The following is a 121,896-nucleotide window of genomic DNA, read 5'->3' on the forward strand; positions in this document are numbered from 1 at the left end:
CGGGAAGGAAACTGCTAGAAACCTTCCTTGGAGAAGACTCTTGTAACTCAACATAAAGTTGATACCCACAACTTCTCACTTTCAAGTAGTCAATAAGAAATGATCTGACCTGAGTGTGGTTGGCCTATGTGTTTAATCCCAGCACCCCGGAAGCCTGAAGCAGGAAGAGTCTAGGCTCCAGAATGGGACCTTGTCTCAGAAACAAAACAAGGAAACACATAAAACAAGCAAACAAAGGACTAGAGACATGACCCAGCAGCTGAGAGCTCCTACTGCCCTTGGAGAAGACCCAAGCTGGGTTCCCAGAACCCACAGGAACGGTTCCTTCTCCTTGGGATCGGATGTCTCTGGCCTCTGCAGGAACCTGCAGGCACCTGCAGGCATCGGCACATACCCACCCTCACCTACACACATAAAAAATAATAGAAATAGGCAAACACATGAAATACAGAATTATGATGGCTCATGCCGGTAATCCCATACTTGGAAAGTGGAGGTAAGACCACTTCCTGGTCATGACCAACCTGATCTGTAGAGTGAATTCCAGGTTAGTGGAGGGAGTTACATAGCAGGACCCACTCCCAAAAGACCTAGCCAAACACACACACACACACACACACACACACACACACACACACACGGATTTAAAAAGAAATAATCTGGCTGAAAGCTGCCTGGATCTCATTATAGATATTATATGTAGTTCTTTAACTATTTTCTGGGGACATTTCTCTATAGAATTGCTATGGCAGACAATAGAGAACTCTGCACTGGAAAAACTGAAAATCAAGGTGCCAGCAAGCCACGAAGGGCAAGAAGCAAGTGGTAAAATCCCATAAAAATGGGGGGGTTGTTTAAGTTTATGTGTTTTCCCGCAGTCACGCTTTCTTTTAAATCAAGATGATTTATTCATATTATTTCATTGAACCTAATAGATTCTTTACCCATCTTCACCCTCCCGTGACCTTGGTTTTACGATATGATAACTGTGTCGATTACAGTCTGGTTGGATACAAATCAGTTCTGGGATAGCCTGTTTGACAATGTGGCAGGAGCCACAGATAGACAAGGACAGTTGACTTATTAGATGCAGAGGGGTTGGGGACTCACACAGAAGTGACAGCCTGCAGGACGGGAGATAATCTTCCCGGGACCTAGCAGGAAGGGACCAGCTTGGAAAAAACAAAAAGCAAAACAGCAACAACAAAGGAAGAACAACCCTCGTTCTGACCTGGCCTCCTCCCAAGGCGTTTCTGCTTTGTCCCATTCCAGCCTCCCCACAGAAGCAGCCACAGGGCTCTCATGGGCTGGGTGCCTTGGAGGTGTCCACTATTTCATTTCATCCTCCTGAGAGCCCTGAGAGGTGAGCTGTTAGTGTCTGCCTTACAAATGACCAGTCTGAGAAGTGGGAGACCTGCCTGGGTAGCTGGGTGGCTAGGAAACACATTGGAGTTTATGAATGCCATGCCAAGCAGAATATTGGAGTTTTTCTTTCTTCCTTGATTTCTTTTTATCCCAAGGTTAAACTGCCATGGTCTTCAGGCCCACCACCTTCCACTTTGGGAGTCTAGTACGTGCGTTCTTGCGGAGGAAATACCAACACATCACTTGAACTTCGGCTTTGCGCTGTCATCTGGGGACCAGCCATCTGTGTCAGCAATGTTAGGGGTGTCACTCAGGAAGAGGGTGAGCCGCTCAAGGAATGCATCATTGTTGGGTTCTGCAATGTTGCTGACAGGCACTGAAATGCAAGGACATTTAGAAGAGACCAAGGTCTTAGGGGGCCTCTTGGAAGCACAAATGCCTCTGAATTGTTTTCAGATATCGGCCAGAGAATCCATTTCCTTCCACAGCCTAGAACTTAGAGAACCTTTTCTGCAATGGCTCCTGAGTGCCTATTTTATCCCTGTCCTGTTATTGATGAGCCAGAAAGTCTCTGCTTTTCCACTAACACTCATCTTCTGTTGTTTATTTTAGACACATTTGCTGTTGTAAGAAACAAAACGTCACCTCCAGAGTGCCCAAGGAGAGCAGAAATAAAGCCTTGCTTCTTCTCCCAGGAGACTTCTCCTATGAAATCATGTAGCAGAAGCAAAGAGACATCCAACCATGTTTTAAGGATTGGAAATGTGCAGCTGAGAAGCTCCATGGGTCCGTCTTCCACGAGTCACAGGCTTCCCAGCCTGGACGGCCAAGCAGCTGTAGGCAGCTTCCAAGCACGTTCCTGCCTCAGCCCAGGCAGGAGGAAATCCAGAACTCTGCTCTACCAGCCGCCATCATAACGTGGGGGTGGAGAGCGAGGTGCCAATCACTACACAATTCAGAAAGTGGATGTGGAATCCAACTGGGCTTCTCTGCTGGAACCTTCTACCCGTTCCCCTCTCACGAGAGAACTGAAGGAATGGCACAGGAAGCAAAAGTACCCTTTTCAAGGATGAAGACTCCATACCCTGAAGTTTTGCTTCCTGTTAGTTGTGCAGGAAGAGAAAACTGGGATGGATTGCTGCCCGTGGCTTACTTTCCTAAGGACAAGCTTAAAGAGAATGTGAAAACATCTGACTTCCAGGCTAGAAATCATATTCAGATTGTATTCAAGAAATGGTAATGCTTCCTTGGGTGGCAACTAATTATATTTTGGGTTTTTATTTCTACTTAGAGAAAGAAATACAGTAACTTGAGTCAAAATTCCACAAAGAGCCTGGCCTTGGGGGACACAGGAAGATCAGAAATTCAAAGCCTGCTTGATCTTATGAGTGAGTTCGAGACAAGCACAAGTACCCTAGTGAGACCCTACACTGAAACTACAAAGAGAGCTGGGAATGTAGTTTAGTAGTATAGCCTTTGCCTATCATGTATGCGGCCCCCTGTTAATACCAGGGTTGGAGAGGGGTTTGGGGAGGTACATGTCTCTGCAATGATACACCATGAAGTTTCCCATCCTTCCCTGTCACCGCTGCTGTCCTTGTGTATCCTCCCAGTGATGAAGTCTGTCTTCAAACAAGTGCACATCTTTTTGCCCCTTTCTCCATAAGTAACAGTACATCATGTCCAGTCCTCTGATTCTTATCATTTTACAGTACATCTTGGAATCATCTGGAAGTAGATACCTAAAAAGTCATCTCATTTTGCAACCATATAGTATTCCATTCTGCAAACGAGTAATTGCTCTTTGTCATGCTATCTTCTGACGCTTGAACCCTAACTTCCTGTGGTTTGGTTATTTAAATCTGGTCCTGACCACTGAGTTCAGTTGAGATTTTTCTTAAATACTTGAGCTAGGTTTTCTATACACAGTAGTTTGATAAATACCTCACTTTGAGTGAGCAATGCCCCCCTCATAATCTAAGGCAAGTGAATGCTTGCTCCCAGTTGTTGGTGGTGTTTAGTAGATGTAGGGGGTGTGGCCTCATTAGAGGAAGTCGGCCACTGGAAGAGCGTATGATGGCCGATTTTGGTTGTCAATTTGACTACATCTAGAATTAACTAAATTTAATGTTTGGTTTAATCTTAAGAAAAGCCGCTCCACCAATGCGAATAACTCCAATTAAAATAGATTAGAGCAAATTAAAATGCCTGTGTTTAATAAATGCAGCACTCTTGGGTGGACCGAGACAGCATGGCAGGGGAGATGAACCCACACAAACCATGGAGAGCACGTGTTCCTTTTCCCCCTGTGAGCCTGAATAGCCTGTGGGAATGGTCCTGATCCGCCCTGGGGAGGGGTCAGCGCTTGGCAGGTTGGGAGTTGAAGTCCGGACCAATGCAACTCCCAGGCCAGGGGCTGGGGTGATGCTTCCAATCATTCATTCAGTATCTCAGTTGAGTTCCTATTGCTGTGAAGAGATACCATGACCACAGCAACTCCTATAAACATTTAATTGGCATGACTTACATTTACAGAGGTTTAGTCCATTGTCATCATGGTGGAACACGGTGGCGTGCAGGCAGACATGGAGCTGATTGTCCTACATCTTGATTTGCAGACTATAGGAAGTGATCTGTGTGTCACACTGAGTGAAGCTGGAGCAAAAGGACCTCAAAGCCCACAGTGACACACTTCCTTCAAGGCCAAACCAACTCCAACAAAGTCACACCTCCTAATAATGCCACTCCCTATGAGCTTATGGGGGGCCAATTACATTCAAACTACCACTCCAAGTATCTGGGCACACATGTGAGCCATTTTTCTTGATTAGCTCATCTGAGGTGGGAAGACCCACGCCTTCTGGTGACAGCTACATAAAAAACCATGAAAGAAGGAAGTTTGCTCTTTGCCTGCTTGCCTTCACTTTCATTGGCAAGTTCATCTACCCTGTACCTGAGGCCTTCCTTTGCTAGTGTTAGAACCTATTTCTCAGGGATTCCAACCCGGAGTGCAAACTGGCAGCTCTCTAGGACTTTCCTGGGACTCCCACACTTGATTGGGACAGCGGAGACATCCAGTCTGGTAGACTGAACAGCTCCTGGATCCCTCATTTTTCTGTTGGGAGTCCGCCATTGAGGACCTACTCAGACCGCAGCTTATCAGTATTCTCATGAGTTCTGTCCGTTCTCTTCATGAGACAGCCCGAGCATGGTTAAACGCGGCTCTGGCAGGCTTTGCCCTTTCCCGGATTTCCTCGGCCTTGCTAAAACCACATTACATTCCTGAAGCTAGCTCCAAGATCCATTGCTTTCTTTGGCCAATTCTTCCTCCGGGGGCTGACTACCAAGGTCCAGTTATTAAAGTTTGGAAGTTCAACCATCAAAAGCCCTGTGGCTCACCTAACTAACATGTCCAATTAAATTAAACACCTCATCCTAAAATGGGGTTTCCCCTTTACCTTTATAAACCGCTATTTTCCTATGGGTCACATCTGTCTCCTCTATCCAGAGTCAGTCCTTTGTCCTCTGGGACAAACACTCCTTACCCCTCTCCCTCCTTCCTTCCTTCCTTCCTTCCTTCCTTCCTTCCTTCCTTCCTTCCTTTCTTCCTTCCTTCCCCTTCTCCCTCATCCTCTATCTCCTGTCTCTGTCTCTTATTCCTTTGTGCCAAGCACTTGGTTTTTGGGTGTGCTAAGCTGGTTCAGGTCCTTTATAGGTCCTTTCAAGAACTCTCACTAATACACTAGGTTTGAGAGTTCAAAGACTCAACCATTTTGAGACTTGATTTCTCGGCTCTCAGCTCCCAGCTTTTGCCACTATGTCCCTGCCGGTATGGACCCTAACCTGGAACTGTAGGGCCAAACAAACTTTCCTCCTTAATTGTCTTCATCCGTATGTTTGTTACCATGGCAACAGAAAAGTTAATACACTGGGGTTCCAGAAGAGTTCTCTTCGAACCACACTACTGTCATCTGAGAACTGGGTCTCCAGAATCTCGCACCCACACAAGCTACTGGGTGGCTGCTAAAAAGAATCCTATCACTTTTACAGAATTAAAAAAAAAAAGTTTAAACTTTAGTAGCATTTCATTACAGCTTAAAAGTGTACCTGTGTGAGCTTGAACGGGGTTGTGCTGACACTGTTTTCAAAGCAGTGAGCAAACACATTAAAACAGAAAACGCGTTATTTTTGCTCTGTGCTGCCACTGAATTTCCCTGGGAACAGTTTCCTTCGCCTTATGCACAATGCACTAGAAAACGATTAAATGGCTCTAACGCAGAGTGTTAGTGATTAACCTTAAAGAACATTCGAGCTATATTTAATTATAATCCTCAAATCCGTTCTCCCCATTTTTGGAACTGCATTATTCATATCATTGTCATAATGACATCTATTTTTGATAGCACTCAGGACTGAGTTCCATTGCCATACTGTTAGAAGAGAGGCTCTTGGAGCATGCGCTTTAGCGGGGTAGAGAAAAGATCTGAGTGCAGCAAGCGGGCCGCTCATCCCAGGAGTCCAGTTGGAGAGAAGCAGGCAGAGAAGTTTCTGGGTGGGTCCTCAGCCAGAGCCATTTGAATGCTGATGCTCTGGGGCTCCCTCTCCCACTCTATGAATTTACAGGCCGTCAGCAGATACCAGCTTTCCAGCTTCTGGTGCCAACAAAGTCGTTTGTCGTCCATGTCATGCAGTATACAAACCTCTGAAGTGGGAAGTTTGCAAAATAGAAAAGTTCTATTTTATTTGAGAGGCACAAATCTAAAGGATCCAAAAGCCCAGACTCCCAAATCTAGCTCCCTGAGGCTAGGATTTAATAGTATTTATGGGATTAAAAACAAGATGATCTCAGGTGTAACGAAAACAATGGTCACTGGGGTAAACTGAAGTGATCAACTGTCTGCTTGTATGGTCAAACTCCACAGGTCTTCAGAGGGCTCATGCAGAGAAAACAGGCGTCAGCTGGATCTGAGAATGAAGTGGACAACCAGAAGACTCCTGCTCAAAGGCAAATAAAAGAGAAAGAAAAGAAAAAAAAAGGGAGGGAGGGAGGGAGGGAGGGAGGGAGAAGATAGGAAGAAAGAAAGAAAGGAAGGAAGGAAGGAAGGAAGGAAGGAAGGAAGGAAGGAAGGAAGGAAGGAAGAGGAAACCTCAACTGGTTTCAGATAAAGACCTCCAGGTTCCTGAAAAACAAGCCCTCGTTTCCATAGTGACCACACATGGAAGGTATTCTGGGTAGCAGAACTAATGAGGCATGCAGATTAGCGGTAGCACCTTTGAAATCCATAATGAAAGCAGGTGGACTGAACTGGAGGCTTTGTTCCGGCTTCCCTGGGGTTCACCACTCTGCCTATTTGCTGTATTCCTGTTTGGAGGAGGACTTGCCTAGGTGTCTCAACCTCCTCATTCAGTGCCAGGTGCACACTAGGTGCCCAACGTGGTCTTACTGAATTTTAATTTCTCCGATGTCTATAACACAAATAATAAAAACCCAGAGACAGACATTGGGGTTCAGCCTGAAGATCAGAAAAACAAAGAAGCCAACCACTAGAGAGACCTTTTACCTTTGCCAAATCTTCAGACCAAAAACGGGGAGATCCTGTCTCCACGAATCCCCAGGAAGAATTCCTGTCTCTTCCCTTTTATATTCCTCTCTCCACCCAGTTACATCACTCCTGTCTCCACCTACCTAGTGCTGGGATTAAAGGCAGGTGATCCCAAGTGCTGGGATCATCTTTGTGTGAGCTCCGTTTCTCTTTTAAATAGATTCAATCTTGTGTAGCCCAGGGTGGACTTGAACTGCCTCTGTCCCCCAAGTCCTGGGATTAAAAGTGTGTGCCACTACTCCTTGGCCTGTAGGGCTGACGAGCATAGCTGCTTTGCCCTCTGATCTTCAGGAAAGCTTTAATTATTAAAGCACAAATAATATAACATTATAGATGTTATGAAAATGAGAGGGAAAAGGGGCTTGTAGGAACGGTAGATGGATGTCTATTATGTATCAATACTCAAATAGAAAACAGATGAACAAATGAGTAAATAAACCAAACTGGGGCATGAAAAGGAATTTACTACGCACCACAATAATGAAGCTTGAATTCCAGAACCCTTCCCTAGTGTGTTTGCATTCATAACCTTAAAATATTTTCTTAAAGACTCCCAGCATTTAAAGCTTTAGAGTCACAAAATTTACATCCACTCTGGGCCCCAAGCTGCGTGTAAGCATGGTGCCACTTTCAAACACAGAAGAACAAAGACACAGTCCACACCCCAAGTCAGGGAGGGTACGGCATAACACGCAAAACCAATTTTCTCTGAGCAGCTATTCCATTTGCTGATCTCAATTTTCTGTTTTCCTAAAAGAATCCATTTGTGCCGTAACAAAACTTGCATTTTTCCCTGTGTAAAGAAATATCCATTTGAGGTTACTTCTCTTTTCCCAGCTTTTATTTCCGTTTGATCGCTGTCTTATTTCTTCCTGTCTGCCACTAATTGGCTTCCCCCTCCCCTGTAATTCTAATCCTTAATCTGGAAGAGATAACATGTGAGCAGAGCTGGTTCCTCCTGAGTGACACTCTGGTCCCTGAAGGATGTACATTCAGCGTCTCTTCGGGTCGATAAAGCAAGCTATCTTTGTGTCTTGGTTCCATCTCTAAGGACCATTCATGTCTTCTGCCTCCTCACCCACATGCCTGTACCCAGCTACCTACCTTAGCCATGCTGGCTCCTGCCCCTCACCCACATGGCCGTACCCAACTACCTTAGCCAGGCTGGTTCTTGCCCTCCTCACCCACATGACTGTACCCAACTTCCTACCTTAGCTATGCTGGTTCCTGCCCCTCACTACCACCTACAAGAAGATGAACTCTTAAAAATCTCAGATTACAAAGACCATTGATCTTCGGGACTTTGTCCTCAAACTCCAAGTCTGGATGTGGACAATACCATGGTAGGCCTGGTGCCTCCTGAATCCCAGTCCTCGGCATGCTCTGAGATGCTTGGAACTGCCTTCGTCATCGAGAAGGGAAGACAAGTGATGGAGGAGTTCTTTCTCGTTTACCATGGCCTTGCTCTGGAGCCTGGACCTCGGCAACATCTTTCTTGAGAGCGCTCACCTGTCCCATCGCACCCTGGGTGGAAGACTGGCAAGCAGCATGCTAAGGAAGCAGTGGCATTTGGATTCATTTCTCTTACCTTGCTGCGTCCTTTGTGACCTGCCATGAAGACCAAGCACAGCAGGAAAGGCCACACTGTGAAAGGGAGACTGTCATCTGGGCAGGGGTGATCATATGAAGAAGAGCACAGGCAAGCATAAAGAGGATGACTTGGGAAACAGCATTCCTTCATGGGCATTTCATCAACTCATGCATTCACTGAGTCACGTAATAAATTTATATCATGCTCTTCTGTGTGCTTCATATGCTGTGGACACATCCAGAGGTGAACAAAATAAGCTTGCTTTTATGAATGCACAATGTGCTGAAGTCATTTCCTAGTCATTGTTAGTATCGTTTTAATTTTCCTAATAATACACAGACACAGAATCATGCACCCGAGGTAGAAAATAGCAGTCTTAGAGATTTATAATAATGGTCAGTTACAATTAAGTGTGTGCCTCCAGCTACAGAGAAGCTAGGAAATAAGGAGGACCCTAAGAGGGAGGCGCAAATTGCCCTGGAAAGGGGAATTAGATGAGATCTCATGGGTAAACTGGGGGCAAGGACAGAGAGCAGTAAAGGGGAGGGAAGGGGGATGAGAACATGAGGGAACCAGGAGGTCAAGTTGGGGGATGAACGGAGTGGGAGAGCAATGAAAGAGATATCTTGATAGAGAGAGACATTATGGTGTTAGGGAAAAACCTGGTGCTAGGGAAATTCCCAGGAATCCACAAGGATGACCCCAGCTAAGACTCCTGGCAATAGTGGAGAAGGTGCTTGAACTGGTCTTCCCCTGTAATCAGATTGTTGAATACTCTATCATCACAGTGCCTTCACCCAGTAATTGATGGAACCAGATGCAGAGATCCACAGTCAAGCACCAGGCCGAGCTCTGGGAATCCAGTTGAAGACAGGAGATGAGCAAGAGAGGTCAAGATCATGATGGAAGAATTTACAGAGACAGCTGAACCAAGCTCGTGGGAACTCATAAACTCTAGACTCACAGCTATGGAGACTCCAAGGGAAACTAGGCCTTCTGCATGTGGGATACAGTGGTGTATCCTGGTCTATCTGAAGGGCACCTGGAAGTAGGACCAGGATCTATCCCTAGTGCATAAGCTAGCTTGTCAGAGCCCATTCCCTATGGTGGGATGTCATGCTCAGCCTTAATGCATGAGGGAGGGGCTTGGTCCTGCCTCAACTTAATGGGCCAGGCTTTGTTGATTCCCCTTACTCTTTGGGGGAGTGGATGGGGAATGGACTGGGGGAAGATGGGAGGGGGCAAGAGGAAGAACTGTGGTTGGAATGTAAAAGAAATGTAAAAATCTAAAAAATCATTTTTAGAAAAGTGTGTGTCTCAAGAATACTATCATCTCGCAATCTTACTTCCAAACTTGAAGCAATGGTAGCAGCCTCTCGTGGAAGATGAGCTCAGCACCACTTTAGACCCTGAAGCTTCTTCAAGAAAAGAGTGAGAAAGAGCAAACACTTGCATCAGGGACGGGCTCATAGCTGGTACTCTATGTATCAGCCATCATTACATCATCATCATCTTCTTCTTCTTCTTCTTCTTCATCTTCATCATGACGAGGCAAAAGCAAAGGGGAACAAGAGCGCATACATAGGCATGGAAAGTTCGACATACTCGAGCTCCAAGTGGCTTCTAAGAGACCAAGGCCCGAGACACTGATTTAGACACTGGAGAGATAAACAGAGTCCTGCAGGTTTGAATATGAACCGTCCCTCCTAGCATCGTGCGCCTGGACTGTTAGACCCTGTTGGTAAGAGGTTTGGGGAGATTGTGCAGACTTTTGGGAGTGGGCCTAGCTGGCAGACAGAGGGCCAGGGGTGAGGGCCAGCTAAGCTTCTGGTTCAGGCTCTCTACTTCTTGTTGTCTCACAATGCGAAGAGCCCATTGATGAAAAAAAAACCAACACACATGCCTTACTGACCAGTCATCACTGCCTTCCCCCTAGCCTGAAGTCAAAGCCTCAGTAACATCCTCCTGTGACTGCTGTTAAAATACTATGTGCGCCGGGCAATGGTGGCGCACGCCTTTAATCCCAGCACTCGGGAGGCAGAGGCAGGCGGATCTCTATGAGTTCGAGACCAGCCTGGTCTACAGAGCTAGTTCCAGGACAGGCTCCAAAGCTACAGAGAAACCCTGTCTCGAAAAACCAAAAAAAAAAAAAATACTATGTGACCTCTCTGCTTTCCCTTCCTGTCCTCTACCATGTCCCAGTTGGGGAGGTCACATGGAATATGTCTGCCACCGTAACCATTTCTTACTCTAACACGTTCATGGCTAATCACTGCCCACAGAATTCGCCCAGTTTTCTCCACGTGGCCTGAAAGCATCATGGTCATCCTGAGCCTACCCACCTGGGATTCCCCCTTACTCCCCTCCATAGGTTCCTGTGTCCAGGCTTCTGGAATGCATGCTTGCAGATTCTCCCAGGCTTTCCAAGCTCTCTTTGAGCTCCCCAGCTCAAGGCCTTGTCAGACGGGCTTCTTCAAGGAAGCCATTTTTAGACTCACAGTAAGTTGACTTTGCTGCCTCGGGCCTCCAAATTGCATTTCCTTCGAGCTGCTTCTGCCACTCCAATGCACAGGCCTGCTCCTGCTCACTGGGTCATAACTCTGAAGTAGGGACTGTTTTCCTAGCTTTCTCCTGCTATAGTAGCCTCCACACACAGATCGCTGTGGTGGGGATGCTCATACAATGATGAATTGCACTAAGATGTGGTAAAATCGAGCTACTTAAAAGACACTCAAAGCCGGGCAGTGGTGGCGCACGCCTTTAATCCCAGCACTCGGGAGGCAGAGGCAGGCGGATCTCTGTGAGTTCGAGACCAGCCTGGTCTACAAGAGCTAGTTCCAGGACAGGCTCTAAAACCACAGAGAAACCCTGTCTCGAAAAACCAAAAAAAAAAAAAAAAAAAAAAAAAAAGACACTCAAAAAAACAACAACAACAAAAAAAATAAACTAGAACACCTCCCCCACTTCAGCTCTGCTACAGAAGAGGCATCTCCTCCCTGTGCTTAGAGATACTGACGGTACCTCTGCACCCCGGACATTGATGATAGACACCTTCCTTTGGTGAGGATGGGTACCCCTTGCAATATACTCCAAGAAAGACAACAGGAGAGAGTGGGGACCAAGCCCTAAGGTGGGTTTTCCCCATCCCTGCCTTCTCAGGTTTGGTTTGGTTTGCTTTCTGGCAGGAGGAGCCTGGAGGGCCTCTGAGGAGAATGAGGAAGGGCTAAGTGACCAGGGCAGCTCCTGTCCATCTGGCCTGTCACTGAACCCAGGAAACGGGCAGCTGAAATGTTTCAGTGTAATCAAACAGTCCCCAGCACAGAGGCCACAGAGGCGTAGGCTGCAGATAGGAGTGAGGACGGATAACTAAGGCCAAGGCTGGGAGCAAATCGAATCATTCCCTTCCTGTCCTAGCTCCCCCTCCTCCCTCCCCCGTCCTGTTACTTTCTTCTTTCTTTTCAGAAAACCACCCCACCAGGTGGCTAAAAGCCCTGGCCCCATGCATGCAGGCTCACAGGTTCAGGGGTTTGTCGCTTTCCCAAGCCTAATTACTGTTATCGACTTTCTAGGTTTTCGTAAATTCAACACACTGAGTAACGAGGTTAATAAAACCGGTGAACTCCTTTGCCTTGTACATGGACTATTTCTATGAAAATGCTAAACCTGTGATTAGCTCAGATTTAGTCATCTGTCCTACCATCTATAAGTGTTTCTAATGAACTGATTGGCTTTCTAGTGGGGGCTCTGCTCAGCCCACGTTAGGCTTTGAGTCCTCTGGGTTTGATTAGCGGCTGTGTATTTATAGCTCCGACCATTTCTGCAGTGAATTATTTCCCCGGTGAGCATGTATCTGATGTTCAATAAATCAGACGGGCTAGAAGTCATGACAGAAGGAAGAATTAGCCCTGGCCAGCTCTGAGCCTGGAAATCCCTGCTCCTCTGGGCAGCAACTTTACCACATCCAAAACTGTTTCTTGTCCATTCTTAGGTAGCAGGGTCCCTAAAGCCCTAAATGTGCAACATACCTGGGTGCAGGATTTTATTCTTTTAAAGTAAAGGACTAGTCTTTAAAAGTTTACATATTCACTCAGCAAACATCATCTGATACAAACTGCACACAGACAATAGAGACACAAAACAAGCACTCATGGGACAGGCAGAGGTCTGGACTTTAAGTCTTGCTAGTTAGCTCAGGCTAGCCTTGAACACCTGATCCTATCTGAGTCTCCTAAGTATTGGATTAGTCTAAGGCTATACCACTATAGTCAGACAAATAACCTTTCGCCCTGTTTTCAGTTACACACAATAATTAGTAATTGGTAAGTCTATTTTTGGACAGACAAGATAAATAGGTTCACTAAGATCACATTTTATCTAAATAAAATCTAGTTTTATTTAGAATACAAGTAAACCATGGGTATAAAGGATACTTTTTGCTTTTAGGGGGTGGAAACTGTCCTGAAAAGTAGCAAATCCTTCCAGCTGAATTTCTGTTGTGTTCAAAAGCTTGCCCAAAACGCAAGAAAAACACTGTGGGCAAAAAATGGGGGTGGAGCAAAACCGAGTGGGGATAAGTCAGGGTTATTTCAAGGGGAAAATCTGTGATCACTGAGAGCATTGCGTTTAGTGAAAGCGCCACATATGGAAACCGTAAGAAACCAAAGGTGGTTTCAGATCGATGGCGTAGGTCAGGCTCCAATGAACCAAGTCGACACAGGCTGGCTGCTTAGGCTGCAGCTGCAGAACTGGGGAGGAAAAGGTTCTCTGCATACTCTTTCCAAAGCCGCAACTTACAAAGGGCTTCCGAGCACAGGAGAGTAATGGGGAAAGGCCAGGAAGCCTAGATGGACACTCGGAGGGGACCACGTCGTGAAGTTTCACTGGAGACTTGGTGACCCTGGACACTGGACCCACCACACACAGGGAAGACACTCCCAGCATCAGCTCAGAGGGCAGTTAAGCTCCCCATTCCCTGTCCTAAGCACCTTAAGTGTTTGTTAATGCCCTTCAATACTCATTTGAGTAAGCACTGCTTTCACCCATTTTAGAGACCAGAAAATTAAGGCACCCGCAAGTTCAGCTGTCCGTCTCCCAACACGCCAAACCTGGTCTCCTCCCAGCCTCATCTACAAGAGTCTCCGAAGTGTGGCTGGCTTCTACTCTTCAAGTGGGTCATTCCAGTGTCCATTTCCCAAATGTCTTCCTTGGCCAAACAATCTCAAGCACCTTTTCCCCCAGACACAAGCCAGCCCCTTTGTTCTATTATTTCATAAATGTACTGTCCTTTGAAATCTCTTGTATGTTTATGCCTATTTTCAGACTCAGAGCAAAGAGACATGAGCTCACAAAACGGCTGCAGGTTTCGGGTTTGTTTAAGTCACAGTGATGCCCCAGTGGCTGGCACAACACCTGCCATACAGGAGGGAATTCAAACTGTCTATTAGTTGGAAACTTCACACACTCGTTATGGTTTGGATCTGAAATTTTCCCCAGGTATTCATATTTTGAATGCTTCAGACCCCAGCTGGCAGGGCTGTGTAGAAGACTAAGGAACCTTTGGAGATGGGGTCAAGCTGGAAAAGCGGTTCGCCTGGGAAGGACTTTGAAGGCTGTGGTCAAGCCCCATTGTGCTTCCTGTGTCCTGTTCAGCCGCGATATGAGCAGCCCTTGCTTCACATTCCCACAGCCATGAGCAGAACACTGTGCCTTTCCTTCCCCTCTGGGATGGACTTAAGACCCCTGAAACCGTGAGCTAAAATAAAACTTTCTTCTCCGGAGCCATCTCTGTTAGGTGCTGCAGTCATGGCAACACAAAAGCCAAGTGTGTTCCCTGCATGTCCCCTCTACTAGAAGGGAGGCACTCTTAGACTGGGGATTTGGAAGCTTACATCCCATAGTGAGGAATGGGTTGTGCTAAGAAGGATGGGATGCTGAAGGCAGAAGACTGTCTAGGGTCCAGAGGGAAGAACATGGCTTCACCACGGGCACTGGGAATTTGCAGGAAGTAGTGTGTGGTGAATGAGTTTGTACTGATTGCATAAACATCTCTGCGGAACAGGCACTTATGTATAACAAAGGGTTGAGAATCGACCCTGGTCTTAAAGTATACATAGTATTAATAAGGGGAGCAGAGAGTTGGGAATGGTTTCTGTTTCACTTGCAGAAGGCATGTGTAAGGCTCTACATATAACACTGCACAGGCTCAGTACCTGCAAGTTGTAAGTCTGCGTCTGGGCCGCTTGGCTGGACTGTCTTCCACACCATGTCTGTGTCTTTAATGGCTCCTGAGAACAAAGAACGGAAGAAGCAACAGGTGCATGGAAAGGGAAAGCTATCATATCTTATTTTAAGTCATTTGCAAACAAACAAGTGACAAAACTAAAGCAGCAAAGGTCAGAGCCAGTCAAACTTTCTTGAAACTAACATCTGCCCTGGCACTGTGGACATCACAGCCTGTATCTTTTAGTAGATGTTAAGAAGGTCAGGTAGTTAAATATGCTGTGTCCTCAGCAACTGCCCTCGTCTCTGACTCCCCATGGAAATGCGGTCAGTGCTTTGGGAGTAGATGTTTCTGTGCATCTCTTACTTTCTTGAGAAAGATTCAACGGTGTGGCCACCTTCCTAAGGGGCGGGGCCTAGAGCAGCATTACAGGGGGACAGATCACCGGAGCTCTTGCTGCATTAGTGCTCTCCGGGGGACACTAGCACGTCTCCCTGGCCTCCTGCCATCTAGATGCTTCCCCTAGAGTCTCAAGGAACACCTAGCTAGAGTGCCCATCCGACTGGGAGCTGGGAGCTGGGAGGACTGTCCCAGGCTGCTAGTACCCTGGAGAGGGACCAACATCTGTACCTGCAGCTGTGTACTGCACTGGAGCCGCACACGGCATGGACAGATGGCCATTGCTCTGCCCTGAGCTGGGCGGCTGCTTGTCTGCACTGTCAGCTGAAGAAGCAAGCTTGGCGATCTCCAACGTAATTCTCTGCCTCTTGGCATGCGGTCCCCTGGTGTGTCAGAATGACTCACTTGGTATTTGGAGGCGGTAAGAGGTACAGTTTGATGAAAAGGCACTGGACAAGAACTTCCTAGTCTCATCTCAGCAACACGCACCGCCCCCCGCCCCGCACCCCCAGCGTCATCCCAACGCAGGTGGAATTTTACCTCCCCGGCAACAGAGAGCAGTAAGTCTGAGCTGCCCAGTTGCTGACTCCAGAAGTTCAGGTTGGGTTGAAGTGAGCAGAAGGCAACGTGAGTGAGGGAATAAAAGCATAAAACCAAAGCACCCACCCTCATAGACCCCAAAGTCAATGGAGGAGAGAGAGAGAGAAGATACCAAAACGATTACACCATGTTATAAAATCTTGCATCAGTAAAGCGCTAAGGAACTTAGGAACAAATGATAGATCTCAGTCTATCCGAGTTTATCTGAATAAATCAAAAATATTAAATATTTAAGTCTTCCAAGCACTGGACAAAACCTGGAGAAATTCTTCTTGTACAATCTAAGAATTCCAAAGCCATTTTAAGGCCCAAGTACAACAGAAGACCCAGAAGCCACAAATGAAACAGCTGCATAAAGATATTCCCTATGGTAAGATCTGCAAGAGAGTCAAAACAACAGATGCCAACCTGGGGGAAAAATATTTGCAAGTCATACCACAAAAAGGCTAACTCCCCTAATATAGAAAGAGTACACAGAAATCAATAAGAACACGAGTCATCCATCAAAATGTAAAGGACAAAGCACACAGCTCACTGAAATGAAAACCTGCTCAGCCTCACTTATATGACAAAGCAGCTGGGCCAGGGAGATGGCTGTGGCAGACGAAGACCTGAGTTCAGATCACAAGAACATGTAAGAAGCCTGGAGTGGTGGTGTGGTGGTGTGTGCCTATAACCCCCACTGGGCAGGGATCTGGTAGACAAGAGGATTTGAAGCTCCAGGCAGTCTAGCCAAATGGATGGTTTTCAGGGTCCATGAGAGACTCTGCCTCAAAAACACAGAGTGGAAAGTGATCAAAGAAAGCCATATGATGCCTCAGGCCTCCCATCCTGCACCTGCTCCTGCAAGCATACACGCATGTGCACACACACACACACACGTGCACACACACACACAGACAACATTACTAAAATCATAGAGATATCATTTATTGTCTTCAACACTGGAACAATTAAAGTTTAAAAATTCTCACACTGGCTGGTGGTAGTGGCGCACGCCTTTAATCCTAGCACTCAGAAGGCAGAGGCAAGCCAATTTCTGTGAGTTCCAGGCCAGCCTGGCAGCCTGGTCTACAGAGTGAGTTCCAGGACAGGCTCCTAAGCTACAGAGAAACCCTGTCTCAAAAAACAAATAAACAAACAAAACCTTCACATTGTGGGAAGCAGTGCAGTCATTTGTTACTTGTGGAGTACACACTGGCACAAAATGTAGAGGAGGCAAATTTTTAACATCTTTCAATATTACAAATGTGCTTCTCTTGACTCAGCAATTTCTGAAGCCTTTTTCCCGGGGAGAGCATCTAACATAGGAGAAATGACATTGGCTGCAGTGCTGTTTGCATTATCTGATTAGTTTCTAACGGTAGCACTGCTATTTTGATGAAAAGAGTCGTCATCAAGACGGCCATGATGCCGGAAGGCTTGCACACACAAAGGAACTCTCTGCCTTGGTTAAAAGCAACAGGGATGCCTGCCCTTGGCGGTGAGGATGAGGGCGTGTGGAGAAGAGCCCTTGGCAAGGCATAGGACAGTTTGGAGAGCACACCACCATTTCTTTGTATATAAAAGAAAGGAGGGAACTGCCAGCTATTTTCAGGAGTGAGCTCAGAGTGTTTGTTTCTGCCAGCTGCTGTTGCACAAGCCGTCCGTTCGTGGAGGTTGTCCTCTCGCTGTGCCGGACAGAAAAAAATATTCTTCTAGGGCAATTCCAAATATTTCTTCCTTTATAACCCTTTGCTCATACTCTCTCAATGGACATGTCTGTAAAATTATTAGAATGCTAAGGTTTGGGAAAAGATAAGTCCTAATAGCTAATAAATGAAGAAATTTCTTCTTTATAAGGTAGGTTGACCTTGGAAGGAATGATTAATGTGGTTGAAGTTGACAGAAATGGACCAAAACCCCAAAACCTGTCACAGAGAGTTGAAACATTTACAGCACATGTTGATGACAGAGCTTATTTATCTAGATGTACCGAGAGCCCCACAATCAAACCAATCATTCAGACGAGCTGGCAGCGTAAGCCAGTGACGTCAGCACTTGAAAGGCGGCTGCTGCTGCAGGTCGTGGAGGAGTTCAAGGTCACCTTCTGCTGTGTGCGAGTTCTAAGTCTGCCTAGGTTGTATCAAACTCTATCTCAAAAACAAAAACAAAACAAGCCAGCAAGATGGCTCAGCAGCCTGACGCTGCCAACCAAGCCGCATGACCTGAGTTCAATACCTGGGACCAGCGCATACACTCAGCCCCTCCTGCCACTCATAAGCATGCACACATGTAAAGTTTAAGAAATTAAAAAACATAAGACAAGATTAACAACACAAAAAGCTAACAATCCTAAAGGGGGAAAAATTTAAGAACATACGTGCTTAGTTGATAAAAGGGGGAGAAATGTCATTTAAAAGATTCTTTGGGGGGGGGATTCTCAATTTTAGCTGGGAGGTGGTAGCACACACTCCTTTAATCCCAGCAGTGGAGAGAGGCAGGCATGTCTCTGTGAATTCGAAGTCAGCCTGGTACAGAGTAAGCTCCAAGAAAGCCAGGGCTATGGAGAGAAACCCTGTCTCAAAAACACAAAACCAATCCTCCCCTTACACATACACACACACACACACACGCACGCACGCACGCACGCACGCACGCACGCGCACACACACACACACAAATCTGAAATTTTAATTCTGTTATGAGAAAAACTGACTAAAACTCATACTGTAATCCGGGGGAAGAGGTGATGATGTAGCCGGAGTAGCAGCCGCTGGCTTCTCCTGGGAGAGTCCCTTGGCAGGAGGCAGCCCAGTGATAGCACGCTCAGCCCATCTACTCTACTTCAGTCATCTGTGCCCAGAGAGTCAAACATACGTAAAAACATGGCCATCTCCACATCATTGAGAAGAAAGCAAAGATCAGCTGGAGGGTTGCCAGGAGGGGGAAGCATGAACGAATGGTGAAGAGTGAACTCAGATGTGGGTTCCTGTGCACAAGTTTGAAAACGAGGTCAGTCTTCACACATCTGAGGAGAGCGTCAAAGAGAAAAATGCTATTTGAAGAACCGTGTGTAAAAGAGTATTGAGTTGGGGGATGAGCTGTGTGTATGTCCGTATAAACTTGTATGTGTGTGTAAAACTGCATGTATGTTTACATGCATACATACAGACACACGTAGTTGCTGACCAACAGTGGGGGAACTTGCACTTGGTGCTCTATCCAGTTGTAGGTTTTTTTAAAATATTTATTTATTATGTATACAGTATTCTGTCTGTGTGTATCCCTGAAGGCCAGAAGAGGACACCAGACCCCATTACAGACGGTTGTGAGCCACCATGTGGTTGCTGGGAATTGAACTCGGGACCTTGGAAGAGCAGGCAATGCTCTTAACCTCTGAGCCATCTCTCCAGCCCCAGTTGTAGGGTTTTATATTGTTCATTCGTTCGCTGTTGAAGAGTGACAGGAGGGACCAGCTCTTGCAGCTGGAAGGGGGTTTTTACCACAGTTGCCTCCTAAGGTGATACACCCCATTCCCTAGTATTTTACCAAAAGAAGAAGCAATTTCCCAAGCAAGCATGATCAAATAGAGGTGAGTATAAGATACTTCCCTGAAGCTGAGGTTACAAGCACTGAATTTACAGAAATGCCCTGCAGAAATAATTAAATGGTCCCGAGAGAACAATACCCCTCCAAAGACACAGCACATAGTACTATTAAAATTGTCTCTAATAACTTATACATTATAAATAATCTCCCTAATTTCTTATTTCTTTCCAAACTTTGCTGTTTTCTATAGTTAGCTTAGAAATTGGAAAGGCAAGGCAAATTAGTGCTGAAGAAACACAGGCTACGGCCTTACTGCTAAAAGTAGCCTTAAGGTACATGCTAGAATCATTTACATTTAAAATGATGCTTTTATTTATTCTTTGAGAATTACATCAAAACATATTGGATAATATTCTTTTTCTTCTTCCAAGTTTTCCCAGCTCCTCCCCATTTTCCTCTTCACCCAACTTTGTATCCCTTCTTTCTTAAAAACACAAACAACAAAAACCCACATTGCCACGTGCTTAGGAAGTTGGTGGCAATTAACTCAAGGCCATGACATTGAAGGCTTCTCACAGAGACACAACTCCCAGAGACACAACTCACAAATACACAACTCCCAGAGACAGTCATTTTGCCATCAGAGAGGCTTTTCAGCTACTAAATGTACACAGTACCTGTGTCGTGCACAATACACACTGAAGTGAGCTGGTGTGCACGTGTGTGCACACGAGTGCACTGGGAGGGGAGACGTGGCCTTCACAGTATAGAACACAGAGCCTACTAGAGAGGACAAACAGATCTTAGGAATCACTTCTGCACCATGATAAGTACCGGAGATAACTGAGGCTTGGAGACACAGTGCCTATAAAAAGATTAGGATGAGAGGCCTTCCCACAGAAGGGACAGCTGAGGTGCCATCTGTAGGATTAGGTCATATTAACTAGGAGAGTGACCTAGTCTGTGCCAGGGAAAGAAGGGGAAGGGAGTCTACATAAAGAGGAAGGAGAGGCTGAACGTGGGCTATTGTGGCTGGGGCCGAGAGAGAAGAGTCAGTTGAGTTAGGGATTGCCCAAGGGAAATAAGCTGGGGCTAGACTTTTCTAGGGAGCTTGTAGGCCATGTTAAGAAGTTTGGTCTTATGCTGAGCATGGTGTCACAAGCCTTTAATTCCAGCACTCTGAAGGCAAAGACAGGTGGATCTCTGACTTTGAAACCAGCCTAGTAGATGTAGGGAGTTCTATGACAGACAGGACCACATAGTGAGACTCTGAAGAAAAATAAAGAACAAAACCAGAAGAAGAAGAGGAGGAGGAGGAGGAAGGAGAAATAGCAGCAGCAGCAGCAGCAGTAGTATTTTGGTCTTTATCCTGAAGACAATACAAGACTTCAAGTGGGACACCAAGGTAAAGTGACCAATCCGGTAAGATCATTCTCCCTGGGGTGTGAGTCACAAACTGGCTGAGGGTCAGACAAACATGTGGGAGCCCATCAGTTGGCCCAGGTGTTACCAAGGAACAAAACAATGCTATGTAACCACTGTGGTGCTGAATCTTCACTGTTAGCTTGACGGGACTCTGAATCCCTTTGATGACATCTTTGGTGTGACTCCGCGGGCACTTTCATGGAGTTTTGGCGGAACAGGAAAGACCCATCTTGAATGTGGACAGCACCATCTCACTGGTGGGGGCCCCACAACGGAAGAAGAAGGAAAACAGAAAAGCTGAACAGAGTTTGAGCAATCCCTTCTCTCTCCTTCCTCACTGTGACACACGGGCGGGCTAGCTCAGGCTCTTGCCACCATGGCTGGGCTGCTCTTGTTTGCCACACCTTCTCCAGAGTGAGGGACCAGACCTTCAAGCAGTGAGCCAAAGTGAAGCCCTTCCTTCCTCAAGCTGCTTTCGTCACAGCAAGGAGAAAAGTAACTAAGAAAAGTATTCTTTATAATATAAATCAAGTTAGAAATAGCTCAAATGTCCACTAGCAATATGTTATAGATAAACTTAATGGGTTAACATGCAGCAATTAAAAAAGAATGAAGATTATACATTTATCTCATTATAGAGTTCTTGCCGGAATATATTATTAGGTAGCATGTGTCTACTGTTTCTTTTTGGTGCTGGGGACTGAGCTCGGGCAATGGGTGGAGGGTGGGGGATGGGGGTGTGCTTCTAAGGAAAGTCAGGGAGCATGATGGAGGAAGTATAAGTAGAGACTGAAGTCATCTGGATAAAAAAGAAGTCTTATAAATTTGACCTTGAAACCATACGTTCATAATCATAAGACAAAATTAAATTTAAAAATCAACTCAGAAATACCACAAATGAAACCAATGAATCTATGCATTGAGTTAATGGCATCATCCTATAAAAAGGAATTAATTAATTAGACTGCATAAAGCTGTATGCCTTGGGGAGACAGCTATTGGAGAAAGAAATTGCAAAGAGGCATTGCAAGCTGTTTTCGGTAATCCTGTTGCTATTGCTATCTTGCTGCTGTCCCAACAGTGCTGTGCTCACAGTGATGGAGAGCGCAAAGGAACCACCATCCCCAGTGCCTGGTGACTGAGAGTTTCAGTCTTTAGTGTGATACAAGCTAAGAACAGAAGTCATCGCAAAAAGAGTTAAATGGTCTTTTAGTAACCATAGAGTTGGCAAAAATGTTGCATTTTTTATTATATAGCTACTGGAGTGTAAGGTGGAGAAAATGAGCCACTCTCTGTTCTAATCCTGTCTTTGTCCTTGAGAACTGGAATTCCGCATGTGCAATGTGTAACAAAGACAAAGGACAAGCAAAACCCCGGTGGCCTTGACCTGAGTTACTACTGTCATTGTCAACCCCTAGTGTATTTCATTCTGAGAGGAAAAAAAAATCCTTCATTTGTGTTTACTGAAAATATCTAGAAACGACGACCAACACGGTTGCGACCTTCAGTCAAGATAATGGTCTCTCAATGCTATTTTTTACTTAAGTAATATTGATTTCTTAGAGAACCAGATAAATCCTGGTTCTGTGGATAGATACGAGGTAGGTGGGAAGTGTTCTGCATACTCCTGGCCAAGAAGGGAAATGAAAATATCAACATGAATAACAGATCCATGTTAGATCTCAGTGAGAGAAAAAGATCAGTCACTCTGGGAGAATGGTACAGATGAATGGATGTTGAAAATGAGCAAATAAAGAGCCACGTGTTTGTCTTTTGTCTTCCTGTACAAACTGTATCTCAGGTTAGCCAACTGACAAGGCAAGAATTCTTCTAATTGATGCCTTCTTGCTGTCAAATAATAAAATATTGGGATTTTCAAATTCTTAATAAATAATGGATTAGGTAATGACGTAACAAAAAAAAATCATACAAAGAAACTACTATCACCTATGAAGTATAGTTGCAAAAACCCAAATCTGGCCAATCTTTTAATTAACTAAATGACTTAGAGACAAGGTCAGGCTGGCCTCTGACTTGCTGCATAGCTGAGGATGGCCTTGGCCTTCTGAGTCTCTTTCTTCTACCTCTCAAGAGCTAGGATTGCAGGGATCCAATCCAGAGCCTCGTTCATGGTAGGGTAGCACCCCCCCCCCCAGCCCTCTGATCAAGCTCTCAGATCTCCCTATTAAGATGCAGCAGGAGACAGAGAGGTAGTCAGTGACAAAACATTCACGCACCCACCAAAAGTCAGGCTTTGTGAAACTCTTGATGACAAGTGTTTCAACAAAAACATTACAAGGAAAGCAAGAAGAGTCAGGGCACACAGTAAAGATTAACGCTTGGAACAGGGCCTGGTGGTACACGCCTGCCTTTAATCCTAGCACTCTAGAGGTAGAGGCAGGTGGATCGTTGTGAGTTCTAGGACAGCCAGCGCTGCGTAGAGAGACCCTGTCTCAAAACAACAAACAAACAACTGGTTAGTTTAAATACACTTCTTCTGACCTTGACTTAAACAACCAAACTATTAAATACATCATTCCCAATAATTATAATATTGCATGATCTTGTCTAATTCATACATGTTTGAAATTGTCTATACTGAACGGTAAATAAGAATAAATCATCAATTAACCTATACTGAGTGCTTACTACATACATACAAGACACTTCTAAGCACTTGTTTAAACTATCCCCTTGGGTGGGGGTGGGGCCCAAACTGGTGAGAGCGACTGCCCACCACATGCACAACTCTGGGTGTCACCTCCAGCATGGCAACAAATGAACAACAACTCTATTAGCACTCTGCCAAGAAGCTGGTGGCTGTTGCCACTACATACAAGAAGAAATCAGGACAGAGTGCCTGAGCACCTTGCCCAAGGTCACACAGCTAATAAATTATAACGTGAGGGAATAAGTAGCAGAGTCTATACTCTGAGCCATGGGTTTATCGACAACATGTCTGGACGAGGGGAACTTTTATTCCAGAACTTTTTTTTAACCTATATATAGTACCTCTCATAATGGTGAGGGCTAGGGCTGTGATAACGGAGAGAAGTGGATGGCAGAGGAAGCATCGAGAAGGTGAAGGTGAAACTGACCAGGCTCCATGCAGGGCTGGCTGGCTGAACATGCAGCTAAGAAAGGTTCAGGCAAGAGACCAAGATGTCTGTGAGGCCTCAGGCTTACACAGTGGGATGGATGGTGCTGCTGTTCAGTGGAACAGGAGACATGATTGCTCAGGTCTGGAGGGTAAAGATGATTTGTGTGTGGAGCATGCCCAGTGTGCAGTGCTTTTTGGACACTTGGGTGAGGTCACCAAGTAGCTAGTGATACAGGCAGCAGCTCCCTCAGAGGTTAGCTTTCTTTGCCTTTAGAACTGCATCCTTTTTCTTGGGGGTGGGGACTCTTCTCGGTTAGAAGAGTGGCTGGATATGTTGGTTTTTATTTATTTTCTCCCAGAAGTATTGGTGGGGGAGTCACCTGAACACTTTGTAAAGCTACTTTCACTCCGTTGCCTAAGAAAATGGGGATGGGGATGGCGTTCAATCAGCCAGACCTTGGCTGCTTACTGTGCTCCATCCACTGGGTTAAGAACTTCTGAAGTCTCTATCACTTACTCTTTCCTCACGCAATCACAAAGTTCCCATTCTTCCCACTTTCCCAACAAAGGGGCTGAACGTAAAAAAGGAGCCAAGTTACTTGCTTGAAGTCACAGAGGTAGAAACTGGCAGTTTGTACTCAATGCCAGCCTGTGTTCTGCCATCATGTCTCTGGTTTGGAAAGCACAGGTGAAGACTGGAGTGGATCATGGTCATGCTTTTTTGTACAGACCACCATGGTAGTTGCACTTTTTTAAAAAAATTAATTAATTATTAATTAATGTGTGTGGAGGCCAGAGGACATTTATGGTAGTCTGTTCTCTCCTTCCATTGTGTAAGTCCTGGGGACTCACTTACTAGGGTCCCAGGCTTGGCAGTAAATCACTGACCCACGGGGTCATCTTATTGACCTCCTGTTGTACTCCTCATTGCAACATATGGAACAATTCTCATGTGTTAGTATGTTTCAACACTGCTCTGTTTTTGTCTGAGATAGTATATACCTCAGGCTCAATCTTAAGCAAACAGTAACAGTGTATAGCAAAAAGTTAATTAGTATCTTATTTTCATTCTGTATATTTTGAGGGTTACCTCCTTAAGTATTTGTGATATTAGTGTTTCCATGTGCACAGAAACAGATTTCCCCCCCCAATAAATTTAGGTGAAATCAAGGAGGTAAAAGAGCACTGATATTAACTTGATTATTAATTTGATTGGGTGGAGAGACACCTAGGCTCTTAGTCAAGCACACCTTTATGTGTGCCTGTCGGATGTTTCCAGAGAGAGTTAGCTAATAGGATATGAGATGGGCGGCACCACCCCTTAGGCTGGGCACAGATGGAAAAAGGAGGAGAAGCAGTGTCTCTGCTTCCTGGTTGCAGGGAGGTGAGCACCCCTTCCATTACACGCTCCCCAACCCCTGCTCCCCAATGTTCTGCCTTACCTCAGGCCCAAAGAAATGGAAGTTAACAGGCCAGAAACTTAGGAACCTGTGAACAGAAATAAATCTTGGGACTTTGGGATAACACAAACACTTTTATGCACACAAGAGTAATATGGATCAGAGAAATGGAGGAAACTCAGCAGATGAAGCCATTCCTATGGCTGACCTCTGGGAAGATGTCCTTTACCTCCTCACCCTCACCATGGACCACCCCACTGCCCTTACTTAAGAGTAACTGTTTGTCTTCACCAAATGTCCATCGGCTTCCCACTTAAATATACGGTTTCTGTTCACTGATGGCCAAATCTCTGCAGCAAGCTTGGTGCAGATCCCTAATGTCCTACGTCAGACATTCTTTTTTGTCTCCATTGACCAGACTAGCATAGTCTTTGGCTGCCCACCGGATAGCCCATCCAGGCTTCAAGAAAGAAACAGGGCAAAAGGCATCTAACTAGTAAGTCATGACAGAGAACACCAAAGGCACTGGGGTATTTTGAAAAATCTTACAGTAGGTGTTTTATTGTTTTGTTTTGCTTTTAGACAGAGTTTTATACATCCCAGACTGATCTTGAACTCATCAGTAGCTGATGATAACCTTAAATTTCTGACTCTCCTTGCCGACACAGCCTGAGTGCTGGGACTAAACTGCCCAGTGGTCATGATGCTTGCATGGGCATGCATTCTATCAGCTGAGCTTCAGCACTTCCAGCTGGCATTTTAAAACTAGTAGACACACCAGTATTAAGGGTATTGACTACTCCTACTTCCATCTAACTTGCTTCCCTAATACTCTTTTTATGATGCTGTGTCTGCCCTCCCCTCCTGTCCTAAGACAGAAACCTATTCATTAGATTTGTGAGAGATGGATGTATATGGTGGCCTTTAGAAACATTATTATGAGTTCTTCTAAATATAGACAAAGGCAATAAAAACTCCCAAAGCTGTGTGTATCTTAAAAGACATCATTGTCACACAAAATAATTCTGCCTGTGTATCCCCAAGGAACTGAAAAACACATTATAGTCACTGTAACCCTGCTGGGCAGAGACAGTATCTTCTCTATTCTTTGTTATGCCTGATGCTATCTGTTCAGCATATTAAAAAAAGAAATCTGTATCTAACATAATAGGTCCGCCTCCCCCTCATTCATTTCCCATGAGCACCAAAGGCCAGTTCTTTTTCAGCATTAGTCTTTCGAGATTAGACTCCAAAGTCTGAACAAATTAGGTTTAGGGCTTGCAAAGTATCCTTTAAGTGAAGGGGGTAAATATTCCTGTTTTTTTTTTTAAAAAAAAAAAGACAAATACGACTTTCTAAATCTACAAGGTCAAAAAGACAGGTTCCAGTCTTCTTGAATGGGGTACCCCCAGCGCCCACTGTGACTGTTGCAGCTACTCAAATCCCGACTTCCATGGTGGGTGGGACACAGGCAGAGGCCTGATGTGCACTCGGGACTCAGGACATACTCCCATTCTAAAACAGGAAGTCAACCCCACTCTCCGGTATAGGAAGGTTGACGGTTTGGGGCAGGAAGGTGTACGTCTGTAACGGCGGTGGTGCGGGTACCCCTCAGAGCTACAGCAGAGTTCTTTGGGTTCCCTGGAGCCTGGCTCCTGGCCCTGCCCAGACCATTGTCCACACACCTCGTCCCTCCAGCTTCCGGGCCGCCGGCGAAATGATTTGCTGCGGATGACATCAGCCCTGGGCCAAGGGCTGGAGGAGTGGAAGCAGCCACCACGAGGATGTGCCGGGTGGTCCTTTCCTCCTCCTCTTCCTCCTCCTCCTCCCAGGCTCCTAGCCTAGTCTCCATATAAACGGCACCGCCTCCCCGGCCTCTCACTCCCCGCTCCTCTCTTCCGCGCCTGGAGAGGGCGGAGGGGGGAGGCGACGCGCGCCGGGAGGAGGGGGGACGCAGGGGGCGGAGCGGAGACAGCACCTTCGGAGATAATCTTTTCTCCTGCCGCAGAGCAGAGGAGCGGCGGGAGAGGAACACTTCGCCCAGGCTTTAGCAGAGCCAGCACGATGGCGACCGTGGTGGTGGAAGCCACCGAGCCGGAGCCATCGGGCAGCATCGCCAACCCGGCGGCGTCCACCTCGCCCAGCCTGTCGCACCGCTTCCTAGACAGCAAGTTCTACTTGCTGGTGGTGGTCGGCGAGACGGTGACCGAAGAGCACCTGAGGCGTGCCATCGGCAACATCGAGCTGGGTAAGCAGTCCCGCGGCCCCCCAGGGACGTGCGTAGGGAGATGCGCCAGAACGACCCCACCCAGGGCACGACGGCCACCTTGTTCTCCCGCGCGCCCCGCACCCACGCCTCTCCAGGCCACCTCCCATACTCCATCTGGACCCTTTTTCTGAGCTAATTTCCAAATTATTCTATTTGAGACCCATAGAGACAATCTTTAATAGCCCCGAGGAATGGGTCACCTGGCTGGGTCTGCGGCCACCTTCGACTTGGCTACCTCCTATCGTGCTCAGTGAAATGCAGGTGTCAGAGGAGCGGTGGCCATAATAAAACCGCGACTGCAGGCGGAGAAAGGGTGGGGTGGACCTTGTTTTTCAGAACCTCTCTTCCCCCCCCCCCCACGCCCTAGCTAAAGGCTGGGACCCTCTTCCCCTTACCCGAAAACCTGGGGTCGAAATACCATGTGCCAAGGCCCGCATGGGAATCGTCCTCATCATAGCTACCTAGTGCCACCCGCCCCTGACACACACACACACACACACACACACACACACACACACACACACACACACCCCACATTCTGAGAATGGAGAATGCCCTTTCTGGCTTAAAACTTCCCGATCCTTTCTTTCCTGGGATGACTAGGCTAGTCCTAGTGCCACGCCCGGTCCCCCCACCCCCCCAGAGGACACAGGCGTGGAACCTAACCCGGCTGCGCTCTTCCTAGACGAAGCCTGGCTGCGCTCCTGCCCCTGAGGTCCTGGCTTCAGCTTTCAGAAAGGACAATGGGACCCCAGGTTGTGGGGTGGGCTTCCTTGAAAAGTCTCAGCTTCAGGAACCATAGCTTGAATGGGAGGAGGGGGTGGCAGGGTAGGGCCAGCTCCTGGGCTGCTGCGCGCACCAGGAGCGGGCTCTTCAGAGGCCGAATAGCGGTTCCCGGGGAACCCTGGGCGGGGCAGGGAGGGTCCAGGAGGGCGCAGTCTCGAGCGAGCAACCATTGGCCCGCCCTTCAGCCCCACCCGGCCTGCCGCAGTGCCCGCACCGGGCAGTCGCACCTGTCCCCGCACTGCGGCGCCCCCGGCTGGCCCGGAGCTCGCTCTGCCCGAGCTTCGCGAGGTCGGGGGCCTTGCGCCCACCTTTGGCTGTGAGCCGCTTTGTTGCTCTCCCAGCCCCCCCCTTTCCCCGGTGGGCAGCTCTGGCCTCTGCCTTATTTCGCCCCCACTCCGCATCCTTCCCTTCCCTTCATCCCTGGCAGAGGTCGCCGGGTCCCGGTACAGCGCCAGCCTGAGCGCTCTATTCTCTCGGGGTGGTGCTGAAACGTTTCTGCCAGGAGACACGGGCTGGTGGGCGTGGTGCAGTCCGCACTGCGGTCTCTACGGCAGCCCGAGGCGGACAAAGGGCGTTCACTCAGCCCTCCTTTCCCGCTCCCACACACTCCAATAAAAGAAGGACGAAACGATTTTGGTATAGATGAATAAATAAATAAACAAAAGCTTGTCACCTGCTTCTGCATTTGGAAATAGCCACTTGTCCCCAGAACAAAAGGCTGCAGGGTGGGGACTGGGGTTGCAGACCCGGTTCTTTTGTTTAACTTTAAAGCACGGATTTTTCCCTTTCAGCTAAAAAGAAAAAGAAAACAAAACAAACAAACAAAAGTGAACAGAAAGCCAGTCATGATTTTTCATGCGGAAAAAAAATCATTTATAAGAGATTTCAGAAGTGGAATGATTTATCCGAATGTCTCAGTATTCCTTCGTTTTCAGACTATAAGCCTATGATCTGCTTCTCAAACTTAGTTTATTTGCACATTTTTCTCCTTGGAAAAACTCACACGTACTGACTTTGGGTGTGGCTATTGTGGGAATTAATGGCTGGGTGTTTTTAAATCATTTTCTTTATGTAGCATTGCTGGGAAATAACACATTAAGAAGTGCCTTCTCACCCCCAGAATTTTCAGCACCTTTGTGGTGCCGGGAGAGGAATCATTACACCCATTTTTAGATTTTAGAGGTTAGGGACCCAGAGAGGCAGGAAGGGCAAGGGACAGACTCAAGGTCACGTTGCCGAGCGGTGACAGGAGGACCGGTGCCGCAGCGTCACTCCTTCCTTGACCAGGTCAGATGGCAGTGCGGCAGGCTAACGGCAGGCTAACATCAGAGAAGGATTCAGCCGGCAGTTTTCAGACCCAGTCTTTATACTGCCATCCACTTGTGGGCACTTGTGGGCGGCTCTCCGTGCAGGGGGCGTCTCGGCCATCACCTTCCCACTACAATTATCTTCCTGCTTTGTTACCGGGCTGATCATCCTTTAGGTGTTCCGCTCCGTGGTTTATTCAAGCCTCTTTCTGTCGGAGGAGAAAATATGCTGCCAAGGAATTTTGTGATGATCGTTCCTAGCTTTACTTCTCTTTGCACGGCTAGCATTTAATGCTAAAAATCCAGATTTGTCTTCCTAACATTAAAAAAAAAAAGTTGTTTCAATTTAAAGTATCAGTGAGAGAGGAAAAGCACAAAGCATAGGCTAGCAGTTCACTGAATTTTCACGGATTGGGCACACCTGTGCTGTCCAGACGAGAAACAGCCATCACTATCATCCCAGAAGCCACCCCACCCACCAACCCCAGTGTTCATTTTTGCAATCACCATGCTTTTCTGGTTTTCAATTCCCTAATTTGGTCAGGTTTTTTGCATGGATCCCTGAAATGGTTATATCGATCTCATTAAGAATCAACCAAGTGTGTGGGCCCTATGGTTTCCTCCAGGGTAGTAACAGATGTTGCTCAGCCTCTGGAGAATGCTCTCCTGGGTCCTGGGGTCTCCGATGCAGCTCACATGGCCCTGCCTTTCAAGGATAAGTAAAAATCCTGCTTCCCAGCTTTTCAGACAGTCTGAGATGACTTAGCAACAGGGAGGTAGGCTCGGTTTCCTTGGCATGACTCGCTGCTGCTTCAGCTGGCAGATCCCAGCTGGGCCTCCTCCAGAGGTCACTCCGATGCCACTGCTATTGTTGCTGGTGCCTGCAGGCTACATTATGTGAAGCAAGATGTTGCTGCTCCAGGGGCTCAGCTCTGACTGTGAGCTGCCTGCAGGCTGGGAAAATAGTTTCTCATCTGTTAGCCTTTCTTATTTCCTCTTCCTTTCCCATCCAAACTCAGGCACCGTGCAGTTGGAGACCCTAGAGACAGGCATATTTGCCATCTGATTGATTACCCAGGGCACTCTGGAAAGGGGTGGGGGGAGTCTGGACCCCTGCTGAGGGATGGTAGATAATGCAGTAAAGCAATTGGCCTGAAACACCTCAGTGTGGATGCTAAGTGCTTCTTAAGACCAAGGGAGAAAAATGGTCAGTCTTATTTCCTCAGCTGTGTTCGAAAAGCACAAAGTCAAAGTCGGGGTTGATCGTTTCTTCTCCAGAGCTTCAGACAACAGTGCTTCCTCGCATTGGTCCAGCTACACTGATGTAGTTATACAGACTTGATTCCAAACCATCGTGGCCACCACCAGCGCAGTCATTTGCCCCTTCCCAATTGGCCCCAATGTGGAGTTAGCCGATAACCTTAAGTTTAGCAAAATGCTGGTGTTTGGATATATTTTAATATCTAGGCTCTATACAATACCTAGCAACCTAAATTTTAAAGCTTGGTGCAAAGATTTTTCATTGATTCATGCCATTTTTTTTTTAAAGAACCCAAACCACCTAACAAATGCTAAGTGCCAGTTTAATGCTTTCAATTGCTATTATAAGGCAACTGTCCCTCTAGGTGACATTAGAAATAAGATGTTCTCATGGCAAGACAGATAGTGGTAGTATCCACTGCCTTGGATCTTCCAATGTGAGTTGAGCTGGTTACATTGTAACAGCCCGATGCTGCTTTACCCATTATGTTCTGGACAAAATGGTAGGCCAGAAAATTAAGAACCTGGGAAAGTTTTGGGTTTTAATTTTCCTTTTCTTCTAGCAAGAAGAAAAAAAAAGTGAAAACCGTATACGGTGGGAGTTAAAGAGACACTAGAATGTGTTACATTTATTATATTCGTCTTCGCACTTCCAAAGTCAGAAGGCAGATGGGTTTTTGCCTGCGCTGCCTAATTGGTGTTACCCACCAAGGGCTCTGGGATCCAGGCTGAAATACAAGCCCGTCAGTCCCCAAGTGGAAGGTCATTAAATATATGCTTTACTGATAATCTTCCTTAAGAGCTTACTTCTCAAAGCAATTTTTAATTTTTAGGTTAAGAAATAAATTCTTAAAAGTCACTGCTTGCTTCTGTAGTAAGATGTTATGGAAGACAGTGAGTTTGTCACGATCAGAGGTTTGAAGTGACGTGCTATAAGATGTCATTGGCATTACACGCGAATATGTGTCGGACATCAGATTACAGGCTTTGGAAAGAGAACAGCAAACCAAAGGTTGGGTCAAAGGAAAACTGGGAAATCTCTAAAAAGCCGCTTAACATTTTCTCTTCTAGGTTCAGGTTACCTTTTAGTGTCGTTTCCCAAACAGAATCATAGAGTTACAGGCTGATCTATTCAGATATTTACAAGAAATAATCCAAAGCTGTTTTCTCAAAGGGAACAATTAAATTGTACCCATTGATGGCAACAGCTTGTGAAAGGCCCAAGGAACTATCACATCGAACCTCTGAGTAATGGCATGCACTGTGTGGTCCATTCGTTTTCCTTTCTTTGGTCTGCTGCTTCTATTAGAAATATACAGTTTTCATCCATTAAAGGAGAGGTGCTTTTTTTGGTTTTATTAAACCCCAAATTCCTCCATCATCAGAGTACACTTGACACAGTCCAGCCTGCAGACTTAGGGTCTGATGCTCGTCTTCCTTCTCCGCCTCGCCTTGCTCTGAGATGCCCTTCTCCTTCTTTTTCCATCTGTTAAGAACCATGTGCCTGTTGGCGTCTTTGTGCACTGCTACCGCATGGGGTGAGAGAACGGAAAAGAAAAGATGCTTACTTAGATCCTTTCTCTTCACCTAGGATGAACACAGTGATAGTGCTTGCTTCCTGGGTCTGGGCCAGGATCCTGGAGCAGCCAGGAGCATTCTCGAGGGCCAGATGCCCCTGGAGCCCTGGCATTTGAAACACAGAGGCTTACTACCTCCAGCGGCTCCAGTTGTTAGCCCCTGGGTAATCCACCATAAGAGGTGAAGTCCTCTTATTGCTACATAATCAAAGCCTCAACAAGAGTTTGTCCTTAGAAATAGAGAATCATCAGAAAAAAAGGGTCAGACATATAGCATGGGTTCCCTGCTTCCCAATCTCTTCAGAACCTCCCACCGATGCCCGGGCATCCCCTCTGCCTATGGGGTCCAGAGGGAAAATGTGGCAAGGGCTTATCAACATCAGGGGCTCCAACTCTGGCTCCCAGTTAGGCAAAAAGGGGAGCTCTAAAAGCTTAGTAAAAAGCAACCAATCTTTATTTGGTTTCTCTTTATTAATACTATTCAGCATAAGGTGCCAAGTCATCACTAAGTCGCTTATTTCTGAACTCAATATGACTCCAAAAATGTCCACTTCCCCCTAAAGTAACCAGGGAATCCATTGCAATCTTTATTTTATAAACTGCAGCCGCGATTGCGTGTCGTGTAAGAAATACTTTGGCTGGAAATTGCTGTCTCGAGAGAAAGAACGCTGAAGTTTTCACTTCCTTGGGCATTTACACACAGGAAGTTTTTTTTTTAATCATCTGTCTCCTGGTTTAATTTAAAAATTAATGGATTTCTTAAGGTTTAGCATTTTTTTTATTGTCATCACTTGTGCCGTGGCGAGGGGGAAGTGACGAACAACAGAGCAAGAGCAAGCGGGTGCCTAACCCCAGATGCTGCTATTCCGATAATGTAGCCATTTAGATGCTACTTAGAACAAAGATGGAAAAATAGTATGAATTTGATTTTCATACATATGTCTCATTATTAACTTATTGACCCAGTTTGACAAGCCAGAAGACAAAGTGGAGCTCTGTCAACAGCCCCAATTTAGCCGCCCAGACGGGAACTCAATGGCTTCCCACACGGGGCTAGTATAGAGTGTATATGTTGAAGTGAAATATTCTAATGAATTCAGACCTCTCAACCTGTCAAGCGCTGCGGGGAACAAAAAGAAGCCATTTATCATTGCTCCACTAAAAAGACCTACAAACTCTCAACATGCCTTTCTTGTTAAAATTTAAATATTCCATTAGCACAAATGCAAACTGAGGCCTTTAATGTTTCCAGGGAGACTCATAAAATGTCCCTTATAATTTAGCCTCTCCTTAGGAATGCTCCTTGGGAACGTTAACTCTTTCTTATCTGAACTCCTGTAATTCCTGTGAGGGACTCTGCCTCCATCTAAGGGGCACGCGGCTGCCTGAAAGATCTTCCTCTGATGGAAACAGTCTTTGTCCAACAATCTAGACGCTCAGGTATCAGAATTACAATGTCAAGGGCAGCCTGGACTAGAGAGAGTAAGTTTGAGGCTGGTTTGACTGTGTAGTAAGATCCTGTCTCAAAACAAACAAACAAACAAACAAAAAAGCAAATATGAGAGAGAATGAATTTGAAGATACCTTTACATGTACAGTGAACTCAGCTCCACAATCTTTTAAAAGATATAAATATATCTTTAGCTGAGATATTATATATAATTAATATGTGTTATATATCTTTATTTTATGTATATTGCACACAATCATTCCTAAGATAAGAACATTTAATCAGTTGCAAATGTTGACAAATACAAGCATTAAGGATTTAGAGGTGGGTTTCATGCACTGCCATTTGAACCCTCTGGGCTGATGGCACAAATACCAATCAATCAATCAATCAATCAGTCATTGGCCATTTGGTTAGAGATAGTTTACTTGCAGAGTTATACCTAAGGGCTCAAGCCCATCTTGAGCCCCTTTCTTAGGAGCTGGCTCAGACATTGATCCCTGGCAGTTGAGGACACTCACACCAGTGTACAGTCGTAGTAATGTGGACTGGCTCCATCATGAGCAATCTGTTGGGGAAAGTCTAAGCACATACATGTGAACACACATACATGTGAACACACATACACATGAACACATATACACATATGTTGTCTAGGGTTCTTGGGTTTTCAGCTCTTCCTGGCTTTTGTCCAGTATACTCCTGACTTGTGTTTCCCTCCAAGGCATCCCATTTGGGATGAGGAGGGGGAGCCAGAAGTAAGGAAGAGACTTCAGAGATGTGACCAGAACCAGAAACTACAATCATTCTCATTCTTGATTGTGGGGTTCTCTGTTCCCTAATTGTTCCTTCCATGCTAATGCAGGGAAGTTCATGCCCACTCTCAATTCCATCAGAGTCTTATCAAGTGTAAAAAGGTACCACTTTTCTATTTTTTTTCCTTCTGGATTAAAAAAAAATCAGCACAACTCACAATTGTGAATAAAATCACTCCCTATCCAGTTGATTAGATAAAAGAAACGACTGATAGGAATCCTAGGCCAAATCATGCTTATTAGAGATCACATGATTAGCAAACTAATGCGAGAAATGAGGAAAGAAGAAACCACACAAACACTGCAAGAGCATGCTTTGGAAACCAGAGGCCTGGGCTTGAATTGTGGCTGCCATTGGATGGTGCATCTGACACTGGCCTTCCAGTCCCGGATCCTGAAGAAGCTGACGCTGGTCTGCAACCCTTTAGCCAGAACTGGCATCTTCTGCCCGTTCTCTCTCTCCTCCAGCCTGCCATTTCCCGGATAACTCTTTTCTTTCTAGCCTACAGCAGCATTGCATTTCCGTTTTCTGAAGGGCAGAACCTCATCCCCTCCGTCAGTTCTTCCTCCCTTGTGTGTCTCAGTGGAGAGACCTTCCCCTTCTCCATTCGTGGGCATCCACTGCTAGCCAAGGGACTCGCTAGAAAAAGGCCCGAGAAACCTTTGTAGGGATGCTCTCCAAACCCACTCAGAGATGCCTCCCTGGAAGCTTGCCAACTATCTTCCTTTTCCTCCACAGGAATCCGATCATGGGACACAAACCTGATTGAATGCAACTTGGACCAAGAACTCAAACTTTTTGTATCTCGACACTCTGCACGATTCTCTCCTGAAGTTCCAGGTGAGGCTTCTGTTAGTGTGAGCCTAGAACATGGAAGAGTGAGGGGCATGACATTGGCTGGGGAAACTTTGCCTAGCAGGGGAGAAAAACAAACAAACAAACAACCTTCCTCTCATTGCTGTGAGGTTTTTGGTATTTTGTGTCATTTGTGTCAATGACTTTAGCCAGCAGTCACAATCTAAGAAAGTAGAATTTAAGGATTGTCATGCGAGTTATTTATGGTGTGGATTCTAGGTGAGAGATTTCAAAGTCCAGACTATTTCCCTTTTTGGTTTCAATGTCTCTGACCTCAAGACTACTTCAGTATTAATTTTACTCAAAGCTAAGAATACAAATCGGATGCTCCTACTATCCTCCAACTCCCTTCTCTAGAAAGAAAAAGGACACATGGCGTTTCAGGCACAAAAGAGGTTTTTCAGCTCAGAGATCTTCCTCATTGTGGGGAAGAGTCTGCTAGTCCAAGCTGCTGTAGAAATGCCCTTTCTTTCAGAATAAAAAAGAGCACAGTAAGAGAATCAAAGGTAAGGACCCAAACATTGGTCAGATAGGAAGCCGTTCCCTGACAGTCCTCTCCATGAGGATATGCCTCGCTCACGTCTCTGGGTTTGGGTGATAGTTTATGCAGCTTCATCTCTTCTTCCATTTTTCCCAGCTGCTTCCACTGGGGCATTATAAAACAGTTTTCTGGCTCAAGAACTTTCTAAACCCAGGTGTGTCTGTCAAAAGGGTTACCACTGAAATGATACTACATTTTATTTCTTGACTATATTATTTGAATCTTACATAAAATCAAGAGTTTTCTCCCTCTACTTCTCTGCTCTGATTTCTTATTGGCGTTGACAGAACATCAGGAGTGAAGGTTGGAGCTTCCGAGACAATTAGATCATATTCCGTCAGCCCATGTGTACTGAGATTTGAAACTGCTTGTGTGGAATGTTAATGCCTTCGTGAGTCATTCTTAACTCAGTAATATAGCCATGGAACTGTCCCCTGCTTTTCCTCTTGAATTTGAGCTTAGAATAAAACCCCATACATCAGTGACCCTCAACTACAGCTTTCAAACCCAGAACTGAATGTGTTAATAAAAACAGAGAGAATATGGTGGGCAAGGTGGGTGGGGACGGGGAAGGCACTATTTAGGGACCATCAGCATGTACTTTGCTGAAGGCTAGGTACAGCTTAAGGTATTTTCTCATTATTGTGTTTTATTTTTTTGTCTTTCAAATCGCTGTAACGATCTCACAAGAGATTGAGTGCCCTTTGACAACAAGTATGTTTGTTTCAACAAGTAAAAGCCAAGTGCCTGTTGATTCTCTGTAGGTTCTTCTGGCTTCCTGCTTTGTAAGACTTCTTTCTTTTATTTTATAAACATGTGGCTTTCATTGTATACGTTCATATTTGGATTGCCTTTATATGATGACAGATGTGTATTGCCAAGTGAAAGACTGCAAAAACTGCTGAAGAATTAACGCTTTCCAGACTAAAGGTCTAGCTTGGACTGCTCCTGGAGACTAGAGAGAACGCTCTCCAAATTACCATGTTGTGACGTGCCCTGCCCCTTCTCCCTCCTGCTGTCACCTGCTATAACAGCTCACCTATCTAGCAATGTCAGTGCTGGTTTGGGGACTGGCACGGTGCCCTTAGCATTCTGGCCAGCTGCAGAATGAGTTAATATTAGGACTGTCCCTCAGTGCCCCAGCTTCCCACTGAGCAAAGCAAACGCATGGGACCCCTGAGGCGGCATGAAGTGTTCTAACCAAGACTCTAATACAGGATAAATATTCTTTATCTAAAATGTTTGGGACCAGAAAAGTCTTAGATTTTTGGAGATCTGGGTTTTCAGGCCTTTGCATCCTTAACCCACAAATCTAAAATTCTTTAATCCAAAATCTAAAATCTGTCCACGACAAAAGCACAATTCATATTGAATCTCAGGTGTGTTGCAGAAGGAGGTGAAAGGGCAAGAACACAGATTGGGTGGGTGGAGAGAGCAAGACGATCCTTACTTTGAGCTCAAGGAAACCTTTAGCGAAGCTTCCCGAACACCCTGGAGAAGTTTAGTCTGATTCTAGATACATTCAAGTCTAGTGGCCTCTTCCCCACACACTGGAGACTCACTGAAAGCCGAACTGTGTCTCTCAGGCACAGCGGGATCAGTCGAGCCTCCTCATTTAGAGTCCCAGCACTCTGGAGGCAGAGGCAGGTGGATCTCTGTGAGTTCGAGGCTAGCCTGGTCTATAGAGCAAGCTCCAGAACAGCCAAGGCTACACTGAGAAACCCTGTCTCAAAACATCATCCCCTCCCCGCAAAAAAAAAAAAAAAATGTCATTGTTTGTTGGTTGGTTGATTTGGTTTGGTGAATTTTTACCTACCAGCCTTATAGTAAGATATATGTTACCATTTGTGGCTCTGTAGACAAAGGGTCTTGTGGAAGTCAGGTCCATTGTACGTTTATGTTGGTTGTTATTTCCTTTATTATTTTTAAAAATCAGAAGTCATATATGAAAAATTGGTGGTTGCCTTAATTGCAAAGGGAAGACCACGTGGGGGGAATGAGGCCCTCGCTCTCATACTACTTTAGACTTTGTACTGTGGCTTTGGGGTTCAGTAGGGGTCAATCACTGTCTCACTCAAAATCAGTCTGAATTGTCATTTGAGACCTGGGTTGTAAGTGGCCTCTGTACACTGGGTGGATTGGCATAGTGTGACTCCTTCAGAACGTCAGTCCAGAGGTCCAGATGTCCTATAGCATTGGCAGACTATATAATTTTGGGGCTGGTCAGCCACTGAAGTCTACACCAGTGTCTCAAACCAACCAAGTGTGGACTTGACTCACATCTCTCAGCACACCTATGCTGTGTACCAAGGCCATTCCCTGTGGACTTTTCCTGTCTGAAGCTTTCTGGCCATGTGAGAACTGGACTAGTTGGCACAATGGTCCTGAAAGAACAGCCTTGTCTTTGACTCAAGAGACAGCTCAGCAACTGAGTCTTTCCAACATAGAGAAACATGTCATTTCTGAGTCCCCACGCTATCATAAAGCTGTTGTTTGTGTACATGATTTTTGTGCCTTCATGATGTTGGGTTTGAGTCATTGTTGCAGGTCTCTAGGAGTAAGAATCGGCAAGACTTTCTACAGAAGTTCTCAGGCTTGCCCTGATGCATAGAATTCTGTTCACTTCCATTTGTACTGTTTCTTTCCCAGGTTTAACTGTAGATCTTGGTGCATATAGTTACAGGGGAGGTTATCTTCTGAGGGCATGGGAAGTATCCCATGATTGGGATGGGGAGACTCCCCTCTCAAAAAAAAAAGGAAAGAAAGAAAGAGGGGGGAGGGAGAGAGGAAGAAAGGAAGGAAGGAAGGAAGGAAGGAAGGAAGGAAGGAAGGAAGGAAAGAGAGGGGAGGGAGAGAGTATGGAAGGAAGGAAGGAAGGAAGGAAGGAAGGAAGGAAGGAAGGAAGGAAGGAAGGAAGGAGGGAGGGGGGAGGGAGAGAGGAAGGAAGGAAGGAAGGAAAAAAGAAAGAAAGAAAGAAAGAAAGAAAGAAAGAAAGAAAGAAAGAAAGAGGGAGGGAAGGAGGGAGGGAGGAAGAAAAAAAAGGAAGAAAGTCATTCCCCAAACAAAGGAAAAGGGCACCACCATTCATTCAGTTTTCTCTTTTCTTGCCCTTTGTCCTTTTTATCTGTTCTTTAACATAGTTAATTTTTTTTTTGTTAACCAGTTCCTTGCCATCAGCACAATGTAACAGTTACAGATTCTGGAGACAGCCCCCCACATTTGTTCTTAGCCCTGTCATGGATTTTTTTTTCTGAATGACCTTGGACATTCATTTCGCGTCTCACTCTCCTTGCACGTAAGCCAGAATGCTTACTTCTACTTCAGAGAGTTTTTTTTTTTAATGGTTGTTGATAGGAACTTGAAATTTTCTCTAACTTGATCTCCTAATTTTTTAAATTTTATTTAAAACAATCTTTTCTCATTTTATATACCAATCCCAGTTCCCACTCCTTTCCCTACTCCTGCTCCCCCACCTTCCACCCACTCCACTCCCCCCATCCACTCCTCAGAGAGGGTGAGGCTTCCCATAGGGAGTCAACAAAGTCTGTCACAACACTTTGAGGCAGGACCAAGGCCCTCCCCCCTATATCTAGACTGAGAAAGGTATTCCTCCACAGACAGTGAGCTCCAAAAGCCAGTTCATGCACTAGGGATAAATCCTGGTCCCACGGCCAGTGTCCCCATAGACTGCCCAAGTGACAGAACTGTCACCCACATTCAGAGGGCCTAGTTCGGTCCTATGCAGGGTCCCCCGCTGTCAGTCCAGCGTCAGTGAGCTCCCACTTGCTCAGGTCAGGTGTTTTTGTGGGTCTTGACCCCTGTGCTCATATTATTGCTCCTCCCTCTCTTTGACTGGACTCTGGGAGCTCAGTCCAGTGCTTAGCTGTGGATCTCTGCCTCTGCTTCTGTCAGTTGCTGGATGAAGGCTCTATGATGACAAATAGGGTAGTCACCAATCTGACTATAGAGGAAGGCCACTCCATTACCACTTAGGGTCTTAGCTGGGGCCAGTCTTGTGGATTGCTGGGACTTTCTCTAGGGCCAGGTTTCTTGCTAGCCCCAAACAAGATATCTCTTTCCTTGTTCTCCCTCTCTGTCCTTCCCCCATCTCAACCATCCCATTCCCTTATGTTCTCCTCCCCTCACCTCTCCTTCCCTCCCCGTTTTCTTACACCCCCCATCATGTTCCCAATTTTCTCGAGAGATCCTGTCTATTTCTCCTCCCCAGGGGATCCATGTATCTCTCAGGGCTCCCCTTGTTACCTGTTACCTAGCTTCTCTGTTCATGGACTGTAGGCTGCTTATCCTTTGTTTTAGATCTAATATCCACTTATGAGTGAGTATATACCGTGTTTGTCTTTCTGGGTTTGGACTACCTTACTCTATAGAATTTCTGTAAAGATCAATTGAATTAATGTGTATAAACACATTGAGACCTTTCTTCTGGGAACACAAATATAAATGAGTAGCCATCTCTCGACTTCAAAAAGAAATTCTGTGCATCTTGTATGTGTGGTGATTCCTATTGTCTGTGGGAAATGCCAAGTTCAGATATATGGCTGGCTTCCTTCCTGTGATAGTTTTTAAGGTATCTGAATGCTCCTCAGAAACAGTTGCCCTTGGCATTCTCTGAAAGCATGCCACTGCTCCTTTGGTGTAGAGACAGCAAGAGCCTCTGAATTAGTCACAGGGAGAGTCCCAGCATCGCTCAGTCCTTTGGGTACGAAGTCAATGTGCTAGAGTCCTGAAGTAGAGCCAAGGTTAGACCGTTTGCAACATGGCCACCACACTGGAAACAAGGGTGGTGATGTTGGGAAGAGCCCTAGCTGTCTCCCTTACTGCGGTTGACCCGCCCTTCCCCACCTCATCCTTCCGATCCCACCACTGTTTCCTCTCCTCTCTCCAGCACACCAGCGGCTGTAGTCTCTGCCAAGCTGAAGAATCTTGGATTTCCTGTGGTTTATTTTCTCACTCAGCTGAGTAAATAGTACAGCCTTGGCGTATTTACACTCTGGGCCTACTTTTATCACGGCTAGCTACTAGATCATGTTCACAAAAGCCTTCCTATGGTTGTGATCGGTTTCAAAACGCGTACCTGGGCGGTTCTGTTTAAGGACTCGTGTCTTTCCTGTAGAGGATGAAAGACAAACAGCCTGCAGGTGAGCGTCTCTAGGTTGTGTTCAGTGACTGTTGGATACATCCTTTCCGGAGCCTGGTGTGGGTAGGGAATTAAAACCAGGCCTTGCAGTTTCAGGCAGGCGAATCCCTTCCTTCCTTTCACATGAATGAGTCGAGGTCTCATGAACGGTGTTTCTCTTAGGATATGTTTGCCGTGTTTCTGTGTCTAGTCCTGTATGTTTAGTCTTACGTAGGATGATGGCTTAGTGGTGTGTGCTCAGAGTCCACCCACTGCTCTGCAATGGTGGATTGTGGGTATATTGTCAGCCTTGCTCTCAGCCTTGAAGCAAGGAAGCACACAAATACACGTTCCCATTGCATTTAGAGGATGGACTTATCGCTCAGGGAACCTGCGACCTCCGGAAAGCCAAGGCTTCACCGTACTGCTTCCTTTGTCCTAGGTACAGAGACAAGGGAGGGTCCTTGTCCCCATGCTCACTTGGCTGCCTTGTTCTTTTTCATTATGTCATTGTCCAAGATGACAGGAAGAACTCTGATATCAAAACAACAAGTCTTATTTTTCATGGAATAACTGGACTTTTGTTTAATTCTGAAGTAAATGGTGTCTGCCAGGGAAAGAGTTATTTTAATGCAAAGCCCTAGGTTCCGCCCATCCTCTCCCTGGCCCTGCTGCTCAAGCCTGCCCAGCCCACTCTCTGGGAGGGCTGTGTGCTTAGTATCCCTTGCTCCTTCCTGCTCCTGTCCTCCTGTTTCCTTGCAGACTGCAGGGTCCAGACTGCAGATGATAGCCTGCAATTTCCAAAACTGCTCAAGAGCCTAGGTCTTCAGAATCTGGCGGAGCGTATAGCATAAGACTCAGTTCCTGCGAGATCTGCGTTCCTCTCAGCTTTGACATTTCGGGGGCTCTTTTCACCCACATCCTAACACACTAGGTGGTTCCTGCCTTCGGTACAGGTGTGGCCAACATGAAGGAAAAAACACCGTGTCCTTGCTGTGCTCGGGCGCCTTCCTTCCGCGGGGAGTTAATGATGCCTCATTGAGACCACCTAGAAATAACTATACATCTCACATTTTTTTTAAAACCTGAGTAGAAAGGGTGTTTTAGTCTGCTGACAGTAATGGCTCTCAAGAGCTCCTAATGGCCACTGTGGAAGTGCTCGATACAGACCGGCCTAGGCAGGGAGGTGGCAGGAAGTGGGCTGCCTGGGCTCAGGGACCGTGTTAGGGAACACCAATAACTGTCCATTAAGCTCAGCTAAGTGCAGCCCAGAACAGCTGCTGTCACTGCTCACCAAGGGTGGCATTGCAGGTGACCTCCATGCCCTTTTCTTCCCTTCCAGGGACTAAAGTGCCCATGATTTTACCCAGGTTTTAAAAGCACACAACAGTCGTGGACGGCCGGGCAGTCCCAGTCCCATACTTGCTTACCGCCATCTTTTGGGTCTTTGTGGGCCACGACATTTGCGTATTCTGTGTTTGTGGTAATACTGCCAGAGAGAATGACTGCGTCTCAAACTTCAGGCACATGATATTGAGGACTCATTAATAAGCAAAGGAGTGTGAAGAATGTGGGAGAAGAGACCCCACCGTTCATAATTTAGTTAGAAAAAGACACCATTCATTCCTTTGAAACAGCGCTGTTTTACAAAGAAAGAGCTTTCTCAATTTACAAATCGTGTGTGTGGGGTGGCGAGGGGAGAATGATTTACTCTAATTCCTAAAAATCAGGAGTGAAGGTTGAAAGCCGAACAAGCTCTGTGGTTTGATTCTTCAAACCTGGGTCTAGTCGTGTTGACAAAGGTTGCCCAGGTACCAGGGCTCCGCCCCCAGCAGCAACCCAAGTCTAATTAACCGCTACCTCGCTACCTCGGCAACTCTCGCGTATCTTCAAACATCACACTCCAGGGTTCACCGCTTTTGTTTTCTCCCTGCGGTCTGAGGTAACACACACGCTGTTGTGTGAAGTCATGTTTCCTTGGTCCCGGAGACGTGTGGGAAAGTAAGAAGTACCCCCGCCTGGGGAATCACCTTAAAAGTGAACTGCAGGGCCTGGGCAGCTAACACAAACAAGGACTGCCGGTGCGTAGGCGTAGTGAGATGAATGCCCACGGAAAATGAAATAGGAGACTCCATATGTGATTTGAGAGGAGAAGTATGTGATTAAAAGCAAGCACCAGACCTCAGTTTAAAAGACTCAAGTGGAGTTTGCTCCCACCCCGTTTGCAGGGCCTGGGATAAAATATAGCATCCCAAGGACGGCCTTGGTTGTCTAGGAGGAAAGCCCCTATCCCGGCCCTTTGCCTTTAAGCCAGGCTCTCCTTAATAAGGTGGGGTTTCAGTAGTCACAAGAGCAGTCACTGTGGAGCCACTGGCCCAAATTCACAGATTCCTGTGGGAGCTTCACAGACTAGTGGAGTAGCTGAGCGGTCAGAACACTATACCCGGCCCTGAGGTCCTGCCTCGTGGTGTCGCTTTCCTGTTCCTGAAATTCAGCAAAAAAAAATAAATAAATAAAATAATAATAATAAATTAAAAAAAATCACGTTTGACAAAACAAACAAGCAAGCAAGCAAACAAACAAATCTGATAGCAAAAGATTAAAGATGGATTGATATACCCCACTGCCAGTGAACAGCACCATCATGATGGAAGAACAGCTCTGCAGCCATCTTGTAGTCTTGCAAACCTCTTGTTAATTACACTGGCTGCCTGCTTAGATAAGGAGGGACTGTTTGCACAACCAGAATCCCAAGTTGTTTTTCAGTGCAAAATTCAGAATTTTGGTGTTGCAGTTCAGTCGAAAAAGAATTCTTTTGTGATGCTCCATGGGCCTTACAAGGTGTTCAAGCATTGTGTAACTTGTTTAATGTAGTACACGTGTGTGTGAGTGTGTGTGTGTGTGTGTGTGTGTGTGTGTGTGTGTGTGTGTGTGTGTATGTGAGAGAGAGAGAGAGAGAGAGAGAGAGAGAGTTGTGGGGGAGAGAGTTTATGCTGATCCACTGGGAAGGAGACAAGCTCCTCATGTTTTGTGGTTTGTCTTTGAGACAGTGCCCATTGTCAGGCAGTCTGTCATAAAAATTAAAAACACGGGAAGAAGGCACAATTCAGTTTGGAATCCTACAGGCACAGGAAGACCTAGACAACTTACTGATAAATCCTAGCACAAAGACAACTAAGCTTACAATGTGTACAAATCAGAAACTTGTGAGCGAGCCCTACAAATTCTTTTCACTGAGGATATGCTTTAGAAACTACATGTGCATAGAAGATGCTCCAGAATATACGCTCTATGCGATTTGGGACATAGATGTTGACATCTCCTTGTGGTCTGGGAAATTTGGAACCCAAACTCAAGTATTCCCTAGTTTGGAACTTTGTTTTAGAGCCAAGTCCTTCAGTTCACGGATGGAAATAGCGTTGTGAAGGATTCGTGACCTCTGAAATGACACAAACTCTGGCTGGACATAGCTGCTTAGTTTCCAGACTGAGACACGAGGGGTGGTTGTAACAGTGGATTTCCTTGGAAATAGATGTGAGTTAACTGATTCACTGCCCTGAGGCTAGAGTGGACTCCTTGGAAAGGGCCTGCTCCATTGTCTGGGGAAGCAGGTCGGCCTGCTCCCTTCCTGCGTGCATCCTGAAAGCGTGACCCTGTGCAGCAGCCCTGGCTGCAGGGGAGCCTGTCTTATCTACTGTCAGCCCTGGAGCGTTCTGGAAGGTTGCTGTATCCTATCCTTTCCTGAAAATAAAGGGGGTTTAAACTCCATTAGGTCCACGTAAATGTCCTCTCGGGAGATAAACAAACAAACAAAGGCTGGATTCTGTGGGCGACTGTGGCAAGCTTTTTTTGTAGCTGCATAAGCTACTCTGAATAACTGCTTCAGTTTTATAGAAGCCTAAGTTTGGCCTGTCCCTTCCACTGTGGATCCGGGATCTGCAGAACACAGTCTGCCGAAGGGTGGAGCTGATTGCTGAGCCCACTTTCTGGTCCTTTAACCCAGGGCGCCGTGAATGCTACCACAACGCCTCAGCACTGAAATACAGACCTATATACATTGAAATGCTTGTCCTTTATACAGTTTAATATGATTTTAAAACCAAGCTTAAAAGGCCTAGAAAAAACCAATTTATTGAGAAAATCTGCCTGTGCCATCCACTAGGACTGTCAAGCAGGAAAGAGATTCTCGGAGCCTTGACTTCCCAGGATGGAAGTTGGCCATTGTCATTTCCTATCTCTCTTTGTAGAAAGTGCAAACCAGAACAATGGCGGATACCTGTGTGGAAAGTATTTCAGAAGTCAGATAGTGGGTGTTTTATCTACACGATGCCAAATCGGAAATAGCTTCATTGTCTTCTCCCCTTAGAAGGAGAACTTGCACATTGGCGTTCAGGGCTGCTTTGCACCTCAGACTAGCGACTTTTCTACAAGTGTTTGGAAAGGGGCTGAAGGACCTCGGCATATAAACTTGGGGACTGGCTGTAGTTTGAGTGTGCCCGAAGTCCCAGGCACTTGGTCCATTGTACATAGTTGAGAACGGCCTGCATTTTAATACTCAGGACCAGCTATGCATGTCTTGTCATGCGAACCATCAATTAGCATAGCATAATTTAACAAGTCAGGACATGCAGATACGAATACCCTTGGGGAGCCATGCTCAAATCAGATTATTACCAACAATGCACATTCAGGTGATTATCACCAGAAAGCCGTGATTAGCCAAATGGAAAAGTGATTTTTTTTATGGTAATGTGGCTTGTGATTGGCTATTGACATTTAAGACCTTTTTATTTATTTATTTGCCTGTTTTGACTTTTTCTGTTTGTTTTTTTTTTTGTTTGTTTGTTTTCGAGACAGGGTTTTTCTGTGGCTTTTTTTGGAGCCTGTCCAGGAACTAGCTCTTGGAGACTGGGCTGGTCTTGAACTCATAGAGATCTGCCTGCCTCTGCCTCCCAAGTGCTGGGATTAAAGGCATGCGCCACCACCACCCAGCTGTTTTGACTTTTTCTGAAAGAGTTTTCCCCGCTTAGGTCTTGCCTGTCCTGGAACTCTGTAAACCAGGCTGTCCTCAAACTCTGAGATCCGCTTGCCTCTGCTTCCCGAGAGAGTGCATGCACCACCACGCCCAGCTTACATCTGAGACCTCCAAGGTATTGGTTCAATTTGTCCCATCTCTAATCTGACCACTTTTTCTAAAGGTTTATTTTAATTTACTTATTTACTCCTAAATAACACTATTGTGTGTTCACAGCAAATCATACATAGCAGGCTAGAACTTGAAAGAACACAATTTAGGTACAATAACACCCACCACTGGTGATAATGTGAATAGCTAGGTTCTGATGATAATTCCTTGTGGGACTGTTCTTTTCCAAGTTTTAGAAACCAGTGATAACAGTTGTTTTTTAAGGCAAACATCTCAGAATTGACTTAAAATCCTTAAACCAAGTTAAATGTCAGCCCAAGATATATTTAAACTATTTGTAGTAAATATGAATTTGGAAATTCATTCTTTCTTCTCCATTCTAGGGTGATGTTAAGAGACAAAGAGAGAGAGGGAGAGAGAGAGAAAGAGAGAGAGAGAGAGAGAGAGAGAGAGAGAGAGAGAGAGAGAGAGAGAGAGAGAGAGGAGACAGACAGATTTCTCTATCCTTCTCTTCTTTGGTTCACCCTCTAAGCAAATAATTGTCATTTATTGGAAACACGGGCCAAAGGACACCCTCCTCACACGAGGTGAGAACACGCCTTGCTTCCATTTTGGAATCCAGGCTCAGACCAACCGGCTTATCCTTCCCTGGGTCCCTTCAGCCCCTCAGCGTGAGTCTCGGTGTGTAATTCCACCACATGGCAAGTGGCTTGGCTTTAGTGGACGGCCCCTCCAGCACTAACGTGATTGTCTCAGCGTGGGGCTTCGGCTCTCTCTGGATCTGATACTGCTTCTGAGGAAACACTGGTTTTGCATGATGCAGAAGAACACAAAACTGTTGCAGACGGAGTGGGTGTGTGGGGAGGAGACCACATCTGTCTTTTACTTAGCTTGAAACTCACAGAGTTTGAAGGATGTGCCCCAGCGTGGTGCATCCGTGTTGTTTGACCCATGTCCACAGCACGTTCGCCAAGTCTCAGCCATGCCCTCCTCCTTCACTCATGCCTTCTCTATGAAAGCACAATATTAAAAGCACATAGTTGTTTTCTCCGTTTTGTGATCCTTTAAGAAGCCACTCAACACAGAATCCAGCCAGGACCCACAACATAGTTCTCAACCTTCCTAATGCTGCCACCCCTCAGTACAGTCCCTCATGGTTGCTACCTCACAACTGTAATTTTGCTACTGTTATGATCATAAAGTAAATATCTGATATTCATGATATCTGATACACAACCCCAAAAGGGTCTCGACCCACCAGCTGAGAAGCACTAATCTAAAAAGAATGAAAAATTAAATTATTTAAAAATGCTTATTGCCCAAAATACCTTTAAATTGCAATTTTAAGGCAACATTTTGCAGCTACTTGGGTGTTTGTGAATCATTGTGTGTGTGTGTGTGTGTGTGGTTCCATAAGTTCACAAGAGAGCTGGGAAACTCCTATTGTTTAGGGATGCTATAACATCACATGAAATGTTCCGGGTTTCCATCCACGCTGAAGTAAATACCGTACTGCCAGCTGTGTGAGCGTGTAGCACACGCTACTGTGGCAATACGTCATGCTTCGTAATTATAATCAGCTGCCACTGATTAATGTGTCTGCTAACATATGCTTCTAATTGAGATTTTAGAATACGCTCCTACTTATGAGAAAAATGTTTTCTGTTGGAGTATGCCAGGTGCAAACAGTGACAGCCCCGCCTATCATCTAGTTGTTTCTTGCTCTTCCATTGGGCCTTCACAAATGTCACTCATCCCCCCTCTGATGTCATCTGTTTCCATCTCTCATTCTTTTTTTTTTTTTTTGAATAGCATGTCTCCCCACTCTCCAATCACAGCCGTGTTCTTTGCAAATATTGGTCTGGGTTATTTTTAGATGCCTAGCATGAGGTCAGTGTTTGTTTTTTAAATAAGCTGTACCTCATGGTCAGTTAGATACGCTATTATACCCTGTCTGTTTTTGTTTTATTGCTTTATACGTAGAGCAGAGACTATTTAGAGCCTTTGGAATATCATTCAAGCATATAAATATAAATATAAATATAAATATAAATATAAATATAAATGAAATAACGCGTCAAAGTAACTCACTCCATGGGGTCATCTCAAAATAGGATTCTATCCTTAGAAGCTTCACTTCTGGCCAACTATACCCAGCAAATGGATTTTCTATGCCTGGTAAGTAGGCTCCTGACAAACTTGAAACTAGTTAGCAACAAAAATGACAGAAGTTCCAATTTACAATTCAAGAAGAAAGAAAGAAAAGAAATAAACAAAAACATACTTTGAATTCAAAAAAAAAGAGAGACCAGAGACCTTAAATTAATCCCGGAGCAGATTGCAGAGCAAAAATCTTTCAGGATTCTAAGTCAGATGTGGCTCTTTTTCCCAGTTGCAGCAAGCTTGTAAGAAAGAAGGAATGCAGTTATCTCTTAACCATGGAGACAAAGAGGCTTTACGTTAAAGAGCCTTAGGGTAATGCCAGGAACTAGGCCTACAAGGACACAATGATGAGTTCACAAGGTGTCACAGGCTCGAGAAACTAGCATCACCTTTCAGAACAGAAAATACGCTATATTAGAAAATGAAAATGTGCAGTCATTGCTCTCATTATATGCAATTTCTTCGTTATAGATTTCCTTTAAATGCTAAGGTGTAGGAGGGCATTTATTTACAAACCATCAGCTTTCAGAGACTTGACAGAGGCGGGTAGCCAGCTGCTGAGAGCAGTGGGCAGAGAGCCCTTAGCAGGTGGGGCTGGGACAGAGAACCTTGGCTTTAACCATCTCTGCTAAGTAGATTTGTGCTCTTGTGAATAAGTTACTTTGCATCTTCTTGTCTGCATTTGCTTACAGGATGTTTAAGGTGATGGTGGTCCAGTCTCTGCCAGGCCGGTTATCTCCACTGTTTGCTTTGCGTAGGTCAGCGTCCTGCTGCCTTCTTGCATCATGACTCATCCTACTTGGATGGTTCTCTATCATTTCATAGAGATGTCTGCCATATATATGTTTGGATACCAGTTATTTCCCAGAACTTCACTTTGTTCCTTAGGGAAAGTCATTTTTTTGAGATATAGTTTTCCACCAACTCTCAGGCCAATACTCATTTTTGTCTTGTACTATAGACCTTTTCCAAAGGTTCCATTCTGAGTTCTGTTTGTTCTCTCCCTGGACATGGAAGTGTCCGTTTAGGCTCAACACCTGTCAAGAGACAAAGTTGCATAGCCTCTTTGGGCAATCTCACTGTATCCCACTAGAGTCCTGAGTTTTCACCCAAATGCTGCCTCCCCTTACAGGGACTTTTCCTGAAATCCCACTCAGCTCAGGTTGCCATGCCCACAGCAGCCTCCTCTATCCCCAGCTCTGTCTGGTTCTTAAGGGCAGGAGAAGCCTCACAAAGTGGGTACCAGTTTCTGCTGAAGCGTGTCTTGCAGGCTAGAATTGAGGACAGGAGTAACGGACTAGACTCCAAACCTGTCTAGCCTCCTTGAGTCTGACTGAACGGTTGAGGATGAGCACTTGGTGCTGGAGTACACAGGTTCAAATGCAAGCTCCACATCATGCTTCAGTTCTCTGTGCCTCAGTTTCCTTCCTGATGATCCTGTCCACTGGGGATGTATGCGTATGCAGAGGCTACAGGCCATAGGAAGGGTGGAAATGGTGAGACCAGACTAACTGATCCATGGATGTTACCTGTGACCTGTTACTTTTTTCTTTGCGTGAAACGTACGTAAATGTGTGCTTCAATGGCCTTTTTATCTATTTCTTCTCTTGTGGTCCCTCTCTCTTGCCATGCCTGTTAGCCTCATTTTACTTTTAGCACCGTGGGCATGTTTGTTGTTGGTAGTGTGTTTTCACTAATTTTTCAAAGACCCATCAATTTGGGAAAGAGCATGTTCTTGCCTGTCCCCATGTCACCCACTCCAACTCAGCCTAAGCTGAAGCAGTCACGGTATAATAGAGTCTGTTTGTGGACATCTGCCACTCAAAGCTGTCACTGTGTCTTAATCTTTGGAGAAATTCAAAAGCTGTAACTGCGAGAGTGAGTTACGTACATATTTCGTTCATTAGTTTCATTCATTTTCATTGATTGAGGAGTACCGTAGTGAGGTTGACTGGCTCTGTGGTAATGAGCAGAACATCCTCTTTTTGTTTGTGTTTTGTTCTTTTGAGGCAAGTCTCACCCTGTACACCAGGCTGGCCTTTAACTCACACTGATGCTCTCTGCCTTCCTCTCCAGTGCTGTGACACAGGCAGGCCTGTGACATTAAGGTTGAACTCTGGCATGGTATTCTTTTTCTCAGTGATATGCAGATATTTTGAACTGTAAACAAGTACTTCACCAAGCATGTTGTCTTCTGTCTCTCAGGTGTTTGGATTCACCTTCTTAAAAGGGAAATATCTATAGTGATGAGTGGCGCGTTTAACCCTTCGGGGAAATGCTGAGAAATGTTAGGAAAGCTGCTTCCTTTGACTCTGCTCAAACTGGCTGTCCCGTTGGCCACCGCAAAGAGGTTTATAGCAACACTCGTATAAGTGGTTGCTTTGAGTTTATAATTTCCTCCCATTATCAGCCCGAAGTTCTCTAGAGTCAAGCCTTTTCACCCCTCTTTGGTCAGCAACCTTCATGTGTTGAAACTGAGATCTCTGTCTTCCTAACAGTGCCCACTGCCTCGGTCTCTACCCACAGAAGTGTCACGTTTGCTCCGGGTGTCACTCCACAAGTTGCTGTTTATGAATTGCTTGGGAAATGCATAAATTTGGACAAAGCACATTAGACTGTTCAAGTCTGCTGGCCACGCCATCCCACCGGCTTCTTTAAGAATTCCTCATTGTTAGAGAATGTGCTAGCTACTGTCTTGCCATTTTTGATACACCTCAAAACCTGTTTTCATTTTTCTTTCCTTTTTTTTTTAATTGGTTTTTCAAGACAAGGTTTCTCTGTAGCTTTGGAGCCTATCCTGGAACTAGCTCTTGTAGACCAGGCAGGCCTAGAACTTACAGGGATCTCCCTGCCTCTGCCTTCCAAGTGCTGGGATTAAAGGTATACACCATCACCGCCCTGCTAAAACCTATGTATATATTTTTTTCCGAGTCAGGGTTTCTTTGTGTTGCCTTGGCTGTCCTGGATCTCTCTCTCTCTGTTCACCATGCTGGCCTTGATTCAAAGAGACCCCACCTGCCTCTGACTCCTGAGTGCTAGGATTAAAGGCATTTGCTACCACTGCCTGGCAAAACCTCTATTTTTAAAGGGAATGTATGAATGTTATTTTTACAAAAGAAAACAGTCGCCTCTGGTAAGGTTAATTGCTTCATATAAATCAGCACAATGTCCTCATGCCAAGCACGGTGTATCTATTCTGTGTTGTAAGTGTACGGCGTGGCAACGCTTTGAAAAGAGTTTTCTTTCCTGTGTTTGCGTGTCTGTTGATGTCTTATGTGCACACGTTGCCTTCTGTGAGGCTGCAGTCCAGCTTGTCTCAGTGGTGCGGGGGATGCAGCTTTACTTCAGAGGTCTCTTGGAGATGTTTTTGCATCAGAAAATGAAGGCTGGTCAGTGCAGTCCTTTGATTTCTGCTCCTTTCAGTGTTGCCTGGGCCAGACCCTGCCCACCCTCACTGCCGCACTGTGTCCCATTGTATTTGCCAGGAAGGCCCGGTGAGAAGGGCTTGCCTGCTGCTCAGTCACCTCCCTGATCCTGCATAGTAAGCCCTGTAATTATAGCAGACATTCCATTGTCTTCTGTGCACACCCGCCCCCCCTGTAGGATGATGTCATTGCATGTCAAACAGGGGATTAGCATGGGCAGAGAAATTCTGACGAGTTTTTTTTTCATTTCCACTAAGAATATGGTTTTAATAAATCTTGCTACCAATGGCTATTGTCGTACTTCATAGAAGTTTTTAAAAAGGAGAGGAAAAAAAACAAAACTTGGAAAAGTTAAAGTGTGCACTTTATCTTGTGCATGAGCACGCGTGCGTGTGCGCGCATGCACACACACACACACACACACAGACCACAGGAACAGAGATGACCACAGCTCCGCCTATCAATTAGAGAAAGCGCAGGCACACAAAGCGTGCCTGGGAAATCGCTTCCTTGCCTTACAAAAGCAGAGTGTCCTTCTCAAAGCCCACAATGGTCCGAGGCCCTGCTGCAGAAAAATGGCTCTGAAAAGCGAAGGCACAGGGTGGAAAGGGGACTCAGGCAGCTGGTCCCATCCGCCTCTGAAATGTTGGTGTTTTTCACGATTGGCATTAATAGAGGATGTCTTTGAGGTCTTATTTGTTATGTTTCTGGGTAGAGCTCTTCATTCCCTTCTCATCCAAAAAAATAAGCCAGGGTCAGGTGTCAGAGTCTCTGTGCCCAGATTGGAGCTTAGCAACAGTTTTCACTTCCAACAAAAGTAAACATAGACTCAGGGGAAAATAAATAAAATGAAATAGATTTTTAAAAATGAGAAGAAAATCGTTTTCCAATGTGGGGGAAGAGGAGTCGTTTCCTCGTTCCGAGCAATCGGATAGGTCTGAGTTGGAGAAGTTAGGTCCCAGTACAGCCTGGCTTTCGATTAGCTGTGTGACCCTGGATGGCTAAGCAAGCTGCCCTGCTCCCTTGTGCAGTGGTGTGGTGTAGCTACACCCCACAGGCTGAGTCTGGTGACTATCAGAGGTTATTTTCACCTCCTAAGAGCGTTTCCTTTCAGATAACAGGCTAGCGTTCTGAAAGGATGGCACTTCTCTTTAGGGGCCCCTCTCCTCCCTTCCTCCCCCATTTCTGCAAGGCTTTTGCAGAATCAGGCGAGGGAACAAATCCAGCCTCTCTAGCCCCTCTCCCAGCAGAGAAGACACAGGGACTTTGAGATCCAGGGCCACCTGCATTAGAGAGGCTTTGCAATCGCAGGGCATTTTGTTTGTTTAGAAACTGACGTTTTAAAAACATTTTCCAAAACATTGAAAGGAAGAATTCCACTTCACAGAGACTTACTTGCCTAGATGGTCTCCCTCAGGCCTCTGTATTTGTAAACCCAGACTTCTTAGCATTTAGTTTTGTTGGGTGCAGACCAGATTTTCTTGCTAGGAATGACACTGCATATACATCGCCCACTTGCCCGTTCCTCTTCTTGTTCTGTCTGGAGGGGTGGCTGGTCAGCTACTTCCCCCCCCCCGCCCTCCTTTATTCCGTGTGTTTCTTTAGCTGCCTTTGTTTATATGAGTGATGCGATATTAATTTGACCTAAAGTCTTCGGTTGCAATTCTGTAAGGTCTGGGGTGGCTATATGTTTGGAAAGACCCCAGGGCATGCCACGCCCAATCTGAGGCTTCTAGAAACCCTGTACTCTCAAGATCACCTGTCACGCAGCCCCTGTATGGGAAGATGGGAGATACCACAGCTGTGTACCAGCAGCTCTGTAGTTAATCCATGCAGACTTGGGGTTTAACAAATCTGACTTCAAACATGAGCTCTCATCTCGGTTTTTCCCCAACTTTCTTCTTGGCTGATACAATGTTGCTTCTGCCCGGATGGTTGGTACTCCTTGGGTCACTTGGAATACAGGCTAGCTCTCCTACCTTGTCATCACTGTAAGACTGTGGCAGACAAGTAGTCATTACTTGCTCAGGAGAGCTGAAATTACTGTCTGGAGACGGCCACATCCTCCTCTACCAGGTTGCTGAAGGGACATTAGGGTCATCTTCCCTGTTACCCCACTTGTGGCCCCTTCAGGCTCTCAAAATGGCCATCATCTGACTCCTCCCTGGTTTGGGTCTCTGGGATAATGTTGAATCTGCCGTAGCCTGGATGGTGGGAAGAGGGCAATAGTCTTGGTTGCTTTTTGCGATCATTTACTCCCGCCTTCTGCCGACCCTGCTCCAAGCCAGCTTGGCCTGAAGTTTTGTTCCATTTACTCAGTTGCTGGCCAGACGAGCTTCCTGATCAAGGCGTGTCCAGGCTTGGTTTTCAACTTTTTTCTTTCTTTTTATTTTTTGCCTGTGAGACAAAGTTTTACTATGCTGCCCAGCCTGGCCTGACTCTCCCTCTCTCTGCCCCTGCCTCCAGAGCGCTGGGATTATAGGTGTGCATCACCACATACCCCTGGATATTTAAAAAATGAGCTGCAATCTTCATTTTTTTTCTCATTTCTCCAAGCTAACAATCCCAACAGGGAAAATTTTGTCTGGAACTTGCTTTTTTTTTCTCCCCCAGAATCAAAGTTAATTGTTCTCAGTATTGAAGGTTGACTCCAGGACTCCATGCTTGTACCACTGAGCTATACTATCAAGTACCCGCATTAATTTTATTGTTAAAAGCCTTTGTACTCGGTTCAGAGTGGCTGTGTTTGCTCATTTCCAGTTATGGAGAAGTTCAGATTTGTGTGTCTGCTCCCTGAGGATCAAACACCCCTCCCTGCCACCGAGGGCTGTGTTCATGGCACTAAATTGAAGGGCTTCTGGGGATAGTTTGTGTTTTGGTTTCCACCAGGACTTCAGGGGGCTGAGGAAGAATTCACAGTCTCTAAAGATCAGTTCAGTGCACTCAGGGCTGCTACCTGATTGCTGTCTGTCCAGACAGGTCGGTGCTGGCTCTGGGGCTCGGCTGTGGATCTGCATGCATCCGAGTACAATCAGTGACCAACTGGTTCTCTTACTGTAGTCAGCTGATGTCTTGGCAGAGCCGGTTTTCACGGGGCCTTTGAACACGCTGCTTTTCCTAGATCTGCTCCCAAGGAACACTCCCAGTAAACAAGAGCCTTGTAGCCAGTAAACCAGAACCACAGTTCGTGTTGTGTGTGAGGCTTACATTAAGTTGTATTTTCTACTTGAATCCCATGAAAGCCTATGATCTTTAGCTGGTAAGATCATCTTTATCCAGAATCAGATGGCAGCAGCTTCTCCTTTGCCATCTGCAAGCATTGGTTAAAAAAAAAATCTGCCGGGCGGTGGTGGCGCACGCCTTTAATCCCAGCACTCGGGAGGCAGAGGCAGGCAGATCTCTGTGAGTTCGAGGCCAGCCTGGTCTACAAGAGCTAGTTCCAGGACAGGAACCAAAAGCTACAGAGAAACCCTGTCTTGAAAAATAAAAAAATTAAAAAAAATCTCTCATTTGAAGCTGCTAAAGGCTCCTTTCCTCATTTGTCTCATTATAAAATTCAGAGTTTGAGTTAGTGTGATTCCTTTAAACAGGGCTTAACTATGTCAAAAGTTCACCCCAGAAGTAGCCATAATAGGGATTAGAATTTAGCTCTCCCCTTTGTGTCTACCATCCCGAAGCCTTTCCTTCCCCTAACCAAGTAAATTAGCCTTAATATTTGAATGTGATTGAAGAACCATAGCCATAGAGTTATGTGCACTTCCAGAACGTCATTAAAACCCTAAATTAGCTGTTCATCTTTGGTATCTAATATTAAATTAATGGGCATGGGAAAAGCAGGGATACACATACTACGTTAGACACATAAGTAGTTACCAACTATTCTGCTTTTTTACCAGCAGATGGCATGACTTATTTCTACGCTGGGGAAAATGTAAAAGAAAAAAAAAAGCCTTATTACTCTAAATTGCCATACAATTAGAAGTGATTCTGAAAGAATTTGTTCCACGTTTCATAGCCAAAAATTTAATATCCTTGTTTTATAAAGAGCTCTTACAAATAACTAAATAAAACCTTAAAAATAGGCATAGGGTATGGATTTTCAATTTACATACGCACAGATGACATACACACAGGTGACTGGTAGAGAGAGCGACACATACACACAACATGGCCAGCACACAACCAGTATGGATGAAGAAATAGGAGTGAAGACACAGGTAACCATAGCTTCTTGTTTCCCTGCTAACTGCAAGACCTTGAAAACGGTACTGACAGTGTAGGCAAAGAGCACAGGCCAAACTCCTCCTGCTCTGCTCCTGGCTCGGACGACCTTTCTGAAATGGAAATTTCAGTCCAAATCAGGTCATAAAAGTACACAACTTAGTCGTTTCCAAACAGACATTTATCCTATTGGAATAAGCAGAGAAGACATGCATAAAAATTATGCAAATTGGCTTGCTGTCTTTATATATATATATACACACACACACACATATATGTGACAACCCCAGAGAAAAATCTGAAATTCTTGAAAGGAGTGACTGGTGTGGTTAGTGATGATGGTTAGGCAAGAAGATGCAATGTTGAGACCACATTACAAATCATTATAAATGATGTGTCACTGGACACATGGTGGCTGTGAGTAAAAGGGCAGAGTTCATGAAGATGACTACAGTTTGATCTCAAATTAGTACCAAAACACTGTCTTTGCAAAATGCACTTCGCTTTTCACAAGGGTCATCGGCAGGATATTTGCACCTACATCTCTTTTGTACTTTTTACATTTTGAGCAGTAGTCTTGTGTCTCTTTGCAATCAGGAAGAGGCATAGGCATTGTTTTTTAAATGACAAAGCCTAGCGTTTGAGGCCTGAATCACTACTGCCTTTGTTTTTCTCATGGAAATGAGATTCAGTAGTAAGTTCTGTGTCTAGGGGGAAACAGAACTCGTTTGAGTCAGAGTTGAGAAGTTCTTCAGACCCGAACGTCAGAAACCTCAGACTCGCGTAATGACACAGCGCAGAAAGCCACGATGTCAATCTGAGTTAAGGAGATTCGAGTAGATACAGAAAACAGCCATGACAGAAAACGTTGGACCGTGAGATCTAGGAACGTGGGATTGTGCTGCCTCCAGAGTAAATCTGTGTCAAAACAGATGGTGCAGGGTCTGGTGCTGGGGAACCCGGGTCCCTGCTCCGGATGCTTGTTGGTACCTTTTGGACTTGTTGGGCTTGTCACCAGATTCTCTGGGCTCTGAGTTCCTTCCCAGTGTTGGATGATTATTGTTGCTTGGAATTTGTAATATTTGGTGTTCTGGTGCTGTTTCTAGCTGACATAGTGAGATATGACTGGCCACTGCCTCGGCAGACGGAGACTCCTTCCCCATCACACTCTGGGGTCATCACACATTGGTGTCTGAGGTCATATGGTCTCCAGTCTTAGTAGTTTTGGCAGATCTGGAATTGGATATGTAGACCAGGTTGTCACAGATTCACAGAGATCTGCCTGGTGCTGCCTCCAGAGAGCTGGGAGAAAAAGGGGCACTGGGATTGAAGGTGAGCACCGCCTCACCCAAGGGCCCGTCATTCTTGACTAATCAAACGCAGGGACATGCATCTTTGGAAAGGGCTGCAGTTTAGTTTTCATTAGGGAACCACAAGATGAAAGCAGAAAGTCAGAGAACATGGGCAAGCCTGATTTGTGCTTTAACAATATTTGTTTCTTTATCGAGATCAGGCTAATTTGCATCTCATCTCCAATGGAGACATTATAAAAGTTGAGACTTAATATTCATCTATTGTAGGTGATCTGTAAGAAGGGTATCTTGGAGTTTCTTTCTTTCTTGCTTGCTTTTTTTTTTTCTTTTAGTTTTTGGTTTTTGAAGGCAGAGTTTCTTTGTGTGTAGCTTTGGCTGTCCTGGAACTTGCTCTGTAGATCAGGCTGGCCTCAAACTCACAGTGATCTGCCTGCCTCTGTTTCCTAAGTGCTGGGATTAAAGGCATGCGCTGCCACTGTTGAGTGTCTTAGAGTTTCTGTTGCTGTGAAGAGACACCATGACCATAGTTACTCTTATAAAGGAAGCATTTAACTGTGGGTAGCTTACAGTTTCACAGGTTCATTATCATCATGGTGCAACAGGGTGGCATTCAGGCAGACATGGTGCTGGAAAAGGAGCTGAGAGCTCTATATCTTGATCCACAGGCAACAGGAAGTGCTCTGAGTGTCACACTGAGCATTGCTTGAGCATAGGAGACTTCAAAGTCCCCCCCCCCCCCGCAGTGATGCACTTCCTTGAATAAAGCCATGCCTACTCCAACAAAACAACACCTCCTAATAGTGCCGTTCTCTGTGAACTTATGGGAGCAATTGCATTCAAACTATCACACAGGGGATTTTTTTTACTCTTAAAGACAAACATTTGGAATTATATAGGAATGTCTTATAAACTTCATTTTACCTAGGCCCCAATATATAAAACATATGGTGACTCGTACTTACATAAATTGAGGTAAAAGTTTAACTAAACATTAGCAGTGTCTGTTCCTGCTATCTGTAATGCAACATGACATCTGCAGTTAATTTTATTTTAGCCTGTTAGAATTACTGTGATTTTATCCACTAGTTCTGTTTATGCTATGTCAGAGTATTGCAGTACACATTTTGAAAGATGCTGGCAAAGAGCTTTTGGAAAAGATGCCTAGGATGGAGAGAGAGGGCTATATATTGGGCTAATCTTTGAATAGAACTTGCAAATTTCGGTTGCAGAGAATCAGAAAGGGAGTGGAAATGCATGACTTTGACAAATGAGAGTGTGAGACGAGATCATGAAGAGTTATAACAGGGCACAGTAAGATTGAAGCTTGGGGTGGAAGATTCTGCACCCTCTGTGCCTTGCCCCATGCTTTGGAAACTCAGACAATCATCGGAAAAGGTGTACCAAGTACTTTGAGCATGGCAGGCTGCTGGGCACGTGCAGTCGCTAAGGGGCTTCTGGCTCGCAGCCATGCAGGTAGCTGACAGTGAAGGCATGCATGCCTACCTCCTTCCAGGGCTTCCTGCCTGGAGCTGATTAACTTGCTGGTCACCCTTTATCCACAGTGACTCATACACTGTGACTGGGATTGACTTGGAAAAGGAAAGTCTAAGATGGACACTCAAAACCAAAACCCACCACCTCTTAGATCTCAGCTTTTTTTTTTTCCTCACGTGGCTAAAAGTGATCTACACGGGTGGTGTATGGTTGTTTCCAGAAGCACAATTTCACCTTGTTTCAGAGGCATTGGTATTGCTTTTATTTGAAAACATTGGATATATCTTTCTTCTCTTTTGGAGGGGTGGACGTTGAACCCAAGACATCATGCATGCTAAGCAAACATTTTACCACCAGTCTTCCTCTAACCCCTCTTACCTGGTCTCTTAACACATTCCTTCTCTCGTATTTTTGATTTGACTCAATTGAAACTAATGCAGTTTTTCCAGTGCCTTTGTCTGTTAATTGCAGTGCCAGCGTGGCCACCTCTAAGCGTGGCTGGTAGAGCTGAGCAGTGGTTACTGGGGCTACAGAACATAAGTAGGACTTGGTAGCATGACACCTTTAATCTCTTCAGCAGGATTGTCACGGCTTCTGTTGCTCAATTAGAGGTAGACAAGAGTCATGACTTCAGAGCCACTGTCCAGGATCTGTTCCAACAGCTGCACCTAGCCTCTGGGATCAGGGTTTATTTGGAAATCATGAACATTACCTGGGGACAAGTAAGACGAGAGTGACCTTTGCTGTTGCTGACCTGCTATAGTTCTGAAAGACCAGACCCTGTCCTACGTGAGCCACCAGGTCTGTCTCCATTGTCACATTCAGCAAGTCTGACCAGATCCCAGAATGACTTCTTCCACTGAACCCAAGAAGGGTTCAGAATCCATCTGTCTGGAGAGGCCTTATATGGAGAGGTTCTGAGGCTATTTTTGTGCTTGTAAGAAGATTACATTTTTAAAAACAGAGAAACGAAAGAAAAGCCTGAGGCAGTGGATATCGCGTTACTAAGAGGCTTGGATAAAGAAGAAAACACTCTGTCCAGGCCTTCCCACTCTCATTCTACATTAAGGTGGCAGCTTGCCATCCATCCCCTGCTTTGGGCTGATCTTCCTCTGTGCCATGTGCCTTCACACCCTCAGTGACAATCCTACCTGCTTCTCCCAGTACAGCCCTGCAGAGCCTGGGGTGCCATGCCACACGCTTCTGTACTGGCTGCTTTTGTTATTCCAGGAGCTCAATCCCAAGTCCTAAATCCTAAAATGCTGACAAGGCCAAGCAAAGGAGACCCTACCCAGCGAGAGGCTGATGGCCTTACACACCTCGGTTCTGTGCCCGGCTCGAATGTCTGAAGGGGCCAAGGGGCAGCAGCAGTGATGGGCTTAGCGAGTGGGCTACTCTGCCTGTATGACCCCGTGACCCTTCCACCTCTCATAGGAGGTGGCAAGCATAAGTTTGAGTTATATATGTGTGTGTGTGTGTATACATATGTATACATATATACATACATATATACATATATGTATACACACACACACACACACACACACACACACACACACACATATATATATATATATATATATATATATATATATATATATATATATATATATGCTGGGTCCATTGAGATAATTCAGCAGGGAAAGGGACCTGCTCCCAAGCATGATGTTCTAGTTCAATCCCAGGACCCACATGGGGGAATGAGAGAGCCTATTCCTGCAAGTTGTCCTCTGACCTCCACACATGTGCCATGACATACTCCCTCCCAGAAAATAAATAAATAAAGTGACAGCTCTGTGATTAGGAGCACTGGCTTTTTTCCCAAAGGACTGGGTTTGACGCCCAGCATTTGCATGGTGGATCATAACTATCTGTAACTCCTGTACCAGGGGAACTAACTGATGTTAACTTCTGGCCTCTATAGACAGCAGGCATGCAGAGGTACATGCAGGAAAAACACTCCTACACATAAAAAAGAAGAAGATGATGAAATTTTCATGTAATTTAAACGCATTGTGAATAGATGGTACCAGCTAAGCTCGATACAGGCTGTGGAGGGAAGAGTAGGGAGCAAGGCAGAACTGCTGGGACCATCTCACCCGGAATCCAGTTCACACTGAAACATTTTCCGCTACGATTTTGTTTTCATTGTTGAGACAAGGTCTAGATTCATATATAAGGCCATAGACTCCTTCTATAGCCCAGACTGGCCTCAAACTCATGACAATTCTCCTGCCTCAGCCTCCCGAAGTGCTGGGGTTACAATTGTGCACCACTGCACCCAGCTACCTATTTTCTTTCTTACTAGATGGGAGGGTAGAGGAGGCATAGAGTTTGTGAGTGATTTGAGGTCAACTTCTTATTATCCTGATGTCCTAGTTCACCCACCAGAAATGAGGCTTTTCTGAGATGAAATCCACAGTGGAATGTGGACCACTGTGGTCTTGGTAAAGTCTAGAGAAATCTTTACATGTACCATAGATAATCAGTATGACTTGATTGGGATCCCCACCCTTCAAAGAAAATATGAAATATCTTAAAGTCTCAAGAATTTAGTAACAAAGGAATAAATACACTGCCCTGTTGAGATGCCAAGTATAAGAGAGTGTTTGGTGATGTGGGAGACAGAAACAAGCGCTTCCTTTTTAGGAGAGAGAGTGAGGCAACACACTGACAATCTTGCTGGAAACTGCACCAAAGCCAGTCTTTCAACAACCATCACCAAGTCAGCCTAGCTATGGCAACTGGATGATGTCATTATACTCCCGGAGGACCTGCTGGCTTGCCACCAGACAGAATGGTCCTAGCTCTGGCTCTTCAACTCATTTGTCTTTTGAAGCATCTCCCACTTGGCTTCCCCTGGGAAGCATGCTGCGTAAGTTTCGTTCTGAACCTCATTCACGTGTCCGCAAACTACTATAGCAGAATGTCACAAACCAGACGGCTTAAAAGATATGGGAGCTCCTGTCTGGGGTTGTTGGTGAGGCTGACTCCTTCAGGTTCTGAGGGAGACTGTCCCTGGGCTCCTCTTGCGGGCAGTTTCATTGACTCTTTGGTCGCACAGCAGTTCCTCTGTGCCTGCCTCCAACATTCATGCCATCTTCTCCCTGGGTCTGCCTGTGTCCTCTTAATTTTTAAAGACTTGCTTTTATTTATATGTTTATATGTGTGTCTGTGCGAGGGAATATCTTGGTGTATGGGTGCCTGTGGAGTCCAGAAGAGGATGTCAGATCTTCTGGAGCTGGTTGCCCAGTGTGGGTGCTGGGGACTGAACTTGGATCCCCTGGAAGAGCAAGAAGCTCTCTCGATCACCAAGTCATCTCCGAAGTCCTCTATTGTTCCTTCACATCAGCATACCAGCCATTGGATTAAGGCTACCCCTAGCCTTGTGCAATCTCTTATTCTGAGCAGAGGATATAGGCCAGTCAGTTCAATACACTTTCCTTCTGTGACCTTCTCTCGAGTCTGCTGTCGATCACAGAACCCAGGAGATGACTCAGATCGTTAGGACTCCGGAGTAAAGAAGTAGAGAAAAGAGAGTGAGATTTGAGCTCGGTGTTGAGCTGCGAGGGGTGGGTCTCCCTGCCATGAAGCCCTTGAACTTCACATGCCAAAGCTGAGTGGGCTGCATTCTGGCCTGCTCTAAGCCTTCACCCTGGCACGTGGTTCTGTAACTAGATTCTAAACTGAGCTTCTTGCAGCTGGGACAGCTAGAAAAAGGAGTTCCTGATACTCTCTTAGGCTTGGGTCTTTCCCATGGAGGATTTGTGGATGCTGGGGGAGTTGAAGGCACAGGATGCTCAGAGAGGTGGTCTGGACCTTAGCTAGACTCTGTGAGAGGGGCGTCAGAATGGATCCCTTCTTCTGGGTCGGACACAGATCTCTCTCTTCTCAGCTATTGGGGCTGCCAGAGACTGTTGACGCTTGTGTGTGGTGCTGAAGGGCCTGTCCCTGCCTATCTCTGGTGTTCCCTGTAAATTATATTGTTGGGGTGAAAGTCACTCTCTGTATAGTTTGGCACCGTTTGGTACCAACTCTCTCCTCAGTTCAATTTATTAGTGTTTTTTGAGAATTACTTTTGTGCCAGCTCAGCCCTCCCCCCGATTTGTTGCAGGGGGCAACATTGGCCTCTAAAGAAAGCCATAGAAACCCCAGTGGGAAGTGTTTACCAACCCAGTATGAAATTATAGAAAGGGTCTCAGAGAGTTGGGCTCTTTTGTATCAACTTTTGTATTTCTTTGTTTAAAGGAAATACTAAACATTGGAGGACCACAAAGAGAATGATATTAAACACGGAATGATTTTAATCTCTGGCATTCATCCACACACTTAAAAAAAAAAGAACCCCGTTTCCATTGTCGTGCACCTGTCATGATGCTGAATGGGTCTTTTTCTCTCCCGATAGATGGTGGTCTTGAGAACTTGCTGGTTTTCATCAGCGAGGTGGCAGTGCCAATGTGCTGTCGCTCTGATAGAGCAGATACACGAACCAGGGTTATTATCCAGCGTTTGCACAATCAGCCAGATTCCGAAGGGAACTGCTGCACAACTCAGAAGTGGCCTCGTGTCACCTGACTCTAGGCGTTTCCTCGCAGAGGAGCAGGGGAGGACCCGTGAAGGGGCGAAACTGCACGATCCGGAATCATTCGCTGATCCGGTGGATTCCTGGTGGTACCCGCAGAGAGCCCTGTTCTAGGTCTTGGATCATATCCATCCCCTGTTGTTTCAGAATGTCATCGATTTGCAATGCGTGAAGTGTACTGCTCCTCCTGGGTCCAGTGCTGACCCACAAAACACATCCAATAAGGGATACTCAGGAGTCTAGGGAGACCTGGAAATGGGGGATGCAGGGGAGGAGTCTGCAGAACACCTGAAATTGGATAAAGCTGTGCCGAACAAGAAACTCACTGGGAGACTTGAGGGGGAGCTACCTGCCCTAAATCTATTCTCTTCTTTCAGAGTCGCTCTCACGAGAAAGCGGTTTATTCGTCTGAGCTGTTGGAGCTCTGCGACGCCAGTTGTGAAGAACGAGAGCTGAATTTTTCATTAGCTCATTTAAATCAATTTCTTTCAGCCCAGCTTGATAACCGAGTCAGGGATCCGAATAGTGCCCCAGGGCTGGAGCGCACAGCCACCCGGCTCACCTAATTTGAAGTAGATTGCCTTTTTCATTAAATCTAAAAATAATTCCAGGCAGGCCGTCTTTCTAGGGATTTCCGGGAGGGGATCATATCCTGGGGAAGAGGTTTTGTCTTTCTCAGATAGTGCTGGTTCGGTGCTATTTTGGTTGTCACTTCGCTTCGTGAAGCTGTCAGCCATCATAGATCGGTGCTTTGAGGATCCCTGTCGTCTTTTTGGCTTGTCTCACTATGCAGCCCAGAGGAGCCGGCAGCTCCCAAGCCTCCTACCTGCCTCAGTCCCTCTAGGGCTGGGTCTAGAAGCCTGTGCCAGCATCCTCAGCTTTGTGATCTTTATTTTATTTATTTATTTATTTTATTTTATTTTATTTTTTGGGTTTTGCGAGACAGGGTTTCTCTGTAGCTTTGGAGCCTGTCCTGGAACTAGCTCTTGTAGACCAGGCTGGCCTCAAACTCACAAAGATCCTTCTGCCTCTGCCTCTGGAGTGCTGGGATTAAAGGTGTGCGCCACCACTGCCAGGCTACGTGATATTTTACTTTTTAAAAAGAGGGTCTCATGAGTAGCCTAGGCTGACCTGAAACTTACTATGTAACCAAAGATCTCGAACTCCTGATCCCCCCCACACACCCCTATTTTTTGATTACAGATGTGTGCTACTACACCAAGCTGATTAGCGCCAAGACTCAAAGCCGGGGCATATTGACCAAGTGATCTAACTGAGCTGTGTCCTCAGCCATAATTGCTGAGAGCTGGGACTAAATGTTTGTGACGTTCACCAAGAGCTCACAAGGTGTGGGTGTTTCTGACTGAGGAACCTGAGGCACAGTGTGTGTAAGCAGCAGTTCCAAGGCTACACAATCAAGGAGCAGAGATGAGGTTCAGGCTCTGGAAATCTCAGTTCTAAAGCCTTTCAGGAACTCCCAGTTCCAATATTGAGAGGCCAAGGCACGAGGATTGAAGATTGCTTCAAGTTCAAGGCCAGCCTGGGTTACCCATAGTTTGAATCACTGTCCCAAGTTTATAATCAAGCTTCTAATATCATCATCATCATTATTAGTTTTTTGAGACAGGGTTTCTCTATGTAAAAGTCCTGACTGTCCTGGAACTTGCTTTGTAGACCAGGTTACCCTCAAACTCACTGAGATCCTCCTACCACTGCCTCCCAAGTGCTGGGATTAAAGGCATGCACCACCACTGCCCGGCTTCCACTATTATTTTTTTTTATGATTTACTTATTTTTATTTTGTGTGCATTGGTATTTTGCCTCTATGTATGTCTGTGTGAAGGTGTCAAATCCCCTGGAGCTGGAGTTATAGTTATAAGTTGCCATGTGGGTACTGGGAATTGAACCCAGGTCTTCTGGAAAAGCAGACAATGCTCTCAACTGCGGAGACATCTCTCTAGCCCCCAGTATTATTTTTGGTAAGAATATTGAAAGGTCTGGTTTTCTCAGTGGGCTAGCATCTCACCTGTGCCTCATTCTTTGTGCCCCATGACCTGTCTTTCAGGAAATAGGACTTCAGGTATGGGTCATTTTCATCAATTACCAAAAGGGAGGGGAGTGGCTGGAAAAGACCAGCAAGCTCTTGGCAAGGTTCTGAAGCCTGGCAGAGGACAGAAGTCTGTCTGTCCCTGCCCATTCTTCTACCACAGATGGAGGACTAGTGGTATGCTCTGGTGGCCAGGTGGGAAGGGAGGCCTTAAAAGGCATGTCAGAGAAGAAAGCTGAGGGACCACTCCATGGAAGGGAGCTGGTATGCTGCCTGGGTAGCATGTTGACAACAGAATGCACCAGAAGAGGCCCCTGTTGCTGTCATCTTCGACAGAGTCATGTGCTAAAGACAAAGCCTCTAGCCAGCTCAAGTAATAAGTTTGCATGAGGCCTGGAGAGACGACTGACGACTCATTGGTTAAGAGCACTGACTGCTCTTCCAGAGGTCCTGAGTTCAATTCCCAGCAACCACGTGGTGGCTCACAACCATCTATAACAAGACTTGGTGCTCCCTCTGGCATGCAGGCAGAACATTGTATACGTAATAAAAATAAATAAATAAATAAATAAATAAATAAATAAATAAATAAATAGAAAAAAATACATAGAAGAAGAAGAAGAAGAAGAAGAAGAAGAAGAAGAAGAAGAAGAAGAAGAAGAAGAAGAAGAAGAAGTTAGCATGAGACTTCACTGTGTCTATAGAGTCCAACTTTGGTCTCCAAAATTCCTTTTCCTTACAGAGATTAGAGGACCCATACGCTTCCCAAATGAAAGACCAGTTGGCTATAAAGGTGTTAATAGCAAAGACTCCACATTAATTTACTGTAAACTGTAGAGTAGTTACAAGGAAAATAAAGATTCTAAAATGGAAATCTTATTCAGATACGTATTTCACAAAACTACTTAGTTCATCCAAGACTCTTAATAACTTTATCCTATGGACTTTCCCATTTCATTCCGAGGCTACAGGACACTCAAAAATTCTCAGTCCTCCCTGTCTTCTGAGGGCTTAGGGGACAATCCCCAAAGCCCTGTGTTTGTGAAGACCTGTCAGGACCCCCAATAGGGCATGCAGAGGGAGGGAGGGAAGTCACTGTTAAGCACGTCTAAGGTGTTACCTCGCTGGTTTAGAATTTTCCTTTAAGATCAGTCGCAGATTGCCTGATAGCTCAAGGATGTGTCAGAGTCCTGTGACAGGGCAGAGGGGCTGTTAGCAACATAAGGGTGTGGAGTCTCTGTGTCTCAGCATGGGAGCCAGGAGTCTGTTTTGTAACAGGCTCTCCAGCATATTCCCACAGCGGGGCAACTTTTCTGGTTTATGTCTTCAGCATCACTGTTCTTAAGCATCCTGCCTTGGATGCTGGGATGCTGGGGATGCACCCATGAGATGCTGAGATAGGCAGAAAACCAAAAGGCAAGTAGGAGGACTTGTGGAGATAGAGGAAAAAGACTCTGAGAAGAGTACCTAACGGGGGATGTGCCAAGGTAGAGTCGGTTGGGAGAGGATTCCTGGTCCCCTCATGACAGTCTCCAAGTGGAGACATTTAGAACTGGTACCTGGGCGTCTTTCCCTTGTTTTAACTTAGCTAGGAACTCTGTCTTCAGGAGCCTGCCTTCCCTGTGGCTTTCTGGTCAGGTATTCTCACCGGCTCCCACACACTACTTATCTGATTGTTGCGTCATCCCTTACAGGGACAGAGGCTGTGTCTTGTTTGTCACCAGCACTCACTGCAGTGTCTGGCCCTTAGTAGATGCACGTGACACATTGCCACGTGACACAGTGTCTTTTGGTCGAATGCTCTGGAATTCCCAGCATTGGTTTTTTGTTTGTTTGTTTTTGTTGTTCTCTGTAGACTTCACAAAGCCGACGGCTGAGGATGTGGTGGACTGCTGAAGTCCTAAGTGTCACTGTTCCTTCAAAGTAACTCAGAAAGTAATGTTCTGATTTTGACCAACCAGTTTTCCCTCTTGGGGTGGGGGGGACCATTTGAGAGCTTGGAGGGGTGGCATGCAAAGTCTCAGATTTCCCCTTTTCCAAAACAGCCATTTGTTTTTGTGGTGGACTCTCGGTGTCTGTCTGAAGAGCCCTGAATTCACAGGAAGTGGTTGGTGATTGGGTGGCTCTGATGGTGAGATGCTTATCTCCTTGATGAGATGGGTTCAGAACCCTAAAAATGAAGGATTTAGTTTTTCGGCCAGATTCTCTAAGTCTCCAGGGAGCTGTCTACAGAGAGCCAGAAGGTTCGGGGGCCTGCCTGGGGCCTGCTCTGGACTTTAATTGGAACCACGGAGACAGCAGAATGATTGCTTGGAATCGAAAAGAGGATGGGAGAGGGGCAAGAGATGTGGTGGTGGCTTATGTTCCTCCCTGGTTCCATACGCGTAGATCGAGAAGAGAGCAAGACAAGAACAAACTGAAATTTATCCCTCAAAGAAGCAGCTGACCTCTTTGAGTTTAGCTTTTCTTCCTAAATATTGATGTAACCACTTAATCTTACTAAATATTAAGTTCATAATCTTGGTTTCAGGATTTGGCTCTGTGTGTGAGCATATTGGCGTCTTATTTTTCACTTTCCACAATAAGAGCTGGATCTGGGCCATTCTGCATCTTTTACATATCTAGCTTTTCAACCACTCTCGTGAAATTGAGCTGAAATTTATTCCCACTTAGTTTTGACCGAAGTGAATGCTGACTTGGTGTCATTATAAACAGCCTGTCTTGTGTAGGACAACATCATGGTTTCCTAGGACTCTTGGTTTTTGTTGTTATTATATGTTAGTTACAGATGCAAGAACAATGCAATATTTTCACCTCATTTTTACAGAAAACAATTTTCAGTTTATTCTCACTTGGTCTAATCTTTTCTCTGGTCATGGTGTATTTTATTGTAAGGGTCACCAGCTGGCTAGAAGTGGACATGGCCGCAAACCTTGTGGGGTGGCCATGTCCTGCCTGTTTTTACCAATGAGAGGGAACTAAGCCCAGAGAAAAGTAGACACAAGGCGGCTTTATCCCTTCAGCTATCTCTGTAATAACAATGTGGCTTCATAACTCGGTGAGTCTTAACTGTGTGACAGTTGGCACCGGGTTAGGTCACATTTGATTGGTGCTTGGTAGAGCAGGTAGGTCGCTGTGACAAAGGTACTGGGTTAATGCAAGGAAGCCATTGACCAGAGACATTAAAGGAAGATGGAAAGCCCAGGAAGCGAGGCTCCCCACTGTGTGAAAACTGCCCTTGTGGAGAAGTGATGGACCAGGTCAGAGGTGGGCGGTGACTGCTCCTGGGTAAGTGACCACACCCGCTGCAGCTGCTGCTTACCTGTGGCACTTGACTGACCACAGTGGGCACTTGTGAAGTTTCAAGAGTTTAAGGGAACTGCTTAGCTGTGAGGCTGAAAGAAATATCGTATCAAACTGGCGGTGCTGAATGAGTGAAAGCCAGGATTTCTGTCTGTGTGGTTTTTCTAAGTCCCTCCCCATTTGTGCTTAATTTTTTGTAGATAATATATAACCACCATATTTGATTGTGTAATTGACCACTTTTTTTTTTTAAAAAATTGTTTTTATTGAGCTATATGTTTTTCTCTGCTCCTCTCCCTTCCTCTCCCATCCCCTTCTACCCTCTTCCATGGCCCCCATACTTCCAATTTACTCAGGAGATTTGATAATTGACCACTTTTGACACTTCAGGTAGACTCTTTTTTAAAGTCTTGTTTCTGACTAACTTTTGATTATGAGACAGTGGCAAAGACAATGCGGATTTTGTATCCTCCACCATCTCTTTTGCCTCCTATTGCAGTTGGCCCCTCCATGCAGCTTTTTGTTAAACAAAGAAATCAGCATTCATAGATTGTTATTAATTAAAGTACAGATTTCCCTAGCTTTGCCCATGAAATTTTCTTAGCCCATTGCAGGGTCCCACTTGTCGTTTATGTGACGTTTCCTCCCTCCCTTCCTTCCTTCCTTCCTTCCTTCCTTCCTTCCTTCCTTCCTTCCTTCCTTCCTTATTTTAAAGACAGGGTTTCTCTTTTCTCTGTGTAGCCCTGGCTGTCCTGGAACTCACTTTGTAGATCAGGCTGGCCTTGAACTCAAAGAGATCTGCTTGCCTCTGCTAGATGACATTTTTTAAATGTACAAATCAGACAGTGTGTGTCAGTTACCCCATGTCTGACTGCTGTATCTACATAAAGACGACCTGGTTTTCCTCTGGGAGTGGAGCCAATGACGAATGCGCAATTGGTCTCTTGATTCTGAAACAGTCTTTCTTCTTCTACAAACTCAAGACTATGGCCCTGTTTCTTTTCTTCCCTACCCTTGAACCTTATGTTGGCCAGAAGCAAATCTGTGAATGAGAAGTTTCTAACTTTAGCCTCGAAATAACATTTTGAGTGAAGATAGCATTTACCATACAGCTATGCCCATGGAGGTGAGTTGGACTCAGTCCCATCCCCCACCACCACTCCCCGCAGTACCCACTTGCTGATCTTGCTCGAACAGGAAGTGGTAACATGGTTTTATCGGGGAACCACAAGGAAACCAAGGCCGTCTAAAGTCTGAGAAGAAAGCTTGTCTAAGGCCCCAGGAGTGAATGTAAGAAAGCAAAACACAGTCAGGAAACTGCACTGTGGGTATGTCTGGTGTCTGGGTCTGTGAATTCTGAGCAGACGTATAGCCAGAGATTTGCTGAGCTGCCTTGTATTTGCTCTCCATCTGTGTTTGCTGAGTCTTTTTGCACAGGTTTGTCTTTCTTTCCTTGCCATTTACAAACATGAGGCAACATGCTAGCCGTGCCCTGTTACCTAGCAACAGGCTGTGTTGCTTGCCTGACCAGTGTTCTCACAGGAGAGCCTGGGAGTGAGGGTATGAATGTGCCAAGCCCATGGCATCCCTCCCCTCAGGAAACTGTCTCACAGATATTCAGGGGTCACATTAAACTTGATTAGAATCATTTACGGAACCAGGTACAGGTGTGAGGTCTTTTCATTGGCTAGCGTTTATAGCCAGTTTGTTAGAGATGGTCGTATGCTTTCAGTATCTGCAGAAACCAGTTTTCATGATCGTATTACCCGAGGTAAGTCAACCACAAGTAGACCTGAAGCCTAGAGTCGTGTGGGGATTATTTATAATGACCATGGAAAAGAGTTCTGGTGAGACCACACACAGCTGAGTGTTCCCTGGCTGATGGCGACAGAAAAGATGCAGGAGTCTCCTTCCCTCTCTATGTCCGTGGGTCACTTCTGTTGCTCAAGGAGAGAAAGGGAATCCTCTCCAGTTTGCTTGGGGATCGCTGGACTTTGAAAAACAACAAAGAATGAAACTGATGGAAACAGCTCCATTCCTAGCTGGGATCCTTGTACCCAGCCCTTTGCAGAGACACTCTGCTCTCCCAAAGCCCCACACTATTGTTTGGTTTTGTTTTTATGATGTCCAATAAAACAACAGGAAAAATAACAATACCTTTTCCAGAGAAGCTGACAAGATGACCTTCAATACATGCTTTTTCAACAGTAATAAATAACTCAGCCTGGTGGCTCAGTCCTGGGGCTCACTCCTGAGGCTCACACAGCCTGGGGCTCACTCCTGAGGCTCATACAGACTGGTGGCTCACCCCTGTGGCCTCATCCTGGACTACAGTGAGAATCTGTCTCAAAACCCAACAAATACCCCATAATGTCTCCATTTAAAAAAAAAAAAACTTGAAAAATAAAAACATTTCTGACCACAGTCTGCAGGTTAGAACTTGTATATATGTTCATCAGTGTGTTTAAAAACCACTTGTATATTGAAAAAAAAGCACAAACAAAATTCTGTTTGTGTAGAATTTTTGTTAATTTTTCATTTTGCTTCTAACTGGGGGATTCAATTGCTGCATTTCTGTCCCCTTTCCCCAGCCCTCTCTTACCCCTCTGTCACCTTGTCCCCTGTCCCTAGCCCTCTCTTACCCCTCTGTCACCTTGTCCCCTGTCCCTAGCCCTCTCTTACCCCTCTGTCACCGTGCAACACACCATCAGATTTCTTGAAATATGTACGTGAAGTGTTTTCATGACCAAAGGGAACACGACAGTTTAGGCCCAGGGGATTGGGATGGTCCTAGTGCCCATGTACAATGCCACCCACGCTGAGGGATTTTCCTCCAAGGGGATGTTAGCCTGACACATTTTTGGACCAATTGAGTGTTTTGGTCTTGGTCCTTTTCCAGTGTGCTGTTAACAACTTCATCTATTTATAAACAGACATAGAGGTAGTGTCTCCACGAGAAGAAGGGGGATTTGACAAGTTGTAGTTAATTTGGTCAGTACAGATGGCCACAGACGAGCAGGAGAGAGTCGGAGCGAAACCCTGGAAGAAGGAAGCTTACCTACCATTCGCCTGCGTCCAGCACCCTGCCCAGCTGAGCTCATGGACTTTGTCAACACGAGTTTCCCTGAGTAAACAAGCTGGTCTCCAACCAGATGGTGGCGAGCTAGGGATAAGACCTCCAGGCTTGGCAATCAGAGCCGCTGGGTAAGACCGGACTTAGCTGCTGCTCTGTGTTCACCAGGGCCTCTCCTCCCCCAAGTCTGCTACTTCTGGGACTTCCCTGGGACTGAGTTGTCTCATTCATCCCTTTTTTGAGCAACCTTCCCTCTGCTGTAAACAAGCCACCTACCAAGTCCCGATGATGGCCGTGCTCCGATAGGTGTAAGCTAGGTGTCCTTTGTTTGGGAAGCTTTTGTCTGAGAAATCCATGATGTATTTGTCAGGGATCCCCAGAGAGACAGACCCGATCAGGGATATGGATATGCATGTTTATATTTGGGAACATATTTGCTTAATGTAAGAGGGGATTTACTAGGGAAATTGGCTAGCATGATGGTGGAGGCCAAGTGTTTCTACAGGCTAGAGACGCTGAACCCAGATCTGAAGACTTCAGAATTAGAGAATTTAACAATGTAACTCTCATTCCAAGTCAGAAAGTTTAAGAACCTAGGAGCCATCTCTGCTGTCTTAGAGTTCTAAAGGTCAGAAAAAGTCTGGAGAAATGGCTCAGTGGTTAAGATTACAGGCTGCCATTCTAAAGGACCTACCTGAGCTCAGTTCCCATCATCTACATGGCAGCTCACATCCCTCCGTAACCTCAATGTTAGGGGATCTGACACCCTCTAGGGCAGTGGTTCTCAACCTTCCTAATGCTGAGACCCTTTAATACAGTTCCTCACGTTGTAGTGACCCCCAACCATAAAATTATTTTTGTTGCTACTTCATAACTGTAATTTTGATACTGTTATGAGTTACAGTGTAAATATTTTTGGAGATAGAGGTTAGCCAAAGGTGTCGTGACCCACAGATTGAGAACCACTGCTCTAGGGGATCCAACACCCGGTTTCTGTAGGTACCAAGAATGAATGTGGTATACAGGCATATATGCAGGTGAAAATCCATGTACATAAAATTAATTAATTTTAATAATTAATAGAATTAATTTAACAATTAATTGATAGAATTAATAATAATAAAGACAGAAAACCAGGGTGGAAGAAGAATGTCCCCGATCCAGGCGTCAAAGAATACATTCGCCTTTTCTCTGGCCTGTTCTTTGGGGACCCCAGCTAACAGGTTGGTGCCTCCCACGCTGAGGGAAGATTTTATCCACTCTGTCCACTGGCGCACATAGCAGCCTCTTTAGGAAGCCCTCAGATGCACCAATTCCTCCCCCCACCCCCGTTAGTCCCTAACATAGTCAAGTTCCCCCTTCAAGTTAACCATCATCCCACAGTCTGGGAATGTCAGCTGTGTGCTGGGAAGTGCAGATTATTCTAGAGGGGAGGTAAAGCAAGTGGATTGGATATTTTCATGAAGAGTGTATTCGCTACTCAAGGAAGCCTGACCGTTCTGGTAACTGGAAGTGTATCCTCGCTATGTCTTCCTTTTAGCGGTTTCCTTCAGGGGCTCAGTTCTTGACTGTGGAGCGGCATATACTATTTTCTAAATAGTTTGTATGCAGCGACTGACCTCGCTGACTTCCTCGTTAATCCCCTCGAGAGTCACAATCCCGTGTTTTATCTGTTTGTTTGTTTGTTTGTTTCACGTTTTGCTTCTAGGAGCTTCCAAGACGATGAAATAGCGTAGGCGAAGAACTTTGGATTTAGTCCGCGGAACTAGAGCGCCACTGGGGGCGCTGGAGGAATGACTTTAGGGTAGAGATTGAAGGTGTGGTTCGGTGAGAATGTGTTGGCGTGAAGAAAGTGACCTGGCGGGCCGTGCTTTGGCGGGTTTCCTGTCCTGGGAAAGTATCTGGTACCTAAGTGATGAAATATGTGAAAACCGGTAAACTGGTCAGAGCGCTCATCTGTACCACGGTGATATCCTTGGTAAAGGCTGCAGCCGTCACGTCAGGCACGCACTGCCTCGTTCCGGGCTTCTCCTTATCACACTCCCAGTGACTGCGGCATTCTGGCCGACCCACCGTGACTGGTTAGAAAAGTTTTATAATGCAGTGTGTTTGCGTTTCCTTCCACCGTTGAGTCACCAACTTTATGGGCAGCGCTCGACAGGTCGTTGAAGGGCTTTCGTCTTGAGCTCATGTCTGGCCCTAGGAGGCTTCTGCCTCAGCATTTTCGTCCCTTGTTTTTCCCTTCTTTTGTTTCTGAAGCACTGATTTTCCTCATCCCTTGCATAACACTAAAGGCGCCAGGGGAGTCCCACGAAGCAGAGCAGACCTGGCCTGTGACACACACTGACCTGCTCTTCAGCCTCAGCTCCTTACGTGCCAAACTTCTTCAACCTTCTCTTGAAAAAGAGAAAACAGAGTTGTTCTGATTCAATGCTGCATTGATTGTGGTCCAAAAGGCCTCAGTCAAAAGAGGCAAGATATTTCTAAATTTTATCCTCTTTTATTTTTTTTTTTTAAAAAAAAAGCAAGCAAAAAAGTCTTCTAAAGCCGTAACTTGCAACTGGAGCGGCGTGGTGCATAACAGAGACATTGGACGCTTGTTGGCAGGACAAGCATGACCCCGGAACTGGAGTGGTGAAGAGCACTTGCTGTTCTTACAGAGAACCTGGTTCAGTTCCCAGCCATCTGTAACTCCATTTCTAAGGGATCTTGGGACCTCTTCTGACTTCCAAGGGCACCTTGTAGTACACATGTATACATGCAGGAAAACCACTTATCCACTTAAATAAATCTCTTTTTTTTTTCTTTCAAACAAAGCATAAATAGAGATGCCTAGGGACAGCAGAGTGCCAGGCTGCTGACTTTTGATCCTGAAGAGGCTGTTAGGTCTCAGAGATGTTGGTGATAATACACACATCTGTTTGGTGCAATGGAACTTCTGTAGGTTATCTCATCTAAATTGCATCTTCTGCATAGGTAAGAATCGATTCCCTTTTGAATACAAAGAAACCAAGACCTGGTGAGGTTTAGGGGCACGCGTATGATTCTGAATTTCATTGATTTCAGTGCACAGTATGGGTGCGGCACTTTCTCTGACATACACAGAAACACAGGGCAAGACCCTAGGGCCCCATAGCTCCAGCTGAGTGTCAAAGCATGAAAGGGACTCTCAGAGTGGCCAGCCCAAACTTCTGTCCCATGTTCCGAAACCATTTTTCAGATGAGAACACAAGCCTAGGGGACCTCATAAGTCACAAGTCAAAGGCAGCACACTGTGGGGGCAGACCTTGGGCTTTTCCTCCCATCCCATTGCTGGTTTATTTGTAGAAGGGAGTGGAATCGGCACTCCCGAAATAACCCAATGGTTTGGGAGCATACTTAGCCAGCACTTAGTGAATGTGTGTTAAACGGATGGGGTGGTGGCCGCCTGACTTTAGTTGAAGCTGTATGCAAAGCAACCTATTTCCTTTTCTTTGTCTCGGCCCACTTTTCCTACCCAGAGATGTTGTTTCCACTTAGTTGAGAAATCCCGGATCAGGCAGTCTGCTGACAGGTTCTCAGAGTCTGCAAAGGGCCAGTGGTGAGGCAGTGAGCTGCTTTCCTATCAAAGGCTGTGTTGTTGCTGTTAAACGCAAATTTCTGATCTGTTGTTATGCTTGTTGTTTTTATGCACTTATTTGGGATGCAAATGGCAGCCAGACACAGGTCAGCAGCTGGAGTTGCTGAAGCCCTGTGGGAGCCAGGGATGGAAATGGAATGCTGAGAACAGCCAGCGGAGGTCTGGGGAGGATGCTTTACACTACAGGGAAGGGAGTGGCTTTCTCTGGGCAAGTGGGCAGCAGAACTAGGAGAAAGTATTGATCCAGTCCCCAGGGAGCCGCCAATGCCTAGCCAGCCTCACCTTCCTGATAGCATTCGCAGCCATGCCCTAAAGAGTGCAGTAAAGCCATTCCTAGCCTTCCCATAATTGCTTCCAGACGAACGAGGAGGAATGGGTAGTGGCGAAGGAAATAAAGTGTGCAAAGCACCTGCCGTGCCGCCTTGCACGCTGGAAGCAGTTAGTAAGTGCCAGCTCGCTCTTCCTCACTCCTCTGCCGGTCGTGGTTATAAGTCCTACTGATTTGTGGGCTGGAAAAATAAGGGCAGCTTGGGATTTTCGTGATTGCCAAGTTAGGTGCAGAACTGGTGCTCCATGGAAGTGAGCACCAGGTGAAATCGCATAAGAAGCTGCTGCTGCTGGTTTGGGTCCATTGCTCTAACTGGTTTAGAAGTAAGAGCTCATGAGTGGGAGGCTAGTGTGTAGAGTGTGCTAAGTGACAATGGGGCCTTCCTAAGGGAAGATAGAGGAACTAGATCCAAGGAAGTTCTATCTATCTATCTATCTATCTATCTATCTATCTATCTATCTATCTATCTATAAATAATTCATTGTGGGTGTGTGTGTGGGCACGAGTATATACTTGTGCAAGAGGCCAGGGAATGACTTTTGGGAATCAGTTCTCTCTTTCTAGCATGTGGACCTTGGGGTCAAACTCAGGTCATCAGATTTGGTGGCCGGTTTCTTTACCTGCTGAGCCATCTTGCCAGCTCTACTCAGTGAAGTCATATAAAAATGTATATTTGGGACCAGAAGGGCTTATTCCTGCAGAAAGTTAGAATGGGGCACTACATGCAGGTCTAGTTATCACAGCTGTTGGAGCCAACCCATTGTATTGAGCCTTCACGTGCCAGGCTCCTTGTGAAGCAGCTCTCAGTCCCCTCAGCAGCCCTAGGAAGTATGAGTGACACCATTCCCATTGACCAATGAGGAACCTGAGGGCCAGAAGGATAAAATAACCCACCCAACATCATAGCTAGCAAGTTGTGGCACTGGGATGTGAACCGAGAACAGCCAGTTCCAAAAGATGGTTTCACTCCTCCTAGGAACCTTCTACAGTCAGACTACAACAAGTAAATCGCTTCTTGACAAAAGATGGCTGAGAGGTGAACTTCCAAGAGAGGTTAGGAATTAGCCAGAACGGAGTTGGGTCAGTTGTGCCTGCTTTCTTCTTAGGAGTCCTTTGCAACCTCTTTGGACTCTTTAGAAAAAACAGAACCATCCAGGATCCAGCAGCCTCTGAGAAGTGCCATTGGTCACTGACTTGTGTGGATCGGCACATCATTAGCTCAAGGCCATCTTTTTGCTGGGTTGCGTGTGTGTACAATTATCTGTTGGGCATTGGCCATGTGGTGTTATATTGATGGTCAAAGCTATCATACCCGTGATTTAACTTGTGCCCCAGAGAAAAGGGTCGTCTCGTTCTTCTAATGGTCTGGAAAAGTTGGCATTGATGGGTTTTTAGAGAAAGCATTCAACACATCAGATGATGAAAGTGAAGTAGGGGACCTTTACAAAGGTCCACCAGGAACTTCAGGGACCCAGGAACACTAAAGCATTCCACATTACATTCACACCGGAGTCTAATTACTAGGGGCTCGCTTTCCTGAGACTAACTAGGGCGAGGTACAGGACCGACTCATGAAGGTTTTAACTTGTGATGTGGGGAGGAGTCTCTATCTGCTAGAAACTTGTTTTCAGCTGGGGGAGGATGGGACTCCATCAGAATTAACCCCACGGGGCTCTTTCTTCATCACCTGTCTTTATCTGGGATCTTTTATAGCACACTATGGCTTTCTGTGTTTTCAGTGGGTGGAAGTAAAATGTGTCTTTGAATTGAATAAGGGAAGGCGTTTAGCTCTTTCTTCCTTTTCCTTTCTTTGTGTTTCCATTTTCAGTTTCAACATAAATCTGGAAACAGCTGGGGAATTTTTTCTTATTGTGGATTAGGGCTGGAACGTAAAGGAAGGGTCTCAGCTTGTTAGGGAGCTAAACAAATCCTCCCAGACCCAAACACTTCCTGTAGCTACTTCCTGGCTATTTTCAAAAAGCCAATAACATCTTTAATCAAGAGCGGTGGTAGGTAGCATCATGTCTTCTACTACACGTTGTATTTTTCTGTGAGCCTATACTTATTTGCCCAGCTAGAAATAGCTGAAGTTATTTACACAATCATGACTATTACCTAACCAACGAGTGTAGGCTGGGGATAGACTCGCTGATTACACTGTTTAGAAATAAACTTTATATATATATTTTTTGCACTCTTTTGAGGTAGGAAGGGTTCACAAATGTCCCTGTGATTGCTCCATTGTGTCTTCTCTTTATATCAATGTAGTAGTCTAAAGATATAATGATTTTATTCTATGTCATTTAAACCTTTTTGTAGGGGAATAGGGCCAGTCCTATTCCTTGAGATAAGTAGAGAGAACATCAAACACTCGCGAAGCTGGGCGTGGTGATGCTCGCCTGTGATCCCAACACTTGGGAGGCTAAGGGAGGAGCATTGTTGTGAGTTCAAGGCCAGTTTAGGCTACAAAACAAGATCCTGTGTCAGTACTCCCTACCCCCAAAGTGACCCTCTGAAGGCAGAGACCAGGGCGAACAGTAGGGCTGCTCCCCTTCCTTCTACAAGATCATGTGACTTGGGAGAGGCTGAAAGAATTTTGTCTCGGATATTAAAGAGCAAACCAGACTGACCTTGAACATCAGTGATGGCCCTCTTGTCGGGGTGACCTCACAGTGTCACCTACGTGAGGGTGTGGCTCTAGCCTTGGCCCAGAGAGAGATGGGGGATATTTTTTTCAGGTCAGAAAAACTCAGATCATAGCTCCCTTCAGTTTAGCTGCTGAATATTATTTATATCATACAGCTGTTGAGAAATGTCCTTGGGCCCAGGCAACACCCTGGCTGTAGAGGAAAACCTATTGCTTTCCCCTAAGGTGTTTAGACATCCACATTTAAGACCCTTCGGCTAGGGGACAGAGGAGAGCCAGCCTCCAGTCAGTCGAAGCATTTGACCCAGTGGTTCTGTGTGTGAGGAGGAAAGGCCAGGTGTACCAGAACAGCCAGGAACTACACAGTGAAACCCTGCCTTGGGGGAAAAGAAAAAGGAAAATCCTCCAAGAAAAATATTAATAAATATCCTTAAAAGACAAGACTCTACACCAAATAATAAAGTAGTTGGAAAACAATATCCTTACCATCCCAGTGGTCAGGGAAACAATGGTTCCCCCGATAAACTGAGGGCTCTACTGTCCATGAGCACAATGCTCACTCTGTAGACTGGAAGACCCATGACATGTGTGTAAGGGATAAAAATGGCCTCTCCCACGTCAGGGTCAGAGCTTTCTTCTTTTCTATTATTCTTTGAGATCCTTCCACCTCAGCTTCCTGCTGTCTGTGGTTGTGGGCGTTCACCACCATGCTGGTTCCAAAAGTCTTCAATAACTTCAGGCACCTGCGCTAGCTCCCTGGCTACTCTACGTGAGATTCACTAAGACTGCCTTGTGGCCCACTATAAGATAACGGCAGAGCCTGCAGTCCGCCTGTGTATCCAGATCCTCAAGGTGCCCAACACAACCACTTCAGAGGCTAAGGTCACCTCTACACGATCTGGAAACCTTCACCCTCTGTGATGGGACACCTCCCTCCCACCACTGCCTCTGTCCTGTGGTAATGGGGGCATTCTATCAAGCGATAGCATCCCAAACCGCATGAAAGATGTCTTTGATTCTTAATCTAGATAGTTCTCAAATTCCTCCCTGGAAGCCACAGCTGGGCAGCCAGAGAAAATTCAGATTCAATTCTTAGGTTACTGATTTGGGTCGCTGAGGGCAAAAACATGGAATCTTGTCCACTTGGCTAAAGCTGCTGGCTTAGGTCTGCCCTTCTTTTGGAAAAGGAACAGCTAGAAAACGTAACTGCCTACTTTATAAATTGTTTCAAGGGCCTGGAGAGATGGTTCAGCAGCTAAGAGCACTTACCGCTCTCACAGGGGACCAAAGTTTGGTTCCCAGCATCCACATTAGGCAACTCACAACCATCTACAGCCCCAGTTCCAAGGGATCCAATACTTTCTCCTGGTCTCCAAGGGCCCCGCACACACGCACGGCTCATTCACAAAGATGCAAACACAACACTAATTTTATACATATAAAATAAAAACAGCCAGAGAGTGGTGGCACATGCCTTTAATCCCAGCACTCTGGAGGCAGAGACCCGTGGATCTCTGTGAGTTCGAGGCCAGCCTGGTCTACAAGAGCTAGTTCCAGGACAGGTTCTAAAAACTGAGGAACCCGTCTTGAAAAACAAAACAAAACAAACAAACAAACAAAAAACCCGGGAGGGGGGGGTAATCTATTTCAAAGGAGACAGGGAGATCTTAACAATCCCTCCCTTCCTTCCTTGCTTTTTTCTTTTCTGAGGCCAGGCTGGCCTTGAACTCAGGGAGATACACCTGCCTCTGCCTCCTGAGTACTGGGATTAAAGGCACGTGCCACCACTACCCCGCCTTTATTTTATTTTATTTTATTTTATTTTAAAGTCCTCTTTTTTTTTCAGCAATTTGGTACATATGTCATGGACCATATACTGCTGTATTGCTGGGTTTTGAATACCATGGGAAAACCTTGATAGGTTTAAACCAAAGAATAGGAACCAGGAAAGCTAACTCTTTAGAACTAGAATGACATTTGGTCAGGTAATGACTTTTTAACAACTTAATGACTTTTCGATGTACTCTGCCTTGGCCCCTTTATCAAAGAAATAGTCATATGCCCTATTCTAATTCTTTGTCAATCACCAACTGATAATTTTCTCCCACTGATTTGATCATTTTTGCCTTCTTACACCCATTGTAGCTGGAGTCTTGCTGATATACCCTCATTTCTTGACACATAGAGCTTCTTAGTATATACGTATTACTGTACAAACTGCTGAGTGGATTTTTAAAGCATAATGATTAGATCATGTTTCACTCAAGTCATCAGATCAAGCATCTATAACAAACCAGGATTTCAGAAGGATATGTATCAGGTTACTGGCTCAGTTGGCAAAGTGCTGAGTTTGGGTCATTAGCATCCACGTAAAAAGCAGGGATGGGGCCGGAGATGACCGGGTTTGATTGTTCACAATAACCCGTGACTCCAGCTGCAGGGTGATCCCATAGCTGTCTTCCAAGAGCCCTTCTAGCTGCATGCATGTTACACACTGCCAAGAAAGCATGTGCCTATTGGAAGATGAGGTGGCCGAGCATGCCAAGAAGTGCCACAGAGGGGATTTTCTAAGTGGCCACCAGTGGACCTGGGCAGGAGCTCATGGCATTGGGAATCTTTTCCATAACTCTGATGTCCCACCAACTGTTAGAGAAAGGCGTTATTATGGGCAATATTTCGTATGGCTCAAGCTCACTTGTTTCAAGATCCAAGGTTTATAGAGCTGGCAAGGGGACTTTAACCGAGGTTTGCTGGCTGCAGTCCCAAGCTCTGAAATTCTAGACTACAACAGCCTGACTATGGCTGGGAAAATAGAAGAAAAACTGCAACATCTAGAGGTCCTATCTCAGCACATCAGGCCTCAGTGAGCTTTTCGTGTTCTACACCAGAGCGTAAGGAGAAAAAAAAAAGCACTCAGAGCCATTCTGGCATTTGATAGTTATGGGCAAGAGGAATATTCCACAACCCTGTTATATGATAGGCATACGATTGTAAAAATGCATATGATTTTGATCCAAAGCATATTGCATGCTCTGTTCTCCCTCTTCCAACTGAACCAAGGTCTGCTGATACTCAGAGCTGTGTCACCTTTAGAAAGGTCCAAGACATTGTCTCAAGAGTTGTTTCCTTCACCTTCCCAGCTAACTTTTCTGTCATCTAATGCCGGCAAGACTTGGTGATAACTAAAGCCCCGTGAGCCCTTCCCTAGAGCCTGCCCCCCAGGAAGCTAGTGGTGACCCAGCTTGTCTCTATGACTATTCTCCGATGATGTTTAAAGGGAAATTTGAGCCTCGGCAGCAGTGGCTGGCCTTGTTCCAGGCCCAAAACTGAATTAAAACCTCATTAAGTACTTAGTAAGGAAGGCTGTGTAGTGGCTGCCTGAGAAGCTGCAAGCTGCGGAAGAGAAGGGGTGAGCGTCGCCAGTTGGTAAATGGCAGGCTGTGAGCTGGGCGGGGCAGGCCAGGAAACAAGACAAAACAGGGCCTCTCTGCTCTGCCATGCAGACATGTTTGTGAGTCTGTCTGATTGGTTCAGCCCCATAATGCATGCTAATTGCTAGATTTCCTTTTTTTCTTTTTCTTAATTTGTATCCAAGGGAAATGCTCAGTATGAAAGCTCCAAAACCAACGAGCAAAACAGAAATGCCAACATGTAGAGTTTAGAGGACTCAAAGGAGAAACAAAGAGAAATAGAGGCTCTGGGTTTGCAAGATGGCTTCCATTGTGCTGCCCAGTGCCCTGACCCCGTGCAAACCTGGCCGGCTGTCAGTGAGCCGTGGAGGCGAGCCCCTATATGCTGCTGCTCTTACAGCGGCGAGTTCAGTTTGGGGATTTGTGAATTGGATTTTTTTTCAAACTAAAAGGAAAAACTCAGAAGCCTAGAATGAACAAAGGTAGGGTAAAAACCCAGAGATATTTTACTATTAGATGCCAGGTTGGATTTGGCTGAGCAAGAAGAGCTGGTAGATTTAGCTGGGGAGGTTGTTCTGCTGGATTTTACTCTCTGTGTCCACTAAGAATGACCTCATGGGGGCTGGAGAGATGGCTCAGAGGTTAAGAGCACTGACTGCTCCTCCAAAGGTCCTGAGTTCAATTCCCAGCAACCACATGGTGGCTTACAACCATCTATAAATGAGATCTGGTGCCCTCTTCTGGTGTGCAGGCAGAACACTGTATACATTAAAAAAAAAAAAAAGAATGACCTCATGCACAGGGCTCAGCATTTCCTGCGGCAGAGTTTTTGAAGACATGGTCAGAGCAGGCTAACTTGTGGATTTGTTGTGTGGTCTTCTCCCGTGTTTATTTAATAGAGGGCTATGCCAGGCACAAGCCTTTGATCCCAGCACTTGGGAGGCAGAAGCAGGCAGATCTCTGCGAATCTAAAGCCAGTCTGGTCTACATAGTGGGTTCCAGGACAGTTAGGGATATTTAAAAAGACTATGCTTAAAAAATATAAACAAACAAGCAAACAGACAAATAAATAAATGGCTAACCCTCCACCCCAGGCTTTCTGTTCTTGAAGCTTCTCAGGTCTCTAAAAAGGGTACCTCTTTCTCTCAGTTGTCTAGGACAGTATACAGAGTAGAAAGGCCAACTAGATATGAGGAAAAGATTTATTAATTCCTGACTTAGAATAAATAAGAGGAGGATAATAAGGAGGAAAACACACAAGCAATTGCGGGATTTCGTGTTTATACGTGAGCTTAGCCCAGGAAGAGATGGGACATGCAGGTACGGAGGCCTTGAATGTCTGTCCACGGGCCTTGGATTTCGAGGACACATTTAAAGATGGAAAAACACACTTGGGACTCACTCAAACCCAACTGAGATAAGTTGATCATCAGGCTGCAGGGAGGCATTTGGTTCCCCATATAGAAAGCACAACTTAGGGTAAAGAGCAGGGCAGCTGAGTGGTCTGTAGACTCCTTTGGTTCTAGGAGCAGAAGGCCAAGGTCATGGAGCACTGGGTGTACTTGTCTGGGTAGCCACGTATCCAGTCATGAATGAATACCGCCAGTGCACATTGGTGGCGAGGTACATGCTGGGCCCATGTACGTCTAAGTTAACCTCTTCCTTTGAACGAGTCAGTCTATAAGCAAACACAGCAAGCAGGCAACAGAAGTTACATTCCTTGGAGGTGGGCTGTGGAGGTTTGAATAGGTATGCTCCCCCGTCCCCCGCCCCAGACTTGTGTGTTTGAGTGCTTGACCCACAGGGAATGACACTACTAGGCGGTATGGCCTTGTTGGGGGGAAGTGTGTCACTTTTGAGGTCTCATGCTCAAGCTATGCACAATGTGGCATGCAGTCTCCTTCTGCTGCCTGTAGATCACGATACAGAACTCTCGGCCCCTTCTCCAGCACCGTGTCTGGCTGCACGCCCCTGTGCTTTTTTCCGTGACAGTAATAGACTAAACTCTGGACTGTAAGCCAGGCTCCATATAATGTTTTCCTTTATAAGAGTCGCTGTGGCCATGGTGTGTCTTCACAGCAATAGAAACCCTAACTAAGACATGGGCCGAGACTGTGTGTGAAGTAGCTGTAGAGATGGTCAGATTTAGGTATGGATGAACCCAGGAGCCACTTGTATGTCACTTGTTACGGACAGTGGCCTCTGGGACATTATTTCAGTTGGGTAAAGGTCTTTGAGTCTCACCCTTCTAGGGCAAGCTCTTGAGTCTAAAAGACCCTTCCTGTTGGGCCATGAGATGGGTTGCTGCCATTGCAGGTGGTTTTACTCACTTGGTCTTTACTAGGAAAAAAAATCTGGCTCATGAGGTTAGCGATTGGGTCAGTGGGTAGAGTGCTCGCTTGACACACTCTGAGATAGAGACAGGAGAACCAAGAATTCAAGGTCATCCTCAGCTGCATAGTGACTTGGAGGTTAGCCTGGCATACATTAGATCCTGTCTCAAAACAGAACAGAAACAAGCAAACCAAATCCAGATCAAATTATTTCTCCATGGTCAAGAACCAAAGACTTGCCCAGGATGGGTAATTGTTAGAATCTAGGTTTAATGTGTGTTCTGTTCTCTATCTGTATTTTTCCTTTTTCTTTTTTTCCTCTTCAACTGCCAAATACTAACAAGGACTAACACAGTTTTTATTTTAAAGGCAGATGGGTTTGGGGATGGGTAGCTTCATGTTAATTTGGTTTTGAGAACAACAGAAGAGGATTTCAATAGGTCAGCCGTTTCCTTGGATTTAATCAATGGCTGGAGTTTTGGGTGGCAAATTAAATGTCAGATAAACCTATCAAAGGATTCCAAGAATCAATAGGTAGTATGAAAAGCTAATTGAGCCTTTAATGATCACATTTTATCCAAGGGAAATAATTCTAGCAGTGTGTTCAGACAATAAGTAAATAACAGAGGAAAACAATGTAAAGATGGTTTTAATGGGGCTGCTCACTGCGTTCTTATTGATCACCAGAGCAGCCGTTGTCACAGCGTTGGGTTTCTCTAAGAAGGGGCACAGGTCCATCTGAACCCACCTGTGAGTTTGCAGAAGGGCAGAACTCCGGCCTCCTGAATCAGAATGCCTCAGGGTGGGCCGCGCATAGGAGAATCTTCGGCAGGCCTGTGTATTAACCTATCAGAGTGTTTATGGAGGTCAAACCAAGAGGGTTTGGGGTTGAATTTGAATGTCAGATATGAGTTCTCAGCAGGTTACTTGGTGTCTGGAATGCTCTGCCTCAATGCTGTGTTTTCAAGCAGGCTTGAGTTTGGCCTTAGAACTCTCTGTACTTACAGGTTACCTTGTGTGGGGTGAAGAGAAGAGAAGAGCCTGGGAGTACACGGTCCCTTTGTTTACTCCAGTGCCTCCATCAGCCCTTTCCTGCCTTTGCCTGCCCTTTAATTATGGGCATTTCTCAAGACTGTAATCAGGGAGCGGCATGTAGCACTCGGCAACAGTATCAACTAGAAATAGACTCAGATCTGGCTCTGTCTGTGACCCAAGCTTCCGATCCAGGTTTCTATCTGTTGCTGGACATAGCCACCATGGGGCTGTCAAATGCAGCACAGGGCATCTGAAACTGACCGTCTGCCTTTGCTATCTGCCTCCCTCCCTCCCTCCTTTCTTCCCCCTAAAACTCTCTCTCCCCATTCCTCCCCAAACCCAACACTTTTAAGACGGTGTCTCACAGTTGAACATGACCTGTAATCTGAAGCACTCAGGAGACTCATGAGGTGGGAAGATTGTGAGTTTAGGAACCAAGTGGCCTTGTTTGAGGCTAGCCTGGGCTAGGTATAGTAAAAACCAGTCTAAAAAATGAAATGAGCCGGGTGGTGGTGGTGCAAGCCTTTAACCCAGCACTCGGGAGGCAGAGGCAGGAGGATCTCTGTGAGTTCAAAGCTAGCCTGGTAGCCGGGCGGTGGTGGCGCATGCCTTTAATCCCAGCACTCGGGAGGCAGAAGCAGGCGGATCTCTGTGAGTTCGAGGCCAGCCTGGTCTACAAGAGCTAGTTCCAGGACAGGCTCCAAAACCACAGAGAAACCCTGTCTCGAAAAACCAAAAAAAAAAAAAAAGCTAGCCTGGTTTACAAGAGTGAGTTCCAGGATAGGCTTCAAAGTTACAGAGAAACCCTGTCTTGAAAAACCAAATAAATAAATAAATGAATAAATAAAAATAAAAAAATGAAATGAAATGATAAAGTGGTAACCCAGTCCCTGATCTGGCCTGGGCTCTGGTCCTCACACCATGGACATCACAGCCCTGGGTTTTAAATTCCTCATCCTCACCTATAAAATGGTAGGTGTGTCTTCCCAACAGGGCTCAACAGTTGATAGAGATGATGAACTAAAGAGCGTAGCTCAATGTTTGACCTAGGGCAGGTATTCAATACATCATGGCCACTATTATTATCTATCCCTTTATCAAATATTGATTGAACTCCTGCTGTGTATGAGACACTGTTTCAGAGTTAGGTTTCCTGAGTTAAGAGGTGCTCAGAATGCAAGTCTCCCTGTGAAGCTGTACTCCCCTCAGGACAGAAGCAATGCCCTTCACAGTTTAACTCACGGCAAGAATACCTCCCATCTTCGGGAAAGAGGAAAGGACTCCATGCTTGCCGGAGGAGCTAGATGGTTTAATTTTGTTTGTTTTTAGAGGGCTTGAGCTCACCGGCCCCACCTCACGCAGCCCTAGGAGGTAGGCTCAGAGGCTTGGAACAGACTTACCACAGTGAACACAGAGGAAAGCACATTGGGAGTGCTGTAGTTCGCTGTGACTGTTGATATGTTTTAGTGAGCTCAACATCGTTCAAATGAACCTGAACATGGTAGACATATCTCTAATAGATGTGCCTCAAAATATCCGTACTATCCATGCACTGCTGGTGATAGGACTCGGGGGTTGGCCTGTCTCTCTCAGCTAGTGCCCATCGTGAGTGTTGTTTGTTCTCCTTTAGGTGAGCTCCAGGGAGCTGATTTCATCTATGTGATTGATTTTTATTTCTTCCTTCTGCCAATTGTTCACTTCTGATACTTGACAATTTGCCTTGAGGCTTGGAAAACCTAGTGCTAGGGACACACAAAGAAACTCTGTCTCAAAACACACACACACACACACACACACACACAAAATAAAATGAAAGAAAACCTAGCGAAGGTGTTCTGGACATGGCGTCAAATGCCTGCGATCTTAAGTATTCAAGAGGCTAAGACAGGAGGATCATGAGTTGGAGGCTAGCTTGAGCTACATGGCAAAACTCTGGCTCTAAAACCAGAAGGCTAGAGAGAGGACTCGGTGGGTAAGAGCGCTAGCTCTTCTTGCAGAGGACCATAGTTCGGTTCCCAGCACCCAAGTCAGGCAGCTCACAGCCACCTACAACTCCAGCTCCAGGAGAGCCACTGCCCTCTTCTGACTGCCCCAGGCATGCGCACATACCTGTGCATAAATATGTGTAGACATGCACATATGCATACATATACATCAATAAGAGAAGAGAAGACAGTTTAGGGGAGGTGGTGGGAGGAAGAAATTAAAAAAACAAAAGAAGAACCCAGGAAAAGGACAGAGGTGAGAGAAAGAACATGGCAGAAGATTGTGAATGTAAGAGTCTTGCAAAGGGAATAGAAGCCACTACCCCTGCAAGTTCTGCTTTTGGTGCTCAGTTGAGACATGAGGTAATGTAGAATGTCAAACAAGGATTCTCTTTTCCAGAAGGTGAAAAGCCAACCTGTTGTATCCAGAAGGCTGGGTGGTTTCTATATACTTGGACCAGTTTGGGACAGAGAACCTTGGGAGTCAGGGGCTTTAGTTATTTGTCTCCATGTTGGAGACACAAAGAGTCCACGAGGGCAGAGCACTCAAGGGAAGAATGGTTTGAAGACCCAGCGACCATGGAAACCAAGACCAAAGCAAATGATAGCGAGGAAGAAAAACAGCAGCAAGGGAGTGTAGGGAGAATGAGATACAGACTCAAATCATTGAATGGTCTGCAACTCCAAAAACCAAGGTGATGAAATCAAGTGACATTACTCCCAAGCACTGATCAGCTTTCTTACATTAAAAAATATGCCCCGAATTTGTGTACAGTGGGTTTTTATTTGTTTAAATTTTAATTCTCTTGAAAAGCAAATGGCCAGAATTTGAAGAGCAATATGGTTCTCAAGACTATACCTCAGAGCTGAAACATCAGAAACAAAAAATTCATTTTCAACAACCAAAAAAAAAAAGAGTCATTTCTGGGACTATTAGAGGGGAGGGTGGGAGAGAACTTGGCTGACCATTCAGCAGAAACAACCCGGTAGGAAGATTGATCAAGGCATCCAGCAGGCCTTGGACAACTGTCAACTGGCCCACACTGTGTGTTAACCTCTTACAAAGGGAAATCTTGGCATTACACTTGGGCAACCTTTATTTTGGGCAAATGAATTAGGAGAATGAAGGAACGGAATACTGTCACATCCCTGACCTTGGCCAGGAGTGAGATGTTGGGCAAGTCGTTAGACCCCAGGCTTGTGGTCTAAGAAGAGGAGAAAATATTTGCACTTAGGATGTCTTATGGGTCTTAGGAGACTTATACACACACACACACACACACACACACACACACACACACACACACACACCCCAGCCAAGACCAAATGCTTAGCTCTCCTACATCACTCTCTATGTTTAAGGTTTGATTGCTCTGTTCTTGGGATAGACTTTCAGCCCCTTTGACCCAGGTAGATTGACACCTACCACATGAAAGGTTCTCTTAGTCAACCATGACTATGACGTCAGCCTGTCTACTGGATTATGCTTGTACTGCTCGTTACCTGTGGTCCCCATTCCCTCTGAGATACCAGGCTAGAAAAGGGTTTTTTTTTTTTTTTTTTGCCATGCCTAAGGCTGAACGGGAGAATTAGAAGAGATGGACAAGCTGATTTGATATGAAAGGGCCTTGGAGAAATCAGACTCCCTATGGGGTAAGAGGTTTTGTCTCCCCAGAGGGAAGCTGCATCATTTCCTGGTAACGGTTGGCTTTCTGTTTTCTGTGCTGGAGCCTTTGGTCTTTGGGGATCCTGGCAATCAGGAGATACCAAGTCCCCCAGCACCTTTGTTTTCCCAAGTTCCTCAGAAGTAATAATAAAGATTTCATGTCTGCCCTGCCTTGTGGTCACGTGTCTCTAGGCTGAGGCGATTTCTTGCTCTAGGGAACAAGGTGGCATTGCTTGTTCCCAGGATGTCTCAGCGTCTCCTCTAGATACGTCTTCCCGTCTCTAACCATGAGTGCAAGGGAATGGGATCTGCTAATTGTGGCCTCTCAGAAGTCCACTGTTACTGGGTAACCCCCATGTTTACCCACTCTGTCTTGTTTTCCTGTTCAGAAACACGGGTGGAGCAGAGGTCCTCAGGGGCCCACCTTGGACCTTTCGCAACTTTCTGTGTGGCTTCCTTGCTTGCCAGCACCACCCCTTCCCTGTGAGGGATGTTTAGGGACAGTTCCTGCTCAGCCAGGGCTTGCTCTCCTTCCAGAGTTAATTCCTGCCATACCAACTCCGTGTCTCTTTAAACTGACCACACATTTGCCCTGCATATTATGTGGGTTCCTCGAGTAAGGAGGCCTGGTTATGGTTTTAAATCAAAAGCGGTTAGTAAAAGCTGCCTGGAGACCTGTAGGCAATTACCGACCACAGGTCTGTCATTACCATGCCTGTGAAGTACGCCTCTTGTATCTTGCCTTTATCTATTTAACTAAACTTGACTGGCATAGTATTTTTAGGGCCAGGGTTTGAGGCGAGAGGCTTTCTCTCCACAGCCCTACTGTGGTAGATAGGTGGGGTGAAAGGCCGGAAGCGTTCTTTCCGCACCTCCCTCCCTGTGTTAACACCCATGGGTAGTCAAGGTCCTTGAATGATTAGACCTTACGTTTGACTAAACACTCTCAGCCCTTTAGCTCACATATTTCCCAGTGTAACCCTAGGATGTTTTTTACAATAGGGGTCTATCTAGTGTGGTTCACAAGGCTAGGTGCCTTTCCCAAAAAGAGGCACTCTAGGTTTTAGCTGGAAAAGGCTGAGAGAGGTAATTGGCAAAGGTGCGACAATGCGGGGAACTGGCAGAGGAAGGGAAGGAAAAGGCAAAAGGGCTTTTTCCTTGCTGGAGACCCCTGACTGCCATCTTGACTGTCGGTGATTCAGGACCCTCTTCATCTTTTCCCTATCATACAATTTAATAAATAGAAGTTGTTCAAATAAAGTTCTGGCTTATAATCGTTGAAAGGGAATTCAGGATGGGTCTTGTGCTCATAAGAACAACTTAGATGCTTTTAGCAGTTCTGTGTCCAGCAGGAGACGTTGATGCTCTGGCCTAAACTGAGGATGCTGTGGGGTTGCTCTGCCTCCATCAAGGATGCTACAGTCTCCCAGTTATTATATTGTGGGCTCTGTGTGTGGGAGAGAAGACCTATCCCTGCATAAAAGATGGTTCTAGGTTTCTTTTCTTTCTTTCTCTCTCTCTCTCTCTCTCTCTCTCTCTCTCTCTCTCTCTCTCTCTTTCTTTCTTTCTTTTTTCCTTGAGACAGGGTCTTGGGTAGTCCCAAGTGGCTTTGAATCCAATAGGTAGTCAAGAAGGATCTTGGATTTCTGGTCCTCTAGCCTCCATCTCTGAAGTGATGGGATTACAGTCATGCACCATCGTGATCCAGTTTATGCAGTGCTGAAGATCAAACCTAGGTCTTTAGTGTATGCGAGACAAACGTTCTATCAGCTGAACTACATCCCAGCCCAGGCTCTGTGTGGCTGTCCTCAGTGATGAATCTGCCTGAATTTTGCCATAGTCGGCCTCTGAAACCCAGGAGAGAGCCTCTACTTTGCATGTTACACTTGTGCTGCGAGGAAAATCTTAAACTCCCTGAAGGGATCCCTAAGTATCGTAGATGCACAGAATTGTCAATTTTAGCTTAAGAGATTAAAAAAAAATCACCTAGATGTAGTGAAACAAAGCACCCAGAACAGCCCAACTTTAAAAGACATATAGATCCAATTAATAGATCAGATTTTCAAAATGGAAAAAAAAACCCAGCAATAACTGGAAAGTATGGCTGGTTTGAATTTCAAATACAGCTCTAGGAGACCACAGACACAAAAGCCCCATTGTCTGAAGGGCCCCGCTGCTGCAAGGGGTCCTCGTCCTCTTTTGATGCCAAAGTGAAGCAGACCCTTTGTCACACAGTGACCTTCCCTGCTGCCCCCACCTCACCAGTTCGACCCTCATGGCTATGTGGGATTTTGGGGAGGGAAGACTTCAAAGACACGTATGGAAACTGAGTGATACAACTCCATCACTTCATGCCTAGCCGCCACAATGCTGAGGAGGGTTAGCTATTCATGGGGTACCCCTTGGTTTCTTTATGAGGTGTCTATGGGGAAGACAGACAAGAGGGTGAGGAGAGAGGCTGGGAACTTCTTTTCTGAAGCAACTGAATGGGACCTTTACAGGCAAGGGTGGTGGCTTCTCCCTCAGAATGCCTGGCCCTCTTCCCAGTGTGAGACATTCCCCAAATATGCGGCTTTGTGAGCGTCTCAGCTGCCAGGGCAGACAGCCGCCTGCTGCCAGAGAGCGGGCACCCACGGGATGCTGGGTGTGGGGGCCTGACAGGTTCCTCAGCCAGGGCCTTGGCCTTGCCAAATGCTGGAGAGGCCTGACTTCTGCGTAAGAGTCTTGATAAATCTGGACAACATTCCAGCCGAGACAAGAGTTGGAAGCTTCTCCGGCTGCCTTTATATCCCTTTCTGCATTCGGATCAACTCTATAAAGAGGCGTCTTGGTGCACCAGCGTTGTCAGTTTGTCCCTCGGGTACTTGCAAAGATGGGGAGACGATGATTAGCTGAATTCCTGCGCAGACTGCTCTGAAAATGACTTAGGAAAAGTGGAGGTGGCCATCGACTGTTTCTTGGCATTTGTTTTGTTTGTAAGCGAGGAAGTCAAGGAGGAAGGAGAAAGTTCTTCCTGGTGGATGGTAAGAAGCTCCTGGCAGGGAGCGGCTGGAGACCTCTCTCGGGATAGCTGGACTATGTGGGCAGGAGTGTGGCTGTGTCGCCTGCTGTCTCTTTGGAAGGGTACAGTCAGCGGCATTGTGAGCAGCAGAGACAGGGGGCTCCATTAGGGGGCTCTGGGGAAGGGGTTGATTCTGCAAACCTTGCTTTTGTTTGTTGCTGTGTCTTCCTACAGACACAGTTAATAGACTTGTGCTGTCTGGTGCTCTGGGTACTCACACCAAAGATGTGATGAAGAAATAGCCTTTTATATCCTGGTTTTAAGTGTCAGCTTCATGTTGCCTCAAGTTCATGTCTTCAAAGGCCCTGAAGTCTTTGTTCCAAGGAGGCCACAGAGGGAAGGACTTACAGACCATTGATCAAGGATGGATTTGTGCGATTTTTTTAACTTTATCATCTGTTTATTTGAATTGTCTTTGCTTTAGCTTTAAGGGTGCATGGTTGTCAAAAAGGGAAAACAACCAAAAAGCTAAAAAAGCAATTTTTAAATTAATTACAAAGTCTGGTATTCATACTAAAGGAACTTCATTTTCCATGGTTTAGCATCTTTTTTCATGAGCCTCATGCCCAAGCTGTTAACGCTGTTCTTATTTGGAGTTCCTTTGCCACCAGTCCTTTGGAGTCGGACATTGCATGCTTCCCCTTAATCTTCCTTTGCTGTGTCTAGCTGCTCTGCCCCACCTGGCCGCTGAGTAGTCTCTGATGACGTCTTGCTTCTTTGAGTACATCTCCGGTTTTATTCTGTTGATCTTTGTCTGAGCTCTTCTTCAGCGCTTGATGATGTCCCTTTTGTCAAATCCCCGTCCTATACTTGGCATCACAGGGTGTGGTAATCCAGTCGGGATCTCAAGTCAGGCAAACTGGGGCTAAATCCTGTCTCGACCAGCTGCTTATTGTGGAGTTTTGAGCTACTCCTCTTGGTCTTCAGCACTAGCGGGTGATGGTCCTGGTGCCACGTGGGAGAGCTCTTGAGGGGATTTGATGGAATTGTGCATGTCTCAGAACTGTGCTTGGCAGCATTGTTGTTTAGTGTGGACTGCTCCTCTGCCCGGTTAGAGTTCGCTGGTAAATATTACTGATAGGAAAAGCAAGAATGACCAATAATGTTGACATGATAAGAATGTCGCTGTGCAGATGCTTCCGTTTTCTCTGATCCTTGATGATACAAGGGGAGAACTCTAGCCAAGCCGTGCATGGGACTGCCTCCTTTCTAACTGCTTGACTGAGGTAGTGTCCAAACCATGCCCCTCACCCATGTTCTCTCCAGGGACTTGTCTGCCACGTTCATTTCTCATCTTGGGGTAAGATATGTATAAAGAAAACTTTGCCATTTAACTTTTTTTAATGTACAACTCAGGAGTGACCATCACACCCACAATGTCATGTAAACCATCACTTCCATTTCAAAATGTTTTCATTACCCCAAACATGAAATAATACCCATTAAACAATAGCTCCCTAATTCCCCTTCCTTTAGTCTCTGGTGTCTACTAATCTCCCCTTAGAGTTTGAATTTACCTACTCTGGACATTTGATGGAAATGAAATCATGTTTTATTTGCTTGTTGTGTCCGGCTCTTTGCATTGTAGTGTTGTATGCTCTAGGCTCATCCTTGTAACATTATCAGAGCTTCATTTTCCCTATGCTTGGCTAGTGTGAGAAGACCACACTTCATCCAGCCACCTATGGACAGACGCTCAGGTTGTTTTTACCTTCTGGCTACTAAAATAAAGCTGTAATTAACATTAGCATAAAAATATTTGTCCAAGTTTCTGCTTTCAAATTGCAACAAATGGAACGGCTAGGCCACTCGTGATTCTATGGACGGACCCTAGGTCTAGTTTTCGTTTTCCTTTTGTGTTTTTCTCTGTTGGTGTCTCCCCGGATTTTCCTCTTTCCCCCCCATCTTCCAAGCTTCATTGTGCTTCTAAACAACAGACATGTTTCCCCTCCCAACCACGTGGCTTCCTCCTGCATTTCTGAGGGACTGCCTTCTCTGTCCCTTGTTTGCTGGTAGAGCGTGCATCAGCGAGGCTGGCCACATCCCCTCAAGTCTTTCATCTCCCTGTCAAGGCAGGGTAGTATTTGGAGAAAGCCATAGGTCTCTGCTGACTTAAGGCGGAGGCTGGCCAGCCTCGGGATGGTCCTCTAAGGAGTAGGAGATCAAAGGCCCGGCAGAGTGCTTCCTCAAACAGGCTCCCTCATCCCAAACCACACCTTGCTTTTTTGTTCTCCATCCAGTTTGTCTTGGCGGGCAACTCGGCCACCCTGGCCTGTGGGAGGGCTGGTTCTCCACTTCTCATATGCCCACAGTTTCTACACTTTTCTCCAAGCAAGCGAATTAATCAGTGAATACCCCAACAGCCCGTGAGCCTGCCTCAGACGGCCATTCTGGCTGCTGGGCTCATTGTGAGCCAGCTTTCTGGCCGTCATTCATTTTACAATGAGGCTCCTGATTAATCTCCACGCAGTTCTCACCAGAAGAAAGGCCGTTAGGGAGAAACATCCCCAATTACCATGAGAAAGGAAATGTCAAGAGCCCCGTTGAGTTTTCCTGGCATCCCTCCCTGGTCTCTGATGAAAACCCCTGCCATTGGGTCAGGAGGCTGCCTAGCATGCACCATGAAAGACCCAGTGTGAGAGCCTGGGGACCCAGGCTACGCCAATATAGCCCCGAGTTCAGCCTGTAGCGTGTACGTGTACACCCTCTTGCTCGGCCGCACCCACTGGGTTTCCCAGTTTCCAGGGCCACATCTGAGCTGAAAATTCCTCTGCTGTCCCAGAAGCAGGCAAACAGCTTCCGTCTGGAAAAGCTAACGGGCTCTTCTTTGTGTGTGTGTGTTTGTGCCTTCAGGACAAAAGATTCTCCATCACCGCAGCGACGTCTTAGAAACAGTCGTCCTGATCAACCCTTCGGATGAAGCAGTCAGCACCGAGGTGAGCATTCAGTTCTGTGAGGTCTTCATTAGAACCTCACAGGATGGAGGCTTGACTGACCAGGGGGTCTGGGTAGGTGGCTAGAGAGGAATGCAAGTGGGGGAAGTCCCAGGTTCTAGGATACCCAGAGTCTGGCTCTCTGCGTCTAGTATCACCTCAGAAAGCTTCTTACAGTCAGGACACACTGGGTAGTGCCGGCCGGAAGCGTGTTGGTGGATGGGTGTAGTACAATTGGGGACATGCATTGGGTATGTTGTTGCCAGAATGCGAGGGAGCAGGAATGTCGCAGGGATGGAACTCGGAAGATTAGTATCCTAGGAGCTCCCCTTTCCAGAGCGATCCAGGCCGGCCCTCAGCCACAGTTGGAAGGCAGGCCAGCACAAGCATCAGAAACATGGTCTCTAGCCCAGGCCAAATTGTCTGGCTTCATCAGCTAAGGTCTGCCGCTTACAAGCTGGCGGCCTCTGTCAAGTTATCTTGCTGCCTCGGCTCACGACTCTGTGCAGAGGAGATCATAACAGCCCCTGCATTAAATGTCCCTCCTTGTGTTTTGAAGTGCTCGGGGCTCAGGCAGAGCGGCACACGGTGGCTAAGATGTACATGATAGGCCATCTGTATCATTAGCATCACGTGAAATGATTGTAGAGCGAGTAACTGGGGAGTTTCAGGGCCCATCGTGACATAAGGATTTCATCCCTCAGGCCAAGAATTGCTAGAGCGCTTTTCCCATCTCCTTGGAGATGGAGTTGCTTCTTGGACATTAAAGTAGCCAAAGGTCCTGGCAGGATCAGTGCTGTGGTGTCTTTTGCCCATGCTTTAGCAACTCTGACTGTACGGTTTTTCAAAGTGGGGTATGACTCATAAGCCGTAGAATCCATCTACTGAAAGTATGTAATTTTGTGATTTTTTTTAAAAAGAACATTTATAAACTTGAACAGATACGATCACAATCTAACTCTAAAACATGTCTGTCACTCCCTAAAATGTCCATAACACACTATCGGTCACTCCACTGCCCCTTGGCTTCTGCACACCCCTATTTTTTTCTCTCATTTCAGACATTTCATATATGTGACATCACACAAACGTGGCCTTTTATGTTCAGCTTAGCTTACTTAGCTTAATTGCTTCAAGATTCAGTGTTGTGGTAGCATCCGTCAGCTCTGCACCCCTTTTGATGGTTGTATAGTACCCTCTTGAGTACATATACCACATCTGATCTTTCATGTCTTAGCTGCTGGCACATAGGTGGCTTCCACTTTGGGGCCATCACAATCAGCTTGATTTGACCTACTTCTGTCTGCAAAAGCTCTGACAATCCATTAAGGCATGAAATTGTGTTAAGCATTGGGATGGCAATTTCTGTCACAAAAAAAAAGAGCTGGAGGATTATTATATGTCCAGGCAGACTACTTAGAATAACCCTGAGAAAAGGAAAAATAAAAGAAAAAAGAAAGCTGGGGGGAGGCGAAATCCAGGCTGGTCTGTGGATCAGATGAAGCTGAGAAACATTTAGATATGCTTGTTTTTCCAGGAGTGGCCTGTAGGGGTCTTGGGCCAGGGTCGTGGTCTGTTTAGTTTTGAATTCCCGCCAGTGCAGAACATGATGTGGGCCACAAATTATGTGCTAAATATTCACAGACTGGGTTCAGAACCTTGGTACCGAGGGTGCTGTTTCTCCGGAGGACCGTTGGCTCCCTGCCACCCATAGCTCCCTGAGAGTTCTTTCGCACAGACTCTTTTCAATTCAGTCCCCCAGCTTGCCATCCCCCGGGTCGCCTTTTCTTTGTGTTCCAATGCCAGGCACCTTGCTGCTACTTCTGGAGTCTGCATTTGGCATGGCGTGCTTGCACTGTGGCTTGAATCCCGGGTAGAGATGGATGACTTTGAGGCCCTGCTTGGAAACATGTCTTTTCTGAGGATAGCTGGGGGGCCTGGAGTGACATATCCTGGCCTCAGAGGTTGCAGGCGCCTAGCAGACACTTTGTAACAGCTGTGGAACAAATGCGGGCCAGCTGTGGAGACTGCTTTGAAAAGAGGAGGAAACTCGGGGGAGAAAGTCAACACCCACTTCTGTGGGCTCACTATTAACCACGATGATTAATTTTATGAAGAACTCCTACAGCCAAGGCTCTGTCCAACACTACCTGCTCCCACTCTCTGCTGAAGAAATTAGACTCGTGGAATGAGCGTGTTCGACTGGCAATAAGCTTCAGGCATGGTCCTGGTGCTGGGACACCGGGACTGGCGATCACTCTCTGCACCCTCACTTACGCTCTGCGCCTGCGCTGTGTTTCAGGTGCGCTTGATGATCACTGACGCAGCCCGCCATAAACTGCTGGTGCTCACGGGACAGTGCTTTGAGAACACTGGAGAGCTCATTCTGCAGTCAGGCTCTTTCTCCTTCCAGAACTTCATAGAGATTTTCACCGATCAAGAGGTGAGTTCCGCACAGCGTGTCCAGATGTGTGTGGGAAGGCAGGAGGGGCCTCTTTGAAATAAGCAAAACTATGATCCAAAATGACTTGGGCCTGGTCTAGATCACAGTTCCAATCGGCGGATGGTTGGAACCACTGTGCTGGAGACAGTGGGCAGTGGGAGCCATTGCTGGGTGCTGGAAACAGGTGGGCAGTGGGAGCCATTGCCGGGGTGCTGGAGACAGTGGACAGTGGGAACCATTGCCGGGGTGCTGGAGACAGTGGACAGTGGGAACCATTGCCGGGGTGCTGGAGACAGTGGACAGTGGGAACCATTGCCGGGGTGCTGGAGACAGTGGACAGTGGGAACCATTGCCGGGGTGCTGGAGACAGTGGACAGTGGGAACCATTGCCGGGGTGCTGGAGACAGTGGACAGTGGGAACCATTGCCGGGGTGCTGGAGACAGGTGGGCAGTGGGAGCCATTGCTGGGGTGCTGGAGACAGTGGGGCAGTGGGAACCATTGCCGGGGTGCTGGAGACAGTGGACAGTGGGAACCATTGCCGGGGTGCTGGAGACAGTGGACAGTGGGAACCATTGCCGGGGTGCTGGAGACAGTGGACAGTGGGAACCATTGCTGGGGTGCTGGAGACAGTGGGCAGTGGCAGCGTGGGAATGATCAGCATCTACAGATGGCAGAAGTGCTGGAGATGGTGGAAAGGCTAGCACTCCGGAGGAAACCCAGCTTTGCTGTTTTCTGAGAGACTTCTCCAGGATGTCCCTACCTTTATCTCTGTTAGGACTTATGCCACTTTTCCTGGCCTGGTTCCTTCTGATTTCTCTTACTTCTAATGACTGGACCCTATGTTTAGGGTGATGCAGTGTGAAAAGCTGGGGGGGAGGAGTACAGTGGAAGGGAGAGTGGGCTGAGGGATGTGCTGGCAGGAGTTACCCCAGCCATTTAGCTAGGTCTCCCTGAGCCTTGGTGTCTCACTTGCGTTGGGAGGGGCTGTGTGTTTTGTCTTCCTGCATTTAAGCTTCCTCAGCACTGCATTTCACAGCAAGGTCTTGCTGAGCTTTTCCGTCTCTCAGCCAAGTGCCCTACTTCATTCGGTTCCTCCCGGAGGCCCTGGTAAATGACACAACAGTTTCCCTCTCCACACACCGGAGGGGTAGACAGCACAGAACCGTGAAAGGAACATTTTTTTACTTAGCGTGTGGAACCGCAGCTCTTTCAGAGGGTGTGAGGTCATCTGTACCTGGAGGCACATAGCACCAGCTCAGCGGAGTGAGAAAGATCCCTGACTGGCAAGTGCTCTTTGTGCAGAGGCCTCTGGGCTCACAGCTGGCCTGTCTTCCCACTTGAAGGAAGGAGCTTTGTCTGTGTCTTTCTCCCGCGCTGTGTTCTCTCTTCCTCCGGGGCTGAGCCAAACACCCTGATGTATCACACCCACATTGCTCAATTATCCTGAAATGCTGAGAGAAAGAGCTCAGAGTTTCCCTATTTGGACTGCCCTGAAATTGGTGAATAGTCTCCACAATGCCAGCTCTCTTTCAAGATCATGTTCTTCGATCATGTGCTACGAAGGGCACTCGGGCCTTTGTCTGGCATTTCAGATGTCAGCATCTTGTCCCAGGGAGGGGAGCGGGCTGTAGAGACCTGGAAGTGGCCCCGGTGTCACGTTGGGCTCTGCTGGTAAGCTCAGCTCAGCTCTGAGGCCTGGGCTTATTTACGTGCACGTGGGCCTTCTTGCATTCCTGTTCGGTTCTGCAGTTCCTTCCTAGTGTTTGCTTTCTGAACACATCATGGGTTTGGTTTTCTGCCGTGAGAGCCAAACAAGGGAAATGTGTGAGGAAAAGCATTTTATCATCACCAAGATTTTACATAAGGAGGTATCACGTGCCACTCATCTGGATAAGAAATAATTTTTTAAAGTTGCTACTTAAATCACTTCTAAAAGTTGTGGAAATGGAGGTATTTTTACAATGAGCTGTGCATATGCCCAATTTTACCATTGATTATAAAAAAAAAGTCTTATCTAAAGAATTCACGTTCGATAGAAGGGGCAACTTTTCTAGGGTCTGTAATCATAAAGTTGGATGCTAATCTTATTACAGCTGGGTAACCATCCTTGAGGCCCCGGATGCTCATATTCTCCTCTCCTACCCCACCTTCTCCGTAGGAAGTCATGCTCAGTGCACACAAAAGGACCGGCAGAGCTTTCTCTCATAGACTAGATTGTTAATCTTAGGGTGATGGGGGACGGTGAGGCATGGGGGGGAATGTGCATTTCATGCTTGCCTTCCTGCCAAACCAATGGAACTCAGTCTGTGTTTCTTTTGCCTCAACATTGAAGAAAGGATTCCACAGCTAAAGGGGATTAAAAATTCCTAGACTAGGGGCTGGAGAAATGGTTCAGTGATTAAGAGCACTGGCTGCTCTTTCAGAGGACCCAGGTTCAATTCTCAGCACACACATGGCAGCTGACAACTTTCTGAAAGATTCCAGTGTCAGGGGACCCAATACCTTCTCCTCGCCTCCTAGGGCATTGTGTGTGCTTGCTACACAGATAGACCGGCATGCAGGAAATTTTTTAAAATGACTAGACTAGACCAAGGGCTGTTCCTGTTTGGAGCTATGATGACTTGCTGTGACCTGGGAAAAAGGCTTGCAGAATGACTCAGTGAGACTTCTTGCTGCATTTCTCCAACCTGGAAACATACTAGTCAACTGAAAAAGAACCAGAAACATGACATTAGAAAAGCAAACATTTCTAGGAACATCTTTCAACCCCTCCATAGGAAAGATTTTTCTTCTAAGGACAGACTTTGGTCCCGTGTCCACCTGCACTTTCCGTTTATTCCCTGGATTAATCATCTTTGGTTTTACTCTGAGTTATCTCTCAAATGCAGAAGGTCCTGTGTGTCCCCTCTCACAGTGGGACTGGAGGAAATTCAAGCTTCTAGCACTGGTCACTCTTTGACACCTTGGAGGTTTCAGACAGGTGAATATTTGAGCCGAGCTAAGAAACGTTGACTTGTCTAGAGATACTCGTTTCTAATCCATTTGTGTGATATACATGTTTAAAGCTCAGAAGACAGATGCTGTACTCTAGAGAGAGAAGCATCCAGAACTTTAGAGGTTAAAGTCAAAGAGAAGGATCCAGTAAGAGGGACTTGTTTCAGAAGTTTTGCTTGTTTAATTAGGTTGCTCTAAAATATCACAGTTTGGGTAGGGGCTGTAGCTCCATGGTAGAGCGCCTGCCTAGCATTCCCAAGCTCTTGGGTTTGACAATCAGCATCAACACACTCAGAAAAAGAGAGAGAGAGGGAGAGGGAGAGAGAGAGAACACAAACACATACATACATACATACATACATACATACATACATACATACATACGAATTGTTGGGTATACTGACCTAACCTAGACACCATCATATTCCAGAAAGTCATGTGACCAGATTAGGGTCTTTCAAGTCAGTAATTTGTACAGTTTCCAGTCCAAGGCTTTGAGGCATTTTGCAACTTAACATAATATGGAGATTCCCATTAAGAATAAGAAAGCCCATTATTAATACACTTTTAAAGTACAGCACTTCAATAGCGGACCAAGCTAGTGAGGGACCTTGAAGTTTAAGCTTCTTTGGCTTCATGTAAATCCATTTGATTGTCAGCTAAAATCCCCTGAGGTTTTTCAGGGATATTATCATTAAGCCACGTCTTCCAATCCCATCCTTTACTTTGCTGGCTTGTTGAACCTTACATTTATCTCTTTAGAATGCCGCCCTCTTCCCAGTTGCCTTGGCATTATGTCCTCAAGTCCAAAGCTTTCATAAACACCTCAGTTTTACCATCCCTCATCTGTTATGCCTCTCATTTTGGAGCCGTGCGCAGATTTGACCTGCATCCCGCTCTGTTTTCATGCTACTCAGTGCTCAGTAGAACAGACGTGAGCCTTGATGCCGCCTATCACAGACCTTCCTCTAGGGTGACACTAAGGAACGCTACTTACGTGGCAACCTATAAACCCACCTAATTCTGCTATCACACTGTTCCAAGACCCTGTTAAATGTCTTGCCAAAACCCAGAGATAACTGTCTACAATAGTTCCTCTCAGCTGAGCAAATCTCTTAGTCAAAAAAGGATCTACAATTAGAAGTCTGTGCTTTCGAAATTAAAATCTTGTTTTGTTTATCTCTAGTAAAACCCCTTTATTCCTTTATCCTCCTTCCTCTCTCAGAGTGCCTGCATTTAATAGAAAAGGCAATTAACAAAAAAGAGATGATTTTTCTCCAAAGCAGTATTTCCCCCACTCATGTCTGCCATCCATCTTTGTAAGACACAGTAACAGTCTCTGTGTTTGATAAGCCTCAGCAGGCACTTGTCACCACCGAAGACAAAGACATCATGTGTTGAATTGATCAAATCAAGTGCAGTATGACCTAGTGTACTGAGTCTCTTTATATACTGGGGAAACAACGATACCTAAAACAAAGGTAGAGAAAATGTTTTGGTAACTAGAAGCTTTCATTGTAAAAGGGTTTGCTGAATGGTTTTTATTACTATTCACCTGACTTCCAGTTCATTTGGAAGCAGCCCCGGTTTCAAAGAGCGAGTCCTCATTTCCTTCCTACTGCCAGCCTCCTCAAGTCATTCCTACTGATCCCACCATTCACTGAGTAAGCATCACCACGGACTGGGCATTTAAAGTCACCCGTTGCCCTTGAATCCTGTCCTCATCGTGATACTTGTTGCACAAGCCTGGAGCTGGGCTATGGAAAAACACAGGGGCTTCAGTTCTGTCGGGCAGCCCCAAGGACGCTGTGGTGGCCTCCTGTCTCCTGCCCTATCCCGTCTGTCTCCTTGATTGGCTCTCTCTAATTCTTGTCCTTATGTTCTTGTCTCTGCGGGTACAGCATGCTGGTGTTTTCCCAGAGTGATTAGATTTCCGCTCTCTGGATTGCTTTCCTGATCTCATTAAATCTTAGTTTTCTATCCAGTGATGACCGTTGGCTGTCTTCCATGCTCTGCCACTTCCTCAGAATCCTCCGCAGCCTTATTTAAGTCATTTCCTGCATTTCATAGGAACTCCCTGGGGACAGGTGAGGAGCTGGAAAGTAGGATAATATCCTCAAGCCTTTATACTTTTTCCTTGAATTAGGTGACTGTATATTTCATATTAAAAAGTTACAAATTGGGGACCGAAGAGATGGCTCAGCAGTTAAGAGAGCTGATAGCTCTTTCAGAGGAACAGACTCAGTTCTGTTCCCAGCAGCTGCATGGTGGTTCTCGCCATTTTCTGCCCTTCATAAGCACTAGACACGCATGTGGTGTACATACATACGTGCAGACAAAATACTCATGCATATAAAAGAAAAATAAATACATCTAAAAACACATTTAAGTCATTAACGTAAGTTAATAATGGAATACTCCCACACACACACAGCTGGACTCTACCTTCACTTTGCTTCAGCTCAACTAGACTGGATCTCAAAGATTAAAATGAGCCCAACTTAGTTTTACATTTCCACTGTAAAAGACATAGCAGTGTGAATTATTCTTGACTTGCCCTCTGAAATGTAAATATGATTAGTTCTCATTGACTCTGTGTGAAAGTTAGGAAGGAGGGAACCTTTATTGTGCTGAAATCATGGTGACGAGGTCTATGTCAATTATTGGACAAGAAACCGTATTTTAAGATAAATAAATAAAATGGGGTAAGAAAAAAACTTCAAGGACCAATGAAATGGTTCCATGGGTAAAGGCGCTTACTACCACACCCTGTTGACCTGGGTTTGATTCCCCTCCTCACCTCTTCCCAGGATCACATGTTATAAAGAGAAAACCAGCTCCAGCAAGTTTCCCTCTGATCACCACACATACACTATGACAATACATACCCAATAAATGAACGAACGAATGAACGAATAAATGAATGAATGAATGCAATAAAAATGAAACCTTATTCATGCTTGCTTTGGTCTGTAAATAATCTGAACAAAGATTGCCCCAAGGATGGCTGACATTTATGAGAAATGACTTGACCAATGATGCCCTTTACCCCCAGGGATACTTGCCATTTGCTCTGTTAGTTTTCTTAGTTCCTAAAACAGTAGTTGATTCTTAAGAGTTGTATGAAACAGTATTAAGTCAAAGGAAAGCAGCAAAGCATTGCTATTTTGGTATTTTGTGACATCAGCTGTTACGCTCAGGATTGATAGTCTAACCAAACAATCCAATATAGGAAATCCTGCAGTTTAATAAGGGAAAGTTTGGCTTCTATACATTACTTCTGCATACTTAACTTCACACTCATAGCCTTGGAGTGATAGGATTCTGGAATTCATTGAGACAAGAAACCAAGGGCAAGGGGTCAGAACTGACGGCTGAAGACTGGCCATTTGTTTTGGCCCTGAGTCATTTGCATCTGGATGTAGCACCCTTGCATTTGAACCTTTGAACTGATGTGGGAGATTTACTGAAACAGAAGTTTGGAGCTTTTGGTATGATTTGCATTTGCTGAGCCAAGATCAAGAAACACATGTCCTAGATATTGAAAAAGAAAACTGTTTCCACAAACCATACTTGTTTTGGTCTTGATTCATATTTCTGTATTCCCTTCCTTGGGAAATAATATATGACATGTTGAAAAATGTTTAAGCCAAATGAGGTCTTGTTCACTGACAGCCAGCTTATTCAAAATCCTTTGAGATCATGGAGAGAGCCGAAAGTCTCACTTTGGATTTTTTTTTAATTTTTTTTCACCTTGGAGTTAAACTTAAATGGAGGAATGAATGTGGACACTGGTTTATATAATTGCCAGGCCACTTTGTTGTCATGGCTTCAGTTAAGAACGTTTGTATTTGCAGGGGATCTGCTGGGCCAGGCATTTAGTGAGTGTGGGTGCCTGAACCCAGCACTTTATTGTAGTGGCCAATTAATAACTTCCTGTCTCTTAGAGCAAAACAAACAAAACCAAAAAACAAACAAACAAACAAAAAGCCACTTTTTTTCTCCTGTGCCTGTTGAATTCTGAAAGGAGACAGCAAGAAACACACTATTATCTGAAGTCCTCAAATGCACCAGTCAGGCCCTTTTCACTAAATCCAGTGGGTTAAGAAAAGTAAGGTTTTATATTTTCATTAGTTCTTTGAGAGTTTTGTTCAATGTGTTTAGATCATATTCACCCGCTCATAACTCTCCCAGATCTGTCCCTTTCCCCTGCCAATTAACATTGTGTCCTCTGTTTTGTTTTCTTAAACCCACTTTCTCCGATTTATGCTGCCCATATATGATGTGTAGCGTACCACTAGGTATGACCAACCAAGGGCCACACCCCTAAAGAGAACTGGCAACCTCTTTTCTAGCAGCTCTCAATTGCAATAGCTTCTTAGCTAGCGGTAGGACTCCACACCTAACCTCCTTCCTATGCTGGCATTTTGTCTGGTTTAGGCTAAAGGTTTCTAAACCATGGTGAAATGAAGGATACAGCGTTCTCCTGTGATAGCCTGGAGTTTATTAATGAACATCTTTACATGACAACACACCCAGAGGCAGTAATCAGATGACTTCATAACTGCTGTGACGTAAGCGCCGATCACTCAGACAGTGCCCAGTTTTGGAACCTGAGCGGGGTTCTGGGGCAAGGACTTACAGGGAGAAGTTTCTAGAGCAGAGGTCAGGGGGTGGCAGAGGGTACGTAGGGGACTCATAACGGAGAGTGTCCACCTTCCGAACTGCAAGTTTATCAATATTTTAATCAGAGCTGTGACCAAATTGTTGATATTATCCCTATGTAAAGTCAGTGATTCTCCAGTAACTGATACAGATGGGAGTGATGGGTCAGTGATGATTGCCACTTAACCCTTTTCTTCCTTTCTTTCTTTTTGACAAACCCAGATTGGGGAGCTCCTGAGCACCACCCATCCTGCCAACAAAGCCAGCCTCACCCTCTTCTGCCCCGAGGAGGGAGACTGGAAGAACTCCAACCTCGACAGACACAACCTCCAAGACTTCATTAACATTAAGCTCAACTCAGCTTCTATCTTGCCAGAGATGGAGGGGCTTTCTGAGTTTACAGAGTATCTCTCTGAGTCTGTGGAAGTCCCTTCTCCCTTCGACATCCTGGAGCCGCCAACCTCGGGCGGCTTTCTCAAGCTCTCCAAACCCTGCTGTTACATTTTTCCAGGGGGCCGGGGTGATTCGGCCCTGTTTGCAGTGAACGGATTCAATATGCTCATCAACGGAGGATCAGAAAGAAAATCTTGCTTCTGGAAGCTCATTCGGCACTTGGACCGTGTGGACTCCATCCTGCTCACTCACATTGGTGATGACAACTTGCCCGGCATCAACAGCATGCTGCAGCGGAAGATTGCGGAGCTGGAAGAGGAACGGTCACAGGGTTCCACCAGCAACAGTGACTGGATGAAAAACCTCATCTCCCCTGACTTGGGGGTTGTGTTTCTCAACGTACCTGAAAATCTGAAAAACCCAGAGCCCAACATCAAGATGAAGAGGAGCATAGAAGAAGCTTGCTTCACCCTCCAGTATCTGAACAAACTGTCCATGAAACCAGAGCCTCTCTTTAGAAGCATAGGCAATACCATTGAGCCTGTTATCCTATTCCAGAAAATGGGAGTGGGCAAACTTGAGATGTACGTGCTTAACCCCGTCAAGAGTAGCAAGGAAATGCAATATTTTATGCAACAGTGGACAGGCACCAACAAAGACAAGGCTGAACTAATCCTGCCCAATGGTCAAGAAGTAGATATCCCAATTTCCTACTTAACTTCAGTCTCATCTTTGATTGTGTGGCACCCTGCCAACCCCGCTGAGAAAATTATCCGAGTTCTGTTTCCTGGAAATAGCACCCAATACAACATCCTGGAAGGACTAGAAAAACTCAAACACCTAGACTTCCTAAAGCAGCCACTGGCTACCCAGAAAGATCTCACTGGCCAGGTGCCCACCCCCACAGTAAAACAAGTCAAATTGAAACAGAGGGCTGACAGCCGAGAAAACCTGAAGCCGGCTACAAAACCAGTTCCCAGTAAATCAGTGAGGAAGGAGTCCAAAGAAGAAGCTCCTGAAGTCACAAAAGCTAGCCAAGTGGAAAAAACACCCAAAGTTGAAAGCAAAGAGAAAGTAATAGTGAAAAAAGACAAGCCGGTAAAGCCAGAAGCCAAACCTTCCGTGACAGAAAAGGAGGTGCCCAGCAAAGAGGAGCAGTCCCCTGTGAAAGCCGAGGTGGCAGAGAAGCAAGCCACTGAGAGCAAACCTAAAGTCACCAAAGAGAAAGTGGTCAAAAAAGAAATAAAGGCAAAACCCGAAGAAAAGAAAGAGGAGAAGGAGAAGCCCAAGAAAGAAGTGGCTAAAAAGGAAGACAAGACTCCGATCAAGAAAGACGAGAAACTGAAAAAGGAAGAGGTGAAAAAGGAGGTCAAAAAAGAGATCAAAAAAGAAGAGAAAAAAGAGCCGAAGAAAGAGGTTAAGAAGGAGACGCCCCTGAAGGAAGCCAAGAAGGAAGTGAAGAAAGAGGAAAAGAAAGAAGTTAAAAAGGAAGAGAAGGAACCCAAAAAGGAAATCAAGAAGATTTCCAAAGACATAAAGAAATCCACACCTGTGTCAGAAACAAAAAAACCAGCTGCATTAAAACCAAAAGTGGCGAAGAAGGAAGAGCCCACCAAGAAGGAGCCTGCTGCTGCTAGCAAGCTCAAGGACAAAGGCAAAGTTAAAGTCATTAAGAAGGAAGGCAAGACCACAGAGGCGGCTGCCACAGCCGTTGGCACTGCGGCCACCACGGCTGCTGCAGTAGCAGCGGCCGGAATAGCGGCCAGTGGCCCTGCCAAAGAACTCGAAGCCGAGAGGTCCCTTATGTCCTCCCCTGAGGATCTGACCAAGGACTTTGAGGAGCTAAAGGCTGAGGAGATTGACTTGGCGAAGGATATCAAGCCTCAGCTAGAGCTCATTGAAGACGAAGAGAAACTGAAGGAGACGGAGCCGGTGGAAGCCTACGTCATCCAGAAAGAGACCGAAGTCATCAAAGGCTCTGCTGAGTCACCTGATGAGGGGATCACTACCACCGAAGGGGAGGGAGAGTGTGAGCAAACCCCCGAGGAGCTGGAGCCAGTTGAGAAGCAGGGAGTGGAGGACATTGAGAAATTTGAAGATGAAGGAGCTGGTTTTGAAGAATCCTCAGAGGCCGGAGACTATGAAGAGAAGGCAGAGACTGAGGAGGCTGAGGAGCCAGAAGAGGATGGGGACGACAATGTGAGTGGGAGCGCCTCAAAGCACAGCCCCACAGAAGACGATGAAAGCGCCAAAGCTGAGGCGGACGCGCACATCAAGGAGAAGAGGGAGTCGGTGACCAGCGGTGATGACCGCGCAGAGGAAGACATGGATGAGGCGCTTGAGAAAGGAGAAGCCGAGCAGTCTGAGGAGGAGGGTGAAGAGGAGGACAAAGCAGAGGATGCCAGAGAGGAAGATTATGAGCCTGAAAAAGTGGAGGCTGAAGATTATGTGATGGCCGTGGTTGACAAGGCTGCAGAGGCCGGGGTTGCTGAGGAACAGTATGGATTCCTGAGCACGCCAACCAAGCAACCCGGAGCCCAGTCTCCTGGCCGAGAACCTGCCTCTTCAATTCATGACGAGACGCTCCCTGGAGGCTCCGAGAGTGAGGCCACCGCTTCTGATGAGGAGAATCGGGAAGACCAGCCCGAGGAATTCACTGCCACCTCTGGGTATACTCAGTCCACCATTGAGATATCTAGTGAGCCTACTCCAATGGATGAGATGTCTACTCCCCGCGACGTGATGAGTGATGAGACCAACAACGAGGAGACGGAGTCCCCATCTCAGGAGTTCGTAAACATTACCAAATATGAGTCTTCGCTGTATTCTCAGGAATACTCCAAACCCGTTGTTGCATCCTTCAATGGACTGTCAGAAGGGTCCAAAACAGATGCCACTGATGGCAAGGATTACAACGCTTCCGCCTCCACCATATCTCCACCTTCCTCCATGGAAGAAGACAAATTCAGCAAGTCCGCTCTGCGTGACGCTTACTGCTCAGAAGAGAAAGACGTGAAAGCCAGTGCCGTGCTGGACATCAAAGATGTTTCCGATGAGAGACTTAGCCCAACCAAGAGTCCATCCCTGAGTCCTTCTCCGCCGTCACCCATAGAGAAGACTCCCCTGGGTGAACGTAGCGTGAATTTCTCTCTGACACCCAATGAGATTAAAGTCTCCGCAGAAGCTGAAGTGACGTCAGTGTCTCCTGGAGTGACCCAAGCAGTAGTCGAAGAACACTGTGCCAGTCCTGAGGAGAAGACCTTGGAAGTAGCCTCACCGTCTCAGTCTGTGACCGGCAGTGCAGGCCACACACCTTACTACCAATCTCCCACTGATGAGAAGGCCAGCCACCTACCTCCCGAAGCCACTGAGAAGCCACAGGCAGTTCCAGTGAGTTTTGAATTCAGCGAGGCCAAAGATGAGCATGAGAGAGCTTCTGTAAGCCCCATGGACGAGCCTGTGCCTGACTCGGCGTCTCCTATTGAGAAAGTTCTGTCTCCTCTACGTAGCCCTCCTCTTATTGGATCTGAGTCTGCGTATGAAGACTTTCTCAGTGTTGATGGCAAGGCTCTTGGCAGAGGTACTGAAAGCCCCTTTGAAGGAGAGAATGGAAAGCAAGACTTCCCAGGCAAAGAAAGCCCAGTGTCTGACGTGACTTCCACTGGTCTTTACCAAGACAAACAGGAAGAGAAAAGCACAGGCTTCATACCGATAAAGGAAGACTTCGGTCCAGAAAAGAAAACCAGTGATGTTGAAATCATGGGTTCTCAATCAGCTCTGGCTTTGGATGAAAGGAAATTGGGAGGAGATGTTTCTCCAACACAAATAGATGTCAGTCAGTTTGGTTCTTTCAAAGAAGACACCAAGATGTCCATCTCAGAAGGCACTGTATCAGACAAATCAGCCACTCCCGTGGATGAGGGCGTGGCAGAAGACACTTACTCTCACATGGAGGGTGTGGCCTCGGTCTCTACTGCCTCTGTGGCCACCAGCTCATTCCCAGAGCCAACCACAGATGACGTGTCTCCTTCTCTCCATGCTGAAGTGGGCTCCCCGCATTCCACAGAAGTAGACGACTCCCTGTCAGTATCTGTTGTGCAAACACCTACCACTTTCCAGGAAACGGAAATGTCTCCGTCTAAAGAAGAGTGCCCAAGACCGATGTCGATTTCTCCTCCAGACTTCTCCCCTAAGACCGCCAAGTCCAGGACACCAGTTCAAGATCACCGATCTGAACAGTCTTCGATGTCTATTGAATTTGGCCAGGAATCGCCGGAGCACTCCCTTGCTATGGACTTTAGTAGGCAGTCTCCAGATCACCCTGCTGCGGGTGCGAGTATGCTTCATATCACTGAAAATGGGCCGACGGAAGTGGACTATAGTCCTTCTGACATCCAGGACTCCAGCTTGTCCCACAAGATCCCACCGACGGAGGAGCCGTCCTACACCCAAGATAACGATCTGTCTGAGCTCATCTCTGTATCTCAGGTGGAGGCTTCCCCATCCACCTCGTCTGCTCACACCCCTTCTCAGATAGCCTCTCCTCTTCAGGAAGACACTCTTTCTGATGTTGTCCCTCCCAGAGATATGGCCTTATATGCCTCACTCACCTCCGAGAAAGTGCAAAGTCTAGAAGGAGAGAAGCTCTCTCCCAAGTCCGATATTTCTCCACTCACCCCCCGGGAGTCCTCACCTTTGTATTCACCTGGCTTTTCCGATTCTACTTCTGCCGCTGCAGAGAATGCAGCAGGCCGCCAAACCGCCTCCCCACCCATGGATGCTGCCTCTGCAGAGCCCTATGGCTTCCGTGCCTCAATGCTGTTTGATACAATGCAGCATCATCTGGCCTTGGATAGAGACTTGAGCACATCTAGCGTGGAGAAGGACAGTGGAGGGAAGACACCCGGTGACTTCAACTATGCCTATCAAAAGCCCGAGGAAACCACCAGATCCCCAGATGAAGAAGATTATGACTATGAATCGTATGAGAAAACCTCCCGGACCCCTGACGTGGGTAGCTACTACTATGAGAAGACAGAGAGAACCGTGAAATCCCCATGTGACAGTGGATACTCCTATGAGACCACTGAGAAGACCACCAAGCCCTCAGAAGATGGTGGCTACGCCTGTGAAATTACTGAGAAAACCACGAGGACCCCTGAAGAGGGTGGGTATTCGTATGAGATCAGCGAGAAGACAACACGGACCCCTGAAGTGAGTGGCTACACCTATGAAAAGACGGAGAGATCTAGAAGGCTCCTAGATGACATTAGTAATGGCTATGACGACTCTGAGGATGGTGGCCATACACTTGGAGACTGTAGCTACTCCTATGAAACCACTGAGAAAATCAGCAGCTTTCCTGAGTCGGAAAGCTATTCCTACGAGACGTCTATGAAAACAACACGGAGTCCAGATACCTCCACATACTGTTACGAGACCATGGAGAAAATCACCAAAACCCCACAGGCATCCTCATATTCCTACGAGACTTCAGACCGATGCTATTCCACAGAAAAGAAGTCCCCCTCAGAGGCGCGCCAGGATGTCGATTTATGCCTCGTGACCTCCTGTGAGTACAAGCATCCCAAGACGGAGCTCTCACCTTCCTTCATTAATCCAAATCCTCTCGAGTGGTTTGCCAGCGAAGAGTCCGCTGAAGATCCTGAGAAGCCCCTCACTCAGTCGGGAGGAGCCCCTCCACCGTCAGGAGGAAAGCAACAGAGCCGGCAATGCGACGAAACTCCACCCACCTCCGTCAGTGAGTCAGCCCCATCCCAGACCGACTCTGATGTTCCCCCAGAGACGGAAGAGTGCCCCTCCATCACAGCTGATGCCAACATTGACTCTGAAGATGAGTCAGAAACCATCCCCACCGACAAAACGGTCACATACAAACACATGGACCCACCTCCAGCCCCCATGCAAGACCGAAGCCCTTCTCCTCGCCACCCTGATGTGTCCATGGTGGACCCAGAGGCCTTGGCCATTGAACAGAACCTAGGCAAAGCTCTGAAGAAGGACCTAAAAGAGAAGACGAAAACCAAGAAGCCAGGCACGAAAACCAAGTCTTCTTCTCCCGTGAAGAAGGCTGATGGGAAGTCCAAGCCCTTGGCAGCGTCCCCCAAACCAGGAGCTTTGAAGGAATCCTCTGACAAGGTGTCCAGAGTGGCTTCTCCCAAGAAGAAAGAATCCGTGGAAAAGGCTACGAAGACCACCACCACCCCCGAGGTCAAAGCCACTCGTGGGGAAGAGAAAGACAAGGAGACTAAGAATGCTGCAAACGCCTCTGCGTCCAAGTCAGTGAAGACCGCAACAGCAGGTGCGTGGGCGTGACCGCAACAGCAGGGGCGTGGGCGTGTCCCTTTACAGACCACGGGCTGCCTTAAGGCTTGAAACCGGTCTGCTTCTCTGTTTGGCGTTTTGCTGGGGGGACCAGGGAGCAGGGACTGATGCTTCACCTTCCCTCTGCCTTCCTCTTCTGCCTAAAGGTACATACATCTCTTGGCCCACTGTGGCTCCCAGGCTTAGAGAAAGCAGAGTATACAGCCCATTGCTGCTGGGATCCATCAGGTGGGATTGCTGGGTTGGTATCGTTCTGCCCACAGCTGCAGGCCTATTGCAAACCTTCAGAAGTAAGGATATATGTCTCAGACTGTTCAGGGAGACTTTAGGCACACTGGCCCTAAAATCACACTGAGGTAATAAGCCAGGATCTCCCAAAGGCCTATAGCAAACCAGAGGTTTCCCAGCAAACTTGGAACGTTCAGTCTAGACAAAATATTTATTTCTTATGAAACATTTTTAAGTGTAAAATTGTAAAAATCTACACCTTTTTTTAAAAAAAAAGTCATAATTTGGGCAGTCTGTGCCCACTGAAAACATCTGCTGTGTTTTCTTAGCTGCTCACGAACTGTGTTATTCCAGTTGACCGATAGTGTCCAGTGCAGACAGGAGGACACATTAAAGGCTGTTTCTTCTTCTGTTACGGTCTCACTAACAGTACTTTTTCAGACTCAACAGGAGCTAAGTAGAGATATCTGAGGGCTCCCGATTGCCACTGATACACAGCCTTCTTCATTTCTTAGCGGTGACTTGAGGCTTGCATGCCTTAGCGCCCTAGCTGGTTTTGATCTTGTGATCCTACAGCCTCAACCTCTTGTTCTGGGATCGCAGGAGTGCCCCACCAGAAGTTGTGTGAGCAGGCTTTTGACAGAATGACTGCTTGGCAGCACGGTTAACATCTATAGAAATACACTTGGTTTCCTTTACCTAATTACCCAGAGATCTTCATTCACAAAGCAGTATGCATTTATCCGAATGTGTAAAACAAAAACTTACTTTACGCATTTCCTTAATATATGAGGGAAAAAATTTAAGAGAACAGCTTCTGGGGCTTTGAACTTAGGACATATTAATAACAGCCGTGGGTTTTTATTTTATGTTGACATCAGGTTTTGTCAGGCTTGGCATTTATATGAGTCACGTAGAAAACAAACTGAATTTGCTCATGATCAGATTAAACATTAAACCACCAGGTAATCAACTCCCTGTTTTAGAAGAGTTGACAACTGTCTTATACTTAGGAGAAAGCATGGAATTCATCTAAACAGGATCTAAATACGTGTAAAAGAAAAAAAAAACAGCTGAAATTTGCCAAAACGCTAGCTCATGCAGGTGATGAATTGTTTTGTCTTTTGATCTTTAAAGAGGTAAAGACGGTGCAGTTGAGATAGCTTGGTGGGTAAAAGCACTTGCCAAACAAGCCTGACGACCCGAGTTCAAACTCTGGGTGCCCGTGGGGAGCATTGTCCCCTGTGATCCCCACGTGTATTCTGACATGCGTGTACCCCGCACTCATTCACACTCAGATTTCTAAAGCAGGCAAAATGAATCCTAAATTGACTTTAAAAGCAAACCTGGGTGGACAGGTGTTAGCTTTGATGGTTGGGGTATTTGTGTGAAGCACTCGCTGTGTGATGATAAAGGTTTTCACAGTCAAGGGAAAATTGTAGACGTTGTTGGCTGCTGATTCATTATGTAATAGAAGACGACTCTGAGCACGTGGTCCTCCCCTTGCCACTGCCCAGGTTCTGTGGTTGTAGGTGTGTGCTACCACAGCTGGCGTGTAAGGCAGAATTTCTTAGGGGGTCCTCAGATGGATATGTTGAGGGTTTTTAGTGCAGAGTCTGTCTGTCTGTCTGTCTGCCTCTCTCTCTCTCTCTCTCTCTCTCTCACACACACACACACACACACACACACACACACACACACACACACACACGGTCTTCCAACCTGTTTATAAAATGAGTTCGCTTATCTAAATATGAGTCTGGACCATTCTCACCATCTCCTACCCGATCCCCTCATCCCCGCAAAGTAGAATGGGATAGTTGATGGGATTCACTAGTTGTTATGACTTTGGGATGGCAGTTTTTAAACTTCTCACGGAGAAAGGAAAGAATCACCATACAGAATCTAGCCATTTTAAATGGCTTCGCCACCGCGTCTAAGCCCCTATCGTTTGAACGAGCTGGTGAGAGCAGATAGCGCTGTCCAGGCCCTGTAACTGTTAGCCCAGACTCTAATGAGGCCTGTGTCACCGAGCATCTGAGATGACTCTGATTATGTGGCAGAGAGCAGCACGGCCAACCCAGGCTGTTCCTTCCTTCTACCAGTGTCTTCAGAACCAAACAGGGGTGCCCAGACACTTTGGGGGCTCATCCAAACTTTGGCTTTCCCCAGCTCTTTCTGATTTAGGCTGGGAATTTTGACTGTCAGGTGTTTCCCTAGATTTACCTGGCCTGGCTGGTTAGCTAAAGCCTAGTCTTTCTGGACCCTCTTTTGCCAATGGCCTGTATCCAGCCCTGTCTAGGGAGAGACATTTCTATTGTCTAAGAACAGTGGGCTAGCTCATCACTTACTGGGTAAGCTTGGGGTGCAAAGGATCATATGGGGTCAAGGTCTAAACTACTTCCTGTTAGGGAATCCCAGTGAACTGTGGGTAAATTACTTTTAAGAGACCCTAAAAAGGATTATTAAGGTCACTAAACTATGGTTTGCTAAATATGAATGGTTCCTTTGGATTTTTAAAATGTTTATTAATTAATGCTTCTTAAAGTCTTTGCCTTTTGACCAAAAAATTTTTATACAACCCTGGGTATCCAGGCATATAAATCGGTATGCAAATCAAATATTTACTGATACGAATACATCTAGCCATCAAACATTCTAGCACAAGCCAATCAAGACTCACTTGATACTTACATGCTGAGACGATGGTAGGAAACTATGAAAAGTCTGTCTTTCCATAGCTAAACTGCTATATTTCTATACGAGCAGTGTGTTTCGTTACCATTACCACCACACCATACACTTTGTTCCAGAACCAAGGCTGCAGGTGAAGTTGTGTGGAAAAAGTTGTTATTGATACATCCATGTCTGGTTGTTCAATCCATGTGGCATCAGAACCCATGGTTTAAGCCACCGTCTTATAGAGCTTTTCAAATTAAAATGCACATTCGTAGATCCTTGGGTGGAGAGTGCTACTATCTAGTTCCTTCTGAAAAACCCTGAAACTCTTTTTACTTCCTAATGGGTTGTCTGTAAAAGGGAAGCCATCTCATCCTCAATTTTTCTTATGGAGATGATAAACAACTATGGTACCTTTTGTCAAATCCCTATGGGAATACTCCCAGCCTTTCCATGTCCCAGAGGACCCAGCTGGGGACAAGTGGATGTATTTGGTGTCTTCACACTGCTATGACCCTTGCTTTGTCTTTGTTACCAAAGGCCCGGGAACCACTAAGACGGCCAAGTCATCCACCGTGCCTCCAGGCCTTCCCGTGTATCTGGACCTGTGCTATATCCCCAACCACAGCAACAGTAAGAATGTTGACGTGGAATTTTTCAAGAGAGTGAGGTCATCTTACTACGTGGTGAGTGGGAACGACCCTGCCGCCGAGGAGCCCAGCCGGGCTGTCCTGGATGCCTTGTTGGAAGGGAAGGCTCAGTGGGGAAGCAACATGCAGGTAAGAGCACAAGGCTCCCAATCTGAGCTGCGTTTGAACTAGGTCTAGAGGCAAAGAGATAGAAGCATGTTTGAATGGGCATTGTTGTGATTGTGGGTCCACGCATGAGCCTTCTAAGTGTCACCTGTGAAATGTACTTACTGCACAGAAAGTCAGTTTGACATACAGAAGATAGCCCGAAGTAGAATTCTTTGTTTGTTTTATTGAGACCGGGTTTTTCTTTGTAATACCTCTAGCTGTCCTGGAACTCACTTTATACACCAGGCTGGCCTTGAACTCACAGAGATCCGCCAGCCTCTGCCTCCTGAATGCTGGGATTAAAGTTGTGTGCTACCATGCCCGACCCACAGTAAATTTGAGAGGCCCACTAGCAGCGGCAGTGGAAGAGAACCACTTCACCTAAGACAGAGCTCAGGTGTCTGTAAGGTGACCTAAGAAGAACTGGTTCCTCCTCCAGCACGTTGAGTGTTGTGCGTGTGAATCGGAGTTGTCCCGTAGCTGTGGAATTGCTGCTAAGGAATTGTTTTTACTTATTGGTGTTTATTAGTTAGTAGACTAACTGGGAGCAAGGTCATTAGGCCAGGGACATGGGGAGCCAGCCTCCAGGTGGAGTTCCAGAGTGGTGCCATTGTTCCTTCAACTCCAGACCCTCAGGTCTGGCCGTGAAGCATCCACTCTGTGTTTCTATTGGGCTGTGATTACTGGTTATCTGATTTGTGTTTCTTTGCATATAATCACCTAGCAACCTGTATTCGCATCTTAGATAAGATTAATTGATAATATTCCCATAGTATTCACATGAGAAGCACCAACCAATCAGCACCCTACTCTTATATCGCACGGTCTTTGTTTTCAGGCCAACGGGTGGGCTTCTGAGAGTTGGAGCTGCAATAACTAAACCTTCTTGTGTTGAATGTGGAGTATAGTCTATACAATATTCCCCCCATGTTAAGGGAAATATGAGAAGCTGTACCTAATCCAAACACTTCTTAGTACTACAGCATTGAAAAAAATCAGCAGTGACCTTTAATCCCAGCACTTGGGAGGCAGAGGCAGGGGGATCTCCTTGAATGTGAGACCAGCCTTGTCTACAGAGGGAGTTCCAGGACAGCCAGGGCTACACAGAGAAACCCTATCTTGGAAAACAAAGACAAAAGAAGGAAAGAAGGAAGGAAGAAAGGAAGGAAGGGAGGGAGGGAGGGAGGGAGGGAGGAAGGAAGGAAGACCAACAGTGAAATTGGGCCGAGTGAACCGACAAGTCTCTATCTAACTGATTGCGATTCTCCCTTCCATCCCCTCCCCTCAATGAAGCAAACCTTTTGATTTTTACAGTTGAAGACTTCATTTGTGTTTTGTTTTGTTTTTCTGGGAAAACAGCATTTTTCTTTTGTCCCCTTCTTCAATGACCCAACTACCACCTTGCTCTTGGTTTTACTTCTGGCATCTCTCTGACCTTTAAATGTCTCCTTTTCTCCCCCTCCGCAGGTGACGCTGATCCCAACACACGACTCAGAGGTGATGAGGGAATGGTACCAGGAGACCCACGAGAAGCAGCAAGACCTCAACATCATGGTTTTAGCAAGCAGCAGTACAGTGGTCATGCAGGACGAGTCCTTCCCTGCATGCAAGATAGAACTGTAGAAACCGCAGCCGGCCACACCACAGGATGTGAACTTTGTTTCCAGAAATTCTTGAATTTGAAACTACCTTTTCTAAAACGTCCATTCATCTAATTAAGTCACTGAACAATTACCTGCCAAATGCTATACTGTGTCACGGTGATGCCAGTCACTAATACTTCTCAATTTTTGCTGATCGCTAAGGGAAGTAACCATATTCCCACAATAGGATTCAAGTTACTGCAAAATTACCTACCCCCGTTCATCTCTGCTGAACATTTGGAAGCCACGCACTCGTGCACCCAACTGACTTCTGCTAGGTATTGGCATTTGTCTTAGAGAGAGAAAGAGAGGGAAAGAGAGGCAGAGGGAGGGGAGGGAGAGAGGGGGGAGCGAGGGACATAGAGAATGCAGGAGAGAGAGAATGAGAGAGAAAGAATGAGAAAGAAAAAGGATGCAAGAGAAGGAGATGTCACGGTGGAGAGTTCTGATGTGATGCCCAGGGAGAAAGAGTGGGCAGGATGGGGTATTCAGAAGACACCAGCAACTAGGTCTGCATTTTCTCTGACAGCAGCTATGGTGTGGTCTACACTGGCGAAGTTTTCATGTTCATCAGAGTCATCAGAAAGAGTCTTAATCTCCTAGAGCACGTTTCTAAGGAACAAAAAAGAATGGAGCCTGTTATGAGGGCATGAGATTTTTCACGCCTTAATCAAATGCCTTTACTCTAAAGGCTGCCCAGGGCATCATGTAGCAAATGTAGCCTGGACGTGCGAGTGGCTTGAGCCCCATTCAGAACTCTCAGACTTTCCCAACACTATGAGTAGGTCTATCTAAGGCATGCTCCCAGCATTTGTCCACCCACTTAGTCCACACCAAGTCAACCTGCATGCAGCAACACCCAAGTCCACCCCGGTTATTAACTGAAGCAAATACCAAAGCAGTTGGGAGTACATACGGGAGACATTTTGCCTTAGGAACTGACTTGAATGTACAGACTCCTGACGCACTTATTTTTTAACGTGAGACAGCAAGTTTTTAAAACGCCCACGTAGGATTGTAGATACTCTGGGTAAAGGAGCGTGTGGGGAGGGAAGGTACTAGAAGCTCATCTGATTGGTCCAACAGTTTAGTGCTGAGTCATGCTTGTTGAAAGCCACCAGTTCTGATGCACTCTGTGGTCCCTCAGCCAAGCGCCTGGCATTTCCCCCTGCTTCTTTAACTGCTTCAAGTTCAAGATGGAAATGGCTTCTGTGATCAAAGCTGGGCGCGCAGTGAATCTTACGGTGGAAGAGGTTCCCAGCAAGTGTACAGTATTTGCCTCTCTTTGTCTTGCATTGGCCATTTTAATTTGCCATTAATTTCAACACAATTATGGGAACACGTGTACAGAAGATTTTTTTTAAGATACCTGAGATGTTTTCATAAATGAACTTTTTAATGTTTTCATTTACAGGAAAATGCAAAGAAAAATTTCAAGTGATGGTCTTTTTTTTATTTTAAATGTTTTATAAGACAAAAATTGAAGTTTTTTTTTTGAGGTTCTGGCAAGATTTGAAGTCTGATATTGAAGTCATAATATTTATTAAAACCTCTAACTACCAGAAATGGTGATACCTCCCAGCCTTTGACTCTCGTATCATGAAAGTCTGAGTCTGTTCTGTTTGAGAGTGGGTGGATGGCAGGGTAGGCTGTTGGTTAGGGCCTTAAGTTCATCACCCAATGCTGTCCCACCTACTCCTTTCGAGACTGTCCACCATGAGGTTAAAAGAGCCAAGTTCAGAAGAACCCTAGCACCGATTCGCTTGGGGCTTTCTTTTCTGGAAAACATTCAATGAAAGAAACAATGGATTGAAAACGAATGAATTCCCAAGTCCTAAGTGCACCATGTAGAGTTCAGATACGATGTCCGTCATTGTCATCACTGAGGCGTGAACCTGTGAAGCCAGATCCTGATTTAACTGATGCCGTCTCAAGTGGCAGATCCACGTGCCAGGGTTCCAAGGTGGCACGCTTCTCAGTGACAGCTGCGCTGTGCCCTGTCACACGACATTTCCTGCAGACTCTCAAGATCTACGGAGTAGTGAACAATGACCTCATTTTATTTTCTATGTTAGTTATTTATTTCAGAATTTACATTTTAGTTTATTTTCGTCTGTGAAGTATATGTTTCGCACTGCTACGACTCTGAGGGTTTAAACAATGCTTCTCCGGGGTCCCCTCACTGAGGACCCGTGCAGTCTACTTAATGCTGTGAATCACATTTTCCAAATGTTTAATTTTTTAAAGAAAATTAATATTCTATTTTTGTTAGGTGTCTCTAGGAATGCAGTTTTTATTTATTTCTTTCGGACCCATAGAAGTAACACATTAAAGGTACAGAACTGTCATATATGACGGAAAAGTCATTGTGATGAAAACAGACTTCATTGACTATAAACTCATTTGCTTCACACTTCATGAAACAAGCGGAATACATGCAAATTAGATAATTAATGGTACCTCTTGGGTTGGTCCGCATAACACGCGAGAAAAGAAGCAGCGTCTTAGTCTTCTTGCCGAATCCAGACCTCTGATTGACTTTTTAGAGATGGAGTTACTTTCCTGTTTCCCGAATTAAACTTATTTAGCCTACATATTATTTTGTTTTAAAAATATAAATATCCAAGAAGAGCCATAGCCAGCCTTCAGTTATAACCACTCTCTCCCACACTTGTTATTTCTACAGAATTTAACAGGGACAATACTTCTCAAAACTGTCACCGATCCACTGACTTCGATTTCCTACACAATCTTGCAGCACCCTCCTGCACCCCCCGTTCTCAGTGATGACCGTGGAGCCGAGGACACCAGGGTGAACTACATTTGCGTACAGGTGACTCCTGATGTCCCAGGCACCTCTCCTACCTGTGTGGCTAATCTGACTTTACTAGTTCCATACATACACAATTAGTTTAGAAGTAGCCATCACAATGGACCATGTACATTTGTGGTGAAAGCTAAGAACCGACACAGACTTTTAGAAGATTTGTGCATATGATTCTTAATCCGATTGTATAGATTGAATATTTGAGGGGAAGGGATTTCCACCCTCTTTAAATGACGGGATTCTATTGAGCTAGCGCTCCTGATCATGACCTTTTCGGTAGTGTTTGTAAACAAAATTCCACAGCGACTAAATCTTAGAGATAACCCTCCATTTCAATTTTAACCAATTCTGTCCTCTTTTTCCAAACCCCAACCCCCATGCATGCTTTCTCAGTCTTGTGGTGGGACTGGATACAGTGACGGACCCCTCACCCCAAACACCATTTTCCATGGAATTCAAAAGAAAAAAAAAGTTTTTTTTCTTAACGTTACATATCTTAGTGAATGGTTTCCCCCAGTGTCTATGGATGTTTTAAGTGTTTCCAATAGCTTATGAAATTTAGGAGCCTTCTAATACTTATTTTATGAATTTAATTATTTGCTAATGGAAATTTTACCACCTTCCATTTCTGTTACCAATCTCAGCTCCTGGCAGCATCGCTACAATTCTGGAGTTGCTTTTCTTGCCTCTTCTGTCTCGTGTCACAAGAGGCTCCTGCTCGGCAATGGTACTTGTAAGTTAGGATAAAGACTTCTCTTTCTGTTTTCCTTTTGTACTTCAGATTTAGGAGAAAAAGATTCTGTTTTAGTGCGAAAGGAACTGTGAGCTTTTCTCATTTAACCGGCTGAACACCACATCCAAAGCAGCCTAGGGATGAGCGCCGCTTTGATAGCAATTAGGTTTTCTTCACCTGGTGTGCAAATGATCCACTATTTCAAAACAAAACAAAAAAACTGTGACTTTATGAATTCATTTCAAAGGCAGCATCAAAAACTGAAAAGGAAGAAAAACGACAACAGTTAAGAACTGGCTTCTCCGCGCGCATGCGTGGAGCTCCTGACCCGGGAGCCCTGAGGAAGTGACTGCTCAGCTGCCCTCACCCCAGCGACTTTGGAGTCTTGCTTTCCCGCACCGCAGGCAGCGCGCAGTCCTGAGTCCCCCGCTGTGGAGAAGCAGCTCGCTCCTCTCTCTTGTTCTGAATGGTGTTTGTGTCGGTCTGCAGCTGTGTATGGTATTATGTCTTCTAATCCTGCATCATTCCATCCTATCCAGTCATATCTAATGTAGAAAATTAGTTTCCAGTGAAAGTAATATGTAGTGCTTTTATGATATTTGTGTGCAATATCCCCTCTTCCACTGAGGATATTTGATGTAAAGGAAAAAAAAATCAAAAAAACAGAAACTCTGTTCCACAATAAAATACAAAGTGGCAAAAGTTCACTCGTGTGCTGAGACGTCTTTGGCTTCCATAGCACCATGATCGGGCATTTCATGGTGGGCTCCCTGTCTATGGTCCCTAGCTCCTCAGGGGAGGGCTTTGTGCCCACAAGGAAGAGGCTTCTGAATATGAATTTTGTAATCGAGTGGGCATTTGACGACAGGTGAAGCCCAGCCTGGGAAACATGCACCCCAGCAGTGCCCAGCACACTGGAGCACAATACACAGTGGATAACTTCGGAGAGCATTTTAAGGGTTAGTATTTTGAACTCTAGCAATGAAGAAATTTTTAAAAAATGCCTTCATAACAGTAGGTAATCAAAAAAATAGTTTCTGAGCCGGGTGGTGGTGGAGCACGCCTTTAATCCCAGCACTCGGGAGGCAGAGGCAGGCAGATCTCTGGGAGTTTGAGGCCAGCCTGGTCTACA

General features: G+C 45.9%; 1 protein-coding gene across 1 annotated transcript; it reads left to right on the top strand.

Moving 5' to 3' along the window:
* Positions 1-27,192: 27,192 nt before the first annotated feature.
* Map1b (microtubule associated protein 1B) lies at positions 27,193-121,469 on the top strand. Its single transcript, XM_075976226.1, has 7 exons — positions 27,193-27,482; positions 35,438-35,539; positions 94,937-95,019; positions 97,319-97,459; positions 105,342-111,834; positions 115,305-115,543; positions 117,029-121,469. The coding sequence occupies exons 1-7, from the start codon at positions 27,299-27,301 to the stop codon at positions 117,182-117,184; spliced, it is 7,398 nt and encodes a 2,465-aa protein (XP_075832341.1). The 5' UTR covers positions 27,193-27,298; the 3' UTR covers positions 117,185-121,469.
* Positions 121,470-121,896: the final 427 nt, after the last annotated feature.

Source organism: Microtus pennsylvanicus, chromosome 6, assembly GCF_037038515.1.
Source record: "Microtus pennsylvanicus isolate mMicPen1 chromosome 6, mMicPen1.hap1, whole genome shotgun sequence".
In the NCBI taxonomy this organism is placed as follows: Eukaryota; Metazoa; Chordata; class Mammalia; order Rodentia; family Cricetidae; genus Microtus; species Microtus pennsylvanicus.

What these genes read in the sequence shown, in the direction of transcription:
- Map1b (XM_075976226.1), top strand. Translation starts at nt 27,299, where the DNA reads ATGGCGACCGTGGTGGTGGAAGCCACCGAGCCGGAGCCATCGGGCAGC. An exon ending in ATTCTCTCCTGAAGTTCCAG is followed by an intron (nt 35,540 to 94,936) that starts GTGAGGCTTCTG and finishes TTGTGCCTTCAG; the next exon opens with GACAAAAGATTCTCCATCAC. An exon ending in AGTGAAGACCGCAACAGCAG is followed by an intron (nt 111,835 to 115,304) that starts GTGCGTGGGCGT and finishes TTGTTACCAAAG; the next exon opens with GCCCGGGAACCACTAAGACG.